This window comes from Salvelinus namaycush, chromosome 27 (assembly GCF_016432855.1).
Source record: "Salvelinus namaycush isolate Seneca chromosome 27, SaNama_1.0, whole genome shotgun sequence".
In the NCBI taxonomy this organism is placed as follows: Eukaryota; Metazoa; Chordata; class Actinopteri; order Salmoniformes; family Salmonidae; genus Salvelinus; species Salvelinus namaycush.
The window spans coordinates 25,957,591-26,101,769 of NC_052333.1; the positions used below are offsets into that span (position 1 = coordinate 25,957,591).

Consider the following 144,179-nt stretch of genomic DNA (forward strand, 5'->3'; position numbering starts at 1 on the left):
GGATGGCAACAACAACTGCCCAAGTTACCCCAGGAACGCACAATCCCTCCATTGGTGCTCAGACTCTCAGCCTATTGCGGACAGAGGCTGGACTGAGGGCTTGCAGGCCTGTTGTAAAGGCAGGTCCGACATCACCGGCAACAACGTCACCTATGGTCACAAACCCACCGTCGCTGGACCAGACAGGACTGGCAAAAAGTGCTCTTCATTGACAAGTTGCGGTTTTGTCTCACCATGGTCGGATTCAACTTTATTTGGAATGGCAATGAGATTTATCACTTAGCTAAATAGTTGAGAAGAGATGTTTAACTCAAAACCTCATGCAACCGCAAAATGTCAGATAAAACATATACTGTACAGGATTTCTTGATAGAAATACTGTTTCAAAATGAAGAGGCGAGTGGAAAAATGTTTTCAAATACTTGTTTTTCCCAAGGGCTATTAGCAGGACAACAGACACGATGTGGTCCCAAAAACACCTCTCTGACATAAGGTCCAGCATATCTTTTAATGATGTAACTGAATGTCTCTGTTTAAGTTGTATTTTAGTGTTTTGAAACTTTGTGCAAGGCAATTGATCAGCATTAATATCTTTGTGGATGGGGCCTCAAAAGTGGCGCAGACACTGCATCACAGTGCAAACTGCGTTGCTACAGATGCTGGTTCGATACCTGTGTCGGCCGCAACCGGGAGACCCATGAGGTGACGCACAATTGGCCCAACGTCATCCGGGTTAGGGGAGGCGGGGTTGTCCTTGTCACAAAAGAATAGTAATTCTTATATAATAATAATATAAGAATAATATTCCTAACCCTAAGAATAGGCACGGTGGGCTTTTGGTTTCCCTCTATGTCTTTTTTTCACAAATTAGTAAAAATGTCTCACCCCATGTTCAATGGCCTTTTTCCCTTTATTCAGATTTCAAATAACCGAAAGTGAGCTATTTGTAAACAAAATCTCCCAAAAAAATTTTTTTTTTAAACAAGCCATAAAGTTTAATCCACCAGAAAAGACACAAAATATTGTGGTTAAACTCAAATCTACAAATTGATTAAAAAAACTTTAACAAATGGAAGGGGGAAAACGTATTATTACTATTATTATTAACCCTGCATTGTAATTATATAAAAGCCCCTTAGATATTCTGTGTTTTTGACTTGCGGCCTCATCCAGTGAGGGTTTTGTTTTCTTAGCAAGGGAGGAGAATTCTCCACCTGGGCGGACTGTGAGAGGATCACGCACAAACGCAATGATATCCTTGGGCATATCCTTGGGTCTTCAAAACCTGGTGGATAAAGTTGTCCCTCAGCTGATTTGGGACAAGGTGATGAAATCTTCCATCACCTCTGGGACAATGCTGCGGCCTGTCGTTTCTTCAGTGTGCTGAAGTGCAGTAGCCTTCCAGATGACAAGTCCAAATCGAACAACTCAATCTTCCTAGTAAAGGCCTCAAATTTCGCTACCAAGTCTACAACTCTTCCTTGTAACTGCAGATATAACCTGTTTAAGCTACAAAATGTCCCTTTATTTAACTAGGGAAGTCAGTTAAGAACAAATTCTTATTTACTATGACAGCCTACCAGGGAACAGTGGGTTAACTTCCTTGTTCAGGGGCAGAATGACAGATTTTTACCTTGTCAGCTCGGGGATTCGATCCAGCAACCTTTCGGTTACTGGCCCAACGCTCAAACCACTACCTGCCGCCCCAGCTTGCAGTTAACGATTCAATGTTTCTGCGTCGGGCCTCTATATGGGGCAGGAAGGCCACTGAAAGTTCTATGCTTAGATTCATAATTACGTCTGAGATTGCAAATAATTCAAACAGCGATATCTTCATTGCAAATAAAACACACTGGTTTGGCATTGGGAAAAGATGGAGAGATGAACGCATATCTCTGTACATTATTCTCTCAAACTTTGATTTTCATTATCCACATTTCTTCTTGATACTTTTTGCAAGCAACATTTCATCTAGCTATCAAGCAAATTGTTCTGAACAATTGTTGACGTTAAAAAAAGTAGTGTAGCCTACAGTAGGCTACATATACCTGTTTTCCCCACCAATCAATGCAGAAATAGACAATAATAATTGAATAGAGACAAAGATATTATAAGCGTAATCAGATCAAATTGTCACTGAATTTATTATGTACTAATCATGTGTTAAACATGTAAAATTTGTAGTGTAGGCCAATTAATTGTGCTAATATTAGATACTTTCTATGTTCTGGCCCGCCGACTATTGTCTCAGAAATTTTTTGGGGAGCCCGAGGCCAAACCTACAGTTGAAGTCGGAAGTTTACATAAACTTAGGTTGGAGTCATTAAAACTTGTTTTTCAACCACTCCACACATTTCTTGTTAACAAACTATAGTTTTGGCAAGTCGGTTAGGACATCTACTTTGTGCATGACAAGTAATTTTTCCAACAATTGTTTACAGACCGATTATTTCACTGTATCACAATTCCAGTGGGTCAGAAGTTTACATACACCAAGTTGACTGTGCCTTTAAACAGCTTGGAAATGCCAGAAAATGATGTCATGGCTTTAGAAGTTTCTCATAGGCTAATTGACATCATTTGAGTCAATTGGAGGTGTACCTGTGGATCTATTTCAAGGCCTAGCTTCAAACTCAGTGCCTCTTTGCTTGACATCATGGGAAAATCTAAAGAAAAGACATTGTAGACCTCCACAAGTCTGGTTTATCATTGGGAGCAATTTCCAAACGCCTGAAGGTAGCACGTTCATCTGTACAAACAATAGTACGCAAGTATAAACACCATGGGACCATGCAGCCGTCATATCACTCAGGAAGGAGACGCGTTCTGTCTCCTAGAGATGAACGTACTGTGGTGAGAAAAGTGCAAATCAATCCCAGAACAACAGCAAAGGACATTGTGAAGATGCTGGAGGAAACAGGTACAAAAGTATCTATAACCACAGTAAAACAAGTCCTATATCGACATAACCTGAATGGCAGCTCAGCAAGGAAGAAGCCACTGCTCAAAAACCGCCATAAAAAAGCAGACTACATGACAAAGATCGTACTTTTTGGAGAAATGTCCTCTGGTCTGATGAAACAAAAATAGAACTGTTTGGCCACAATTACCAGTGTTATGTTTGGAGGGAAAAAAGGGAGATGCTTACAAGCCGAAGAACACCATCCCAACCGTGAAGCACGGGGTGGCAGCATCATGTTGTGGGGGTGCTTTGCTGCAGGAGGGACTGGTGCACTTCACAAAATAGATGGCATCATGAAGAAGAAAAATTATGTGGCTATATTGAAGCAACATCAAGACATCAGTCAGGAACTTAAAGCTTGGTCGCAAATGGGTCTTCCAAATGAACAATGACCCCAAGCACACTTCCAAAGTTGTGGCAAAATGGCTTAATTAAGGACAACAAAGTCAAGGTATTGGAGTGGCCATCACAAAGCCCTGACCTCAATCCGATAGAAAATTTGTGGGCAGAACTGAAAAAGCGTGTGCGAGCAAGGAGGCCTACAAACCTGACTTAGCTACACCAGCTCTGTCAGGAGGAATGGGCAAAATTCCCCCAACTTATTGTGGGAAGCTTGTGGAAGGCTACCCAAAATGTTTGACCCAAGTCAAACAATTTAAAAGGCAATGCTACCAAATACTAATTGAGTGTATGTAAACTTCTGACCCACTGGGAATGTGATGAAAGAAAGAAATCACTCTACTATTATTCTGACGTTTCACATTCTTAAAATAAAGTGGTGATCTGACCTTAGACAGGAAATTTTTACTAGGATTAAATGGAATTGTGAAAAACTGTATTTGGCTAAGGTGTATGTAAACTTCTGACTAGTTGACGAACCCTAATATAGCTTACAGAGCCTTTTCATAAGTCCACTCAAGTTTCTTCAACTGTCTTCTGACTGTGCTTAGAGCGATGTTGTGCTGTGATGCCAGCAGATTCCAGACTGCATTTGTCAATCGCTCATCATCTTCAACCATCAGTGGCTTGATGGCTTGAATAGTCTCGCTGGAAATGGAATACAATGTGCAGCATACATTAAAGACCAGCAGTCAATTTATTTAAGCATTATTTTTTAGCATTATTAGGCCTACTTTACAGTATTGTAGCCTACTGTACCTGTTCATTTTCATTTTTGGAGTAACACAGGCGAATAGCACTGTCCGTGACCATAATCCCCAATTCAGTATTTTACCAACATGTTTAATTATTCAAGGCTCCTTTCTCTTCTGTGCTGGAGTTCTTTTAAGAATACTTACTGGAACACCCAAAGTCATCCAATTGTTATAATAGGATTTGAAGCAATAGCCTACCCATGTGTGGTCAACTACTTCAGCACCGTTTCACGCTGCTCTGAGACAAGCATGGGGACTGGTCTGATAAATTAATGAGATTTTTTATTTTTCACTGAATCTCCGTTTGGGTATTGGTTAGTCTACAATTAGGGTGTGAAAATGGTCACGTTGTACAGCGCCATATTTTCCTAATGGAAACCCTGAGGGTTTAGTTTTTCGTGGAATAGAAGCACTATAATATTAATTACATTAATTAAGCTACATTTCTTAAAATCAATCCCATATACTATGTTCTTACAAAAACGTTTTAAAATTCTCTAGTACAGCCAATATTACAAAAAGTTAAATGCTTCTCAAAGATGCCCTCTGGTGGTCAAACTAGCACTAACTAGCATTAATGGCAACAATGGCTGAAAGAACCACTGTATATGTACATGTCTACTTCAATTACCTCATATCCCTACACAATCAACTCGTTACTGGTAGCCCGTGTATACAGCAAAGTTATTGTTTCTCATTGTGTATTTATTCCTTGTTTTTTTATTTCTCTCTGCATTGTTGGGAAGGGCCCGTAAGTAATCATTTCAATGTTAGTCTACACCTGTTGTTTTACGAAGCATGTGACAAATAAAATGTTATTTGATTAGATTTGTATAACATCCCATGCTGTCAGTATTAATCATTGACCTCCCATGATATCTGCTGAATACTTTGTTTCCCCCCCCCATCATAAAATGGATGGATATAGATGATTGACTTACAAACTTGTCCTACATGGAATTTGTATGTTGATGTATGCCTCATCGTTTGTCCTTCCAACCACTGTCCGTCTCCCCGATGAATTGGAGGTAAATACTACTTAAAAAGATCCAATGAAGGTCAAAACGGATTCAATACAATGAATCCATTATTATCTACTTAATACAATTATACATCAAGTACAGCAATAGATAATCAAGAAAAAAAAATAATAATATTGAAGTACATCTAAAGTTTGGCTACCTTGTTATCAATGTTCTAAAACAGTGGGTAAAGTGCAATAAATGAAAATGAGTCAACACACACAAATACACTCACATACAGATGCACAGACTTCACCTGACGTAAAGAATCTACAACTACAGTTGGAGGCTTTAAAAGGTTCCTTATTGATCATTTGCTTTAGCAACCACACATCATTAAAATGTGACAGAACTCTAACAGGGTGATGCCAAGCGCCAAGTTCATTAGTAATTATCTAACAATAACTTCTGTAGTGAAATATGCCCAAGACAGTGCAGTTACATCCACATTTAGCAAATATTTTTTTCTTTACTGCAATACAGGTTAAGAATGCCTCCAATTGTATAACCACAACTATGTTTACTCATGTTTTTGGGAGTGAGTTTGTGTACTACACAGTGTACTTATATTGGTGTTTATGAGTTGAGCCGGTGTGTATACCGTTACGCCCTGATCTGTTTTACCTGTCCTTGTGCTTGTCTCCACCCCCCTCCAGGTGTCGCGCATCTTCCCCACTATCCCTGTGTTTTCTGTCTGTCTGTGCCAGTTCGTTTTATTCGTTCAAACCTACCAGCGTTTTCCCTTGCTCCTGTATTTGCTATTTTCCATGTTTTCTAGTATGCCGTTTTTTGACCTTTACTGCCTGCCCGCCATCCTGTACCTTTGCCTCTACTCTGGATCACCGATCTCTGCCTGACCTGACCCTGAGCCTGCCTGCTATTCCAGTGCCTTACACCCTCTCTGGATTATTGACCCGCCTGCCTTGACCTGTCGTTTGCCTGCCCGTTTAAAGAATACACTTTTGTTTCTTCAACACTGCCTGCACCTGTGTCATACCTTAAATCGTGATATATACATCCTTTATAAGGTGGTGTGTGTGTGTGTGACGACACCTTTCCATGCTATATCAGCAGAACCTCGACATAAGCACAGGGTTATACCATGCAATCACACAGTGGGCAAACACTTCTGAGATAAGGTAGATTAGTTTTGGATGGCACCACACCCAATAGCACAAGGAACAACACTTTCACAAACTTCTAACACTCACATTTGTACAACCCTTTCATGGCTATGAAAACAAACATAACTTCCCTTAGCCTTTGTGCTCTAAAAAGAATGATCTCAAGGTTTACTTAAAAACATAGTATTCAACATCAAAAAGTTATGATAACACCAACAAAATCAATAGCAAAATCAATAGCAAATTAAGTAGATTCCACAACCTTAACAACACTACCAGAACATTAATACAATGACACTAACTAAAAACACACACGCGTCACAACATTATCCATTATACTGCCATAACATAACCCCCTCACAGTCCTTGAATAACATTTGTAATCCCATTACAACACGAGCACCATTCACGTCAATCACGCCACTCTTTTCAACACTTTCACAACCAATACAAAACTCAATATCAACATTTGATTTACCGGTATAGTTGTCATCAAAACGTAGGCTATACTTCATCACTTTCTTTTTCGCAACCTCACTCCCACAGCTGTTTTTCTTCCCTCTCCCACCTCATTCCTTTCTCCTTATTCCTCCCTCTATTCTTCGATTTCAAGCCGTAATGGATATCAAGTTAGTAATGCTGTGTTTTTGCCATTTTATTTTTTTAACCAAATACACAGACAATACTTCAAATGAGTCACGAGTATAAACCTGTATAATAACAGTAAGTTTGCAGGATATCTTCTTTCACTAAAAGGTATTAACTGATTGCATTGTAGGTGAAGGGCAGGAGACCGGTTAACAAAGGATTTTTAAGCCTTGAGACAATTGAGACATGGATTGTCCCAATCAGGGGGTGAATGGGCAAGTCAAAAGATTTAAGTGCCTTTGAACGGGGTATGGTAGGTGCCAAACGCACTGGGTTGAGTGTGTCAAAAACTGCAACACTGCTGGGTTATTCAAGCTCAACAGTTTCCCGTGTGTATCAAGAATGGTCCACCACCCAAAGGACATCCAGCCAACTTGACAACTGTGGGAAGCATTGGAGTCAACATTGGCCAGCATCCCTGTGGAACGCTTTCAACATCTTGTACGCCTCAACAAATTGAGGCTGTTCTGATGGCAAAAGGGGGTGCAACTCAACATTTGGAAGGTGTTCCTAATGTTTTGTACACTCAGTGTATATCTCCCAGTCTTCCTCCAACAATACTCTCCATCATATCCAATTGTCATATTCCTGCTCTCTCCCGCCTTATCCTTGTTCAGGCCCATAGAGCAAACATGGAAAACAATGGGGAGTTTGATGGGTCAGCGACTACGTCAGCGTTAAACTCTGAGTCAATGAACGTGTGTGTATGTGACAGAGTGAAAAGTCTGCAAGTATACCGGACATGTCTAGGAGTACGTCAATATTTATCTGAAAGTGTATTAACACATGGGGCAACAGCCCACAATAGAAAGAAAGATGGTGTGTACAGTAATATGTCCATTAAGAATGCAGGTGCATGACACAGTGACAGGACACAAAGCTCCGAACAGTGTTCAGCAAACAAGTTTGAATAGTTTCTTTGGGCAACCAAAGCGTCAAAACACAAGTAAATATAGTTGGCCACTCAAGTTTGAAAGACATGTTCTTAAGTCCCTCTATTCAATAAAATGATGTCTATTCAATACATTGAGTACATGTTCTATTTTCCTTATTCCTCATTAGTCTACTATTTACCTGGTAGTCTCTTCAAAATTACATGGTAAAATGATAATTACATAATATTTCTGTATTAACAAATCAGCTTTTGGTTTCTTGAGGATTCATTAAAACAAGCACCGTGCTCCATTTTAATACCAGGTTAAATTCTGATACAAGTACCAAAAAAAAAAGTACCCACTGTTACCACATTATTTATTGGTTTGAGTACTTTTTAAACTCAAAATTACTTTATCCTACTTTTATGCACTAGCCACCTACTACTACTAGCCTTGGTGCAGACCCTAACACTGCAGCTCTATGAAATAAAGGCACAATCTCACTGACATGGTTGTATCTGACTTCTTTAATTGACATAGCTGCCAACTACACTTGTCATCACATGCTGCAGTTTTGGCCCCTATAGACTTAGACCCAAATTGAAAGACGAAAAGGGGTAGAATTAACAGTGGCCAATAAGACAGACAACTGCACCTCTTACTTTCTCTCAGTCTGTCCTGCCAGTCTTTTTACTCTCTCTGTCCCTCAGTCTTCCTACATCATCTTTCCATCCCCCCATCTCACTCACTCATCCCCACACCATAAACACCCGCTTCCCTCCCTCCCCCGCTCTCCAGTTTTTTGTCCCCTACTCTTTCTGCCTATTAATGGGGGTGAAGCGAATGAAGACACCAGGAGCTTCTTTAGAGAGTATCCCTTGAGGGCATTTGGTACAGAGGTAACTTAATGTAGCCTGGTCCCAGATCTGTTTATGCTGTATACCATGACACTGACCATAGGAGATGGCAAGACAGCACAAACAGATATGCAATTAGCCAGGCTACAGTTTATGTTTTAATGCAAAGGTCGATTGTGGGAAATGTCAAACCAGGGGCTGAATTACAAATCGACTCGAGAGAGCTAACGGTTGACTGATATTCTTTACGCCTATGGGGGTGCTAACGTTAATACACTGCTCAAAAAAATAAAGGGAACACTTAAACAACACAATGTAACTCCAAGTCAATCACACTTCTGTGAAATCAAACTGTCCACTTAGGAAGCAACACTGATTGACAATAAATTTCACATGCTGTTGTGCAAATGGAATAGACAAAAGGTGGAAATTATAGGCAATTAGCAAGACACCCCCAATAAAGGAGTGGTTCTGCAGGTGGTGACCACAGACCACTTCTCAGTTCCTATGCTTCCTGGCTGATGTTTTGGTCACTTTTGAATGCTGGCGGTGCTTTCACTCTAGTGGTAGCATGAGACGGAGTCTACAACCCACACAAGTGGCTCAGGTAGTGCAGCTCATCCAAGATGGCACATCAATGCGAGCTGTGGCAAGAAGGTTTGCTGTGTCTGTCAGCGTAGTGTCCAGAGCATGGAGGCGCTACCAGGAGACAGGCCAGTACATCAGGAGACGTGGAGGAGGCCGTAGGAGGGCAACAACCCAGCAGCAGGACCGCTACCTCCGCCTTTGTGCAAGGAGGAGCACTGCCAGAGCCCTGCAAAATGACCTCCAGCAGGCCACAAATGTGCATGTGTCAGCATATGGTCTCACAAGGGGTCTGAGGATCTCATCTCGGTACCTAATGGCAGTCAGGCTACCCTTGCCCTTGCCTTGATGACAGCTCTGCACATGATTGGCATTCTCTCAACCAGCTTCATGAGGTAGTCACCTGGAATGCATTTCAATTAACAGGTGTGCCTTGTTTAAAAGGCAATTTGTGGAATTTCTTTCCTTCTTAATGCGTTTGAGCCAATCAGTTGTGTTGTGACAAGGTAGGGGTGGTATACAGAAGATAGCCCTATTTGGTAAAAGACCAAGTCCATATTATGGCAAGAATAGCTCAAATAAGCAAATAGAAACGACAGTCCATCATTACTTTGAGACATGAAGGTCAGAACTTTGAATGTTTCTTCAAGTGCAGTCGCAAAAACCATCAAGCGCTATGATGAAACTGGCTGTCATGAGGTTACCAGCCTCAGAAATTGCATCCCAAATAAATGCGTCACAGAGTTCAAGTAACAGACACATCTCAACATCAACTGTTCAGAGGAGACTGCGTGAATCAGGCCTTCATGGTCAAATTGCTGTAAAGAAACTACTACTAAAAAGGACACCAATAAGAAGAAGAGATTTGCTTGGGCCAAGAAACACAAGCAATGGACATTAGACAGGTGGAAATCTGTCCTTTTGGTCTGATGAGTCCAAATTTTTGATAGTTGAACAGATGATCCCCGCATGCGTGGTTCACACAGTGAAGCATGGAGGAGGTGGCGTGATGGTGTGAGGGTGCTTTGCCGGTGACACTGTCGTTGATTTATTTAGAATTTAAGGAACACCTGAATTTCATGGCTACCACAGCATTCTGCCACAATACACCATCCCATCTGGTTTGTGCTTAGTGGGACTATCATTTGTTTTTCAACAGGACACTGACCCAACACACCTCCAGGCTGTGTTAGGGCTATTTGACCACGGAGAGTGATGGAGTGCTGCATCAGATGACCTGGCCTCCACAATCACCCGGCCTCAACACACTTGAGATGGTTTGGGATGAGTTGGACCGCAGAGTGAAGGAAAAGCTGCCAACAAGTGCTCAGCATATGTGGGAACTCCTTCAAGACTGTTGGAAAAGCATTCCTCATGAAGCTGGTTGAGAGAATGCCAAGAGCGTTTAAAGCTGTCATCAAGGCATAGGGTGGCTACTTTGAAGAATATAAAAGATATTTTGATTTGTTTAAAACTTTTTTGGTTACTACATGATTCCTTGTGTTATTTCATAGTTTTGATGTCTTCACTATTATTCTACAATGTGGAAAAGAGTAAAAAAAGAAAAGAAAAATCCTTCAATGAGTAGGTGTGTCCAAACTTTTGACTGGTACTGTACATTCTTAACTGAACATTGAGTGTGACCATCTACTGACTGTCCTCTATTGGGACCCCTGGGGGAAAGATGGCTAAAGGGTCTTGAATTCTCTTTACCTCCCTATGACTTCAATCATTCATTGGCTAATCTCCTTAGGATGAAAATAAGGACAGTCAGACACAAGGGCTGCTACTACAGTTGCTGCCTATACACTACTAGGTCAAAGTCTGAGTCATGCACATTTTTTAAACCCCTTATTTTTGCTCCCACAATTCTGAATCTGCAAAAGGTACTGTGTGAATGGGGTATGAGTCTAAGAGCAGAGTCGAGTTATTGCTGTAAAACTAGCAGTCTACCCTCATGTATTCCTAATGATGAAATACCTACTTAAGTTCATCTTTGTAGTGCTATGTTTTACTGGTGTTGAGCAAGGTGTTCTGAACAGGTGGACAGCCTCATAACTTCCTGTACTTTGTCTCCAGCACCTATGGTTTATTGTCCGACATGATGAAATCGGGTCAAGGACTGTGGATCTGTCTCCATCCGTCCGTTATGCCCAGTTTACATCGTGATGTATTTAATTACACCGTGCATCTTCTTCAAGGAGTCTTGCCCCGCTACTGAACAGACAAGTGTAGTGTTTGTAACGCAAGAGGAAAGCCTAACTCTCAGAGATCAGATTTATTTTGTGAGAATGCAAAATATGGCCTTTTCATTCAAGACAGGATAAATATATTGTTTCAGGTGATAATAGAACATGCTTTGTTCAGTTACTTTTCCCCTCAACTGGTTTTTCAAACTTTATAGCAAGTCAATCTAGCTTGCACTGCAGAGTAGCTAGCTAGCTTAAAGCTAGGCTGAAGATACCATAGAATTGGCTTAGCAGCCAATGTGTATTATTTAACATTACTCACTTATAGGAATGGGTAATCTTTTTAGAAGCTGCTAGCTATCCCATAAAGCCAATACCACATATTTTCATCTTCTGCGTTCTTCAGCGGCTCTGGCTGGACTGAAGACGACGCAAAGTTTGGAAAATGTAAAAGTATGTAGCATCCGTCTCGCAACAGAGTGTTGCGTTTCCACTCCATTGTGGACCTCCCCATTGAAATGCATGACATCCAGTGGAACGTAACGGAGTGCTTATGGGTAATGTGCATTCAAATTGCCATCGATAAAATACAATTGTGTTCGTTGTCCGCAGCTTATGCCTGCCCATACCATAACCCCACCATGGGACACTGTTCACAACTTTGACATTTAGCAAACCGCTCGCCCACACGACGCCATACACGTGGTCTGCGGTTGTGACGCAGGTTGGACGTACTGACAAATTCTCTAAAAGACGATGTTGGAGGCAGCTGATGGTAGAGAACATTTAAATCTCTGGCAACAGCTCTGGTAGACATTCCTGCAGTCAGCACGCCAATTGCACACTCCCTCTGAACTTGAGACATCTGTGGCATTGTGTTGTGTGACCAAACTGCATATTTTAGAATGGCCTTTTATTGTCACCAGCACAAGTTGCACCTGTGTAATGATCATGCTGTTTAATCAGCTTCTTGATATGTTACACCTGTCAGGTGGTGGATTATCTTAGCAAAGGAGAAATTCTCACTAACAGGGGTGTAAACAAATGTGGGAGAAATACATGTGATTTGAACATTTCTGGGATCTTTTATTTCAGCTCATAAAACCAACACTTTACATGTTGCGTTTATATTTTTGTTCGGTATAACACGGAACCCAAACCGGCTGCGCTCGTGCGCCATCGTGCATAGACTTATTTTGTCCCCCCACACCAAACACGATCACGACACGCAGGTTAAAATATCAAAACAAACTCTGAACCAATTACATTAATTTGGGGACAGGTTGAAAAGCATTAAACCTTTATGGCAATTTAACTCGCTTGCACTTGCTAGCTAATTTGTCCTATTTAGCTAGCTTGCTGTTGCTAGCTAATTTATCCTGGGATATAAACATTGAGTCGTTATTTTACCTGAAATGCACAAGGTCCTCTACTCCGACAATTAATCCATACATAAAACGGTCAACCGAATCGTTTCTAGTCATCTCTCCTCCTAGGCTTTTTCTTCTCCTGACTTTATATTATCATAAATTAGGTGCATTACCGCCACCGACCTAGTTCGTCTTTCAGTCACCCACATGGGTATAACCAATGAGGAGATGGCACGTGGGTACCTGCTTCTATGAACCAATGAGGAGATGGGAGAGGCAGGAATTGCAGCGTGTTCTGCATCAGAAATAGATCTGACTTCTATTTTAGCCCTTGGCAATGCAGACGCTCGTTGACGCAATAATTGAATAATATAGATTTCTACATTTATTTTGCGACGCGAGCAGTGTAGTCAGCCTGTACCTTTGGAGATATTTCACTTAGTGTAAACCACCTGCACGGTTTGCTCTGAATGGTTAAAACATTGCCATTTTATAGACCTCTAAACTGAGAGGAAAGCAAGTAGTAGTATATTGTATACAATGTAATAATTAGGCTACAGTATAATTGTATGTAAAATAATAACCCCACAATGTGGTCATGAAAACGTTGGTTATACCAACGCAAATGTGAATAAAATGAGACCATCGTTTTTGATGGAAGATGCTCGCATCTGACTCCACGAAACATTCGTTCACTGAAATACAACTGGACTACTACTTTAGTTGATAAAATAATTTGGGGGCTTATAAACTTTTTTCGTAGTGATATTTTGAATAAGAAGTTCTGTCTGCGGTTTTTACCTTTCTTCTTGGGTTTGAACCAATCCGCTTCTGCGCGAGGAACCAATAAATAGTTCCAGAGAAAAGAAACCTATTCCAAGCGGTCCAAAAGGAAACGAGCTCCAAAACACCAACTCGACTGCTTCTTGAATACTGCCAAACGTTTTGCAGGTCGAATGCTTACACGAAGTCTACTGTCATTTGCTTGTTGTTCCGTCTCAGGAGTGTTGCCAAAGACTCTTGTTGTGTTTCCCCTTGGTTTTCAAACGAGAACCGTAACTCCCTCCTCTCGACTCAAACAGCACTAACGCACCTTTTATTCGACGAGTTTTACACATCATTGGGTAATTAAAAAAGAGAACGCTTTTGGAATTTTGCTAAATCAATAAATGCAACTTTATTTGTATTTCAATTTACTGCTTGATTACCGATTGATATGATTTATAGACATTAACGTTACTTAAGTGAAAATCACATGTTGTGCACCTTGAAATATTGTTTTATTGTTCATGTTTTGTTTTTGTGTCGACTCTTTAATAGTAGCCTATGTAAAACATATTATATATTCAAATGTTATTCCAAAATGCTTTATCGCTCACAGAAGTGTTTTCCTATCGGCCTAGACTACTTTAGTAATAGCCTAGACATTTCATGAGACTATTTATTATATCAACTAATTTCAAGTTGATAATGGACCACATTAGGCTATCAATTAACTAGTTTTTTTCTGTATTGTTAATCTCACGTCAAATCATTAATGGCCCAATCCATGTATTCGTTTCTGTGCTTTATGGTTTGCTCCTGCAGAGGGCGACAAGACTGTAGGGAACCGGTTGGAAGCCAAATCTGTGCTCATCAGAAAGGTCGTTTTTTAATAAACAAATTACTCTATTTTAATGGAAAAATCCTCAAAATAGTGTACAGCTTCAATAATGGGTTATTACACAATGGTCACGCTCCTATTTACCAAAACACTTTTTTGAGGGATGGATGCTACTCAATAACAGCAGTCAGAACACCAATGACCAAGTGCAGAGGTGCAAAGCTCTGGTCCAAGTTAGAACATTAAGAGCTGATTAAAAAGAATGACCTGCACTATTTTTCTATTCCCTATGATTTGAAAAGTTTGCAAGGGGGATGATTCCAAAATGTAGTCACAAAACCTGTTGACAACAATGTTATTTTATTTAAAAGAACCACACTTAACACGGACAGTCATTAGGTATTATGATAAAGGTTATGATAAAATAAAACAAAAACATGTAAATTCTTAAACTTCTTTGAGAAACAGAAAAAGTTCTCACAAAAATACAATTCAACGACCAACATGATGTCACATTATTTGTCATGCATTACTGTATGATCGTGTCAGTAATGCTACTGGTTCAGTAGAGCATGGAGTGTTCAGAGTATTCACTGTATGCAGGAAGTCAGTATTGGATTAGTAGAAACACAGAACTGGAATTCCTTCTTCATCCTATTTCTATGAGTAGAACCTTTAAAAGTTGATTTGCTGTGCTATTTATACTGGTTAGTTATCTTAAAACATTTGTCCATCATGCATGTACAATACGAGAACACTTGGTAATCATGTTACGGACACAACGATATAGATATTGTATAGCATTATATTGTATAATTGTATTATACTGTATATAACATAATATATTCATATTTGGTAATGTAATGGAAGCTTAATAAAATTGTCAAAAACACATTTGGAAGACTAAAACCTACTAAATTCTGAGGTTTACGTTCAATTTCCATCCACCCTTTTAAGGGAAAAATACTAGATGTACAGATATGCCTCAGGTTTAAACACCCTACATGGTGCAATCCAGTACTGTACATCCCCAAATCAGTAACTTCACCATAAGAACAATATTGTCACCGCCTGCTATCAGTTGACCTTTACAACTGCAAAAGCACCATAAAAACATGCAATAAACCACAGTAATACTGAGCAAAGCTCGAAAAACAAGTCATGCTTGGTTTTCTTGTGTTTTACCCCATCGAGAGCCTTATATGACTTCTCACTCACGGAAGCCATCACACACTTGTATTTGTGCTCTTAGTAGAACTACCTCCACCACTTTCAATCCACCTGAAGTGCATTGAGCCTAAAACTAAGCCTTGACAGGCCTTTCGGGAAATAGTTTGATAGGCAAGAATTGTTCTGTAGATTCCATTCCACTTCATCAGGGAAAAGTCTCATGTAGGGACATAGAGCCTGAAAATTCCTTCTTGTGTGCCCAGCGTTTGTGTCAGCCTGTGTCTTGGTCTTACCCTCCCTCGAGGTCTGGTAAAGGGGGAGGGCAAATACTGTAGGCTTGGTTGGGTCACTGTTACGGGAAGTGTGCACTGCAGCTTGATGCATTGTCTCCCCCCTGGTGGACCCGTCTATGAACTGCTGCTGAGTCGCCGACGAATCAGAGATGATGGCTTGGTCTCCGTGTCCTCCTGGTCACTCTCACACTGTCTCTGATGACGAGGAGAGATATAGCAGGTTAGTTCTCTGTTACCTTACTCACACTATAGGGCAGACACAAATCATAGTGTGCTGGCTCGGTTATTTTCTTTCACATTGTTCTTTCCAGAATGGTTCCAGCAACTATGGTGCATGTACAACATTGCTTGTATTTGAATACAGTCAAGTTCTTTGCAATGTTTTCTACTTCCCCCTCCCTTTTTATTTATTTATGTGATTTTCCTCACTCATTCTACTCAAATATTTGGCCTGCATTTCAACTTCTGATGATATCACCCAACACATTAAAAGAGATTAGCAAACCTTGGATGATAAGCCATGAGTTAATGATACAGTAGGCTATATTACCTGTGTTTTCAAAGCCTGGAAATATTTTATGTATAGAATAGAATTTTTGCAATTAATAACATTTTTAGCAATAGAGGTTGAAATAGGGGGCACTCTTTATTCAAATAATGTAATAGGTTTCGTTCAAGTGTAACTCTTAGTTAAACTGTCATGACAGCCTTACTCACCAGTTCCTCATCCGCCAGTGCACTAGTCTTACATATCATCTTCAGTCGATGCAGCCGGTTACACACCCATACCATGTTATATGACATCTAGCGAGAGAAAGAAAAAAAGAAAGAAAGAAAGAGGAAAGGAGATATGAAAAGAGAAAGAAAGGAGGAGGATGTCGTGGGGACATAAGAGTCAGATGTTATAGACAGAAAAAGACAGTGTTATTTGACACTACGATGTATACACCCTGCTTCTCAATGTACACTGAAGAAAAATAAATGCAACATGCAACCATTTCAAAGATTTTACCGAGTTACAGTTCATATAATGAAATTAGTCAATTGGGGAAAGGGGGATACCTAGTCAGCATTGAAGGTCCCCAAGAACAGTGGCCTCCCTGATTCTTAAATAGAAGAAGTTTGGAACCACCAAGACTCTGCCTAGAGCTGGCCGCCTTGCATAACTGAGCAATCGAGGGAGAAGGGCCTTGGTCAGGGAGGTGACCAAGAACACGATGGGGACTCTGACAAAGCTCTGTAGAGATGGGAGAACCTTCCAGAAGGACAACCATCTTTGCCGCACTCCACCAATCAGGCCTTTATGGTAGAGTGGCCAGACAGAAGCCACTCCTCAGTAAAAAGCACATGACAGCCCGCTTGGAGTTTGCCAAAAGGCACCTAAAGGACTCTCAGACCATGAGAAGCAATATTCTCTGGTCTGATGAAACCAAGATTGAACTCTTTGGCCTGAATGCCAAGCGTCCCATCTGGAGGAAACCTGGCACCATCCCTACGATGAAGCATGGTGGTGGCAGCATCATGCTGTGGGGATGTTTTTCAGCAGCAGGGACTGGGAGACTAGTCAGGATCAAGGGAAAGATAAATGGAGCAAAGTACAGAGAGATCCTTGATGAAAACCTGCTCCAGAGCGCTCAGGACCTCAGAGTGGGGTGAAGGTTCACTTTCCAACAGTACAAGAACCCTAAGCACACAGCCAAGACAACACAGGAGTGGTTTCGGGACAAGTCTCTGGATGTCCTTGAGTGGCCCAGTCAGAGCCCAGACTTGAACCCGATCTAACATCTCTGGAGAGACCTGAAAATAGCTGTGCAGCGACGCTTCCCATCAAACCTGACAGCGATTGAGAGGATCTGCAGAGAAGAATGGGAAAAACTCCCCAAATACAGGTGCCAAATTTGTTGCGTCATACTCAAGGTTGTAATCGCTGCCAAAGGTGCTTCAACAAAGTACTGAGTAAAGGGTCTGAATACTTACTTAAGTATCACATTTACATGTTTAATTTGTAATACATTTGCTAAAATTTCAAAACCTGTTTTTGCTTTGTCATTATGGGGTATTGTGTGTAGACTGATGAGGGGGGAAAAAACACTTTAATCCATTTTAGAATAAGGCTGTAATGTAACAACATTTTGAAAAATTCAAGGGGTCTGAATACTTTCCGAATGCACTGTACATACAGTCACCAAGAAGTCTGCCAAATGTCTACCAAGCCTTCAAAATACGTCATAGAAGGTTTCAAACTAAGATCTTATCAACATATTTCAAAGGCCTGCCAGAGTTTCAAAGACACCTGCTGAGATTTCAAATTCTGCCATGGAGTGTGCTAGTCCTTGTATCACCAAAGAAGAAGAGGAAATAGGACAAGAAAATGTCCCTCCATTAAAACCCCAGAAGACGAGAAAGAAGCCATAACCCTTCTCATGTTATTAGGGATTCAGTTTGTCTGGTTCTTCTCACTTCAACTGAATTTTCCCCAAGTTTGAGTTATTCTTTTGTAAAACAGATTTTTTAATTAATAAATGCTTTAACCATTTTAGGCAATCAAAGTTCTTTCAACGTTACAATGTACATTACACCATATCTGGGCGATATACAGGACTTGGATCCCTAATGACATAGGTAATAGTCTTCTTCTGGGGGTTTTAATTTAGTTATTAAAAAAAATCCTATTTCTGCCTTTTCTTTGGTGATATACATATTACTTCACCCCCCCACACACACAATATTATTAGCACTCAGTAACGACAGCAAAATACCTAGCGCTGCTAATGACGTAGCTAAACCATATAGTGCTGCTATGGTCATAACTAGCGACGCTAATGACGTAGCTAACTAGCGTTGTTAGCTAGGTTTGCTAACGATTTAGCTAACTAGCTAGCGCTGCTAACGTCGTAGCTAACTTGTTACCGCTGCTAACTACGTAGCTAAATAGATGGCGCCGCTAACGTCTTAAAACTAAGTTGTTAGCGCTTCTAACTACGTAGCTAACTAGCTAGTGCTGTTCATCTGAACAAACATCACAGGCAAAAATATTTCTAGACTCCTTAACAAATTTACGGCCTGAAATATTTTGATGGTCTTTGAAATATTTAGCCGCTTTTCACAAAACTTAACAGCATGAAATATTTCACTGGCAGAAATATTGAGTAGACCGAAATATTTAGCAGGCCTTTGAAATATTTTGCAGCTTTCGACCAAACTTCAGGCCGAAATATTTTGCAGCCTATCAAACTATTTTGACGCCTTTGAACAAAATTCGCAGCCTATTATTTTGAAAGCTGGTTAGCCCATTAGGGAGTAGACTTGAAAAGGGCCATTCGAACAAAACGTTGCCGCCTCACATTCATGTCCTATTTGTTAATTTAGCTCCAGAAGACAAGCAATGACCTCAGTTTGATTTCATTATGTTTAATAAAACACATGCACATTTTCAAGATTTGAGCTTCATTCAGTGTCATAATAATATGTGATATGGCATAAAATGATATGATATAAATAGGCCATATATCCTACTCACCTTCCATTTCCTCTTGGCATTGAACCTCTTAAAGTTCTTCATGTTGATGGAGGAGCGATTCCTGTTGGCCACCTGTTTCCGTGTCAGAGGCTAAAAGAGAGGGATAGATAATAAGTGAAGGAGATACAATTAATCAATGTAGAGATTAAAAACAGATACACATATTAAACGTGCATTATACCACAGCCTTTCTGAATACTCATTTCTGATTGATTAGAACGGCATTCTAGAATGGACATTAAAACCAGATAACGGGACAGTTGGAAAATATATCGGGACACCTTGCATTCGTGAAGCAATAAGCGCCTACACATGCAAACTTTACTTGCTACAAAGTTACAGAAACCTAATCCAACAACCACACAAACGCAGGTCCAGCGAGGGAAAAAAAATAGCTACCATTGATTTATTTTTGCAGAGATATATTTTTTTAGCATCTGATGTAACGTGGTGAGTGATACGTGTATTTCTCTGTTCCTACTGTTGCAGTCATGACGAAAGTGGCGCTATGCTGTCAAATACTCCCACGTTTATAGTTTGACCAGCTGTTTTCATCAACTGATATATTTTAATTTGCTTGTCATATTGGCAGGCTTGCTAGCAACAAACTATTTAACCTAGCTTCTAGCCTAGTGTTTGATATGCAACGCTATCTCCTCGTAATTAACAGTGTTGAGTGTTCTGACGAGAGGGCCAACTTTTCTAGCTATGCCAGGCAAAATCGGGCATTATCAGCTCATTGTTATGGATGCATCCAAATGAATGTCAATAGAAAACAGCTACTGCAGAGGTCGTGACTGTGTTAGCCGTTGGATAAGAACGTTGCCATGGAACATAAAGAACGAACGACTGGGTCGTCCATAAATATCAAAACTATACGAATGAAAGACTGGGTCGCGTGTCTTTCTACCGGTACATGTGTGCTTATAGTATTGTTTTCTTTGGCAACTGTGGTATAAACGCCAACGTTCTGTACTTTACCTCTGCTTCGCCTCGTCCATTATTTCCAAGGTAATGTACAGAATGTCAGCGTTTATCCTTTCCACATTAAACAGTTTGTAAGGAGCAAAGCCTTGTGCTGCTGACTCTTACCTTGATCCAGGGGTGCTGTAGACACTCCTCAGCTGTAATTCTCTCACTACACATAGACAGACCGACAGAGAGACAATAAGATCAGTGCACACAGACACCACAGGCGGTCAGACAAAAGGCAATCTATTAATTTGATACGCGAGTTCATATTCTATCAATAGCGTCTGAAATAGAAAGCTGTCATTCTCAGCTGTCGTTCTCTCACTACACAGAGACAGACAGACAAGTAACACAGAAAGTTAGACAAAGGGTGATCTATTCATACAATACACAGTTCCTATTCATTCTATCAATAGAGGCTCAAAAGAAAGTATAGTGGCTGAAAAAAAACTAGTATCCGTCCATTTACAATAGGTGCAAAGTCACAAAATAAGTGATGCTTTCACTATTCCAGTCACGTTCCATATTTGTCTTGACATCATAATAGGCCAAATTACCCATGACCAATGCATTATTTACTTCTGATCTTTCACTAAGAGCTTCTGGATGAAGTCTTTGGCCATGGCGCTGGTCATGCTGAAGTGGTGGTCATCAAACTTATAGTTCAGGGCTATGATGTTCCTCAGCGTCTCCTCGTCTGTGTCCCCTTGGAACGGGGACATACCACTCAGTCTGGAAAAAGGGGAGTCAGAGGAAAGAAGGTTGCTGTTACTATTGCCCAATTCCAAGTCAACAGAGAGGAAGATGGCGCTATTGCCACATTGTTAATACCGATCTGATTAACTCTGCAAATAGCAGTGCTGGGTGATTTGAAAAGTCATAGTCAATCGATCAATAATATAATAATACTTATAGCAAAAATGTTTGTAAATTAAAGATAATCTGTTGAAACAATGAGAATAGAAAGGTTCAGACCTTTTGTGAAACATCACAGCACATTTGAAACATATATGGCAAAGATAAATCAAAACTGGATGGTGTTCAGAGATGGATGGGAGGGGTTGAGGGTAGCTGAAGGATGGGACTAAAGATAGCTATTGTAAAATACACTGTGTCCATAAAATGTATATAGTATGTATAAACTAGAAGTAGAAGCCTAAGTGTTGTTGTCCATTAGTTTAATCCAATTAGGGGAGGGGTGGTAGAGTTAGGAGAAAATAATAAAGGCAAAATGATATAAACTCAGCAAAAAAAGAAATGTCCTCTCACTGTCAACTGTGTTTATTTTCAGCAAACTTAACATGTGTAAATAATTGTATGAACATAACAAGATTCAACAACTGAGACATGAACTGAACAAGTTCCACAGACATGTGACTAACAAATGGAATAATGTGTACCTGAAGAAAGGGGGGTCAAAATCAAAAGTAACAGTCAATATCTCATGTGGCCACCAGCTGCATTAAGTACTGCAGTGCATGCTGTGACACACCGCCCCAGACCCTCCACCTCCAAATCGATCCCGCTCCAGAGTACAGGCCTCGGTGTAACGCTCATTCCTTCGACGATAAACGCGAATCCGACCATCACCACTGGTGAGACAAAACCGCAACTCGTCAGTGAAGAGAACTTTTTGCCAGTCCTGTCTGGTCCAGCGACGGTGGGTTTGTGCCCATAGGCAACGTTGTTGCTGGTGATGTCTGGTTAGGACCTGCTTTACAACAGGCCTACAAGCTCTCAGTCCAGCCTCTCTCAGCCTATTGCGGACAGTCTGAGCACTGATGGAGGGATTGTGCGTTCCTGGTGTAACTCGGGCAGTTGTTGTTGCCATCCTGTACCTGTCCCGCAGGTGTGATGTTCGGATGTATCGATCCTGTGCAGGTGTTACACGTGGTCTGCCACTGTGAGGACGGTCAGCTGTCCGTCATGTCTCCCTGTAGCGCTGTCTTAGGCGTCTCACATTATGGAAATTGCAATTTATTGCCCTGGCCACATCTGCAGTCCTCATGCCTCCTTGCAGCATGCCTAAGGCACGTTCACACAGATGAGCAGGGACCCTGGGCATCTTTCTTTTGGTGTTTTTCAGAGTCAGTAGAAAGGCCCCTTTAGTGTCCTAAGTTTTCATAACTGTGACCTTCATTGCCTACCGTCTGTAAGCTGTTAGTGTCTTAACGACCGTTCCACAGGTATGTTCATTAACTGTTTATGGTTCATTGAACAAGCATGGGAAACAGTGTTTAAACCCTTTACAATGAAGATCTGTGAAGTTAGGGATTTTTACAAATTATCTTTGAAAGACAGGGTCCTGAAAATGGGCCGTTTCTTTTTTTTGCAGAGTTTACATATACACACAATATATGGGGGATTGGAAATGATGCAGACAATTACATTAATGGAAGCCACAATCTATCTACCCCACCACAAAAAAAATATTTTAAAAATCATTAAAAATGAAGGGTTATGGTAGGCCAAGGGTTGATTTGGAATTGGGCATATGTGTGAATCCAAACGTACAGTAGCACCCCCCTTTTCTCCCCCAACTTACAGTATGTAGGTGATCACTCCGATGCTCCTATAGGGGGAGGCAAACACAAACAAAGAAAAAACGTTGTTGTTATTTTGCTCACGGAGGCCTAGAGAGACTCAGTTATTATCTCATTATCTTAACTTTATTCCAATGGATGTAGACATTAGAGCTGTTGTGGTGAGTAGTTTTTTAATGCTTGCTTTTGTATTTCTAAAAGTACTATAATCAGCTGTCTCTGGCAATTTCCTGTTTAAGGTTCTGGTGGAGAGGCATGACACATCGAAAACATAAGCTTGTCTGTTTTTCCCTAAAATAAACCTCAAAGATAAACACAGCCATCTGAATGCTCCTTTACTTTTCGGGGATAGTCACAATGTGAAATGTCCTGGGGTAAGAATTGTTCTTTTTTTAAGTCCCTCAGTTTTGAGCACCATTTATTAACATTGTGCTGGAGCGCATCTAGGTACACTCATATTCTACTGTACTACAACCAAATCCAACCATTTAGACTCCGACCAGTTCATTTCTGTGTATAAAAACACCGTATTTGATTTGATTTAGTCGAAACCCACTAGAGAATCAGATTGTTATACAGTGTCTGAACACATAGGGTGTACCTAATGCATTCAACCAGAAACAGTCACACTGTTTAGGGAAAGCGTGCCTACACATGTCCAAACGCATCCCAGGGGCTTATTCATCAAGATGGAAGGGGGTCATTTTAGGTGTCTGTATATGTTGGAAGAGGGGGCAGTACACACACTCACCACATGTCGACAGCTGTGCTCAGAGGTTCGTAGTTGATCACTTCAGGGGCTGAGAGAGAGAGAGAGGAAGGCAGTTAACCCCCAACAACAACAACTGCTCCCTGGGTGCTGATGACGTCGATTAAGGCAGCCCCCTGCACCTCTCTGATTCAGAGGGGTTGGGTTAAATGAGGTGGAATTCATTCAGTTGTGCAACTGACTAGGTATCCTCTTTCCCTTGTATTTACTGAAATGCTATACTGGTTTGGCAATATCTACAAATTGTATTTCATGCCAATAAAGCAATCGGAGAAACATGTCTATGCATGTAGCTGCATTTATGACAAGCCCAGAAGGCCTGTCAGACTTCACACTGCCTGAAGGAACAATTTCAAATTTTTAAGAATTCAAAATGAACACTGCATTCATCAGAAAAACATGAATAGATTGTTCCTACAAGTCAAATAACTCCAGTGGCTTTGAGATAACTTCCTCCACCAGTCGCATTGTATTACTTAAACCTACCGTACAGTAGCTGCTACTGGTGGGAAAACACATTTGAATTCCAAACAGGAAGAGCTTTGTAACCATGCCAACCTTATCATGCTGGCCAAATCTGTGTTGAAGCAGCTAGTGTTTGACAACAGCTCTTTGTCTTGGGGCAGCTGTTAGGATTTTAAAGATATTTTTGCTTTGTTATGCATTTTTGCTTTATGATATACTGTTTTACTAAATTTGTAGATTTTAAATATATGTAGAATATAATTATTATATTGATAAGAGGTTTCTTACATTTTCTGGGTTGGGGGTGTATTTTACTTATGACTGAAATAGCGACTATCCTATATCCTCCAAATCACTTCCTGTTTCAACTGGATTTGCAACCCCCCTAGTTTATCATAACACCATCAACCCAGATCATGACACTGCACTTCTTTCACTGTCTCCATGGAAAACGCTGGACCTGGAAATACACGCTAACTTCCACAGAACACAGTAAGGACTGCATTACAAAGGGCCTGTTCCAATTCTTTAATAATGCATCTGTTGTGAAGGGTCATGCCACTCCTACAGTCTTCTAATTGTCTCCAATTACCCTAGACCGTGCCCCTTTCCATCACTTCTGTTTCCACGCCTAAATCACGCCACTTTTGTCTTTTCCCACCCCTTTCAGGTTCTATTTAAGTGGCATGCTCCTTCCTACACACTAGAATAGTTTGCTTGGTGATGCCACGAGGTGGCTCCATCCTGCCATTGTGCTTGATATGATTAAGTAAGTGCCTTATATTGTAGGAGAAATGTTAACCATGTATATTATGCTGCCTGAACTTGTTATGTTGTATCCTTTATATCCCTGCTATGCTAATAGGCCTTTTGTGTTTAGCCCTGGCAGCCTTCTTAGTTTGTAGTTATATGTTAAGCTCATTCCCTATAAGTCACCTGGCACTACTTTGTCACGTCAGCAGCTTTATGTTGTGTTCCTAATGTTTCCCTTTTGAATCTCCCTTCCTGACCACTACATCCAATCCTATCTCCAAGGCCTTAAGAGCCACATCCTAAAGCACAAGCCCTACCTCTGTTCCAAAACACTCCCCCATGTGCCTCTGTTCGTTCCTGTGTTTGAACTTTGTTTAATAAATACCCCTAAACCTGGATTCTTGTTCCATCTCCTGATTCTCATTCTGACTGATGCACCATGGTGGCAGAAACCGTCCTGAACCTAGCTTACAGTCTGTCCTAGTCTTTTTCTAAAGTATCCTTCCTCCCTCCCTCAATCAGTGGTGGGACAATTGGATATAACGAAAGCAATGTGTTTCAAGAATCCAGTACTCAAGAATCCAGTCATGTCAGTGCTTCACAGCAAAGCATGAGGAAGGATGCATTTACATGGTATTTAAACTGGGCCTAACTCATATGAAATGACTGTACTACTCACGAATATACTGGGGGGTGCCACTCATGCACTTGTACTCCTCCCCTGGCTGGAAGCGGTGGGCCAGCCCAAAGTCGATGATCTTAATGTCAGTGTTTGGCGCCATCTTGGCTGACAGCATGATGTTTTCCGGCTGATTGGGGAAGGGGAGTAAACATGTTACATGCAAAAGGTCAATCTGACCATAATGGTCAATTGCATGCTGACCGCACTCTGACCGACCGGCACGCAAACAGCATGTTCATCAACACTAGTGAACAGGCACACTCCGTTTAGTGGCACCTGTGGATACAAACATGACCATGTGCGGTAAGCGTGCGGCATGGACATTTCTGCTAATAAGTAGCAGTATCAGCATGTTTGTCTTATGTGGTTTTGGGATGGATGAATACAGATATGCTCTTCTCTTTTCACAAGTACTTATGCCTAAAAGCCTAGGATTTTGGATTCAATAAATGGACAGGCTTTGATGTGTTACTATTTTCATGCATACTACTACATTAGCAGTGTTATTGGGGAGGTAAGAGGTTAGATGTAAATCACTACCACAGACTATTGCAGCACAGGATTTCTAAATGTCATATGGAGTGAGTAACAAACTAAAGATATGTAAAATCAATACACTAGCATAATTTACCTTTAGGTCAAAATGGCCTATTTGTTTGCTGTGCATAAAGCCCACACCCAGTAGTATCTGCTTCATGAACTCGATCGCTTCGCTCTCTGTCAGGTTCTCCTTCTCAGCAATGAAGTCAAACAGCTCTCCTCCACTAATACTGAAAGAGGAAGGAGGAAAATAAATGGAGAGAAGTGTTAGAACTTAACTATACTACATAATTCAGCTACTTCATGGAATCAATGACTTGCCCTGCATGTATGACCTGGGTTCAAATAGTATTGTTTTCTCCTTCCTCCCCTCCCTCCACTCACAGCTCCAGCACCAGCACCACCTCGGCCCGGCTCTCGAACACATCCTTAAGGGCCATGATGTTGGGATGCTGCAGGGCCTGCAGGACCTCCACCTCCCGCTCCACGCTCTTCCTCTCCATGCCCAGCCGGCTGCTGGCGCACTTCCTAATCTTCAGGAACTTCCCAGCCCAGTGAGCCCCCGTGGCCCGCTCGCGCACCTCCCGCACCTGCCCAAAGTGGCCACTGGGGCGGCGACAGAGTGCAACAATTTATTTACTTGTTTGGAAACATCTTGAAATGGGTAGGTACTACCTGAGTTTGTCCAATAAAAATATGTTCCTCCTGAACACAACACAGATGTATTTATGTAGCTGTTCTGCTATGTCATTTGTGATGTTGAAAAGCAACAAGACTCAGACATGAGTAGTTTCTTTCTATTCACAATTCGGTCCGTTTCTTTATTATTTCAATTGCATACGTTGAATTTTAGTTAACATTGACCTATGCAACAAGACAGCATATGCAAAATTGACCTTGAAAAGCAACTGAATTAAGAGTTATAATCGCTTCCTCACTTAAACAGCCTCATACAAGAATACCTTTTATAATGACCATCCTTACCTCCCAAGTACTTCTCCAATCTCATAGAGGTCTTCCACATTATCAAGCTTATTAAAGACTGCCATACTGATCTTCTTCTCTTCAGTTTCACCTCACTGTATGTTACTGTTGGTTCACATCCATGTGCTGCATGGTGCTTTCAACTATGTCTTCACAAGGTCGGGACCTGAACAAAGAGAGAAAGAAAACAATTAATATCACAGTTCTAAGGCAAATGTGATAGCATGCAGGGGTATTCAACTCTTACCCTGTTAGGTCCGGAGCCTGTTGGTTTTCTGTTCTACCTGACAAGTAATTGTGCACACCTGGTGTCCCAGGTCTAAATCAGTCCCTGATTAGAGGGGAACAATTAAAAAATGCAGTGGAACTGGCTTCGAGGTCCAGAGTTGAGTTTGAGGTGCATAGGGGATGAATTGAATCCTGACTTTTTTAAATTATTATTATTATGGACCCCATTAGCTAATCTTTCTGGGGTCCAAACACAAGGCACATCACACAAAAAACACCACTACATATTTACAACACAAAACCAATATTGAGACGTGCACCCGCAACTCAAATGTTCAGACATATCTTCAGTTGAGGCCAATGGATGATTTTAGCTCGAGTCCAATCTGAAATATCTGAAATTAGGATTCCGCTCATAATAAGAAGAAGGCTCTATAGAGCTCGCCAGCTTGTAGTTCTAAAACACGGAAATGAGCTACCTCTGGTTCGTTCAGGCATCCCTATGGGAAAAATTAATGGCGAAAGAATAGGGTTCTGGAATAAACGCAGAAAATAAGGTCTGAGGTTAACACAGGCTTAGGAGATCTTATATGTTTTGTTATATGAGATAATAGCTGTCAGTTAACATGACCGTTATTAATTATGAAGCCTTTGTGTTTTTTTAAATTACATAAATTCACAAGAAGTTAGCTAGCTGATGATCTCATAGAACAAAACGTACAAGATCTCCTAAGCCTGTGTTCACAGCATTTATACAAAACTTCTACAAAAATGCCATTCATTTTCTCCATAGGCTTTGTCCAACGAACCATGGCTGATTTAGTGCTTACAAAAAGACCCCATTACTGTTTCTATCTATTGCAGCACAAATAACTTAAAACCACAAATAGTGATAGAACAATGACTCAACAGTAGTGGCATGAGGGTCATTCCATTTGATGTCAATCACTTTTTTAACAAAACTTTCTATATGCATTTGCCCATGGTAGAAGTGGTCAGAAAATAACTTTTTGAACATGAATGCCAAAACATTTAGGAGATAGAGGTGCTCAAAGTTGACCCATTTTGCATACCCACCCTACCCAGTGGTGGAAAAAGTATCCAATGGTCATACTTGAGTAAAAGTAAAGATACCTTAATAGAAAATTGCTCAAGTAAAAGTAAAAGTCTAAAAGTATTTGGTTTTAAATATACTTAGGTATCAAAAGTAAATGTAACTGCTAAAATATACTTAAGTATTGAAAGTAAAAGTATAAATAATTTTAAATTCCTTATATTAAGCAAACCAGACGGCATTATTTTCTTGTTTTTAAATTTACGGATAGCCAGATAAGTGCATGAATTTGACCATTTTCCTGTCCTGCTAAGCATTCAAAATATAACGAGTACTTTTGGGTTTCAGAGAAAATGTATGTAGAAAAAAGTACATAATTGTCTTTAGGAATGTAGTGAAGTAAAAGTAAAAGTTGTCAAAAATATGAATAGTAAAGTACAGATACCCCAAAAAACTACTTAAGTAATACTTTCAAGTATTTTTACTTAAGTACTTTACACCACTGACCCTACCATGAGACATCCATATCTTCATCACTGGAAAAGATACACGGCTGAGTTTGATCATTTAAAAGCTTTCAAAAGGGTTGTCAAACTATTTGATAATTTCGTATATAAAAAATGTTTAGTAAAATTTTTTCCTTTTTTAACATTTAACGTTAATTATCTTTTTTCTTTTTCACATATGTTGTAGCTTAGACCATATTTTACATCATCTGAGGTGTTTGTGTTGTGCCCGCCTTCGGTTGAGACAGGGTGGGTGTCATGTTTTGGCTGATATATGTACTAAAATGGGGATACAATAGACATTTTAACTTTCAAATTGGAGCACAAAGATGGTGGAAGATCAACAGATCAGAAAATGTGACTTGAATGGGAATCAGTGGTTGGAACCGGTTCAGGGAACCGAACCGAAAACCAAAAAAGCACGAAAGTGATCGCTAGTGTTTCGGAACAGAACGGTTATTTTCAAATCTTGAGAACCGTTTAATAATGTTATTTTTAGTTCCAAAAATATTCCTAATTTCTAGAGTATAATTCTGTAATTCAGTGACGTTATAATGCTAGTAATAGCATAAACACATTCCAATTCACGTCATGATGTTCAGTGCTTCAAGTCAAGCACACTCCATGTCCACCACTCTCTCTCGCTCTCTTTTTGGGCTTGCCTGTTTTGCATGTTATTTTGGCATTAATACGTGTCACATATCAGTTTGCAAACAATGTAAAACATATATATCATTGAGTTAATAAAGCGGCATACAAACATGGTCTCTTTTTTGTTTTCTTGAGTAAGAGAACTCCAAAATGCAGGTGTTTCAGCCTAGCTCAGTGCATTCTGTGGTGGTGGGGCAAGCCAGCAGAAAATATGGAGCGTTACACTGTGATTGGCTCAGTGTTCTGTCACTCATGGAGACACTACGTCACCTCCAGGTCTAAGGGTAGACTTCGAAAATGTTAGCCCATTGGGTGCTGCCATAGAGTTACATTAGAAGTGCCCATCCAAGAAGGCTCAAGGTCATCGGCCACAGATAAAATGACATCAATCACATTATATCTACAGTAACTTTGATTGGACTGATCATGTCAACATCATACTTTCAAAATCTTAGCTAGCAGTCATCATCATGAATCAAGTCGACAATCTACTGGCAAATCCTTTTTAATCTTTGTCATATGAAGAGAAATAATGAAGAGATATTATAGATTAAACGTATCGGTGCTCATTGGTCATTGGACATAAACATTACACAACAAGTTGGAAATCGCAAGTTCAACAATGAGTGGTTTGGAAGGAATCAGTAGCTAACTGTAAGTTCAAGACAACTGGAAACTTGGGAAAAACGAGCTACGACTGGGACAATACATTTTAACTTTCATCCAACTCGGAATTGTAAATCAGGAACTCTGGCCTCTTTCTAGAGCTATGACTGAAGATCACTGACGTCATCATGATTCAACCTCTTTTTTTACAGTTCCAAGTTGTCTTGAAAGCACCATAAATCCAAAGAAGGCCTTTGATGATAACATTTGCCCACGAAGGACCACCGTGCTACCTTCCTGTTCCAAGTGAGCACAGCACAACAAGGTGAGTCCAGAAATGTCTTGTATGCTGCTGCATAAATTATGTAATATGCCAGGGAGACATGTATATACTGTAGCTAAGAAAGTAATACTAAGTGTATGTTGTGTAGTAAGCTGTTGTGCCTCACCCTAATAATTTGGTCTATTTTAATTTCTTAATTTTCACCTACTGTTCTGACTTAGTGGTGCACATGTAGCCTATAACCTGTTTTTGAGAAATGTAATAATCTAATATTGTAAGAGCTTTCATTGTCTGCTTAAATGCCCCCTTTATTTATCCTACGGTTCTGACTTGGTGTACAGGGAGAACACTGTAAGAATGGCCCATGTTCTGAATTCTGTCGCTGTACATTTCAAGAGTGCTGAACAAATAGTTATATTGACGACATCCGTCCTAGCTCGCTCATTAATGTCTTAATCGAAATTACGGATTGCCTCTTATCCGCTTGTCATCCCCTTATGCCATAGTTTGTACATCTCAATTGTCAGTAGAAACCACATTTGTTCAAGCAAGTCAGCCATATCAGCTTGGTTTTTTAAAAGGCAGTAAATGAGAATGAATAAACTGTTACGCTGCCAGACAAGGCTCCGCTGATAGCCAGGTGTAGCAGTGGTAAGGTGTTGGTACTGCTGTTGGGACAGTTTTATGTACGCCCTAACAGTTTTAGGGCAAAGTTTGTCACCGTTATAGTGCAATTCATGTATTGTTTAGTGTTGTGTTGTGGCTTTGCTGGCATGCATCCCACATTTTTCACTTTTTTTGTCCCACCAAGATTTACATGCTAAAATCGCCACTGATCTAGACATTCTCACATTTCTTTTAGACTAACATTTAGTTTTCAACAGTGGTGATTTGTATAAACCTAGCTGTCTGTCTCTCCGACATTTGCAACATTGTTTCAATATTCAAATTCAATCTCGAACTATCCCATAGTAATGAACGTGTAGGGGTCGGGATGAGGAATAGAGGCAGGCAGCGTTTCTCAGCCAGTCGAAATCATGAATCAGCTGGCATAATTTTTATGGATATATACAAAGAAATGTCAATTGAAAAAAGGTCAAATAAAACAAAGAACAGCTAGTTTGCAGTCTTTTCAGCTTCAGTTTGAAGTTATTGTGTTAGTTGTGTTGTTGGCTTGCTCCTTTGAACAATAGTGTCCTAACGAGAGAGAACATTTTCTATGCCAGGTGAAATCGTGCCTCATTAGCTCATTGTTATGGATGTATCCAAATAAATGTCACAACAAAACAGCTTAAACAAATGCAGCTACTGTTGTTATTCTGTCTGCACTGTTTGATGTCACTATAAGTTAGCCGTAGTTGGCTAGCTAGCAAGCGAGGGATAAGAACGTTGCCAGCCAGTATGGCAATGGAACATTTAGAACAAACAGATACAGAACAAAAAGACTGAACGACTGGGTCATGTTTCTGGCAACTGAACCAACAGAACGAACGACCAGCCGGCTTGGGTAGCAACCCTAGATTTGTTTAGGGACTATATCTTGTGGAAGGATGAAATAGCATGAATAAATTCATCAAAATAATGTTTTTAATTAATATATGTCAATCATTATTTGAATATGTTGGTAACCCGTTGTATAAATGTGATAATGCCCTCGAAGCCGGTGTTTGGACTTAATCTCGGGCCTAACAACACCCATGCCAATATATCCTCCAAACACCAGCTTCTCGGGCATTATCACTTAATTAAATGGTATCAAACTACACAATTTATCTTTACCAGTGATAAAGACATGGATGTCTTGTGGTATGGTGGAGTTTGCAAAATGGGTAAACTTTTAGCACCTCTATCTCGTAAATGTTTTGTCAGTTCTGACCACTTCTACTATCGGCAAATATGTATGGGAAGTTAAGTTCAAATCAAAAGGGGTGCGGTCAAAAAGTTATTGAAATCAAATGGAATGACCCATAAGCCTTTATTAGCAGTGAACGCAGAGGGACTGAAGAGTGAGACAGTGTTTTGAAGTGAAAGTTCACAGAGTATTACTCTGCCTCTACCCACAGTATGAAAACAAACGTGATTAAAATAACAGGCTAAAACCCTCAGAAAGCCTCAAGTGTCAAAGTGCATCAGCCCATGCATCAGTGAGTGTTTTTTCCCCCTTGGTTATGTAATGTGGCCCTTTTGAATATTCTCAATGGAGATTGGTGATCAGTTTTGAAAGGATTACTGATGTTAATTGCAGGGAAGAATTATCCTTGTCGGCGTCCAGTCGTGCCTAATATAATGAACCAAATACAGGGAGGGTGAAAGAGAGAGAAAGAGAGAAATGCTGACAACGAGAGAAAAGCATGTTGTCTCCAAAAACCAGCGACAGACAGACAGACAGACAGACAGACAGACAGACAGACAGACAGACAGACAGACAGACAGAGCAAAATATGGTGTGAGGGAGGGAGGCAGAACAAGACAGAAAAAGAAAGAGATAAAAGAGAGCGAGAGAAAGGGAGTGAGGACAAGAGGGGTCAACTTCAACGGTCTGCAGTCATATAGAGGTAATGTACATGCGCCGAATACAACTGGTGTAAACTTAAATGTGTCTATTTGTGACAGCATGTGAGTGTTTGTGAGTCTTCCTGTATATATACTAACTACAGAACACAATAATATCTTTCACTCTCAGACTCTGTCTGACAGTTTTTATGTGCATGTCCCCTCCCCTGCTAAAAATCATTCACAAGAAGACATTCCCGAGACTCCCCTCATGATCCACCCCCAGCTTCCCACCCCAATACCAGGAAGTCAACAACATGACAATATCCTGAGAACAACAGCGTTGATTCAAGAACCAGCTCCCCCGCAACTCCAAAACCACCCCTTCCCCAAATTACACTACAGTGGAACAATGGCGCTTGTCTATGAACGGTGCACTATGTCATCATGTCAAGAGGTCTGATAAGCGGCTAAAAGTGAGGCCTCGCTCCTAAATGTGGGCCAAAATAGACAGACAGACCGTGGCTTTACTGTCTTATCTAGGGCACTCTATTCTGAAGAGTAAGTGTGAAGAAGCGGTTGTTTATGGGTGCCACCAGCAAACTGGTGTCTGTGTGTCTGTGTGTGTGTGTGTGTGTGTGTGTGTGTGTGTGTGTGTGTGTGTGTGTGTGTGTGTGTGTGTGTGTGTGTGTGTGTGTGTGGGTGTGTGTGTGTGTGTGCGTGCGCTGGCTGACTAGGAGCCCCATGAAACAAAAAATGCCTTGTTATCATTCATCTATCCTCACAAGAGATGAGTCAGAGATAGACAGTACAGTTCAGTTCTGGTGAAAATATGCCATCATCATGGAGTGTAGAGAGACTGATCTGTTCTGAGATAACTACTGCTCAACCCACTTGATGTCAGTGTGGGCACAAGCCATGGACCAGTACCATGTAAACAGAGTGTATTCTATTCTGCCAGGAGCAGAGCTCAAATTTGCAACCTTCTGTACAACAACACACGCCACTCAAAACCCACTGTATTAGCCAATTGAGAAAGAGACTAGTCTGGCCCTCCATGAGCGACAATTGACGTTCAGATTTCAGTCATGTCCCCAATGTACTCCAGCCAACATGCTATGGGGCAGGAGTGTTTCACATCCAATTCACGTTTAGATGGAGCATTTGGCTGTTTCGGCTGCCGGAGCCAATTCACCTCTAAACAGAACATGTAAGGTCCTTGGACTATAATGAGTAACATTAGGCTAATTTAATCCATTATTGGGCTACTGCAGATCCTGACGACACTGGTGTGTCTAAGGGAATGTGATCTGTTCATTTTTCAACATTATGTTGAGTTTGGCCTCCCCTGTGTGTGTTTGTGTGTAAATATAAAGTCGTTGACCAGCTAGTCATAGGATAGCACTTGTAGAAAATACTAAATTGATCACCACATAGAGCAAAACATTTAGGGAAGATTATGATAATGTGGACACCGCAAAAATAATATATGAAAGCTGAATCGGTTGGAATTGGGGAACTATGAAAGTCAATGGAGAGAAAGAGAAGTGAGGGTGCCTAAACGTTATGCAAATAAATATCATCAGAAACTCAGATGAACCAGTTATGAAAAACAATCCCATAATTTACTCCAAAATAAATGGTGTGTAACGTGCCCAACTTTCTCATTTTAAAAATGCCAAACTTCAGATTCTGACAATCTATTACTACCATCAGAATATAGCAGAACACAACCCAAAAATAAATGTTCTATTTCAAAAGGTATTGCAGTTTTTCATCAAACTCAACTAATCGGGAACGATCGAGAGATTGCAGCAGTGATGCGCAATGGTCTTTGAGAGAAAAGTGGGTGATGAGAGCGGCACATCGTTTATTATCATGAGGTTCTAATTTATTGGGTAGCCTGGGTGGTTTACATTCTCACATTCTCACACACACACACACACACGTATATATATATATAGAAGCATAAATCAGAGAAAAACCAAATGCGTCGAGAAGATCGTCAGGAGAAACACTCACCCAACTGAATGCCAGACCAGGCTCTTTTGCAAACTGAAACAAATAAGTGTTTGTTCTTCTAATGCGTTGCAATTACTTTTTCTCGGTGACAAGTAGTAGGACAACTAATCAACGACGTAGCAAACTTCCCTGTGCATGTGTAAATAGGCCTACAGTCAGAGTTCTTTACAGTTAACCGTGGAATGCGGAAAAGTTCACCCCTCCTTCGGTTTATGCGTAACTTTGTTGGGAGTGCTTGCTTGCCTAGATGCAAACCCGCTATGACTAGGTTGTCTCTAGTTACCAAAGTCACAAAGTCAACATTGGCTATCGTAACAATTAATGATTTTTTTTTTTGTTGCTTTTTGGTATTAATTTAATGTTAGGTTTTGGTATAATGTTAGCAGTGCGGGTAGGTTAAAAATCATTTTTTTAAGAAGAGACATTTTAGAAATAGGCGTGGTTTGGCCATAATTATGACTTTGTAGCTGTGGTCTCCAATGATAACGCCACTACGGAGTTCCTCATTGTAGTCGTGAATTGCTCAAGGAAACAACGCAGGCGCGCGCACACACACAGATATTATATACAAAATATATGGATTTGAAACTCTCACAATGAATATGTTATGATGACTACTGGAATGTGGTACTTGTACAATACAGACAACGCATTCCTATTCTATTAACACACTAATCTGAGTCTAAAGTTTAGTTGTAAATTGTAACAGTGGGAGATATCACGAACAATGTCCCTAAGGAACATCAGAAGAACATCAGCTAGACAAAAATGAACAACGTTCAACCCTATGCAGCAGTGTTGTAGTACTCGAGACCGGTCTCGGTCTTTTATAGGCAGTGGCAAACCTATCTGACATAGGTTTTCAGTGTGTGACAGGTTCGTGATTCTGAAAGGACAGCAACGGTAATACCAGCGCACTCGTTTAGGAGAGTGCACTTTTTTGTAAACCACAACGGGCCAATGGTGTAGTGGAAGCTATGCAGGTATATACCGTATACCCACTTTTTTTCTACAGTGGGTATTGCGTATACTCACTTCTTAATCCCCACGGATGCTTATTAAAGTAGTGTAGTGGAGGTATACGACTTATCAATTATGTAGTACAATAGTGAAATCATACACAAAGTAGCCTACACAATCGCAAATCACGTGAAATGTGTTCACATGCGCGCTGCACACAGCCTAGTTTCAGCAGAATATAATATGTAGGCAGCAAGCGCGCGCAACTCTCAACTGGTTTTGGCATGGAGCAGTTTACAGAAGAATGACATCCGTAGCCAGTAGGTAGGAAATATCAATTTATGATATCTACCAGTAAATGCTAACTAAGGCAACAATGATTATGTAAACCAGGTACTGAAAAAGTTTGGTCCGCAGTCTTGGTTAGTTGGCTATTTGTGATGTGCAATTCAGTCATCATGAGCTGTTTGCATCAGGGGCATACTGTAGGCATGAGTCGGCCTTCGTGGACACCCACTGGGGAGCCAGGCCCACCCAATCAGATTGAGGGAAAAACAAAAAAAGTATACATTATTATTACAAAAAACACAGTTCCACTCACCAGCTGATGATAATTTGAAACAACCCTTTCCTTCAGCCAATGACCAAAAGCACACTCTTTGGCCTCTTTGGCCTCATGGGTGGAATGTTATTACTATTTTTTATCATAAATAATAAAGATTAAAAAAATTCAGACAAAAATCTGGTGTTTCTATGTCAAACAGTTTTGTTATATCTCAGTCTTCTGTGATGTATATAAATATTAATATTGGGATGCAAACAAAAAAAACTATCTGACATGGTACAGGTGTCTTTTTTAAGCCCTTAACCATGTGTGAGGTGTATACTTTTGTTTCAAAGTAGATTTGTTAAAGACTACCTATAATCCCTCTGTGTGACCCTGATCTAGCCCACTGCAGTAAAAGGTTAACTTCTTGTTGAAAGCTATTCTTGAAAAGGGAGAAGCTAACAAATTAGTAACAACATCCTCTTCGATAACACCTGCTGCAAACTAGTTTACAACAAAAGATAGCTAGCTAGACTGTGGGAAAACTACGGCTTGCTATTGCGAAATTACCTGTTTTGAAAAGAGAAAGATTTTTGTAAAAATGGTCCCACCCATTACAAGTCAAAATGTGATTGGTTGATTCCACTGTCAGTCCAAAATGTTGCCCTAATACAGTGGAATGGCAGATTCCTTCTAACTAGGTTCTGATAGCCTAGCCAATGGCTGATTTAGCCTGATTGGATATGTTTGTCTATTCAGTGTTAACCCTTTCCTTTCCAACAAAAACTGAAGAGATTAAATCAGAACATCATTGAAAATAACAATATAATTATAATTATTATTGTTATTATTATTATTTTATAAATCCTTAGCCCTTCTCTGAAGGCGTAGAAGGCCCTCATTGTTCTCCACTGTGTTTGGGTTAGTAATAATTTGTAGAGTGGCTCTATTTGTCCTCAAATGCATTTTTTTCACCATTCTGAATGTCAGAAAAATCCATATGTTTACCTGAAATATGAAATATGAACACAGAAATACTGGACATTTTGAACTTTTGTTATGGTGGCAATTTAACAAAATCACAATTATGTTTTTCCTGGTCTCAGTCTTGACTCGGTCTCAGACCCCTTGTTCCCCGCCCGGTCTCGGTCTTGCCCCCCCTCCAGTCTTGGTCTTGACTCGGACTCGATTGCTCCGGTCTTGGTCTTGAATTGGTCTCGCTGTAGGTGGTTTCGAACACAACACTGCAATGTAGGCAAGTCTATCCTAGCTGCAAAACAGTGGTTTCCCTCATTAAAGCGGCTGAATCACTTTGGTTCTTTTCATGGTTATAAATAGATTTCACTCAAAAAGTACTCTGGCTTACCATATGAGATAAGTCACAACAAACTTGTCAAAACACTGTTATGTTAGTTGTCTGTTCACTTTCATGTCAGCTGACATCATGGTATTTCATATATAATGCCAATTATAGCAGGTCCCACAAAGTGACACAGGAGGTATATCATTTTGGAAATGTCAGATGTGTTTGCACATGATGTTAACTTTAGATGCACTCACACCAGCAAAGTACACAGATCATTACATAATCAACATTTGTGAGCCTTAAGTCAAAACTATTCACAAATCATTGTCATGTTCAGCATTGTGCTTGTCTGACAAGGCTAGAATGGAGTACCCATACTGCCATACACAAAGTCAGACCTGGTTTCAAGTAGAATTTAATATCTTTCAAATGTTTGAGCCTTCTTGGAGTGCCAGAATGGCGGGGTTTGCATTGTTGTGGCTATTCCATTGGTCCCAATGTGCCAAGCAAGCTCAACAATTTCTCCTTGGGTTGCAGAGCATTTCCAGACCACTAAGGATTACATAGTACACTGATTACAGGAACTACTGAGACAATGATATACATGGTGAGACATTATCCTTGGCCATGTCATAAACTTTACAATCATCTTATAGAGTAAAGACATCTTTCCGTAACGTTTGTGGTTAGAGTTTAGGCCTATGATCAGTTTTTTCTTTTGCATTGGTGAAAATATGGATAGCTAATTTAACAATATCAACATCTACAATCATTATCTATGAACATCACAGGCCAGGGGACTATTTGGTGTTGTTCACTAAGATGACCTAGCAGACAGTTTAACACCACAGTAGTATCTAATTGGGTTGGCAAGTATAGTATCAGTCAAAAGTTTGGAGACAGCTACTCATTGTTGGGTTTTTCTTTATTTGTACTATTTTCTACATTGTAGAATAATAGTGAAGAATCACACCTCCTCTTCCATGCTTCATGGTGGGAACCACACATGCGGAGGTCATCCGTTCACCTACTCTGGATCTCACAAAGACATGGCAGTTGGAACCAAAAATCTCAAATTTGGACTCATCAGACCAAAGGACAGATTTCCACCGGTCTAATGTCCATTGCTTGTGCTTCTTGGCCCAAGCAAGTCTCTTCTTCTTATTGATGTTTTAGTGGTTTCTTTGTAGCAATTCGACCATGAAGGCCTGATTCACTCAGTCTCCTTTGAACAGTTGATGTTGAGATGTGTTGTTACTTGAACTCTGTGAAGCATTTATTTGGGCTGCAATCTGAGGTGCAGTTAACTCTAATGAATTTATCCTCTGCAGCAGAGGTAACTCTGAGTCTTCCTTTCCTGTGGCGGTCCTCATGAGAGCCAGTTTCATCATAGCGCTTGATGTTTTTTCAACTGCACTTGAAGAAATGTTCAAAGTTCTTGAAATTTTCTGAATTGGCTGACCTTCATGTCTTAAAGTAATGATGGACTATTGTTTTGTGTGGTGGCAGGTAGCTTAGTGGTTAGAACATTGGGCCAGTAACCGAAAGGTTGCTAGATCAAATCCCTGAGCTGACAAGGTAAACATCTCTCGTTCTGCCCTTGAACAAGGCAGCTAACCCACTGTTACTAGGCCATCATTGTAAATAAGAATCTGTTCTTAAATTACTTGCCCGGTTAAATACAATTGTTTTAATCTTTGCTTACTGTTCTGTTCTTGCCATAATATGGACTTGGTCTTTTACCAAAAAGGGTTATCTTCTGTATACCACCCCTACCTTGTCACAACACAACTGATTGGCTCAAACGCATTAAGAAGGAAAGAAATTCCACAAATTAACAAGGCACACCTGTTCATTTAAATGCATTCCAGGTGACTACCTCATGAAGCTGGTTGAGAGAATGCCAAGAGTGTGCAAAGCTGTCATCAAGGCAAAGGTTTGCTACTTTGAAAAATCTCAAATATAAAATATATTTTGATTTGTTTAACACTTTTTTGGTTAATACATGATTCCATATGTGTTATTATATAGTTTGATGTCTTCACTATTACCACAATGCAGAAAATAGTAAAAAAATAAAGAAAAACCCTTGAATGAGTAGGTGTTTCCAAACTTTTTACGTACTGTATGAGGTGATGACTAATTGAACCCAGCTGTCAGCTATGCCTCAACCTCACTACATTGGTGTCAGAAGTGGGATCTGTTATGATATGAGACATTAGATATGCCAATAAAAAAGTATCTCCCGTTACTTTCAAACCTTACATTTTTGATAATCAAACATAATTGAATCTGTGAAGATCAAAGAAGTAATCTGTAAGTAATCAACCCGCCACTGTTTATTAAACAGTTAATTAAGGGTTGGGGTTGGAGAAATGTTACCACTCTCAAATTCATAGACAGAGCTATGAATATAAGGTCTGACCATCTATGACATCAATATTGAATTTCTGGTTCTCATGAGGCATTTATAAGTTATATTCTTCAATAATCAATGGGTATAGGCCTATATAAATCATTTAAAAGTAAAACAAAAAATGGATGTATCAATCGCAGATTGCCCCTTTAATTTAGCCATACCCCAGTAGCCTACAGTACTGTATATCCATATTTCAATGTAGATAAATGTTACAACTGAGCCATAGTCAGAGTCACTACACAGTGCATTGGTCAGTGTGATGTCATGTGAGTCAAGCCCCTGGGAGCAGTGCAGAGAACTGTATGTTCAAATCAACAGCCTGGTCTAATAGACTAGACGTAACATAGTAAATGTAAATCCGGGACACTCAAATTAGTATGATTTGTAATGTTTGGTATGGTTACATAAGGCAAAAGGTTACTTAAGGCAAAAACAAAAGGTATAACACGAACATCTAGCAACCCAAAGTTGCGTGTTCGAATCTCATCACGGACATGTTTAGCTAATTAGCAACTTTTCAACTACTTACTACTTTTTTGCTACTTTGCAACTACTTAGTATGTTAGCTAACCCTAACCCTTTAGCTAACCATTCCCATAACCCTAACCTTAACCCTTTAACCTAACTCCTAACCTTAACCCTAACACCTAAACCTTAGCCTAGCTAACGTTAGCATTAGCCACCTAGCTAACATTAGCCAAAACAAATAATATTTGTTACATATCATACGTTTTGCGAATTCGTAACGTATTGTATGTTTTGCCAATTCATATCATAAGAATTATAATTTGTAACATATATAAAATTCGTAACATATCATACGAAATGGATGATGGACATCCACAAATTAATACATACCATACGAAACATAATACACCACACTAAATGGAGTATCTCGGATTAACCTGTCTCGCCCCCCCGTTCCGCTAGCGGAACTCCTCCCACATTCCACTGAAAAGGCAGAGCGCGAAATTCAAAAAATATTTTTTTAGAAATATTTAACTTTCACACATTAACAAGTCCAATACAGCTAATGAAAGATACACATCTTGTGAATCCAGCCAACATGTCCGATTTTTTAAATGTTTTACAGGGAAAACACAATATATATTTATGTTAGCTCACCAACAAATAGAAAAAAGCACAGACATTTTTCACAGCACAGGTAGCAAAATCAAAATCAACCAAACTAACCTAGAACAAACCAAAGAAACCAAGAAACAACTTAATCAGATGACAGTCTTATAACATGTTATACAATAAATCTATGTTTTGTTCGAAAAATGTGCATATTTCAGGTATAAATCATAGTTTACATTGCGGCTACAATCAGAAATTGCACCGAAAGCAGCCAGAATAATTACAGACACCAACGTGACATACCGAAATACTCATCATAAAACATTTCTGAAAAATACATGGTGTATAGCAAATTAAAGACAAAGATCTTGTGAATACAGCCAATATTTCAGATTTTCTAAGTGTTTTACAGCGAAAACACAATATAGCATTATATTAGCTTACTACAATAGCCTACCACACAACCGCATTCATTCATCAAGGCACGTTAGCGATAGCAAGAGGCACGTTAGCGTTAGCGAATAAACCAGCAAAAGATATTAAATTTCACTAACCTTCATAAACCTTCCTCAGATGACAGTCCTGTAACATCAGGTTATACATACACTTATGTTTTGTTCGAAAATGTGCATATTTAGAGCTGAAATCCGTGGTTATACAACGTAGCATAACGTAGCATAACGTGCTAACGTAGCATATTTTTCCCAGAATGTGCAGATATTTCTATTAGACTCTCACCTATTCTGACCAAATAGCTAATCATAAACATTACAAAAAAATACATGTTGTATAGGAAACGATAGATCCATTAGTTCTTAATGCAATCGCAGTGTTAGAATTCTAAAAATATCTTCATTACGACATAAGACTTAGTTATGGTAAGGGAATAACCAAAACCTGAGCGCAAAGCTACTATTACACAGTTCGACAGATATATGAAATAGCATCACAAAATGGTTCCTACTTTTGCTGATCTTCTATCAGAATGTTGTACAATGGGTCCTTTGTCCAGAACCGTCTTTGTTTGGATTCAGAACGTTCTTTTCCCCTCTTGAATTAGCAAGCACACTGGCCATGCGGCGCTAAGCTCTCCAACGTCAACAAAGTCAAACAACGCAACACGCCTAACGTCCCGAATAAATTTCTATAATCTAATGAAACTATATTGAAAAAACATACTTTAGGATGATATTGTAACATGTATCAAATAAATTCAAAGCCGGAGCTCATATTCGCCCATAACGACAGGTTTCCAGTAGGCAATAGCAGGTCCCCCCACGCGCCTTGCAGACAACAGAAAATGGGGGACACGTTGTTCCAAGAGGGCTCATTCAACGTCAGACAGAGATAATCAACTCCTTTTTCCTCTCACTTCCTCTTGACATCCAGGGGAAGGTGTATGACGTGCACGTATAGTCATACGTATCATGCCCATTTATAGGCAGCGACTTGAACACAGCATCGATTTCAGACTTTCCACTTCCTGGTCACAAAGTGTGCTGCCAAATGAGTTGTGTTTGACCCACAGACAAAATTCAAACGGTTTTAGAAACTAGAGAGTGTTTCTATCCAATAGTAATAATAATATGCATATTGTACGAGCAAGAATTGAGTACGAGGCCGTTTAAATTTTGAACGATTTTCCCCAAAAGTGAAAACAGCACCCCCTATCCTCAACAGGTTTTAATATACAGAATAACACGAAATGTTCTGAGACCAGGTTGCAATCAGAGCTCACGATGCTCTTTGCTCCAGTGCACAGGCACCCAATTCCCATTACTTCGAAGTAGTACCACTACACACAACACAACCAGATTTACATTAGGGTATCACATAAAAATATCTAGGATAGAGCATTTTATTATACAGTAGCCTATACATTATGAATATAAAAGCCCTCCCGCTCTCTCTGTCACTCACACACGTTACAGAGAATAGCATGTCATACAAAACACGACCACCGGTATTTACAACTGTGTGAATTTAATTCTACAAAAGACCCACCTGAATAAAAATGAATACCTGCAAAATATTGGAATCCTTTTCTCGGAATGTAGCCTATTATAAGCGTTCAGGCAACGTGGTTTCGTTTGATAGCATTCAGGCAACGTTGTTTCGTTTGAGTTGCGACATACCACAGCAATGCAACATTGTCTGATACCCCCGCTATCGTTCTGCTTTTCTGTATGAGTAAATAACGATACCGACGTTTTACGCACCAAAGGCGGCTATGAAAAGAGCTCACCTGTTTTCGAAACTGTTTGCGTGGCTGCGCACGAAGACGTCACGAATCGTGCCAGTCCAACAGAGGTCCGAAATAGAGGCACGAAACGGCTGTCTCAAACAAGAAAATCGTTGAACAAGTGTGCGGTTTGTATAGACTATATTGAGTTGTACAGGCATGCTATGCAATTCGAAAAAAAACTAACCTGACAACCACTCTTCCTAGATATGAAGCAACTTGTCAAGTCGCCATATGGGCCATCATGTTTCACTGATCCTACGCTGTAACACACAACGATGGTGAGATATTGTCAGCCTGTGTGTGTGTGGTAGCTCCCTATTGTATGGCTATACACACTAATTCATAAAAATTAGATCAACGACATTCATGGATTGATGATGATGATAATTAATGATGACCATGATGATATGCAATTGGCCTATGATCGTTTGCTTCAAGATGTCATGTTTCTATTATGGCACGTGTGCTGTATCATCCCCAAAACATTATCTTGGGATGTGTTTGGTTCTTGCGCCGCTCTGTGGAATTAAAATTGAACTGTTATTTATAAGTAGCCTAATCCTACTGTAGTTCTGCCCTAATCCTTTCTCTTTACCTTTAACATTGGAATAACCACAAATCTATGGCCTAATTCTCCGATAAATACATTTTTTTAAATGCATGGAATACACCTGATTTAATAAATGTAGCAAATTGTTATTATGATTATTGTTTTTATACAGTAATACACAGTAAGTATACCTACACGGATGGAACAGAACAGTTGTGGACATAATATGAGCTCTTAGAAAAAATAACTGCTCTAAATGTTTCATAATTAGTAAGTGCCATATAGACTATATTGAGTTGTACAGGCATGCTATGCAATTCGAAAAAAACTAACCTGACAACCACACTTCCTAGATATGAAGCAACTTGTCAAGTCGCCATATGGGCCATCATGTTTCAATGATCCTACGCTGTAACACACAACGATGGTGAGATATTGTCAGCCTGTGCCTGCAGGTTTGTTCATGCGAAATAAATATTTGTGTATTTCAAGAGAGATGGAGAGATTTTTGAGGCATGGGGAGACAGCGAGAACAGGGGAGATGTGAAGATAAAAATATTAAGAAAATGAACGTGACAACAACAATGCAGCTGTGAGAAAGATAACAGGAAATGTTCATTAATTCCTGCTAATTTTTCATTATTCAGTATTGAGAGTGTATTTCAGTGTTAATTGACCTTATGGTGAACCAATGAGAGCTACTTTGGTCATAGTTAAACGTAGGCCCAATTTCAGTCTATCACAGATACAGGAAATCACACTGCGGGTTCACTCAGGGGCGAATCCTCAATCCTAACTTCCACTTAAGTAAAATGTTTCCTATGTACACTGCTCAAAAAAATAAAGGGAACACTAAAATAACACATCCTAGATCTGAATGAATGAAATATTCTTATTAAATACTTTTTTCTTTACATAGTTGAATGTGCTGACAACAAAATCACACAAAAATTATCAATGGAAATCAAATTTATCAACCCATGGAGGTCTGGATTTGGAGTCACACTCAAAATTAAAGTGGAAAACCACACTACAGGCTGATCCAACTTTGATGTAATGTCCTTAAAACAAGTCAAAATGAGGCTCAGTAGTGTGTGTGGCCTCCACGTGCCTGTATGACCTCCCTACAATGCCTGGGCATGCTCCTGATGAGGTGGCGGATGGTCTCCTGAGGGATCTCCTCCCAGACCTGGACTAAAGCATCCGCCAACTCCTGGACAGTCTGTGGTGCAACGTGGCGTTGGTGGATGGAGCGAGACATGATGTCCCAGATGTGCTCAATTGGATTCAGGTCTGGGGAACGGGCGGGCCAGTCCATAGCATCAATGCCTTCCTCTTGCAGGAACTGCTGACACACTCCAGCCACATGAGGTCTAGCATTGTCTTGCATTAGGAGGAACCCAGGGCCAACCGCACCAGCATATGGTCTCACAAGGGGTCTGAGGATCTCATCTTGGTACCTAATGGCAGTCAGGCTACCTCTGGCGAGCACATGGAGGGCTGTGCGGCCCCCCAAAGAAATGCCACCCCACACCATGACTGACCCACCGCCAAACCGGTCATGCTGGAGGATGTTGCAGGCAGCAGAACGTTCTCCACGGCGTCTCCAGACTCTGTCACGTCTGTCACGTGCTCAGTGTGAACCTGCTTTCATCTGTGAAGAGCACAGGGCGCCAGTGGCGAATTTGCCAATCTTGGTGTTCTCTGGCAAATGCCAAACGTCCTGCACGGTGTTGGGCTGTAAGCACAACCCCCACCTGTGGATGTCGGGTCCTCATACCACCCTCATGGAGTCTGTTTCTGACCGTTTGAGCAGACACATGCACATTTGTGGCCTGCTGGAGGTCATTTTGCAGGGCTCTGGCAGTGCTCCTCCTGCTCCTCCTTGCACAAAGGCGGAGGTAGCGGTCCTGCTGCTGGGTTGTTGCCCTCCTACGGCCTCCTCCACGTCTCCTGATGTACTGGCCTGTCTCCTGGTAGCACCTCCATGCTCTGGACACTACGCTGACAGACACAGCAAACCTTCTTGCCACAGCTCGCATTGATGTCCCATCCTGGATGAGCTGCACTACCTGAGCCACTTGTGTCGTCTCATGCTACCACTAGAGTGAAGCACCGCCAGCATTCAAAAGTGACCAAAACATCAGCCAGGAAGCATAGGAACTGAGAAGTGGTATGTGGTCACCACCTGCAGAACCACTCCTTTATTGGGGGTGTCTTGCTAATTGCCTATAATTTCCACCTGTTGTCTATTCCATTTGCACAACAGCATGTGAAATTTATTGTCAATCAGTGTTGCTTCCTAAGTGGACAGTTTGACTTCACAGAAATGTGATTGACTTGGAGTTACATTGTGTTGTTTAAGTGTTCCCTTTATTTTTTTGAGCAGTGTATTTTAAATTAAAGACAGATGTGGTTTCACATAACCAATGACAAAGTCTGCGAGAGGAACAACTTGTGGGGAGGGACAGTTTTAACGTGGTTCACAGAGCTATACATTCTGAGTCATCTCGTTTCCACAGTGCTATTTTCCATCATCTGCAATTGAATGAATTGAGTCCTGAGTCTGTCTGACTAAGTTCAGCTCACGCTTTCATTTTCTCCAGTCCTCCTATCTCTGTTGCCATTTGTTAAGTTGCGGTTCCTCACTCTTCCTGTGTGTGTGTGTGTGTGTGTGTGTGTGTGTGTGCGTGTGTGTGTGTGTGTGTGTGTGTGTGTGTGTGTGTGTGTGTGTGTGTGTGTGTGCGCATGGGTGGGGGCATGTGACTGCCACTTTGTTCTTTGTGCCACATGTCTCTCAGTTCTCTAACTTGACAAATGCAAAATGTGCACCAAAAAGAGAGCGCTGGGTAACTTGTAGGCAACAGGGTAAAGATTCAGCTCAGCTCATGCAAGTTATTGTTTCTTTTGTGATGGACATGAGCAGTTGTTCTTTGTAAAAAGAAAATATTTAAAAAATAAGAATAATACATGATAATTGTAGATACATGCACATACTGTATCACATATGGTATATGTATGCACAACTTAGGACATAATTATGTAATTAAGAAATTGGTAAAGATTAAATTACCCCTCCCCCACCCACAACAACTTTTATAGTTAATCTCTCTCTCTCTCTCTCTCTCTCTCTCTCTCTCTCTCTCTCTCTCTCTCTCTCTCTCTCTCTCTCTCTCTCTCTCTCTCTCTCTCTCTCTCTCTCTCTCTCTCTCTCTCTCTCTCTCTCTCTCTCTCTCTCTCTCTCTCTCTCTCTCTCGCTCTCTCTCTCTCTCTCTCTCTCTCTCTCTCTCTCTCTCTCTCTCTCTCTCTCTCTCTCTCTCTCTCTCTCTCTCTCTCTCTCTCAGCAGTTGATGTAGAGGAGGAAAGAGATGTTCAGACATCCGTTGATACAGCTGTCTTGTGACAACCTATTTTAAATGTCATCATGGACTTTGACTACCAGCACTTAAAAGGTCAGGCTTATACTTTTAACCATTTTATATTAAGTCAGAACTATGTAGGAACAATGTTTTCATTACTAACTCGTTTAATATCATTGCTAATGTTTACCATTGCTTACATTTTTATTGCCGTTTGAGTCTTTATTAACAAACAATGTATAGTTTAGAAATATGTTTAAAAAGATCATGTCGATCTCACGGACTGTGAATCCTGGCCATAGCTGAGAGTGGTTACATTTCCCCATCCCAATCACTCAGCATTATACCAAGCCAAGTGACGGGTCTGCTGTTGGGCTGAAAGAGTTAGAGAGACAGGTTTGTCTGCGCACCTAAATATTGTGTTAGCCCACTAAGCTAAAACCTACATGCATTAGCTGTGGGAGCTAAGGCAGGTCTCAGAAAAAGGTTACTCATCACACAAGAGTAGTTACCTGATCACCTTTTATGTTGTCTTGTGTCTCATGTGTTTTACTACAGTGCCTTGACTTACTACAGTTTCCACATTTTGTTGTGTTACAGTCTGAATTCAAAATTGATTAAATATTTTTTTGTTTCACACTACCCCATCATGACAAAGTGAAAACATCAAAATCCCCATTAAAATCTGTCAATTTAGGCATTTTTTGCAAGGGCTCAATCCACCGCATCCACTTATGTCGGGCTTCAGCATCTGTTGTGAAAGGTAACCGAGTTACTGCGGTGTTTGTCAGACCATGAGACAAATCGGTCTTCTCACGAAAACTCACGAAATGTGTTCTTAACTGACTTGCCTAGTTAAATAAATAAATACAATATTGTACTGTTATTAAGCCCATAATATTTTGTTAGTTCATAATATTGTGTTTGTTAAATGTAAAAAATATGGTTTCTGTGGCCGTCACTTTTGTGATGGTTAAGGTTAGCTTTATATATTATTTTGTGTTGGTTTGCAGATGTTGAAATCCTCAGGCGAGAAGAGCGAATCAGCTGCCTGCCAATCCAACCCCAAAAGCCTGTACCACACCAGCATTCTGCTCAAGACCCGCCCACCCGCCAGACTCCTCCAATCAAACCCAGGCGGAGCTTAAAGGTCCCCAAAACTCTTCGTGAGGAGGTGGTGTTACCAGCCAAACAAACCAATGGCCAGGAGAATGAGGTTACAGAATACAAATGTTACATTAGATTTACCAGATCAGTGGAAACTCTACTATTGGGTCAAAATCCTGCAATTTGCATGCTTTTCAATAGTGTTTACTATGCATGGTAGACACGACACAGACAAACATTTGTACAATTTCTACTGAATGTGAATGCTTGTTTTCTAAAATGCATATGTCTGTGTATTTGTAGAGGACTTCCCGTACGCCTCCAGTCAGATTGTCATGTGTGAAACCAGCAGCCACGCTTTACACCCTAAACCACATAGTGCAGTTAGAGACAGACAACTTCCTGTGGCTCGAACAATAAAAACGTCCATTTCATGGTGGGATAGAAACGTTAAAATAAAGACAACTGAAAGTTACCTCTCTACGTTCAGCGTGGCATGGGTCAGCCCAGTTCAGATTCTGTCTCTAGAGCCTTCGACAAGATCCTACCGGTTTGATGTGCATAAATGGGAAAGGATAGGTGAAATACTATGATGTGTTTATTTGAAGGTTTAAACCATACATACACATTATAAGCCTTGTTGTCTACTGGCCTCACAGTAATGTTGTAGCAGATGCCGGGGACTGTGGTGCCTTGCAGGTTTGTAACAGAGAGCACCTACTGGACGTGCTGCGGGTAGGGCCCAATGTCCAGGATGGCATGTTGGCCACTTTCATGTAGTTGACTGCACGCTGGAACGAAAAAGGCATGGATGAGCATATCAAGTGTTTAAAATGTAACTGTCTTCTCTTGCTAAGGTAACTTCTGTGGGAACGTATCCAAGCTTACCTGTGTGAACAACAGCTGTGTTCTCCCTCTCCCACCCCCTCTCTCCCATCTCTTTCCTTCCCTCTTTCAGACAAGGTGGAGCTATACATATTGATTATAGTTGGTAGGTGCTATTTCTGGACCGGGCCTTGTTCTCTCATGCTCTCTCCTTTTCCCCCTTTTTGTTTTCTTTTCAGGATAGCCTTAAAGTCTCCACAATAATCGAAAGATACCCGACAGCACAACAGAGAAACTATTGAATGTGCCTATAAATCTCACAATCCTCCCTGTCTATCTCCCTCTATCAGACAGTAGTGAAGAGGGTGTCTCCTGCTCTGACTCTGGGTGGCCCCGGGCCCCTGGAGCCCTTGTCCCCGTCCCTTCGGGCCCACACCCTGCTGTGGTTTGAGAGGACACAGCTCCCCCGCCTGTGTCGGCCTGGTCGCCCAATGCCCCGCTGGCTACACGGCTTCGCCACGCGCAGGTCAGACTGCTAGCACACAGAAACATATACTTGTATACATATTATCTGCAATAGAAAAAAGAAACATGGCGCATCCAGGGAAACAAGTGCATATGCAAAAAGACCGCAGACACACATGCACACACATACAATCAAACACACATAAAACACACACATGCACACATACACACGACCACAGATGACACGACAAATACAAAGGGACAAACATACTCATCTTGAACATTCACACTTTGAAAGCCTCAGATGGCTCAAAGTGGAGGAGAGATTCTCTCAGATTTAAATTGTGTCTTGTATATGAGATTGTCCACAGTATGGTCCTCAAGTAACTATGTAATTATACTGAACAAATATATAAACAATTTCAAAGATTTTGCAGAGTTACAGTTCATAAATGAAATAAGTCAATTGAAATTGTTAGGTTCTAAATTAACCTATTAAAACTCACGGACGATTAGTAAAGCTTAAACCAAGTTTATTCACCCATTGAGTCATTACATCTGCATAAGACAAAAAAACATATTTACACAAGCACTGATATTTAACCCTTTCTCATAGGTTGAGTCTCCTCCTACACATCTGAACAGCCAATGCATCTCTGTTGCTAGACAGAACCTTAGTTATATCTGTTCTTCCTCACTTCCTCTGACCTGACCTCTGCCCCAAAGTGCTCACTCCTCCCAAACTCACGGCTGTCATGTTGACTCGTACCAGACTGTCTTTTTCCCTCCCATAGGATCCCTGATGGCTAACAATAACATATCCGGACAGAACGTGAACATTATACATTCCTCTCTCTCCCTCAGTGACATGAATACGTATATTTCATATTCTCAGAACCCAACAAAATACATTGATTAGGCCCTAATCTATAGATTTTGCATGACTGGGCAGGGGCACATCCAATCCAATCAGAATTAGTTTTTCCCACAAAAAGGGGACAGAAATACTCCTCAGTTTCATCAGCTGTCCGGGTGGCAGGTCTCAGATGACCCCACAGATGAAGAAGCTGGATGTGTAGGTCCTTGGCTGGCGTGGTTACACGTGGTCTGCGGTTGTGAGGCCAGTTGGACGTACTTCCAAATTCTTTAAAACAATGTTAAATTCTCTGGCAACAGCTCTGGTGGACATTCCTGCAGTCATCACAACATCACAAGCATTGTGTTGTGTGACAAAACTGCACATTTTAGATTGGCCTTTTATTGATCCCAGCACAAGGTGCACCTGTGTAATGAGCATACTGTTTAATCAGCTTCTTGATATGCCACACCTGTCAGTTGCATGGATTATCTTGACAAAGAATAGAATGCTCCCTACCTGGGATGTAAACAAATTTCTGCACAGAATTTGAGGGAATTAAGCTTTTTGTGCATATAGAACTTTTCTGGGATCTTTTAACACTTTACATGTTGCGTTTATATTTTTGTTCAGTGTACTTTTACTTGGTCAGGGATAACCATAACTATTCCACTAGAAGAAGTGAAACTGACTTTGCTCCTTTCACATTTAAGAGTGGTATGGGGGAGGGAAACCTGTATGTACTCAGCTGCCATTCAAAGACCTTGAAATGCATAACCTCCATGGTCAGTAACGCAGAGCGTTGAGATTGCCTGCAATGACAACAATCTCAGTCCGATGATGCTGTGACACACCGCCCCAGACTATGACAGACCCTTCACTTCCAAATCGATCCCACTCCAGAGTACAGGCCTCGGTGTAACGCTCATTCCTTCGACGATAAACGCAAATCCGACTATCACCCCTGGTGAGACAAAACTGCGACTCGTCAGTGAAGAGAACTTTTTGCCAGTCCTGTCTAGTCCAGCGACAGTGGGTTTGTGCCAATAGGCAACGTTGTTGCCGGTGATGTCTGGTGAGGACCTGCCTTACAACAGGCCTACAAGCCCACAGTCCAGCCTCTCTCAGCCTATTGCAGACTGTCTGAGCACTGATGGAGGGATTGTGCGTTCCTGGTGTAACTCGGGCAGTTGTTGTTGCCATCCTGTACCTGACCCGCAGGTATGATGTTCGGATGTACCGATCCTGTGCAGGTGTTGTTACACGTGGTCTGCCACTGCGAGGACGATCAGCTGTCTGTCCTGTCTCCCTGTAGCGCTGTCTCACAGTACAGACATTGCAATTTATTGCGCTGGCCACATCTGTAGTCCTAATGCCTCCTTGCAGCATGCCTAAGGCACGTTCACACAGATGAGCAGGGACCCTGGGCATCTTTCTTTTGGTGTTTTTCAGAGTCAGTAAAAAGGCTTCTTTAGTGTCCTAAGTTTTCATAACTGTGACTTTAATTGCCTACTGTCTGTAAACTGTTAGTGTCTTAACGACCGTTCCACAGGTGCATGTTCATTAATTGTTTATGGTTCATTGAACAAGCATGGGAAACAGTGTTTAAACCCTTTACAATGAAGATCTGTAAAGTTATTTGGATTTTTACAAATTATCTTTGAAAGACAGGGTCCTGAAAAAGGCACGTTTATTTTTTTGCTGAGTTTAGTAGCCCGTCTCAAAAGTGAGCAGTAGACCAACAGTACGTGGGTGAGAATTTTTGTTGTTTTTAAAATTGTCTAATAAATTCAATCAAATATACAGGTCATATTCATATTCACACACACACACACAAATATTTCTCACTTAGAGAAACAGGTACACATACAATTGAATCCAAATCTGGGACTGCAGAATTCTCAAAAACAAGCATTTTGTACCTCCTTGTTTCGGCCCATTTGCTACCGTTTTGAATCTAGTGAATACGGCGCAGAATTGAAGAACACTGTTCAAAAGCTAGATATGTAAACAAAATAGAAAATAGTTCAGAAAGACTAATCCTCAATGGAACCACTTTAGTGTTAAAGGCGCTGCATAGTCAATCCGGCATCTGCATTGGCCGTGCAGCATTACGGTGATACGACCTCTGCAGAAGTCAGGGCATTCATACTTCTAGCACTTCATGGAGCAGCGCAGAGCTGCTGTGAAGGAAGTTGTCAACAAAGTGAAGTTGTGTTTATACAGGACCTCCCGCCCCCACCTACTGTCAACCAATCAAATCTCATTGTCACAAAATTTGGGAGGCGGACGGCAGTGTGGTACAGAGCTAAATTAGGCCTCTGCATGCCTCTGGTGCGTCACACCCTCCATACGGAGCCTCCGACCACATTTTTGGATCAAGTATAACTTGGCTTTTACTCAGCACTAGAGGGGAACGGATAAGGCGTGACACACACATCATGAGTCAAAGCAAAGACATAATTATACACACATACATACATACATACGTGCTGTTTGTACAGCTTATGCAGTTTGTTAAAGATGAATTGTTCTCACTTTTCTCTGTGTGTGTGTGTGTGTCTCTCTCTTGACTGTTTGGATAGGGAGGCAGAGGAGCTTCTAAAGGACAAGCAGCAGGGCTGTTTTCTGCTCAGGCTCAGCGAGTCAAAGATTGGTTTTGTACTCTCGTACAGGTAAAGTCACAACAGACCACACACACAAACACTTAAAGACATTTTTATACAGACACACACTTTTCCCCCCAGAGGAAAGGATAGGTGCCGCCATTTCATCATAGAGGAAGAAGAGGGTGGCAGAGGGGCGTGTTACCTCATCGCTGGGGAGGAGAGTCGCCATAGCAGCCTGCAGGAGCTGGTCAGCTATTACACCCAGTATCCCGTGGGGCCCTTCAACGAGATTCTCACCACGCCCTGTGACGAGGTGCCGAGTACATATTCCACACCATGCCTTCTTCATAAGCGAAAGGGAAATAGTCATTGGCACCACCTAAACACCTAACAAACTTACATTTTGTGGCAAACTATCCTTTTAGGTAAACTCAACTGCAACAGTTTTTTTCTCAATCTTTCTTCTTTTACTCTCTCACGCTCAGTCCAGTGAAGCTTGTGAGGGTACAGTTAAACTGGGGTTGCAGGATGAAGGTGGAGAGACAACGAAAGTGACCGAAAAGGAAGTGGCTCCTGCCACTGTCCATGTCCAAGAGATATTGGCCAGCTCAGTCCCTACGGACGACGGGACGCCAGAGTATGCTGTGGTGAAGAAGGTGCTAAAAAAGTCCCTTTCTCAACCAGAAAACCAGTTTGGCGAACTGTTGGTGAGGAACTATTCTCACTTTAACATTTGTAAGTTAAACAAACCCACAAAAAAAGTCAATGCTATTAATGGATTTACAGACTACATGACAAAATTTTTTCCAGGTGACAAATCTGATCCTCCTCGAAGATGTGACAGAACCTGACGTTAGCTGTGCAGGAGCATTTGGGGAGGGCGCCTTCGACGCACTGTACGCCCGGGTCAACAAGCCACCAAGCATGCTTTCCCAGACAGATACATCTCCCTACGTCAATGTGGGCAATCCTCCAGGCCAGGAGGAGACAGCGTCCTCCGTCCCTCTCATGCACCGTGGGTCCACGGGGGACCCAAACTACTGGAAGTTGGAGCCCCTGCACACCTACGAGGAAACCCCTCATCTGGTTCAACGTGAAGAAGAGACAAAGGAACACATCGACTTCTACGCCATGGGGCGCTGGCGGGATGCCGAGAGGAGTGCAGGTGGGCGAGGTGAAAGACAAGACTAGCTACTTGTCTTTCAGGGGTTGTATTGTTATTGGCCTGAGCAAGGCACGGCATGCCTGATTTGACCTGAAATTACACAATACACATTTTTGCATGTCTAGAATGAACAATGAACATATGAATGTATTACAATATATCTGCTCTCTTTTGTAGACCCCCAGCATCACCTCTACTCAGAGGTGAACCTAAGAACAAGAGAGGCCCCCAGTCACATCCCCCTTCCAGCCAGGACAGCCCCCAACCGGCCTTTACGACTGCCTCCCAGGCCCGTTAACTGCCCCCCTCAACAGGACGGAAGTGTGCAGGTATTGGAACACCAAACATACATTGTTGTGCATATATTATCTACTCCAGGGGTGTCAAACTCTCCATGGGGGGCCTAGTGTCTGCAAGTATTTGGTTTTTCCTTTCAATTAAGACCTAGACAACCAGGTAAAGGGAGTTCTTTACTAATTAGTGATCTTAATTCATCACTCAAGTACACGGGAGTGAAACCCCGCCCTCCGTTTGACACACAATCTACACCACTTTGGTAAGAGGTTGGCAATAAAGAAAATAATAGGCTAATGTAATTCTAAATAACTGATGTTAATCAGGCATTTTCAGTAATTGAGTAAAAATTACACATTGCTAGATAAGGTAGTTTGAAAATGTTAGATAAAAAAAATACAGATTTTATATAAAAGTATTTTGATAAGGTGTTTCATTTCTTTTTCCCATGCATTTTTCTAGCAATGTGGAGATCCCATCTTGTCCTCTTCCCCATCCCGACCTGGAGTCTTTCTGACACCTTGTTCAGAAGGACCTTTGACCCAAGACCCGAGCACCAGCATCTATGAACAGCTCCCAGAGAGGCCAACCAGCTCAAGGCCTCCGCTGCCTCCGCTGCCTCCACCCAACCCAACCACTCCTTACTAAAGACCCTATCATACAACACCCCTTGTAAACAAAATACTGACCACCCTATCTACAATATATCAAACTATAAATCCTAAACACTCTTCACCAAAGACCCTCTTTGCAAATATCCAGAATTAAGCCTTACTTACTGTACACTTATATCAACTGATCAAGTTATCTTTTCTATTTAACACAAGAGGCGAGACACAGTCCTGAATGTCAATCTGTGTGCCAAAAATGCATCTACAGAAGTTGTGCTCCATTTTGTGTCCCGATCTACCCTCGAAGTGTACACTTGCACACTACCCCACAAAGATAAAGAAATGTGTAAAAATACAAGAATCACACTTTATAAAACTCAGCTTGTTTATTTCCCAAACAAGACAAAGTCCCACCCAGAACCACCTGGGAAACTATTCACTTTTAGGGTTTCAAAACAAATTAATTACAAAATAAAACAAAAGGCAAAAAGTTAATGTCATTCTTGCATTGCAGCTGTAGTCTGACTTGGACACCCCTCTGTATATGTACTGTATGTAATGCATGTGTATGGAATAGAATAACCAGCAATGAAACCACTAGCCCATTCTCGCCATCATCGAACGCTATAGTCCACAAAGCTCATAATCCCACAATCAATCACAAGGAAGCACATCTTCCCAGATCACTCATATTACATGTTTTGTTTTACCCCAATATGGGTAAGTATGTTATTACGGCCACTCCTCCCATCCTGAGTTACTAATACCCTTTTCACACTACTGAGCAGAGATGTACTGCACTAGTCTGGATGCACATCCAGCATGGTTGCTGGAACTATGCTGGAAAGAACAAAGTGACAAGAAAATATCTGAGCCAGCACAGTTTATGTAAGCACAATAGTGTGAAAAGGTGCAAGTTCTTGAACCCCCAGCCATAGCTAGTTCCACAGTGGAGAGTAGTATTCAGTTCTTCTTGGCCTTGGGCGAGTCGTACTTCCTCTTGCTAGAGAACCACAGGAGCAGAGGGATGCCGATGGAGGGGAGTGTCATTACGCCGAAGGCGGCCCAGTCCAGCTGGAGGGAGAAAGAGGGGGGTGAGGGAAAAGGTCACAGCCAATTAAAAGGCCTAGGTCAAATTTAGCAAGAAAACATTTGGAAAACAGGGAGATACTTCTAGAACTCGTCCATCAAAAGGGTTTTGTTACAAAACCCTACTGAAGTGGGGTTCTATTTAAATTGTATACAACATGGACAGAGTGGAGAATTTTAAAAAATTAACCATGGTTGTTTGCAGTCTAGTTTGTTTTGGGGTGACTATTAACTCGTTAGTAAACAGAGGCCCTGACAGTTATTTTCGTGTGTCCCATCAATTGAGGATAGGACCGGCTTGGGCAGTATCCTGATTGTCATACTGGGATATTCAGCAATACTGGCATTGAACACAAGGCTTGAGCTGTTTTCAAACACTACTGATAGCATTGTTAACCTTCGGATTACAGAGTAACAAGTGCATGTAAAATCCCAAAGAATGCTAACGTAACTCAAGTAACTCAAAAATGCTACTCAGTTTCCTGCACGAACAAAACAAATATTAGCCAGCAAGGCTCTTGATCCAGGACGGGATTCTCTGCTGTTAGCTTTTTCAAAAATCAAGCATTCGCTTGCTAACAATTTAGCCAACTAGCTACTAAATTAGCAAACCATACGCACAACTGCAGACCATTTAGCACATTTTAGATTTTAGTTATAAGATATCTAGACAGGAAACATTTAGTTGTGAATTCGATAATGTAAGTATATCACCTTGCTACATAACAGTGAGTGACTCACAAGGCTCCGGTCTCTCGTCGCTGTGTGCTCGTAAACAAACACCACGTGACCTCTGACTGGGGACTACCGTAAGCTTCATAATGTGACAGGCGAAATAAAGGCAACATTCTTTATCTCCTAACGTATTGCACAAGTTGACTGCAGGTATTTACTTAAAAAGTAATACTCAAAGAAATGGAAATCTAAGAACGACAAAGGGCTGGTTTCCTGGACTCAGACTGAGCCCATTTCTACACTAAAAATAACTTTAAATAAAAGGTTATCCATTGAGCATGCTATTAAGACTATTAGCCATGTTCCCTCTAAGCTCCCAGGAACTGCTGCGTAGAAGAAATAACCTGCACAGAGAAGCATGAGATTAGAAAGTTCAGTGTTTTCCCCCTTAGTTCACAATATCAACATTTCCCTTTACTGTGGGAATTGTGATCGAATCACTGCAATGTTAGCCACTTTCAATGCAACATACCGAAACAAACTATGCAAGACTTAGTATGCAAAATGAACTATGCAAGAGATTTTGTTGTAGGCAGAACGCATCGGAATAGGATTCTATTACACTGACACATAAGACTCAGCCAGGTCGGTGTTGTACTCCACACAGACCGGTGTGGCATAGCCAATCAGAGCGGCAGTAGGTCTATATGCAAATAGACCATTGCCATATGGATCTGTACCATTCACTTTGAACTGGACTGCCTTTACAGCATGAGTGATCGTGAGTAATGCGCTTGTTTCGCAATCAAAGAGAGCGTTGCATGTAGCCATGTGTGCACATTTGTTCATATTCCTTTGCTAGTTAGTAAGTTATTAGCCCAGTTATAGATAATTTGTAGTCAGCAATAATGGGAGTGATTGCTTCCTACAAGAGGACGAAACATGTACATTTCTAGACATCTTTGAAAAGAGAGTTAGGAAAAATAGCTTCTTTTTTTTTTTTTACTTAAAGGGTCAGTGTTGTATTTTGAGACAGACTTGAATAACCTAAGTAACCAATAGGCAGAGGGTATCACAATTGGTCTGATTCTCTGTCATAGTAGTATGGGAATAACAATGCATTTATTTTGTAAAGTGTTTTTTTGCATCAAACACCACAACATTTTCAGTCACCTTGTCTGAAGGACAAGTGGATCAAGTGGTTAAAATTAAGTTTTCGGATCCCTAGACTTTTCCCACATTGTTACATTAGACTTATTCTAAACTGGATTAAATAGTTTCCCCTCATCAATCTACACACAATACCCCATAATGACAAAGCAAAAACAGGTTTAGACATTTTTGCTAATTTATTATAAATAAAAAACTGAAATATCACATTTACTTAAGTATTCAGACCCTTTACACAGTACTTTGTTGAAGCACCTTTGGAAGTCTCAAGGCTTCTTGTATGACGCAACAAGCTTGGCACACCTGTATTTGGTGAGTTTCTCCCATTCTTCTCTGCAGATCCTCTCAAGCTCTGTCAGGTTGGATGGGGAGTGTCGCTGCACAGCTATTTTCAGGTCTCTCCAGAGATGTTCGATCGGGTTCAAGTCCGGGCTCTGGCTGGGCCACTCAAGGACATTGAGACTTGTCCTGAAGCCACTCCTGCATTGTGTTGGCTGTGTGCTTAGGGCCATTGTCCTTTTGGAAGTTGAAACTTTGCCCCAGTCAGATCCTGAGCGCTCTGGAGCAGGTTTTCATCAAGGATCTCTTTGTACTTCGCTCTGTTCATCTTTCCCTCAACCCTGCCTAGGGCTTGAGATGGTGGTCCTTCTGGAAGGTTCTCCCATCGCCACAGAGAAACTCTGGAGCTCTGTCAGAGGGACCATAGGGTTCTTGGTCAGCTCCCTGTCCAAGGCCCTTCTTCCACAATTGCTCAGTTTTGCCACCTCAAGGTAGAGTCTTGGTAGTTCCAAACTACTTCCATTTAAAAAAGATGGAGGCTACGGTGTTCTTAGGGACCTTCAATGCTGCAGAAATGTTTTGGTACCCTGTGCCTAGACACAATCCTGTCTCGGAGCTCTACGGACAATACCTTTGACCTCATGGCTTGGTTTTTGCTCTGACATGCACTGTCAATTGTGGGACCTTATATAGACAGGTGTGAACCTTTCCAACTCATGTCCAATCAACAAAATGTACCACAGGTGAACTCCAATCAAGTTGTAGAAAAATCTCAAGGATGATCAATGGAAACAGGATGCACCGGAGCTCAATTTCTAGTCTTTTAGCAAAAGCGCTGAATACTTCTAAATAAAAGGTTTATTTTTAATACATTTGCAAAAATCTGAAAACCTGTTTTCGCTTTGTCATTATGGGGTATTGTGCGTAGATTGATGAAGAAAAAATATAATTGAATGAATTTCAGAACAAGGCTGTAACGTAACAATGTGGAAAAGGCCAAGGGGTCCGAATACTTTCCGAATGCACTGTTTATGCGCATGTATATGTACAGTACCAGTCAAAAGTTTGGACACCTACTCATTCAAGGGTTTCTTTATTTTTACTATTTTCTACATTGTAGAATAGTGAAGACATCAAAACTATGAAATAATACACATGAAATCATGTAGTATCCACAAAAAAAAGTGTTTAACAAATCAAAATATATTTTAAATTTGAGATTTTTCAAAGTAGCCACCCTTTGCCTTGATGACAGCTTTGCACACAATTGGCATTCTCTTAACCAGCTTCGTGATAGTCACCTGGAATGCATTTCAATTAGTGCCTTGTTAAAAAAGTTAATTTGTGGAATTTCTTTCCTTCTTAATGCGTTTGAGCCTATTTTTATTTTACTAGGCAAATCAGTTAACAACAAATTCTTATTTACAATGACGGCCTACCCCGGCCAAACTAACCCGGGCGACACTGGGCCAATTGCGCACCACCATATGGGACTCCCAATCACAGCCGGTTGTGATACAGTCAGGAATTGAACCAGGGTCTGTAGTGACATCTCCAGCACTGAGATGCAGTGCCTTAGACCGCTGCGCCACTCGGGAGCCCAAAAGTTGTGTTGTGACAAGGTAGGGGTAGTATACAGAAGATAGCTCTATTTGGTAAAAGACCAAGTCCATATTATGGCAAGAACAGCTCAAATAAGCAAAGAGAAATGACTGTCCATCATTACTTTATGATGAAACTGGCTCTCATGAGGACCACCACAGGAATGTGAGACCCAGAGTTACCTCTGCTGCAAAGGATACGTTCATTAGAGTTAACTGCACTTCAGATTGCAGCCCAAATGCTTCAGAGTTCAAGTAACAGACATCTCAACATCAACTGTTCAGAGGAGAATGCGTGAATCAGGCCTTCATGGTCAAATTTCTGCAAAGAAACCACTACTAAAGGACACCAATAAGAAGAAGACTTGCTTAGGCCAAGAAACAATGGACATTAGACAAGTGGAAATCTGTTCTTTGGTCTGATGAGTCCAAATTTGTGAGAAGCATAGTAGGTGAACGGATTATCGCCGCATGTGAGGTTCCCACCGTGAAACATGGAAGAGGTGTGATGGTGCTTTGCTGGGGACACTGTTGGTGATTTATTTAGAAGTCAAGGCACACTTAACCAGCATGGCTACCACGGCATTCTGCAGCGATACGCCATCCCATCTGCTTTGTGCTTAGTGGGACTATCATTTGTTTTTCAACAGAACAATGACCCAACACACCTCCAGGCTGTGTAAGGGCTATTTGACCAAAGAGAGTGATGAGTGCTGCATCAGATTACCCGGCCTCCACAATCACCCGACCTTAACCCAATTGAGATGGTTTGGGATGAGTTGGACCGCAGAATGAAGCTGGTTAAGAGAATGCCAAGTGTGCAAAGCTGTCATCAAGGCAAAAGGTGGCTACTTTTAAGAATCTCAAATATAAAATCTATTTTGATTTGTTTAACTCTTTTTGTGTTACTACAAGATACCATGTGTGTTATTTCATAGTTGAAGTCTTTACTATTATTCTACAATGCAGAAAATAGTAAACAATAAAGAAAAACCCTTGAATGAGTAGGTGTGTCCAAACTTTTGACTGCTACTTTTGTAAGAGGTCTTTGAGAGAAGTCTACTATAACCATGCCAATGGTTTGAAAGGACGAATGATTTACATAGTGGGGGGAGAAACGCCTGTCAAACTCCCTCTGAGCCAAGATCCCACCCTGTCCGGGGGCGCTGGTGTAGCCAACCTGCAGGAAGAAGACATAAGGTTTAATTTCCACAAAAGGTCATGAACATCACTACTCTGCATCAGTCTCTAGTTCAATTGATTAGAGGGAGTTTCCAATGACTTGAAATCAATAACAGGAAGTGTACAATTGCATAAAAACTATTTTGCCAGTAAATCAACACCAGCCTAATAGTAGGCCAGTGTGTTAGGCTACATTATGCACGTTAATGTAGCAGAGGAAAAGTTCCATGCTGGAGAGAGCAGCAGAGAAAAGAGTGAGTCTGCATCAGACCTGAGTTCAAATACTTCAGCTCTGCTTGATTGAGCACGCCTGTTGCAATGGAACCAATACAAAAGCACAAAAAGTTCAAACCCTGACCACATGCCACTGCTTAAGCAAACAATCAAAGTATTTGAAAGTTTTCAAAATAGTATTTGAACCCAGGTCTGGGCCCATATTTATAAACCATCTCAGAATAGGAGTGCTGATCTAGGATAAAGTCCACGGTGTCCATGCAATCTTATTCACTAAGACGTAAATGGGGAAAAACAAATCCTAGATCAGTATTCCTACTACGCTTTATGAATACAGGCCCTGATCTCCATAGAAGATTTTACTCTCCCTTACCACGACATGTCCTCCCTCCTGAGCCAGGTAGCTGACGGAAGCTGAGGTGAAGTTGAAGTATCCGGCCTTCAGGGGGCGCAGTACCACAGTATGAGAGACATTGCTGGCACTGGGTAGGGCTAAGGTACAAACAACAACTAGAGAAACTGATAAGACTTCAGGGTACAATGCGGGCTTCATTGAAAAAGATTGGTGCTTTGGAGCCATGAGGCCGTTGGGCTGAAACACATTTTAGGATTGTGTCTTTAAAGGATACGGGGCGATCCGGTCCCATTTCACGTTCAGCATCCCGGAGACGATGCCAAAATCCTCAGGTGGGAAGGAGTCATCAGACAGCTCGACCTCTAGGGCAGCGCTGTGGGGCGGAGATTGAGTTAAGGCGGATTTTGAAACCGCACACGTCGGGATAAGGGTACAGAATTGGGACTAAACCAATACATTTCTTTTCAGCACACAGACTGACATTCAATGCCTTGTATTGGCACAGGTTAACACACAATGTAGTGTTTCCATAATGTGGGGCTTCCATCAATGCCCCTGAGGCTGGGTTTCAATTAACATTTTCAGTTTTCTTTTCTTCACAATCAATGACTGGAACTAGAATGGATGCGTTTCCACCATAATCCATGCAGTGTTGTAACAATCATTTCAGATCATTGCTTTTGAAGGATATGAAGCCATTCAAGACTAGTGTAATCTCAGGTATTATTTGACATAAACTAGGGAGAGATGGATGATGTTGTACAATACCTGGTTCCAACGTTGTAGATGTTGTACTGCAGTGTGAGGTCACGGCCTTCAACAGCGTAACGGTTCAACAGGGACTTGGAAGCCAACAGACGAGCCCCCTCCTCTCCTGTCCCCTGACCCAGTAGAGCCAGTAGAGCAAAAACGTACAGGGTCCTCATCTGCAACAGATTAGAAAAGTTGCGTGTGTATTTCAGTTTATTAAATGCATCTTCGATCCAAGACAAAATTATAAATATTAAGAAAAATATGTACTGTATATTCCTTACGTTATATTTCTAAATATTGCCGAACTCATTCACTTTGTATCAAGCAAAAACGAAGTGCCAACTAGCTATCTAAGTGAAGATAACGTTACCGATGCCATTCTTGGCCAAAGCGACAGACAATATTTTATTCTCTCGTGTCAAACCTATACCGTTCTCAACATGGTACTATAGTAATGGATAATTCAATACATCTACTTAACGTTAGCTCGTGACGTTAATAAAGATTATTTGCCAATCTACCACAATCTTGATTAAAAAAATAGAACAAACTCACTCAAAGAAAGCATACGTGTACATGTTGCCAACTTTGAGCTAGGCGCGTTAGCTGACTAGTTACATTAAGACCAGATGTTAAAATGAAAGATTGTTATCTAGCTTGAATTGACTATAAAAATACATGGTCAACCATTCTGCCAAAAAATGTTAACCAGTCTGAAAAAAAGTTACATTACGAGAAGATGCCAGTTAACGTTAGCAGCTAGATACAGTAGCTAACTAACATTAGCTAGCAAGCAATTAGCCCCCCAAGCTTATGCTTACGTGTACTTGGCTAAAAACTAGGAAGACGACTGACAGTCAAGATTGTAGCCAACTTGCAAATTGTAGATTTAAAAATAATACGCGAATCGTTGGCAAGGTATTAAAACGCGTGATTTCCTCAGTCTGTTCGATACTAACAGAAGATAAAACGCTACAAACCACAATATATAAAGCAGAGTCTTACCTTCTTTCGTGTCACAAATCAGCAAGGAAAGAACGTTTCTTCTTCTGTGGATTTTTACTTAGCGGTTGGCAACCAACTTTAAGGCGCATTATTACCGCCACCAACTGGACTGGAGTATCGTCACAGTGAAGGTCTAAATCCTTCCCAATAATCAACAAAATATAAATGCAACATGCAACAATTTCAACTTTTTTACTGAGTTACAATTCATCAGTCAATTTAAATAAATTCATTAGGCCCTAATCTATGGATTTCACATGACTGGACAGGGGCGCAGCCATGGATGGGTTTGGGAGGGCATAGGCCCACCCACTGGGGATTCAGGTCCAACCAGTCAGAATGAGTTTTCCCCCACAAAATGGTTTTATTACAGACCGAAATACTCCTCAGTTTTATAAACTGTCCGGGTGGCTGGTGTCAGACGATCCCGGAGTTGAAGAAGCCGGATGTGGAGGTCCTGGGCTGGTGTGGTTACACATGAGCTACGGTTGTGAGGCTGGTTGGGCGTACAGCGAAATTCTCTAAAACTATGTTGGAGGCGGCTTATGGTAGAGAAATTAGCATTAAATTCTGTCAACAGCTCTGGTGGACATTCCTCTAGTCAGCATGCCAATTGCACGCTCCCCCAAAACTTGAGACATCTGTGGCATCGTGTTGGGTTACAATATTGCAAATTTTATAGTGGCCTTTTATTGTCCTCAGCACAAGGTGCACCTGTGTAATGATCATGTTGTTTAATCAGCTTCTTGATATGCCACACCTGTCAGGTGGAGGGATTATCTTGGCAAAGGAGATATTTTCAGTAACAGGGATGTAAAGAAATGTCTGCCAAAAATGTAGAGAAATACGCTTTCTGTACATATTGAACATTTCTGGGATCTTTTATTTCAGCTCATGAAACATGGGACCAACACTTTACATGTTGCGTTTATATTTTTGTTCAGTATACATAAAAGAAACGCTCAGAAATGTCAGTTTTTCTTTTAGTTCTATTAAACAAAAGGATTGCAGTTCTGTTTTCACTGGAATGACCGTGATTGTCATGCCCTGACCTTAGAGATCTTTTTAATTCTCTATTTGGTTCGGTCAGGGTGTGACTAGGGTGGGCAATCTATGTTTTCTATTTCTTTGTTGGCCTGGTATGGTTCCCAATCAGAGGCAGCTGTCTATTGTTGTCTCTGATTGGGGATCATATTTAGGCAGCCTTTTCCCACCTGTTTATGGGATCTTGGTTTTGTGTAGTGCCTGTGAGCACTGCATTTGTGTCACGTATCGTTTATCCTGTTTTATATATATATATATATATATGTGTGAGTTTCATTATTAAAGATATGGAACTCTACGCACGCCGCGCCTTGGTCCATTTATTCAACAAAACGGTCGTGACAGTGGTTTTTAAATTGATTCTCAACAATCTAAAGAACAGTGTGGAAGTAGTGTGTGGATGTCTGAGCTTTGAGGACCAATTACTGGTTGTAATAATGAAACTCATATTAGGTAGCAGCAACAAGGACATCACCTTCAGGGTTATTGTAACAGAATGCAAATAGCTATTTTGACAAACTGGTTTGCTCCCTGTAACGTCAAAGGCATTAAAACCTCTTATCAAGTGGACAAGTAAGAATGTATCCAAAATGTGCCAAAATATTTTAAAAAGAGATTCAAAAGATGTAGGTGCATCATTAATTGTACTGAGATTTTCATTGACAGACCTACAAATCTGAACTCAGAGCTCAGCGAAATGCTAAGAGCTGAAGCTCTCAGAAAATGATTGTGCCTTCCTTGTGGAACTGGAAAATAGATCGACTACTGTTGCATTGTTACTTTGTATACTATTCTCTTGCTCCTGGTTTGAATGAACTTGTGTTTTTAATAATTAGCTATGAGAACCTCCCCTCATTATACAACAAGGTGGTGTAGTATGGCTGCTTTAGTTATCATTATTTATCAAGTAATCTCTCACTTAATATTTCTACTTTGTAGCGTTCCCTGATATGAGTGACAATTTGGTTTGTTGGTAACATACGAGGCTGAGGGCCAATTACTGCTGCTTGGAGTTTTGCTTACCCAGTAGAGGGAGTGCTCCCTCTTCTAATTCTTCATGAATTAATTAACTGTATCACCCTTGACATATATGCTTACTGGAGGACAGTTAGGTATGAGAGGTAAGAGGTTACTGGGTTTATTAGTGATGAGAGTTATCTTGGTCTGATCATGTTGGATGAAATTGCTTAATCATTGTTTGCAAAAGATTTTGTGCAAATGTTTCCACAATCAGAAGGTAAACATTTTAAGGTAGAATGTGGACAGAAATAAATGATAAAACATTAAATTAAATTTGAAATAATCACTGTTTCATGTTTTAACATGTTTAATCCCTTGCTGTTAAAACAGACCTCTGCACTTGTTGCAAATGCTTAGTAAATCAGGGTCAATGTGCTTTGATCCGACACCTTGGTAGTGTAACATATCCTAAACTATTTGTTTGATGGAAAGTTACATTGTGCTACCAAGAGTTGCTGAATACATTTTTATCTTCAGCTTGCTCCATGGTTTATGCAACTTGGTTTAAAAGTGAGGTAGGCCTAGTAGTGACAGCAATTTATTTTCTTGAATAATCTTAATGACCAGGAATCTAACCAATAATACAGGTAAATCTCTAAACCTGGTATGTGATCCTACCCTCTATCTTGCTTACTAATTAATTTAACTTAAATTTACCCATTCTATGCAACTTAGATCTTTTAACTAATTCCTGTATTGACCCCAAACTTTACCGTACCATCTTTACTCACAGGGACATCAGGTTGCATACTGACTGTAAAAAACACATCTAACTGGTTTTAATCTCACCATTTGACCATATCAAGGCTGGCCCTAAACTTTTGGGGGCCCTAAGCGAGATTTGATTGAGGGGCACCCCCACCACGCAGGGAAAACTTTTGAGTGGCCCCCCTCTTGGTGGCGGAGAGAAGAAAATGCAATTATAAAGTACATTTCCTGCACTTCTACACATTTTGCCATGAGTAGAAAATCGTACAGTTTTAAAGAAAGTTTTCTGAAATTCTACACATTTTGCCATGGGGTGGAGAGAGAATTTAACAATTTAAAAACTAATTTCATGCAATTCTGCTAATTTTCCCATGGGGCGTAGAGAAACTTATTCAGTTTTCTGCTAATTTCCTGCAATTATACACATTTTGCCATAGGGTGGAGAGAAAATGTTGCTGTTTTAAAGCTAATTGACTAAAAAAATCAATGAGGACTGGGCATGTGCCCTGTGTGCCTTGTTGTTAATTCGGCCATGATTATGACAAGGTTTAGATAGCTGGCTAGATAGCTTACCTAGAACAAAAAGAATAGCTGACATGGTATTTGGTAGTTAGTTGAGACCTTGACTGAGTTTATTAATTTATTCTTTGGGTGGGGGGCTTTGTTATTCTGAAGTATTGTCTGTAGATTGATGAGGAAAAACATGTATTTTATCAATTTTAGAATAAGGCTGTAGCGTAACAAAATGTGGAAAAAGGGAAGGGGGTCTGTATACTTTCTGAATGCACTGTACACATAAAAATAAATAATATTGTTGCCTGTTTTCCATGTTATTTTGGCATTAATACATGTCACATATCAGTTTGCAAACAATGTAAAAAATGATTATTGAGTTAATAAAGCTGCATACAAACATGGTCTCTTTTTTTCTTTCTTGAGTAAGGCAGCTCCAAAATGCAGGTTTTTAAGCCTAGCTCAGTGCTTTCTGTGGTGGAGGGGCAGCCAGCGAAAAATACAGAGTGTAGGGGTTGGTAATCTTCTCTAGGTGCACCGTAATTGGCTCAGTGTTCTGACACTCATGGGGACACCATGTCACTGCAAAATCTACAGGGAGAGCCAGAAAGTTCAAGCCCCCTTGGGTGTTGCCATATATTTACATTAGAAGTGCCCATCCAAGAAGGCTCAAGGTCATTGGCCACATATAAAATGATGTCAAATCACGTCATTAATCTACTGACAAATCCTTTTCAATCCTTGTCATATGAAGATAAACTATAGATTAAACATGCTCATCAGCCATTGGCCGTAAACATTACACAACAAGTTGGAAATTGCAAATTCAACAAAGAGTAGTTTGGAAGGAATTAATGGCTAACTTCAAGTGCTGCAAAGCAATCACTATTTTGCTTCCCCTTCCCCAGTCTAGTTTTAAGGATCTCTTTTCCAAGCTTAAAAGGATAAACATTCGCACGCAACACCATGGGCCAGAAAAGGTTGAATACATTGGCCATGCTGTCAATTCAGCATGACTTCTGCCATGCTCAAATAACTGGAAAATTGGAAATGGGAAATCTCAGACTTCAGTCAGTTCAAGACAACTGTAAACTCGAGAAAAAAAAAAAAAAACGAGCTCCATCTGGGAAAATACATTTTTAACAGTCATCCAACTCGGAATTCCAAGTCGCGAACTCAGGCCTCTTTCTAGAGCTCCAACCTGAAGATCACTGACGTCATGATTCGACCTTGTTTTTGTCTTGAAAGTAACATAAATCCAGAGAATGCCAGACTTTGATGACAAAGTTTAATGACAAAATTTGCCCACAAGAAGGACCAGCGCGCCACCTTCCTGAGATTAAGAATGTCGCCGAAGAACATCGCTCACGTTTTACATTCGCCCAACCAATTGTGCAATTTTGTAAATTATTTCTTGCGTTTTGTGTAACTTATTTTTTTACTTATTGTGTACATAATGTTGCTGCTACCATCTCTTATGACTGAAAATAACTTCTGGACATCAGAAAAGTGATTACTCACTGCGGACTAGAAGAAACTTTTTCCTTTAACGAGTCCAACGAGAAGGATATCCTGCTTTCACTTGAACAGGCCAAGATCCACGCCTTTAATGCCGGAAAGGGGGACCCAGATCGGGGATCCTTCTAAGATGCCGGAGGCGAGCGAGTAAACTCCCAATGCCTTCCATTCTCCTTGCTAATGTGCAATCGTTAGAAAATAATTTTGATGACCTACTATTAATATTATCCTACCAACAGGACATAAAAAACTGTACCATCTTATGTTTCACCGAGACGTGGCTGAACGAAGAAATGGACAATATAGAGCTGGCTGGATTTTCCATGCACCGGCAGAACAGAGACGCTACCTCTGGTAAGACAATGGGTGGGGGTGTGTGTCTTATTGTCAATAACAGCTGGTGCGCAATGTCTAATAATAAAGAAGTCTCGAGGTATTGCTCACCTGAGGTAGAGTACCTTATGATAAGTTGTCGACCACACTATCTACCAAGAGAGTTCTCATCTGTATTATTCGTAGCCGTACAGTGGGGCAAAAAAGTATTTAGTCAGCCACCAATTGTGCAAGTTCTCCCACTTAAAAAGATGAGAGAGGCCTGTAATTTTCATCATAGGTAACACTTCAACTATGACAGACAAAATGAGAAAAGAAAATCCAGAAAATCACATTGTAGGATTTTTAATGAATTTATTTGCAAATTATGGTGTTAAATAAGTATTTGGTCACCTACAAACAAGCAAGATTTCTGGCTTTCACAGACCTGTAACTTCTTATTTAAGAGGCTCCTCTGTCCTCCACTCGTTACCTGTATTAATGGCACCTGTTTGAACTTGTTATCAGTATAAAAGACACCTGTCCACAACCTCAAACAGTCACACTCCAAACTCCACTATGGCCAAGACCAAAGAGCTGTCAAAGGACACCAGAAACAAAATTGTAGACCTGCACCAGGCTGGGAAGACTGAATCTGCAATAGGTAAGCAGCTTGGTTTGAAGAAATCAACTGTGGGAGCAATTATTAGGAAATGGAAGACATACAAGACCACTGATAATCTCCCTCGATCTGGGGCTCCACGCAAGATCTCACGCCGTGGGGTCAAAATGATCACAAGAACGGCGAGCAAAAATCCCAGAACCACACGGGGGGACCTAGTGAATGACCTGCAGAGAGCTGGGACCAAAGTAACAAAGCCTACCATCAGTAACACACTACGCCGCCAGGGACTCAAATCCTGCAGTGCCAGACGTGTCCCCCTGCTTAAGCCAGTGCATGTCCAGGCCCGTCTGAAGTTTGCTAGAGAGCATTTGGATGATCCAGAAGAAGATTGGGAGAATGTCATATGGTCAGATGAAACCAAAATATAACTTTTTGGTAAAAACTCAACTCGTCGTGTTTTGAGGACAAAGAATGCTGAGTTGAATCCAAAGAACACCATACCTACTGTGAAGCATGGGGGTGGAAACATCATGCTTTGGGGCTGTTTTTCTGCAAAGGGACCAGGGCGACTGATCCGTGTAAAGGAAAGAATGAATGGGGCCATGTATCGTGAGATTTTGAGTGAAAACCTCCTTCCATCAGCAAGGGCATTGAAGATGAAACGTGGCTGGGTCTTTCAGCATGACAATGATCCCAAACACACCGCCCGGGCAACGAAGGAGTGGCTTCGTAAGAAGCATTTCAAGGTCCTGGAGTGGCCTAGCCAGTCTCCAGATCTCAACCCCATAGAAAATCTTTGGAGGGAGTTGAAAGTCCGTGTTGCCCAGCAACAGCCCCAAAACATCACTGCTCTAGAGGAGATCTGCATGGAGGAATGGGCCAAAATACCAGCAACAGTGTGTGAAAACCTTGTGAAGACTTACAGAAAACGTTTGACCTCTGTCATTGCCAACAAAGGGTATATAACAAAGTGTTGAGATAAACTTTTGTTATTGACCAAATACTTATTTTCCACCATAATTTGCAAATAAATTCATTAAAAATCCTACAATGTGATTTTCTGGATTTTTCTTTCTCATTTTGTCTGTCATAGTTGAAGTGTACCTATGATGAAAATTACAGGCCTCTCTCATCTTTTTAAGTGGGAGAACTTGCACAATTGGTGGCTGACTAAATACTTTTTTGCCCCACTGTATTTCCACTTTGCACATTCTTCCACTGCAAATCTACCATTCCAGTGTTTTCCTTGCTATATTGTATTTACCTCGCCACCATGGCCATTTTTTTGCCTTTACCTCCCTTATCTCACCTCATTTGCTCACATTGTATATAGACTTATTTTTCTACTGTATTATTGACTGTATGTTTTGTTTATTCCATGTGTAACTCTGTGTTTTTGTGTTTCGAATTGCTATGCTTTATCTTGGCCAGGTCGCAGTTGCAAATGAGAACTTGTTCTCAACTAGCCTACCTGGTTAAATAAAGGTGAAATAAAAATAAATAATATGGTAAAATCCGGGAACTATCATTTCGAAAACAAAACGTTCATTCTTTCAGTGAAATACGGAACCATTCCATATTTTATTGAACGGGTGGCAACCCTAAGTCTAAATATTGCTGTTACATTGCACAACCTTCAATGTTATGTCTTAACATTGTCATAATTATGTAAAGTTCTGGCAAACTAGTTCGCAACGAGCCAGGCGGCCCAAACTGTTGCATATACCCTGATTCTGCATGCAATGAATGCAAGAGAAGTGACACAATTTCCCTAGTTAATATTTCCTGCTAACATTCATTTATTTTAACTAAATATGCAGGTTTAAAAATATATACTTCTGTGTATTGATTTTAAGAAAGGCATTGATGTTTATGGTTAGGTACATTCGTGCAACGATTGTGCTTTTGTTAAATCATCACCCGTTTGACGAAGTAGGCTGTGATTCGATGAAAAATTAACAGGCACTGCATTGATTATATGCAACGCAGGACAAGCTAGTTAACCTAGTAATAGCATCAACCATGAGTAGTTAACTAGTGATTATGTGAAGATTGATTGTTTTTTATAAGATAAGTTTAATGCTAGCTAGCAACTTACTTTAGCTCCTTGCTGCACTCTCGTAACAGGTGGTCAGCCTGCCACGCAGTTTCCTCATGGAATGCAATGTAATCGGCCATAATCGGCATCTGTCACGATCGACCATGGGAGAGAGAGAGGACCAAGGCGCAGCGTGTAAAGAATACATCTTCTCTTTATTAAGGAGATGAACGAACGAAGCAAAACAAAATAGACGACCGTGAAGCTATAACCGAACAAAATGCAAACATGCAACCTAGACACAGACACAGACCTAGACAATGACCCCACAAAAACATGATGCCTATGGCTGCCTAAAATATGGCTCCCAATCAGAGACAAATGAAAGACATCTGTCTCTAATTGAGAACCACTCAGGCAACCATAGACATACCTAGAAACATTCACTCAACCATAGACATACCTAGAAACATTCACTCAACACAAACCCATACACTAAACCCAACACCCCCTTTTCCTTATAACCACCCAAAACGAGACAAAACACAACATTCCCCATGTCACACCCTGACCTAACTAAAATAATAAAGAAAACAAAGAATACTAAGGCCAGGGCGTGACATAACCCCCCCCCTTAAGGTGCGAACTCCAGGCGCACCAGCACAAAGTCTAGGGGAGGGTCTGGGTGGGCGTCCGTCCACGGCGGCGGCTCCGGCACTGGTCGTGGTCCCCACCCCACCATAGTCACTACCCGCTTTCGTAGCCTCCTCCAAATGGCCACCCTCCAACTTAACCCCACTGGATTAAGGGGCAGTACCTGACTAAGTGGCAGCACCGGACTAAGTGGCAGCACCGGACTAAGGGGCAGCACCGGACTAAGGGGCAGCACCGGACTAAGGGGCAGCACCGGACTAAGGGGCAGCACCGGGATAAGGGGCAGCACTGGGATAAGGGGCAGCACCAGGATAAGGGGCAGCACCAGGATAAGGGGCAGCTCCGGACAGAGGGACGGCAGCTCCGGACTGAGGGACGGATCCTGGCTGGATGACTCATGGTTGGCTGACGGATCTGGCTGCTCATGGCTGGCTGACGGATCTGGCTGCTCATGGCTGGCTGACGGATCTGGCTGGTCATGGCTGACGGACGGCTCGGGCTGGTCATGGCTGACGGACGGCTCGGGCTGGTCATGGCTGACGGACGGCTCGGGCTGGTCATGGCTGACGGACGGCTCGGGCTGGTCATGGCTGACGGACGGCTCGGGCTGGTCATGGCTGGCTGACGGCTCAGACGGCACTGGGTAGACGGATGGCTCAGACGGCACTGGGTAGACGGATGGCTCAGACGGCACTGGGCAGACGGATGCCTCAGACGGCACTGGGCAGACGGATGCCTCAGACGGCACTGGGCAGACGGATGCCTCAGACGGCACTGGGCAGACGGATGCCTCAGACGGCACTGGGCAGACGGATGCCTCAGACGGCACTGGGCAGACGGATGCCTCAGACGGCACTGGGCAGACGGATGCCTCAGACGGCACTGGGCAGACGGATGCCTCAGACGGCACTGGGCAGACGGATGCCTCAGACGGCACTGGGCAGACGGATGACTCAGACGGCACTGGGCAGACGGATGACTCAGACGGCACTGGGCAGACGGATGACTCAGATGGCACTGGGTAGACGGACAGCTCTGGCCGTCTGAGGCGCACTATAGGCCTGGTGCCTGGTGCCGGAACTGGTGGTACCGGGCTGGGGACACGCACCTGAAGGCTAGTGCGGGGAGCAGCAACAGGACACACTGGGCTCTCAAAGCGCACTATAGGCCTAGTGCGTGGTACCGGCACAGGTGGTACCGGGCTGAGGGCACGCACCTCCGGGCGAGTGCGGGGAGAAGCAACAGTGCGTACAGGGCTCTGGAGACGCACATTAGGCCTAGTGCGTGGCGCCGGCACTGGTGGCACCGGGCTGGAGACACGCACCATAGGGCGAGTGCGTGGAGGAAGAACAGGGCTCTGGAGACACACCGGAATCCTGGGGCGTGGTGCCGGAACTGGTGGTACCGGGCTGGGCCGGGGAGGTGTTACAGGAGGTGCAGGACTAGGAAGGCACACCGGAGGCCTGGTTCGTGGGACTGTCATTCCCAGACGGTTAGCACGCAACTCAGGACGAGCATGAAGAGCTGACTCAGGTAACATCACATCCCGCACACGCTCTGTCGGGTGGATGTTGTGCCTCACGCACCAACACAGCAGCTCCCTCTTTTCACTCTCCTCCAAACTCCTCAATAAATCCTTAACAGTCTCTGTATCATTCCCATTGCTCACCTCCAGTATCAGCACAACTGGCTCTGGCTCCCTCCTTTCACGCTGCTTGGTCCTGAGTGGTTGGGTCATTCTGTCACGATCGACCATGGGAGAGAGAGAGGACCAAGGCGCAGCGTGTAAAGAATACATCTTCTCTTTATTAAGGAGATGAACGAACGAAGCAAAACAACAAAATAGACGACCGTGAAGCTATAACCGAACAAAATGCAAACATGCAACCTAGACACAGACACAGACCTAGACAATGACCCCACAAAAACATGATGCCTATGGCTGCCTAAAATATGGCTCCCAATCAGAGACAAATGAAAGACATCTGTCTCTAATTGAGAACCACTCAGGCAACCATAGACATACCTAGAAACATTCACTCAACCATAGACATACCTAGAAACATTCACTCAACACAAACCCATACACTAAACCCAACACCCCCTTTTCCATATAACCACCCAAAACGAGACAAAACACAACATTCCCCATGTCACACCCTGACCTAACTAAAATAATAAAGAAAACAAAGAATACTAAGGCCAGGGCGTGACAGGCATCCGAAAATGCAGATGACCGATTGTTATGGAAACTTGAAATCGACCCTAATTAATCGGCCATGCCGATTAATCGGTCGACCTCTAAAACATACCAAGACAGTCGTGAATAGGGCACGACAAAACATTTTCCCCCTCAGGAGACTGAAAAGATTTGGCATGGGCCCCCAGATCCTCAAAAGGTTCTACAGCTGCACCATCGATAGCATCCTGACCGGTTGCATCACCCCCTGGTATGGCAACTGCTCGGCATCTGACCGTAAGATACTACAGAGGGTAGTGCGAACGGCCCAGTACATCACTGGGGCCAAGCTTCCTGCCATCCAGGACCTATATAATAGGTGGTGTCAGAGGAAAGCCCATAAAATTGTCAGAGACTCCAGTTATAGACTGTTTTCTCTGCTACCGCACGGCAAGCGGTACCGGAGCGCCAAGTCTAGGACCAAAAGACTCCTCGACAGCTTCTACCCCAAGCCATTAGAGTCATTAGACTGCTGAACAATTCATAAAAATCGCCACCGGACAATTTACATTGACCCCCCCCGTACACTGCTGCTACTCGCTGTTTGTTTGTTACCTATGCATAGTCACTTTGCACCCACTTTGCCCCTACTGTACCACTGCACACTGACTCGGTACCGGTGCCCCCTGTATATAGCCTCGTTATTGTTATTCTTATTGTGTTACTTTATATTATTACTTTTTATTTTAGCCTACTTGATAAATATTTTCTTCTTCTTGAACTGCACTGTTGGTTAAGGGCTTGTAAGTAAGCATTTCACGGTAAGGTCTACACTTGTTGTATTTGGCGCATGTGGCAAATAAAGTTTGATTTGATTCGATTTTTTTATTTTATTTGTTCAAATGAGCACAGCACAGCAACGGTGAGTCCAAAAATGTCTTGTATACTGCTGCATAAATGATGTAATATGCCAGGGAGATATGTACACTATACTGTAGCTACGAAAATAATACTAAGTGTATGTTGTGTAGTAAGCTGTTAGTAGCCCATGTGCCTCACCCTAATAATTTTGTCCAGTTTCCCCTCCTAATTTCGCCTACTGTTCTGACTTGGTGGTGCACATGTAGCCTATAGCCTGTTTTAGAGAAAGGTAATCATCAAATATTGTAAGAGCTTTCATTATCTGCTTATATGCCCCCGCTATTTATCCTACGGTTCTGACTTGGTGTACAGGGAGAATACTGTAAGAACGGTCCATGTTCTGAATTCTGTTGCTGTACAAATTGTTATATTGACTATGTCCATCCTAGCGTTCTCATGAATGTCTTAATCGAAATTATGGATTGCCTCTCATCCGCAAGTCAGCCATATCAGCTATGTTTTTTTTAAATGGCAGTAAATAAGACTGAATGATTTTTTTCGCTGCCAGACAAGGCTCCACTGATAGCCAGGTGTAGCAGTAGTAAGGATTCACTCCATGGTGCTGAAAAGAAAGCTCTGCCGTTGGGACAGCTTTATGTAGGCCCTAACAGTTTGTGAGCACTCTTTGTCACCATTATAGTGCAATTGATCTATTGTTTAGTGTTGTGTAATGGCTATGTTGAGTTTGCCCCACCAAGATTTACATGCTAAAATCGCCACTGATTACAGTATATTCAATGGGCTATTACAATGGAATGAAATTGTACTGTTTAATATTTGTGTGCCACATAGTGGACTTGAACTTGACTCCATGTGTGTGGCCTGGCCTGTTTTTCAACTTGAACCTGTCTTCCCCTAAAATGATCTCAGTACTGTTCTGTGCTTAAAGTCACTGTGAATGAAAGATGCCATGCCCATTGTCCTGTCCCCACTTGTACAAGATATAGGCTAGTTACTTTAAGGCATTGAATTTGAATGTATTGTTGCAAATTTCGCCCTATAGCTCTGTGACAATTCACCCGATGTGTTAACTTGTATTTCTATTAGAAACTTTGCATATTACAGTGATAGTACATCATTGATTGAATTATACTGTATTAAGTGTGTTTTATGAATAAACAAATGCAGTCACATTTTTCAACCTCTTTAAAACTTTGTCGAACATCGACTCTGCTTCGTTCCTCTCATCCCCTCATATCTCCCACCCTTCTCTCTTCCCTCCACCAAGGCTCCTTCTCTCTTCTCTCCTAAACTCCCTCTGTCACTCACTGCTTTCTCTTTCCCTTCTTTTTCAATCCCTTGCCTCTCACCCCTCCTCTCTCACTCATCTCTCTTCTCTTATTCAAGCTCCTTTACGCTGTCATCGTTCTCTCCTGCACTCCCCCATCTCTCTCTGCATCCCCTTTTACAGTCGTGCCCTCTCTCCCCTCCTCTATTACTTCTTCTCTCTTCCTTCCCTCAAGGCTCTCCTATACCCCCATTTTCCTTCTCTGCTTTCTCTTTGCCTCTCTCTCTTTCTTTTTGTCTGTTTATAATGGAGTCAAGAGCTTATGAAAGTGACCAGGGCCAGGGCCGTTGCCAGGGATTTTGGGCCCCATGAAAAGATATCACATTGGGCCCCACCACCACAGGCCACACCAACTCTGCGCAATTGCTGTACCCACACACCTCCAGAACCCAATTGACCTATTCAAAGCTTTAAATAACTCTACCTTTGCAGGCTTGCAACTCACTTGTAGTCCAATATTTACTGTATGATATTTCCTGACAGTGAGCTGTGAAAATATAACACTGTGCAGACATGGATGCAACATTCTACATACAGTGGAATTCACTATTTGATGCAAGACTGATACCCTCTATAAGAAATGTGCTAAAGGCCATCTTTTACAGTCTAAATGTAATTTTAATGGGAAAATTCTTGAATGGAAAATTCTCTTAACATTAATGAATAACTTTATATATAAAGTATATATAGATATACCTTAAATATACATTAACCTCTTCAATGAAAATACATTTACATTATTATATATAGACTGATATAGCAAACAAAATAATAAAATCAGCAGCAGATGTTTGAACTAAGCATATATACCAACTAGAAAATAAGCAGCTGTAAAAGTGGAACTGGAAAATGGAAAACAAAATGGAAATGGACATGAAAAGGCCTGATGGTGGCGCTAGAGGAAAGGTCAAGAGGTCACCAAATCAATAGGTTTCTTCCACTTGGGGTCTTGATTGTGCACAACAAATTTTATGGCAATCCAGCCCTTACTTTGAGATATATCTTGTTCTCAGTCTGTTCTCAGTTTTGTTCTCAGCCTGTGGGCATCATGTGTGTTGTGATCCAATATCCATAGCCATGCCATTTAACAGTTATCACCGGCCCTTGCTCCTTACTCACCAAGAGCCCAGCGCCGAGCCTTCTTGCTAGCAAAGTCACTGATCAAGTCTTTGAAGTCCAGCTTTCTAGTTAACTGACTTTCAATGGACAGCATTGCAATACTGCAAAGTCTGTCCTAGGACATAGCGGACCTCAAATAGTTTAAAAAAATCAGTTTTAGCTTACTGAAAGCTCTCTCGCCACCAGCAACAGTCACTGTCACAGTGTGCAAAATATACGTAAAGCAATTGTCACGTTGGTATAAATGATTCGGGAGACAGACGCAGGAATGCATAAAATGGGGTTTTACCCAAATTACGCTGTGCCGTGTAAAGGCACGGGGACGAAGACCAAACAAACACGTAACAAAACACAGGGTAGAAACTTTTCCAAAAATGCTTTGCAACTGCATCTTACAAATTCCATTCAGGAGACCAAGAGGGGACAAGTTAGGGGGGAAAGTGGCAGCATATACAGTGTTCCGGTGTCTTACTTATCTCTGGAATACTTCATGATCAGTGGTTAGCACACAGAAGGGACTTTATCCTCACTAATCAGCCCAACTTTCAGAACAGCAGAAAATGATTCTACAATTTTTGCGGTGGTGTGGAACCTCGTGTCCAAGTCACTTATGATGTTGTCCACAGCAGTAAAAAACACTGTGTTCCGAAACACTGTTGCTGCACTGTCCTGAGCTGTCTCCTCTTGAGAGGTCTCATCATGGAATCTCTTCCTTTTCCTCTGGCGGCTGTGTTCCTTGCTAAATTGAGGTGCAACATCTCTAAGAGCCTGCATCTCTTCCTTTAAGGCTCTGATATTGGCTGCCTCTGTGCCAAGTGAGATTTTTCCTGACTGGAGAATCACATTCCTGTCCTCAATGCATTGCAGTACCTGCAATTATGCCAACTGACATTTCATTCAACACAATGCTGCTCACCTCCTTCCTTCGGGAGTAGAGCTGGTTCAGGGGTATGGGGATGGGGCGACAGGGCTGCTGAGCCTGAAGCTGCATCTGTTGGACCTGGCAACAGGCAGGGACAACTGATTTAGTATGAATAGCTTGCTAAAAGTTAGCCTGCATTGATTAAATATTGGCTAAAATAGGAGCGAAATGTAAACACTCTGAATTTTCTGTGAAGTTAATGTTAGGGGAGCAAAAGTAGCCTATTTCCCTATGGACTAATCTAACAGGTTAATTTCCACCACTCTCGGACTACACCCACCTTCCTTTATGAAAAATTGGGTGACATATTGTCGCCCTTTCTTTGATCTCTCCTGTCTTTCTTTTCTTTCCTTTCGTTGTTGGAAGCCAGATTTTTCTTTTGGAAGCTGAGACACCGGCACTCCTCACTGGCAATTCACTGCTAGCAAGTACCGTTCATGTAAATAGAGTAGGGCAATACAGAGGCTCTCTGGACGTTTATTTTTTGCCAAAAACAAGAAAAGAAAAATAAACCGTTAGTTTTATTAGTACATTGTAAATAACATATTAATGACGATAGGTTAATCATTTAACCTATACGGCGCCCCTGGCCATGGCCAATGGTGTTTAATGCAACCTCCTCTCATGGCAAAGGACCCTATAAACAGCTCCATTACCAATGGCTCGCAGCCAACTCAAACCCTATTGCAAGGTCCTCTCTACTGTCCTTGGTGCCTCTATAGCGGAGGTAATTTGGAATCATGGTCTCGTGATGAGGTAGCCTTGTTTACGAGGTTGCCTTGTTTAAGACCAAATGTTGCCCTCAGACATTGAGTATTTACTCGGCCTAATGGTTGGTTTGGTGACCGGGACACCTGGTTAAATTCCCACCGACCCCCAAACACAGCCCTCACACATTGTATAGCTCTTTTCCCAAAATATTTTTCTGAGTAAGTGCCACAGCTTCTTCCTTATTACTGTAACAGACTGATGTGGAGAGAGAGTGAGCTGTAACGTGGGATCCATCCATGGATCCTGCGGTGCAGAGGCAGGTCACATATACCATGCTACAGTATTCCCCCTCTTTCTCAAAGCATCCTCGCATTCGCTCCAAGCCCAAAATGCTTAAGGCCATCCCACCGCTGTCAATAATGTAGCAGGCCGATGTGGATAGACAGTGAGCTGTAATGGGGAAATGACGCCGACAGAAATGAGTCTGACACCCTAAATACATATGTTGCACAATTAAATATTCATTCCATTATGCACAATTGATCAAACTTTCAGAATAGGAACCAAATGAACCATACAACCGACTTGGCTAATTCTAGGCATAAGACACCACAAAATACTCAATATATCACAAAATATACAAAATATCAGCATAATATAGACGTATTTTAAGTTAGCCTACAGCACTGGAAATTCCCCTTACTGACCTCAGGACCTAGTCATTAAAATCACAGAAACCCTTTATGACGTCACCTCAATGAAAGTTAACCAAATCAATAATGTGCTAGTTAGGTTGTAATCGTTTTGCTGCAGGCTACAAACATTATCATGATAAAACTGTGTGAAATTATATCCAATGTTAAGTAAGCTATTTGAACAGAAAACGTAATATTGTCGCCCTATGTGTAATAGCATAGCAAGCAACATAGGCTAACAAACATAAGTGTTATACTAGCCTTTTCCATTACATGCATAATATTATACTCATAAAGAGATGACATAGCTGCATACCTTTTTCTGTTGCGCGTTTCTCCTCTTTCCTTTTTCCTAAACTGGGCACCTGATGGCTTAGACCTTTTCTTATCCATTTGTGTTGATTTGGCACTCGAGCATCAATACATTACCCATCCCCCAACACTGTCAACCAAGAGTCAAGACTAAACCAATTCTCCTTGGTGGTGTGCAGACTGGTTTAATATTATTCTTAACGATTTCACACAAACCAGAAAAAAATGCAACAATATGTCTGTGAAAATATATATTCACAGTATTATGAATGAAGGTTGCGGCGCTCCTAGTGGCCGGAGACTTTAATGCAGGGAAACTTAAATCAGTTCTACCAAATCTCTATCAACATGTTAAATGTGTAACCAGAGGGAAAGAAATTCTAGATCACCTGTACTCCACACACACAAAGCTCTCCCTCGCCCTCCATTTGGTAAATCCGACCACAACTCTATCCTCCTGATTCCTGCTTACAAGCAAAAATTAAAGCAGGAAGCACCAGTGACTCAGTCTATAAAAAAATGGTCAGATGAAGCAGATGCTAAACTACAGGACTGTTTTGCTATCACAGACTGGAACATGTTACGGAATTCTTCCGATGACATTGAGAAATACACCACATCAGTCACTGGCTTTATCAATAAGTGCATTGAGGACGTCGTCCCCACAGTGACTGTACGTACATACCCCAACCAGAAGCCATGGATTACAGGCAACATTCGCACTGAGCTAAAGGGTAGAGCTGCCGCTTTCAAGGTGCGGGATTCTAAACCGGAAGCTTACAAGAAATCCCGCTATTCCCTGCGACGAACCATCAAACAGGCAAAGCGTCAATACAGGGCTAAGATTGAATCATACTGCACCGGCTCCGACGCTCGTCGGATGTGGCAGGGCTTGCAAACTATTACAGACTACAAAGGGAAGCACAGCCGCGAGCTGCCCAGTGACACGAGCCTACCAGACGAGCTAAATCCCTTCTAAGCTCGCTTCGAGGCAAGCAACACTGAGGCATGCATGAGAGCATCAGCTGTTCCAGACGACTGTGTGATCACGCTCTCCGTAGCCGACGTGAGTAAGACGTTTAAACAGGTCAACATACACAAGGCTGCGGGGCCAGACGGATTACCAGGACGTGTGCTCCGGGCATGTGCTGACCAACTGGCAGGTGTCTTCACTGACATTTTCAACATGTCCCTGATTGAGTCTGTAATACCAACATGCTTCAAGCAGACCACCATAGTCCAAGAACACAAAGGCAACCTGCCTAAATGACTACAGACCAGTAGCACTCACGTCTGTAGCCATGAAGTGCCTTGAAAGGCTGGTAATGGCTCACATCAACACCATTATCCCAGAAACCCTAGACCCACCCCAATTTGCATACCGCCCAAACAGATCCACAGATGATGCAATCTCTATTGCACTCCACACTGCCCTTTCCCACCTGGACAAAAGGAACACCTATGTGAGAATGCTATTCATTGACTACAGCTCAGCGTTCAACACCATAGTACCCTCAAAGCTCATCACTAAGCTAAGGAACCTGGGACTAAACACCTCCCTCTGCAACTGGATCCTGGACTTCCTGACGGGTCACCCCCAGGTGGTGAGGGTAGGTAGCAACACATCTGCCACACTGATCCTCAACACTGGAACTCCCCAGGGGTGCGTGCTCAGTCCCCTCCTGTACTCCCTGTTCACCCACGACTGCATGGCCAGGCACGACTCCAACACCATCATTAAGTTTGCAGACGACACAACAGTGGTAGGCCTGATCACCGACAACGACGAGACAGCCTATAGGGAGGAGGTCAGAGACCTGGCCGGGTGGTGCCAGAATAACAACCTATCCCTCAACATAACCAAGATTAAGGAGATGATTGTGGACTACAGGAAAAGGAGGACCGAGCACGTCCCCATTCTCATCGACGGGGCTGTAGTGGAGCAGGTTGAGAGCTTCAAATACCTTGGTGTCCACATCAACAACAAACTAGAATGGTCCAAACACACCAAGACAGTTGTGAAGAGGGCATGACAAAGCCTGTTACCCCTCAGGAATCTAAAAAGATTTGGCATGGGTCCTGAGATCCTCAAAAGGTTCTGCAGCTGCAACATCGAGAGCATCCTGACCAGTTGCATCACTGCCTGGCACGGCAATTGCTCAGCCTCTGACCGCAAGGCACTTCAGAGGGTAGTGCGTACGGCCCAATACATCACTGGGGCTCAGCTGCCTACCATCCAGGACCTCTACACTAGGCGGTGTCAGAGGAAGGCCCAAAAAATTGTCAAAGACCCCAGCCACCCCAGTCATAGATTGTTCTCTCTACTACCGCATGGCAAGCGGTACCAGAGTGCCAAGTCTAGGACAAAAAGGCTTCTCAACAGTTTTTACCCCCAAGCCATAAGACTTCTGAACAGGTAACCAATGGTTACCCGGACTATTTGCATTGTGTGCCCCCCCCCCCCCCCCCCCCCCCAACCCCTCCTTTTACGCTACTGCTACTCTCTGTTCATCATATATGCATAGTCACTTTAACCATACCTACATGTACATACTACCTCAATAAGCCTGACTAACCGGTGTCTGTATATAGCCTTGCTACTCTTATTTTCAAATGTATTTTTACTGTTGTTCTATTTCTTTACTTAACTACACACACACACACACACACACACACACACACACACACACACACACACACACACACACACACACACACACACACACACACACACACACACACACACACACACACACACACACACACACACATACCTTTTTTTTCGCACTATTGGTTAGAGCCTGTAAGTAAGCATTTCACAGTAAGGTCTACACCTGTTGTATCCGGCGCACGTGACAAATAAACTTTGATTTGATTTGATTTGAATTGTGGTTTATTTGGTAACATTTCATAGTGTGACTGATTTTACTAATTGCATTGGTACTGTACAAAGTTAGGGGTGCGCTATTTGATAGATTCCCCCTCTCCCCCTACCTCGGGCTTCCAGTGGGGAGACCTGAGGTCAACCTACCCCCGCCCCCCTCCCCATCTCGTACTTCTGAGTGGGAGACCTTCCCAGGCAGTAGCCTGCCTAGCTCACAAACTAGAATCAGGGTGCCCACTCCAACAAGGTTAATTGACCCAGAGTCCCACACGGTGACATAATATCATTGACGTGACGTGCAAATGAGCGATAGAATACCGATCGTGCAAATGTCACCTTTCTGAATTTTTTTGTGCGGTCGCCCCGTGCCAACCCCGGCAAAACGCCACCCTGGGCGGCTGCCCATGTCGTCTATACCTAAATCCACCACTGCTCCAAACTTCACTTAGTTGAATCGATCAGCATGAAGAACCATAACTGAAAGGTCAAGGAAACCAGTGACTTGAATCTTTGACATTTTCACCAACAGTCTATGGCATTTTCATGAGGTGATCCCTCTCTGCTGAGGACTATGGCTTAAGTTAATTCAATCAAATATATCATTATGTTCTGTATACTGATTCTTGATCATCGTTAGTTCTCTGACAAAGTACCATTCAGACTGACAGACAGTTGTCACTGTTGTGCCTTGTCACTTTGGAACAGAAACGCTTTGAACAATCGTAACCTTTGTCGCTTTGCACCTCCCATTTAGGCTTAAATGTGTAACATATTTACCCTCAAGTTTAACATAGAGTGCCATAGCTGGTGGTAACACCGCCAACTCCAGAAAACACATATTTGTAAGACCTTGGTTATATTGGCATTTCTGTTCCCTAACTTCTAAATAAATGTCCAAAAATTGCTAAAGGACAAGGGGATTCCATTCTCCTTTATAATCAGTGCAACATAGTAAGCCATCCCTTTTCAACATTACAGGTAACATTACGATATTAGTTAGAGTTGTCAAGAGTTTTCGGTATGATTCACAACTATAACCCTTTCTAATTGGCGAGAATCCCTGGCATGTTCAGCCCGTTATGCACAACATACAGCTTACGTATAGTGTAGCCCTCCCAATGTCCATTTAACATGGCTATTGAGAGGAAACCGTGCTAGGCTCCTCAATGAATGACTCCTGACTCCCAGTCTGTTGCTTGTCAGTTTCCTGAGGGTTCCCAATTGCATAATTCTTAGGAAAACGAAGGCTAATTGTGTGTTTTTGGGGGAGGGGGGGGGGGGGGGGTCAGGAGTGGCATCGGAGCAACTTTCCAAATGTCATGGCCAAATCAACTGAAATCAACTCAGTTATTTGGTTTGACATGACATAAAGTTGATTTAAAGTTGACCTCCGGCAGGTCCAGGTTTCCGCACTATAGAGCAGGGTAGGAATGACCACTCTCTTAGACGTCAACTTTGGTCTTGGTGGTGATGTCATGGTGCTGCACACTCAATTTGACCAGATGCTTTGGAAATCGTCATATTGGATCAGTGACTTATCAGATATGGGAAACTGAGGGGGTGTTTCATAGAAGAACACTGTTGGCTGTGATTGTAGGGTCAGGTGTGTACACCCGGTACTGGCTGATGTTGGACCTTTTGACTCTCTTTCTGCTATCCCGCTGTTAAGGTATGTAACCTGCAGAGGAGTTAAGAGATATGGAGACACAGTTGGGTTTGATCATTGGTTTGAACATTGACTGGCGATAGGGAGGAGTGGTTCCCCTCACTGCCCTGTAGGCAAGTACCAGAGTCTTGAACGTGATGTAATCTGCTTTTGGCAGCCAATGGAGGATGTGGAGGAGTGGGCGAGTGATGGCAGCGTTCATCATGCTTAATGGCTTGAAGAAGAAGTAGTGGAGTGGTGATGGGGCAGAATGAGAATGAGCCAGTTGGGATGACTAGGTGGCAATGGAGAAAAAAAAACTCTGGTACTTGTGAGTAAAGTCCATAGTAAAAATGATGGGCAGCAAACCCAAAGTAATCTTCAATCATTAATTTATTTCCCTGCTTTATTGTGTTTATACAAATATAGACACATTTTCAGAGGGAAACAGTTGAAGGAGGGATGAAAGGTAGAGGTGGAATGGGGGATTGAACCTTGTCTCCAGGGTAGGCTATATATGGTTCTGAGGTGGCAGCAGCGCTGGATCAACCAACAGCACCCCTGACCATTTTATTAGACTTCACTGTGCGCATCTCACCTTTCATTACATAACACACAGTCATGGGATTTCTTGCCATAGGACATCTATCTTGATATGAATCTGTATGACCATTATGTAACATGAACTGCTCTGAAAAGGACTTGGTTAAGGTCATATGGCTTGTGATGACAATGGACAAAATAAAAAGGATTATGTGAAAGGGGTCAATAAATATGGATAACCTATTTTTGCATAAAAATGCATCTTTCTGATACTGTTTTTCACATATTAAAATAAACTAATGAGCTTTATCTTATTACATATTGCAATATAGTCATATATTGTATAAGTCTTACAATGCATTATAACCACATCATAAATGCATATCTGCAGGCTTAAAATAGTGTTACCAACTGCATGTCTCTCTCCACTTCTCTCAAAATATTGTCAACAAACCAAGACCTGCCTTGCCTTCATAGTGCCACAACTATATCCTGAAGAAAACAGAGCGCATGCGACGTCACTGCTCTCCGGGGTGACCACAGCTGTCCGTAGTGATTATGGTATGTGTATGTGACATCAAGCCAGAGCAGCGGAGCGGAGAAGTGGCCGGGGCTCCATTCAAATGAAAATCAATCATGCCTCTGAGGCACAACGCACCTCCGCCTCCGAAGCCCCGCGTTATGTGATTGGTTCATTGGGCGGGACCAACCTGCCAGCGCCGGTGAAAGCTGTTGTGTCAATGTCCATTCACTGACCGCGGGTGTCAGCAGGGACAACAATGACGCTGCATACCTAATGTCTGCTGTCCCTTCCGTTGGTCCTGAATAGGCAAAACAGTATTCTGAAAGTAGCTTTGGACGTGACCAGTTGCCAGCTCCGGCCAATACGCTGGACAAGGGATTCTAAAGAAGAGTAGAAATGTTTTAATAAAAGTGAATCACGTTTATTGTAAGCTCTCCAAAGAAGACATCTCAGCAAAAGCTTTCCAAAGACTCGTCTCAGCAATTGGAATATATATTTGTAAAAAAAATAATTGGGGGGGGCAGAAGACATTTCAGCAAAGCCAAAATACAATTTTCTTTATTAGTAAAAAATTAACCGGCCAAGTATGCTGCTCGCCTGTTTGGCGGCGTTCATCTGTTTGAGTAAGTATGCCTTTTATTATATTATTTATGTGGTTATATGGGTTTGTTGTTTTTGCACTACAACTTTGTAGTGGGGGACTGGGGACCTATTGACAGGCAACAATGGTTCAGCGGTTCATTCTTCTGTCTGTGTGTTTACGAAGTTAGTGTGTAACAGTTGGCCTATAATTCATAGAAACTGCATGGTTTCTAATCGAACGTTTTGTTCATTGTTTAGTTTGTATAATTGAACAAAATCTGGTTATTCTGTTTCAATAGCCGTGTGTAAGCCTATATGCATTTTCTTTATATCGGCTCTACGTTTTGTTACACAGTATTTTCTCTCTTGATTTGAATTGATAGTGGTAGGCCTAGTTAAAGATGGATTTGGTCAGCTGCAATTAAAGTTTTATATGACGAGTCAAAGTTTATGGGATGTGTACCACCAGCTTTTACGATATCTACAGATATTGATGGTTGTGTATTAGGAAGAAGACATACCAACTTGTTTTCATCTGATGCACAGCAAACTAATATTTAGCACCTGCTAAATATATTTAGCATGAACGAATGGTCCATTCCATTCGATTCGGGTTTAATCAAGATAATTGGACATATGTGATCGATTTTAACTGCTATGATGTTGTAGATTTTATGGCTTTGAATTATATCAACAATATCCATCATATAGGTGCAATACGTTTTTGGAACTTGAAATAAAGTGTTGACCGAAGACGTCAAGTTCAAGTGGAACTTTGGATGTTGCGTTTTTCATTGAGTAGAACGCTTATTGACACTGATAGTAAAACCCAAATCAAACATATCTGATCAGGAAAGTGATAAATAATAAAATGTACATCGAAATAATTTATAGCTATGTATATCAGTGAATCCACAATGACAATGGATGGCTGAGAATGACCTGAAATAGGACTCAGATATTCATCAGCACACCTATTAGGCCTAATCAGTACCAGTGTTAAGCAGTGTGCATTCCCCCCCTTTAATAAAAACAATGCGAACAGTATTGATTTGAGGATATTGAATCGAGGGGGGGCCTTATTTCGTATTACTCGGTTAATTACAATTGAAAACAGTAGGCCTACATTTGTTTCCCGAAGGCCACCCCCTGGGAAACGACGTGGTTGATTAGGCTTAATTAATGAGGCTGTTAGCGCGCGTGCATAAACATGAGTGGAGCGTTGTGTGAGCCCAGTTTACACAGCTGTTCTGGTCGGGACCCTTGTCAGTTTGTTAATTGGATGATGAGTAGGCCTATCAATGATATAAGATTGTTGAGAAATACACGTCAGAAGAGTTTTACTTAACTTTCTCATAAACTGGTTCTATTACACGTATGTATTGTCTATTATCTATTAATGTATTGTTAATAATAATTTTACAACAATTTTGCTCTTTTCAGGATAACATTCAATTTGTTCCTTTTCAGAGAACATTGAACACACACGTGTGTGTGCCTTATATTGGAGTTAGGGTATGCCTATGTGATTATATGGGAATCTGTTTGGATACAACCTTTATAAGGTGGGGAAATGTGCCAACTAATGCACTTGTTTGAAATGAGGATCTCCTTCACTTGCGCATCGTCATGCAAATTGTTATTTATTTATTTATTTTGACCCCTTCCCCTTCCATCCATTGCTGATGTAGAGTTCATCTTCCAACTCAAACTTAAAAAGAAGTGGCTATTTTGTTTTACCTTTTTTTCAAGTCAATGATAAATATCAAGACCAAATCTGGCGATATCAAATGAGTTGAAGAGGCCAGGGGTAGTTTGATTAGGCCTATACATCATTTGCCTAACACATACACCACATTGGATTTACAGATAGGAACAACTCTCTTCAACCCTAGAATGTGATGATCACCTCTCCAAATCAAAGTCAAGTTAATTTCAGCTCCTTTCAGAACAGTACCAAAAAAATCACCCCCTCTTGTAACAAACTAAGAAATGAATAAGCCTAACAACTAATATAAAAAGTTAATATCAAGAAACTAAGATGTAACATTTCATATGCTTTAGAAAGTTAAGGCCTAACTTAAAATAGGCTCTAGGCCCAATTTTCAGGGTCCAGTGTGTTGCGGTCCTTTGTATTGTAATCAAATCAGGCCTCATATAGTATCCCATCCAAACAACAACTCATTGAAGGAGCAGAACTGGTGTTCTGGGATAGTTGGACTGGAGAAAGGGGTCGAGGGAGGGACCTATGACCTTTCTGGGAGAAAGAGGGGGCTGTTGTGACCTAGGGGGGTGGGTTAGGGTGGGGGACTTAACCCTTGGGGTCCCCCTCCTGGTCAATGGAGTGATTGGTGATGGGGGGACAAGAAAAGCCCAGGAGACAATGGCTAGGCGCCTCACCCCGCCCCAGTTGTGATCTGACCTTCACACACCCTCATCTCCATAACACTGGCCCCAGCTCCCTCTCTGTGAATCTGGCGCAGATTGAGACCTTATTAAAAAGGCTGTGTGTGTGTCCGTCAAGGGTAATCCTCCCACAGTTGCCCATGACCATGTCCACATCACATCACACACACACACACACACACACACACACACACACACACACACACACACACACACACACACACACACACACACACACACACACACACACACACACACACACACACACACACACACACACACACACACACACTGTCCAGAGGTAGCTAGATATAGGGATAACACCATAGGACCCCTCCAAGTCCAACAAGACACCCCATTGGTTTAATCCACACATGGACAATAGCCCTGTGCTGGGCCACTGCTCCATCCCTCCATACAGCATTAAAGGAGGGCAACATCTCTATCCTCCTAGGGCTTATAGTAATACATAGTAATACAGCAGATTTTCTCTGCTGAAGGTACAATTATGGGGGCCAAAGTGACAGGCATATCGCAGCATGAGTCTGAGGGAGCTAATCCAACCCCAGAACCCTCAAAACATAAACTAGTGTGATTTTTCAGATACATTCGGAATGGTATTGGATGATATTAGCATATCACAATCCCTACAGATGTAGAATCTTAATTTGAGCCAATTTGCTACAGCAGGAAAATAATCCTGGAGCAACAGGAAATGTTAATTATTATGTGGATTATGATCAAGGCACATTGTTATAGGTGTTGATACATTAGGGAAAATTGAGTCTGACATTTCAAAGGGAAAATTATAAACATCAGAAGCCTTTTTAAACCTCAAATACACTACAAGGGTCAAATTAAGATCCTACATCTGTAGGTGCTTAAATAGTGTAAGTGTTTAATAGTGTGAGTTCACCTAGGCTACTAAAGAGTTACCTGGCCTTAACAGAGGTTCAATCTACTCTTCCTGTGTGGCAGAGCAGCTCCCATTTGATTGGCTGCTGCATGAGCGGTGGCAGGCCTAGTGGTTAGAGAGTTGGGCCAGTAACCAGAAGGTTGCTGGATTGAATCCCCGAGCTGACAAGGTAAATATCTGTCATTCTGCCCCTGAGCAAGGCAATTAACCCACTGTTCCCTGGGCGCCGAAGACTTGGATGTCGATTAAGGCAGCCCCCCACACCTCTCTGATTCAGACACATTTCAGTTGAAGGCATTCAGTTGTACAACTGACTAGGTATCCCCTTTTCCTTCTATAGTCTTCCCAATCACTGACACTCACTAATGGGATGATGGGGACAGAGGAGTCCCTGTCATGATCTGCTAATTGATGCTACTGACATTTCTAATTACACAAGCAGTAAGCACAAGCAGTAAGCACCATTGGGACATGTTATTGTATTCTTACAGCTTTGTCATCCAAACCGTTATCTGCAGATAGTTATATACTAATACCATTTGCTATTTGTGGGCTATTAGTGAGACAAAAACAGGCTTGCTATACAGAACTGCAGCGGATATGAGATGCAGACAGTCATTTGAAGTTGGTGACAAACATAGAACACTGTCTGACACACTCCAATGGTTTCAGTAAGGCTTACGTGTGTTTATCATCAAGGGCACCTGGGACATTGGATATCGCTCTTGGCATGGGTGTTTATCAATAGACCGCCAGACAAATAGTGGCCTGATCGAACACCTGGTTAGTTAATCCTCTCTCTTATTAACGCTCGTTGTTTAACCCGAGCGCCAGTGTATACTACACACATTTGTTATTTTAATTAAAACACCCTCTGGTGATTACCGAGTGTGAGGTAACCTTTACAGAGGAGCTGGTGTTTTTAATTAAAAGGCTGCATCATTGTAGATTTTCATTAAGTCCCAACCCATCGTGTCGGTAAATAAAGTACAGACTTGTCAATGACAATTGTAGTGGTACCAACAGTGTACCTTGCTTGGTGCAATTTTCTGAAACCATATCCAGTGGTCGTGACTGTGGTATCAAACCCAAAAACGAGGACATTATACTCAAAATTACCATAGAGGCTCTAAATACTTTAGCCAGTGTCCAATTCAAACAGACATTCAGACATGGAGAAGGCGAATAGAAGTATTAGTGACCCTATCAATGATCAGACAATAGTTTTCAAACTCTGGGCCGAACTTTCAGGAACTATCTGAACTCATCCAATAAGAAAAGCTTGTTTTTGTTTTCCGTTGCAAAGCGTTTTTCTACAGTGTGCCCTGCTGATCACCACCCAGATACTGCAGGTATACCAGTAGATTGATTTGTCGAAAGCCTTTAGGCCCAGTGTGGTAGGACCTTACAAGATAGGGCCCTTTTTGTAGATTATTGTGTTATGTCCTAGGAGGACCCACCATGGCCCACAATGCCTTTCTTTGTTTAATGAGATTTCCTTGTTGGCTGTGTCCCCTTCTGCTTGCCCACATCCCAGTGATTAAAAACAAGAGGGCATGCAGTAAGGTCTCCTCCCCATTGCATTGGAGATGATTTCTTATTGATCCTAAGAGGGGTCTAGAGTTGGCAGAAATTTGTTCAGGTCCTTTTAAGACCTGTGTATTTGTCCATCCCCATCAGAAACAATCCAATCTACAAATGCAGATGGTCAATTCTGCTTTTTGACCTCTGGTGACCTTCTCCGGTGATATCAATCAGAACTGAGAGGATCAATAATAAAAAATAAAAAAAAATCATGGCTCTTTGTGTTGAGGTGGAGTGGAGGTGTTTTAAATTGAGCCTGAATTTTGTAGTTGATCCAAACACACAAATAGCATCAAATGTAAGGCTGCCAGTTAAATGTGTTAAGGTCTCCAGGTATGAAAACAATCCCACAACTAAGAAAGCCAAGCTCAAAAATAGCTGATTCATTGTTTTTTCTCCCAATGAACTGGATGAATGGATAATATGGTGTGTCCATTACAATCAAAAGCAGTGCAGCAATTTGCATGCAGTGTTAGTTAATTGCCCCCTATTGCCATTTATAAGGGAGGAGTTCAAACATGGGTGGCACATGCTTAGCTTCCTCCTCAACATCGGAAACAGTGATGTCGTGTTTACTCCACTTTGAACTTGGCATATGCCAGCTAATGACGATCAATCCTTAAACAAAAGACTTGGGCGACTTGGGTGTGTCCCCCCCCCCCCTCGCAAGCTCGTAGCCCGCTACAATAGCATGTTTGCATAACCACTAAAAGGAGGCGGCGGACTCGGAGCGAGGGAGAGAGTTTAACTCCCATTAGCGAGACAAAGGGGCGAGCTGCAGGGCACTGAGTCTCACGCCTCCCAGCGATTCCCATTTTCCAGACCCTGTTCCTTCAGGATTCCTCCCACAAGCTCCATAGCTCCCTAGCTCCGCATTCAGCCATTGTTTACTCCGGATCCCTCACTGCTTTAATGGATCTAATGGGGGAGAAGAGGGGAGAGGAGCAATTTTTGGAGGTGCATAGCATACATTTGTAATCTCACACAAAAAGCCGTGGTTTACTTTTTAGATAGGAAGGATGGAGTTTCAATAGCTTTTCTTACGTTTTTTAATCATTTTTTGGCCACAGAAATTGAAATTATAATCAGTTGTGAACCAAGTAGCCAAAGAAAGTCACAATGCACTTTTCTTAAATTTGCATTTTTTTACCATAAGATATTGCAAGACTTATTATCAGACATTATAAAAGCTCATAATAAGTTATATCAAGTTATAAAGCATTATGCCTGCAGGCTTTAAGTCAAGCACTACCAAACTTTTTATTTATTTTATTTTTAGACATTTTCAGCACAAGTGCAGCCTACATGTTGATGCGCTATTGATTATAAAACATAGGCCAATAGTGTCAGTAGATGCCTCGAATATGCCACCTGATTACTAATATGAGACCAAATCTTCTCTCCTTGCCCCAACACTTCATTGCTCTTTAACAGCCCTGTAAAGTATGAGTTTCTCAGGCAACCCCTCCATCCAAGTCCATTCAATAGATTGTTTATTGCCTTATTAAAGCCTATAGCACTTTGTATGTAAGTTTGGTCCAAGGCTCAGTTTTAATATACTGGTTCTTCAGTCACAGTGCAGCTGTAGCTGGCTGCCACTCAAACATAGATAAAGAGAGAGCGGGGTAAGGCTATGTGAGAGGAAGGCGTAACGCAATCAATGAGGGGATTTGCGTAGGTTTTGCCTTGTCCCGGGCACTCAGGCGCTCAGGACCCCCTTTCACTCACTCTCCCTCTCTTTTTGAGGGGTGGGTGGCTGGCTAAGATGATCCCTGGCCTCCATTACAATAGCCTGTAAAGTTCAGGGCCAATGGCCTAGGAGACAATGGTTTCCCAAGTGAGTGGGGGTTCGGGGCAGACCTGGTGGCCGGAAGCAAGCTGTCCCCTCCATCCCCCACTCCCCCCTTCCATCAACTCTCCTCCAACTCTCTCATGGCCCCTGAAGGGTTAGGGTCGCATCCTCCAGGATGGGGACTGGGTGGGGGATCCCCTGCTGCTCAGAAGAAGAAAAAACTAATTTCGGACCCTCCACCTCTGAAATTGGATTAATCCTCTAATTTGAGCACTCCATCCCACATCAATATAAGAACATATCACATAGGTTATAGTGGATGATTAGCATAGTTGGATCAACATTTGGTAATCTTACAGAGAGAGAGCACGTGTGGGCAAACTTCAAAGGCCTTAATCTAGCACCCTATTGCCTTGTCACTAGCTAGCAATATGTAGCAGCCAAGGCCATAGTGATTACATTGCTGCCTTGAAGGCATCATATCACCCAGATTAGGGCCATGTGAATGCGTTTATTGGCATACAAAAGAAGGGGACCCCTGATCGATCTCTTTGTTGATGCGTCAAGAAGCAATGTCTAATGCAGAAAGGCTATAGAGATGCATATTATTATCGTGGCTATTCAGTGCAAAGTTGGGTTGAGGCCTAGCCATTTGAACACATCTTAGAGAGCCATATATCTCAAATATTTTGCTCTATTATACTGATACAGTGCCTTCTGAAAGTATTCATACCTCTTGACTTATTCCACATTTTGTTGTGTTTGCTTAAATTGAATGTCACGTTCCTGACCTGTTTTCTGTTAGTTTTTGTATGTGTTAGTTGGTCAGGACGTGAGTTTGGGTGGGCAGTCTATGTTTTCTGTTTCTATGTTGGTTTTGGGTACCTGATATGGTTCTCAATTAGAGGCAGGTGGTTTTCATTTCCTCTGATTGAGAGCCATATTAAGGTAGGTGTTTTCACATTGATTGTTGTGGGTGGTTGTCTCCTGTGTCTGTGTACGTTGCGCCACACGGGACTGTTTTCGGTTTGTTTGTTCGTTTGTTCGGTTTATGTAGTCTGTTCCTGTTTCATGCGTTCTTCGTTATATGTAAGTTCTTATGTTCAGGTGCGTCTACGTCGTTTGTTGTTTTGTAGTTTGTTAAAGTGTTTTCGTGTTTTTTCGTCTTGTTCAATAAATCAGTATGTCATATTCCAACGCTGCATTTTGGTTCAATCCCTGCTCCTCCTCTTCGGATGAAGAGGAGGAGGAAAGCCGTTACAGAACCACCCACCAAATTACCAGAACCAAGCAGTGTGACTACGAGCAGCGACCAAATAATCAGGACTCGTGGACTTGGGAAGAAGTCTTGGAGGGAAAAGGACACTGGGCACATATTGGGGAATATCGCCGCGCTCGTGAGGAGATGGAGGCAGCGAGAGCCCAAGAGCGGTGGTATGAGGAGGCAGCAAGGAGACGTGGCTGGAAGCCGGAGAATCAAGCTCAAGACCGGAGATATGAAGGTACGCGGCTAGCAAGGAAGCCCGAGAAGAAACCCCAAAAATTTCTTGGGGGGGGGCTAAGAGGTAGTGGGCCAAGGGCAGGTAGGAGACCTGCGCCCACTTCCCAGGCTTACCGTGGAGAGCGAGAGTACGGGCAGACACCGTGTTACGCAGTAGAGCGCACGGTGTCTCCTGTACGTGTGCATAGCCCGGTGCGGGTTATTCCACCTCCCGCACTGGTAGGGCTAGATTGAGCGTTGAGCCGGATGTCATGAAGCCGGCCCTACATATCTGGCCACCAGTACGCCTCCTCGGGCCGGCTTACATGGCACCAGCCTTGCGCATGGTGTCCCCGGTTCGCCTACATAGCCCGGTGCGGGTTATTCCACCTCCCTGCACCAGGCCTATAGTGCGCTTCGAGAGGTCAGTGTGCCCTGTCCCTGCTCCCCGCACTAGCCTTGAAGTGCGTGTCTCCAGTCCGGTGCCTCCAGTTCCGGCACCACGCACCAGGCCTACAGTGCGCCTCAGTCGGCTAGAGTCTGTAGTCTGCCCAACGCCGTCTGAGCCATCCGTCTCCTCAGCGCCATCTGAGCCATCCGTCTCCCCAGCGCCATCTGAGCCATCCGTCTCCCCAGCGCCATCTGAGCCATCCGTCTCCCCAGCGCCATCTGAGCCATCCGTCTCCCCAGCGCCATCTGAGCCATCCGTCTCCCCAGCGCCGTCTGAGCCATCCGTCTGCCCCGAGCCATTAGAGCCGCCCGTCTGTCCCGAGCCGTCAGAGCCGTTCGTCAGTCAGGAGCCGCTAGAGCCATTCGTCAGACAGGATCTGCCAGAGCCGCCAACCAGACAGGATCTGCCAGAGCCGCCAACCAGACAGGATCTGCCAGAGCCGCCAGTGAGCCATGAGTGTCCAGAGCCGTCAGCAAGCCATGAGCGTCCAGAGCCGTCAGCCAGCCATGAGCGTCCAGAGCCGTCAGCCAGCCATGAGCGTCCAGAGCCGTCAGCCAGCCATGAGCGTCTAGAGCCGTCAGCCAGCCATGAGCGTCCAGAGCCGTCAGCCAGCCATGAGCGTCCAGAGCCGTCAGCCAGCCATGAGCGTCCAGAGCCGTCAGCCAGCCACGAGCGTCCAGAGCCGTCAGCCAGCCACGAGCGTCCAGAGCCGTCAGCCAGCCACGAGCGTCCAGAGCTGTCAGCCAGCCCAGAGCTGCCAGTAATCCAGAACTGCCCCTCAGTCCAGAGCTGTCTCTCTGTCCGGAGCTGCCCTTCAGTCCGGAGTTGCCCCTCTATCCTGAGCTACCTCTCTATCCTGACCTACCTCTTTGTTTTGAGCTATCTCTCTATCCCGGTGCTGTCCCTTGTCCCGGTGCTGCCCCTTGTCTCGATGTTACCCAAAAAATTAAGTGGGTGGAATAGGAGGGTGGTCAGTCGTAGGGGGAAACGTAAGCTGGGATTGACTATGGTGGGGTGGGGACCTCGCCCAGAGCCTGAGCCACCACCGTGGTCAGATGCCCACCCAGACCCTCCCCTAAACTTTGTGCTGGTGCGCCCGGAGTTCGCACCTTAAGGGGGGGGTTATGTCACGTTCCTGACCTGTTTTCTGTTAGTTTTTGTATGTGTTAGTTGGTCAGGACGTGAGTTTGGGTGGGCAGTCTATGTTTTCTGTTTCTATGTTGGTTTTGGGTACCTGATATGGTTCTCAATTAGAGGCAGGTGGTTTTCATTTCCTCTGATTGAGAGCCATATTAAGGTAGGTGTTTTCACATTGATTGTTGTGGGTGGTTGTCTCCTGTGTCTGTGTACGTTGCGCCACACGGGACTGTTTTCGGTTTGTTTGTTCGTTTGTTCGGTTTATGTAGTCTGTTCCTGTTTCATGCGTTCTTCGTTATATGTAAGTTCTTATGTTCAGGTGCGTCTACGTCGTTTGTTGTTTTGTAGTTTGTTAAAGTGTTTTCGTGTTTTTTCGTCTTGTTCAATAAATCAGTATGTCATATTCCAACGCTGCATTTTGGTTCAATCCCTGCTCCTCCTCTTCGGATGAAGAGGAGGAGGAAAGCCGTTACAGAACCACCCACCAAATTACCAGAACCAAGCAGTGTGACTACGAGCAGCGACCAAATAATCAGGACTCGTGGACTTGGGAAGAAGTCTTGGAGGGAAAAGGACACTGGGCACATATTGGGGAATATCGCCGCGCTCGTGAGGAGATGGAGGCAGCGAGAGCCCAAGAGCGGTGGTATGAGGAGGCAGCAAGGAGACGTGGCTGGAAGCCGGAGAATCAAGCTCAAGACCGGAGATATGAAGGTACGCGGCTAGCAAGGAAGCCCGAGAAGAAACCCCAAAAATTTCTTGGGGGGGGGCTAAGAGGTAGTGGGCCAAGGGCAGGTAGGAGACCTGCGCCCACTTCCCAGGCTTACCGTGGAGAGCGAGAGTACGGGCAGACACCGTGTTACGCAGTAGAGCGCACGGTGTCTCCTGTACGTGTGCATAGCCCGGTGCGGGTTATTCCACCTCCCCGCACTGGTAGGGCTAGATTGAGCGTTGAGCCGGATGTCATGAAGCCGGCCCTACATATCTGGCCACCAGTACGTCTCCTCGGGCCGGCTTACATGGCACCAGCCTTGCGCATGGTGTCCCCGGTTCGCCTACATAGCCCGGTGCGGGTTATTCCACCTCCCCGCACTGGTCGGGCGACGGGGAGCATTCAGCCAGGTAAGGTTGGGCAGGCTCAATGCTCAAGGGAGCCAGTACGCCTGCACGGTCCGGTATTTCCGGCGCCACCTTCCCGCCCCAGCCTAGTACCACCAGTGCCTACACCACGCACCAGGCTTCCAGTGCGTTTTCAGAGCCCTGTTTCTCCTCCACGCACTCTCCCTATGGTGCGTGTCTCCAGCCCAGTGCCTCCAGTTCCGGCACCACGCACTAAGCCACCTGTGCGTCTCCAGAGCCCTGTACACACTGTTCCTTCTCCCCGTACTCGTCCTGATGTGCGTGCCCTCAGCCCGGTACCACCAGTTCCGGTACCACGCACCAGGCCTATAGTGCGCTTCGAGAGGTCAGTGTGCCCTGTCCCTGCTCCCCGCACTAGCCTTGAAGTGCGTGTCTCCAGTCCGGTGCCTCCAGTTCCGGCACCACGCACCAGGCCTACAGTGCGCCTCAGTCGGCTAGAGTCTGTAGTCTGCCCAACGCCGTCTGAGCCATCCGTCTCCTCAGCGCCATCTGAGCCATCCGTCTCCCCAGCGCCATCTGAGCCATCCGTCTCCCCAGCGCCATCTGAGCCATCCGTCTCCCCAGCGCCATCTGAGCCATCCGTCTCCCCAGCGCCATCTGAGCCATCCGTCTCCCCAGCGCCGTCTGAGCCATCCGTCTGCCCCGAGCCATTAGAGCCGCCCGTCTGTCCCGAGCCGTCAGAGCCGTTCGTCAGTCAGGAGCCGCTAGAGCCATTCGTCAGACAGGATCTGCCAGAGCCGCCAACCAGACAGGATCTGCCAGAGCCGCCAACCAGACAGGATCTGCCAGAGCCGCCAGTGAGCCATGAGCGTCCAGAGCCGTCAGCAAGCCATGAGCGTCCAGAGCCGTCAGCCAGCCATGAGCGTCCAGAGCCGTCAGCCAGCCATGAGCGTCCAGAGCCGTCAGCCAGCCATGAGCGTCTAGAGCCGTCAGCCAGCCATGAGCGTCCAGAGCCGTCAGCCAGCCATGAGCGTCCAGAGCCGTCAGCCAGCCATGAGCGTCCAGAGCCGTCAGCCAGCCACGAGCGTCCAGAGCCGTCAGCCAGCCACGAGCGTCCAGAGCCGTCAGCCAGCCACGAGCGTCCAGAGCCGTCAGCCAGCCCAGAGCTGCCAGTAATCCAGAACTGCCCCTCAGTCCAGAGCTGTCTCTCTGTCCGGAGCTGCCCTTCAGTCCGGAGTTGCCCCTCTATCCTGAGCTACCTCTCTATCCTGACCTACCTCTTTGTTTTGAGCTATCTCTCTATCCCGGTGCTGTCCCTTGTCCCGGTGCTGCCCCTTGTCTCGATGTTACCCAAAAAATTAAGTGGGTGGAATAGGAGGGTGGTCAGTCGTAGGGGGAAACGTAAGCTGGGATTGACTATGGTGGGGTGGGGACCTCGCCCAGAGCCTGAGCCACCACCGTGGTCAGATGCCCACCCAGACCCTCCCCTAAACTTTGTGCTGGTGCGCCCGGAGTTCGCACCTTAAGGGGGGGGTTATGTCACGTTCCTGACCTGTTTTCTGTTAGTTTTTGTATGTGTTAGTTGGTCAGGACGTGAGTTTGGGTGGGCAGTCTATGTTTTCTGTTTCTATGTTGGTTTTGGGTACCTGATATGGTTCTCAATTAGAGGCAGGTGGTTTTCATTTCCTCTGATTGAGAGCCATATTAAGGTAGGTGTTTTCACATTGATTGTTGTGGGTGGTTGTCTCCTGTGTCTGTGTACGTTGCGCCACACGGGACTGTTTTCGGTTTGTTTGTTCGTTTGTTCGGTTTATGTAGTCTGTTCCTGTTTCATGCGTTCTTCGTTATATGTAAGTTCTTATGTTCAGGTGCGTCTACGTCGTTTGTTGTTTTGTAGTTTGTTAAAGTGTTTTCGTGTTTTTTCGTCTTGTTCAATAAATCAGTATGTCATATTCCAACGCTGCATTTTGGTTCAATCCCTGCTCCTCCTCTTCGGATGAAGAGGAGGAGGAAAGCCGTTACAGAACCACCCACCAAATTACCAGAACCAAGCAGTGTGACTACGAGCAGCGACCAAATAATCAGGACTCGTGGACTTGGGAAGAAGTCTTGGAGGGAAAAGGACACTGGGCACATATTGGGGAATATCGCCGCGCTCGTGAGGAGATGGAGGCAGCGAGAGCCCAAGAGCGGTGGTATGAGGAGGCAGCAAGGAGACGTGGCTGGAAGCCGGAGAATCAAGCTCAAGACCGGAGATATGAAGGTACGCGGCTAGCAAGGAAGCCCATCTACACACAATACCGCATAATGACAAAATGAAAACATGTCTTTAGACATTTTAGCAAATGTATTGAGAAATAAATACAGAAACATCGCATTTACATAAGTATTCACACCCCTGAGTCAATACACATTACTCTTAAAAGATTTTCAAGCCGATTTAAGTCAAAACTGTAACTAGGCCACTCAGGAACATTCAATGTTGCCTTGGTAAGCAACTTCAGTGTATATTTGGCCTTAGGGTTTAGGTTATTGTCCTGCTGAAAGGTGTCTGTTGGAAAGCAGACAACCAGTTTTCCTCTAGGATATGCCTGTGCCTACCTCTATTCCGTTTCTTTTTATTAAAAAAAAACTCCTTTAACATTGTAACGGCTTTCTTCCTGGGATGAAGGAGAGGACCAAAATGCAGCGCAGTTAGTGTTCAACATGTTTAATTTAACGAACTGTGAACACTTACAACAATACAAAACAACAAACGTGAAAACCGAGACAGTCCTATCTGGTGCAGAACACAAACACAGAGACAGGAAACAACCACCCACAATCCCCAACACAAAACAAGCCACCTATATATGATTCTCAATCAGGGACAACGATTGACAGCTGCCTCTGATTGAGAACCATATTAGGCTGAACACAGAAACAGACAAACTAGACACACAACATAGAATGCCCACCCCAACTCACGCCCTGACCATACTAAACAAATACAAAACAAGGGAAAACAGGTCAGGAACGTGACAAACATGATGCAGCCACCACCATGGTTGAAAATATGATGAGTGGTACACAGTGATGTGCTGTGTTAGATTTTCCCCAAACATAACGCTTTGTATTCAGGACATAAAGTAAAGTGCCTTATTGGGAAAGGGGATACATAGTCAGTTGCACAACTGAATGTATTTTCTGCATTAACCCAACCCCTTTGAATCAGAGAGGTACAGGGGGATGCTTTATTTGACTTCATCAGTGCCCAGGTTGCAGTTTTTGGAGGTTAACTGCCTTGCTCCAGGGCAGAACAACAGATTTTTACCTTGTCGACTCGGGATTTCAATCCAGCAACCTTCCGGCAACCTTTTGTAATATTTTTATTCTGTACAGCCTTCCTTCTTTTCCCTCTGTCATTTAGGTTAGTATTGTTGAGTAACTACAATGTTGTTGATCCATCCTCAGTTCTCTCTTATCACAGCCATTAAACTCTGTAACTGTTTTAAAGTCACCAGTGTGAAATCCCTGAGCGGTTTCCTTCCTCTCCGGCAACTGAGTTAGGAATGATGCCTGTATCTTTTTAGTGACTGGGTGTATAGATACACCATTCAAAGTGTAATTAAAAACATCACCATGCTCAAAGGGATATTCAATGTGTGGTTTAAAAAATATATTTACCCATCAACCAATAGGTGCCCTTCTTTGCGAGGCATTGAAAAACCACCCTGGTCTTTGTAGTTGAACCTGTGTTTGAAATTCACTGCTCTACTGAGGGATCTTACAGATAATTGTATGTGTGGGGTATAAAGATAAGGTACACTGTTATTCTACATAGAGTGAGTCTGTGCAACTTTATGTATCTTCTACGCATATCTGTACTCCTGAACTTATTTAGTCCATAACAAAGGGGTTCAATACTTTTAGCTTTTCATTTTTTATTAATTTGTAAAAATAAACATTTCACTTTGATATTAAGGGGTATTGTGTTTAGGCCAGTGACACCAAATTCAGGCCGTAACACAACAAAATGTGGAAAAAGTCAAGGGGTGTGAATACTTTCTGAAGGCACTGTATACACTATATATACAAAAGTATGTGGACACCGCTTAAAATTAGGGGATTCGCTTTTTTAGCCACACACGTTGCTGACAGGTGTATAAAATCGAGCACACAGCCATGCAATCTCCACAAACAAATATTGGCAATAGAATGGCCTTACTGAAGAGATCAGTGACTTTCAATGTGGCACCGTCATAGGATGCCACCTTTCCAACAAGTCAGTTCGTCAAGTGTGGTTATTGTGAAGTGAAAACGTTTAGGAGCAACAACGGCTCAGCCATGAAGTGGTAGGCCACACAAGCTCACAAAACTGAACCGCTGAGTGCTGAAGCGCATAGCATGTAACAATCGTCTGTCCTCGGTTGCAATTACCGAGTTCCAATCTGCCTCTGTCAGCACAAGAACTGTTCGTCGGGAGCTTCATGAAATGGGTTTCCATGGCCGAGCAACCACACAGAAGCCTAAGATCACCATGTGAAATGCCAAGCGTTGGCTGGATTGGTGTAAAGCTCGCCGCCATTGGACTCAGTGGAAGCAGTGGAAATGTGTTTTCTGAAATGATTAATCAAGCTTCACCATCTGGCAGTTTGACGGAGGAATTGGGGTTTGACGGATGCCAGGAGAACGCTACGATGCCCGAATGCATAGTGCCAACAGTAAAGTTTGGTGGAGGAGCAATAATGGTCTGGGGCTGTTTTTCATGGTTCTGGCTAGGCCCCTTAGTTCCATTGAAGGGAAATCTTAACGCTACAGCATACAATGACATTCTAGACGATTCTAATGTGCTTCCAACTATGTGGCAACAGTTTGGGGAAGGCCCTTTCCTGTTTCAGCATGACAGTGCCCCCGTGCACAAAGCGAGGTCCATACAGGAAAGGTTTGTCGAGGTCGGTGTGGAAGAACCTGACTGGCCTGCACAGAGCCCTGACCTCAACCCCATCGAACACATTTGGGATAACTGCGAGCCAGGCCTAATCGCCAAATATCAGTGCCCGACCTCACTAATACTCTTGTGGCTGAATGGAAGCAAGTTCCCGCAGTAATGTTCCGACATCTAGTGGAAAGCCTTCCCAGAAGAGTGGAGGCTGTTATAGCAGCAAAGGGAGGACCAACTCCATATTAATGCCCATGATTTTGGAATGAGATGTTCGACGAGCAGGTGTCCACATAATTTTGGTAATGTAAGGTACTGTCTGTTGTATGTGATATATTGGTCTGAGCTAAACTTGGAACCTGACTTTGCCATTTTGGACCTATAGAAGCTTATAGGGAAAATCCACTCAAAATCTATCTTTTGGTATTTTTTCTCATTAGTCCACTGTTGAAACATTCTCAAAATGTTTTGCATGTCAGCAGTCAAGTTTTCAAGATATTGGACTTTCAAGAAGCAAAGTGTCACCGGCCACATCATCATGAGGATGCAAGATGAAAGACTTGACAGCTGACAAATATTTTGTGACTCTATCAACAGTGCACTAACGGAAAAAAAAATATATATATCGTTTTGGAGTGAAGTTTTCCTTTAAGGCTTGGCAAGTCACATTTAGAATAGAGGTGTCCTTCTGTCCAAAGTAAAAGTAATGTCTTCATTCTCCAGTTTGTGGGATTTGTTCCTCTTTATATATTCTTTGGCCAGGGCCGTCTCCTAACAGTACATCAGTTCATTTTTTTGCAATGGAAGACATCATTACTGATATTGACCTTGTGGTTCAGAAATAGAAGAAGAACCCACACTTGATCGATACAAATGTTTATCAATATCACAGACACCAATAACATAAAATAGCCACCTGTATCTTATACATCACTTACCCTGTCGTTCACAACCCCATATCATATCACCCCTTCCCCCACACCCCTATATTGTCAAGATAGACATTGGCCTCTAATGTCTTGCAACACCATGTGTTCGATAACTTTGGCCACAGAATGTGACGCAAGTCCCCCATTTTTTAAACGTTTTATTTAACCTTTATTTAACTAGCCAAGTCAGTTAAGAACAAATTCTTATTTATTCCCCCTGAATTTCATTAAAACCCCTATAAGGGAGGGGGAGCTGGTAGTAGAGGTGGGTGCGGGGCTGTAGCCAGCTGAGCTAGAGAACACCCACACCCCACCCTACCCCTTGCTACATCTGCTGGGTGTGACTTAACTCATTATAATGGGTGCAGATGCAGGGACTCTCTGATCAAATCAAATCAAATTGTATTGGTCACATACACATGGTTAGCAGATGTTATTGCGAGTGCAGCGAAATGCTTGTGCTTCTAGTTCCGACAGTGCAGCAATATCTAACAAGTAATCTAACAATTCCACAACAACTACCCAATACACACAAATCTAAGTAAAGGGATGGAATAAGAATATGTACATATAAATATATGGATGAGCAATGACCGACCGGCATAGGCAAGATGCAATAGATGGTATAAAATACAGTATATACATATGGGATGAGTAATGCAAGATATGTAAACATCATTATTAAAGTGGCATTAATAAAGTCACTAGTGATCCATTTGTTAGAGTAGCCAATGATTTCAAGTCTGTATGTAGTCAGCAGCCACTCTATGTAGTGATGGCTGTTTAACAGTCTGATTACCTTGAGATAGAAGCTATTTTTCAGTCTCTCAGTCCCAGCTTTGATGCACCTGTACTGACCACGCCTTCTGGATGGTAGTGGGGTGAACAGGCAGTGGCTTGGGTGGGTGTTGTCCTTCAAGATCTTTTTGGCCTTCCTGTGACATCGGGTGCTGTAGGTGTCCTGGAGGGCAGGTAGTTTGCCCCCGGTGATGCATTGTGCAGACCGCACCACCCTCTGGAGAGCCCTGTGGTTGTGGGCGGTGCAGTTGCCGTACCTGGCAGTGATACAGCCCGACAGGATGCTCTCAAATGTGCATCTGTAAAAGTTTGTGAGGGTTTTAGGTGACAAGCCAAATTTCTTCAGCCTCCTGTTGCACCTTCTTCACTACAATGTCTGTGTGGGTGGACCATTTCAGTTTGTCTGTGATGTGGACGATGAGGAACTTAAAACTATCCACCTTCTCCACTGCTGTCCCATCGATGTGGATGGCCTTGAGACACCAGGTGGGTGCAATTAATTACCAGGTGGATGTCACAATGTCACAGGGACAAGCTGAAACCTTTATCAGGGTGTTGGAGAAAAGGACTGCTGTCATCTCAGGCTGTGGGAATGGCTTATGGCTCTGCGATGCATTTATGGATGAAGTTTGGTCATGGTTGTCAGTTGGTTGACTGGGCTATGTTGGAGAGGATTTAATTTGAATATGCTCTGATTTGATTGGTTGTTTCACAACCTTGTTCAACCAGCAGATCACTTGTGATCAACCCTGCACAATAACAATTTTCTATACTTGCAAACATGATCACAAGGAACAGATTGTAATTTTACTGTAGGATCAGAATCAGTAGATCTATCTGTATATGTTATGAATAAAGTCACAATCAGTCCTGAAGGTTATGAGATATCTTGTAGTATTTGTCCTGCTGCAATCAATGCGTCAACAGACTCCGTAACATATTCTCTGCTCAATAGTGTGGTATACGATGTATATATGTTAACAGAACTAGACAATCATTTGTGCCAGGTGTGATATCCCTCTTAAATAGCTCGGGCTAATGTTCCTATCGACTCAGTAAGGCCAGCAGGCTAATCTTTAAAAAAAAAAATGTTTTATTGGTATGTAACTGTTATGAAAGTTGTATTGTCAATTTTGTTTTCTATTTAAACGCCACTTTAAACGTGTATATGACACTGCAACACAATTTACCCATGGGGACAATAAAGTAAGTAAGTAAGTATATCGTAAAAAACGATTGACTTGCACTATTTACGTATTTAGATGGGGCACACATGCCATTTGATAGAGTGCTCAAACTCAACATTGGACCTTGAATCCAGTTCCACTGTGTTTTTTCATTGTTCCCCTCTAATCAAAGATTGATTTTGACCTGAGACACCAGGTGGGCGCAATTAATTATCAGGTAGAACATAAAACCAGCAGGCTGCAGACCTTGTAGAGTAAGAGTTGAATACCCCTGGGATAGAACATTGATACAGGCACATTTAAGAGCCATAGCATAGCCTTCAATAGAGATGAACCAGTTTTGGTTGTTTTAGGGTTTGAAATGGTAGTTGAAGTTTCGGCTTAATGTGGATGTTAGGACGAGAGAATACCCCGTTGTTAAACTATAGAAGTCCATGGTTCTTAAGGAAAATTGGCTAAATAATACAATTTATATGAAATTGTAAAAGTAAGTTAGGATGCACAGAGGACACTAATCAAGTGGAGTGGTCACCGGAAAGAAGAGGATGAAGAGAGGATTTTTGAGAACATTGTTGTTACAATTAAAGTCAAGGGCAAAAGTCATGGATGTGAGACCACAGCTTTGCTAGGTGCTGGATGGAAGGGTGTGAAGGTGTGATGTGATTGTGGTGGCGGTCAGAGGGAGGAGGGGACGGCTCTGTAGATGAGAAGAAAGGGGGGGAGTTCGCTATAGTTTTGATAAATGGATGCAAAAGTTCTCCATTAACTTGATGGTGCATCTCATCATGCAAGTTCAAGAGCATGGGGCTTTGAGGGTGTGTCACTTTCTCACTCCCTTTTTCCTCCCCACCTCAACAGCTGGGAGAAAGGGAGCGGCCATCTCGAGGGGTCAAGGTGGGGCAGGGGTTTTTGAGTCTGTTTGCCCCCAAAAAGATGAAGAAAATGGGGAAGACTTGCTGTGTCGGCGGGGTCAACTTCGAGAGGGCAATGAGGTGATTCAGTGGCATGGGAAAGTCACCCCGGAGCCTTGGTGAAAGGGATGCAGGGATGCGGGGGGGAATTAGAGGGGCAGATGGCCCCCATAGAGGGGTGTGTTGGTTTATGGTGATGAGAATTTCTAGGAGTTGTTAGGAGGTGGGGTAAGAACAAGTATGAGTGTCGTCACTGCGCCATTGTCGCCGGTCTGCGCTTTGTTTAAAACCTCTTAGGGATCGGTCTGCGCTTGGTTTAATAGAAGTTCTCCTAACTTGACCCCACTAACCCTTGCTAGTCTTCTGCCTCCGTCTCGGCCATTGTTCCTACCCTCCTTGGCTCAATGACTCCACGGCATTTGGTACTATTATTGTGGCCGGTTTCGGTAAAAGTCTTGTGGATGCAGAACTAACACAGCCATCTATCAGTTGGCCGGTGTAGAGTGTCAAATGCAGTTTTTGGGATTGGAAGAGTTCGCCCCTGGGGCGAACGTGGCTGTCCGTCTCTATTCTGGTCCCCTTCTGTGTTGTTGTGTCTACGTCTTTGCTTAGTAACACAGATACAGAGGGCATAGGACGGGAAACTTGGTGTATGAATGGATTAGAGACAGGCAAGGCTCCAGCCATGACATGCTCAGTGCCCCAGTCAGTACAAAGTGCTGTGAGGTGTAGTTTACAAGTTCAGTTTGAATTTTTTCGTTTACTAGATTGTCCCATAAGGTCCGATTATCAAGCTCCCTTACTGGTCTGTCCCCCTTACCTCATCTTATAGTGATTGGGTTGAAAGGTACTTTATGGGTAAACTACATAGCCAACATTGAGTTCTTTTGGGAATTGACTTATAGTGGGTGATTAGATAAACACATGCAATTGCATCACCAGTGTTCACAATAATAAACACAGTATTATCCTCCTCATCCTGGACTACATGACATCATTTCTCCCTGCTGTACTGGTCTACAAAATGAACCAACACCGATGTTCTCAACCCTAATTGCCAATGATCTTCTTCCCCCCTTTTCTAGATGTATGTGGTGCCAAGGAGCTGGCATTCCTATTGGAGCCCAGTGACGTCATCGCTGTGCGGGATCGGCCGCTGATGCTGGACTGCCGGGTGGAGGGCGAGGGTACCATCTCGATCACGTGGCGCAGGAACGGGGTGCCCGTGGTTGTGGAGGAGCGGGTACAGGTGCTGCCCAATGGGACCCTCTTCATTCAGAGCTTCCAGAAACGACTAGAGAGAGGCGGAAGTGAGACGGACGTTGGAGAGTACGACTGTGCCGCCCAGAACCGCTTTGGCATGCTGGTCAGCCGCAAGGCCCGGGTTCAGCTTGCATGTGAGTTTCCCTCCCTTACATACTGTTTTACCTAGTGTAATTTATGTAATGGTGACCTACAGTATGTACCAGTCGCCTACATAACAGTCACTTATGTAGAGGGGATGTCCAACACTCAACGCACATACAATACACAGAAAACACTTCACCTATCTATCTATACACAACACAAGATAGCATAGTATTGAGTATAAAGGGAAATTGTTAATTTGCACTTGCTGAGATTGTTGTTCTCCACCTGCCAATCACTACTGGTGCTAATACAGTAGCTAAATAACTAATTTTAAAGACTATATCAATACAAAGATTACACATCTTGACTTATGGCCGAGGTGCCATTTTACAATTAACAAAACTACGCTTTCATTTTCAGTCAAGGGGAAAATATAAGAGTTACATAATACATCTACATTATAGTTTTAGAGTAGCCTTGAATAATCACATATGTTTGAGTGTGGTTTGCCAACACTCTTATGCCCTGTACACATTGTGTCGTATTTCATTACTCCATACTTCATCTTGACGGAGTCTTGCCCCGCTACTGAACGAACAAGTGTAGCGCAAGATGGTGGAGAGCCCTCTCGTTAGAGATTTATTTTGGGAGATTGCAAAATATGACCTTTTCATTCAAGGCAGGATAAATGTATAGTTTCAGGAAATAATACATGTTTTGTTTAGTTACTTTGCAATCCCACTCTGCATGACATCCGGCGCAACGTAACGGAGTGCTTATGGGTAATGTGAATGAGGCTTTACAATTAGTAATATGTTCAATGTGTAGCCTGGCTACACAAACACATGATTAGTCAATAATATTCCCTTCTGAATGTGATTTAGAGAGAACCAGCAGCGAATGTTCCAGGGTAAGTCTACAGAAGTCCTAAAAAGTGTGGAGAGGTCAAAGCATGGCTTTTGTCCTATCTATAGGAGATCACTAAATGTAGTCCCCTCTCTGTCAAAACAGGCAAGAGTCTGTTCTTAATGATGCTCCATACTGCAAACAACTTTGTCGCATACCTGGCAACCCAAGACCCCCTCGGACTCTATAGACTCTGTTATAAATGATGCTCCATGTTGAGAACACCTTAGTTGCATACCTGGCAACTTGAGACCACCTCAGACTCTTTCATCTCTTTTGTTTATTTGAGTCACTGTGGGTGATGAATGGTACACCCCACTAAGTGGACTGACACGTGGACATACACAAAACACACACACACACAAAACATATAGTGTTCAGACAAGATTTAAGATAAACACATTGCAACGCTGCTGGGTTTTTCACGCTTAACAGTTTCCCGTGTGTATCAAGAATGGTCCACCACCAAAAGGACATCAATCCAACTTGACACAACTGTGGGAAGCATTGGAGCCTGTGGAAATCTTTTGACACTTTGTAGTATCCATGCCCTGACAAATTGAGGCAGTTCTCAGAGCAAAAGTGGGGGGAAGGTGTTCTTAATGTTTATATTTTTGTATAATATTGTTGACTCTGCTGCATATCTTGGACCAGGTCTCCTCTTGCAAAATATAGCTTTTATCTCAATGAGACTAACCTGGGTCAATGAATGTTAAATGGGGATATATGTTTTGCTGTTCTTTCTTCCTTAGTTCTCCCTAAGTTCCATACCCACCCAGAGTCCATGTCAGTGGACGATGGCGGTGTGGCTCGCTTCAAGTGCCAGGTCAACAGTGTGCCTGAGGCCAACATCACCTGGGAGAGGGACAGAACCCCACTCAGTACCACCGACAACAGGTATCATCATACTAATATATAGGCCTATACACTCACTCACACACACCTAAAAAAATGGGTTATTGTTGGATGATTGCAAATTAACTTGGCACTTGCCGTCACCATGCAAGAGAGTTTGCCATATTAGCGATGTAACTACCTTGCTGCAGATAGGCATTTTGAAAAAGTAGCTAACTTTTAAATTCTCAGATTAACTATGTCACATCTACTGTATGTGGGCACTGACACCTCTTTCAACTCCTCCCCCTCGCTTGTCTAGGTACACTCTCCTGCCCATGGGTATCCTCCAGGTGACTGGTGTGAGGCGGCTCGATGCCGGGGGGTACCGTTGTGTGGCCTCCAACATCGCCAACACACGCTTCAGCCACGAGGCTGTGCTCAATGTGACCGGTGAGTGGGAATGATCCCACTGCTCAATGGCGACTCTCCATTGATAGCGCATCTTATTCCAGGACTAGGCTTAATCTGTGTCTGGGAAACCAGCCCTTACAATATAGATCATATAATTAGAGGGACCTGGCTATAGTGTTCCAATGGGATTGTTCATGTTGCTTTTTTATCTATAATTTTAGTTGTTTGGGACACTCTCTAAATAATACTAAACTGACCATGTCTATGCTAATCACACAAATCGTGTTAAAAGTCCTATAGGTTTAAGCCAAAGTATGAACATGGTCTTACTCAGCTGAATAAACGGTCTTACAGTAGTGTCTTATCTCTCTTTGTGTGTGTGTTTGTGTCCTTTTCCTTTCTCTATAGGTGGGGCTTCCAGGATCTACAAGGAGCCAGTTATCCTCTCTGGGCCCCAGAACCTGACCATCACTGTCCACCAGACAGCCATTTTGGAGTGCATCGCCACAGGGAATCCCCGGCCCATCGTCTCCTGGAGCAGGCTGGGTAACGACTGTTCTCATGCAATCAGAATGGCGTACAATGGCCTTAATTTCTACCATACTCAGATGAGTTAATGCTAGCAGCTAAACAATGATTTGATCTCTGTATCAGCTATTCTGCGTATTATGCACTATGTTGCTCTATAGACGGGTTAGCTGAGAACGTCATGAAAACGATGCACATGCTTCAATGGAGCAGAAGGCCATTGTTTTTGCGAATCTGTATGGCCAGATAGCTAACAACAATGACAAGCAGCTGTCATGTGTGGAATCGTAATGGCTTGTTTCAGTTAGTTTTTTCTTGTTCTTGATACCATGCCTTGTTTTGACTGATGTCACGCCTATGCTAACATGACAAAAAATGGCTAGCAAGCTAACCAACCACTGTAACAATGTATTTATGTTTTCAATAAACATTGGAGACGAAATATAGTATAGTTCTTGTCAACAATCTAAGCCAAACCCGTTTTGCCACATAGTTGTGCATGCGTCGATTTTGTTGCTAAACAAACTTGATTTTGATTGTATGAACCCTGTGTTTTTTGTATTATGTTGGTCTATGTCTTATTCCTTTGTGTGTGTGTGTGTGTGTGTACATTTGTGTGCTCTCTCCAGATGGGCGCTCCATCGGGGTGGAGGGCATCCAGGTGTTGGGCACTGGAAACCTGATGATCTCGGACGTGTCGCTGGAGCACTCGGGGGTGTACGTGTGCGCCGCCAACCGCCCCGGGACCAGGATGAGGCGTACTGCACTGGGAAGACTGGTGGTTCAAGGTGAGCTTCCTCCAAACACTTATACCCTTTTCCCACTACTGTGCAGAAGTAATGCGAGCCAAGCTGTACTGAGCTGGCCTGGTTTAGCATCCCCCAATGTTGATGGTACAGTGATGTGAAAATAAAATATCTGAGCCATCAGAGTACGGTTTAGGCCAACACAAGAGTCTAAAAATGGTAATACTGTACCTGCCTCACCTCACTAAAAGGCAGAGCCTGAAGGCTGAATCAAAGTAAAGTTTCAATAACTCATTAGGAATTTATTAATCAGTAAGTGATATCCTCCAAGAATGCCTTTCCATATCACAGTGAGCCTTTGCCAATGATCATGACAACTGACCATGACACTGACGGATACACAAGATCGCAGGATGGGGGAGGGGGGTTCATGTCCGGAAGGTGGGGTGGGGTGGGGGTGTGTGGGTGTAGGCTTTGGGCTTTTGGGACTGGCTGACCCCATCACATTAACCTGTTTTGAATTTGGCCATGACTTCTGCCAGGGAAGGGAAAGAAAAGGGGTGGGTTTCTGAGAGAGGAGTTGATACCCAAGCTCCACCCTCTCACCTCACCTTTGCCCCCCTTAGAGCTTTGAAGGGGGTGAGGTGGGAATGGGAGTTGGTTGTTTTTTTTGGTGACACTATTGGCGTGATAGAGACCCCGGGCTCCCACTTGTAATTAAGCATTGACGCTAGTCTCCAGCTGGACTTTGTGTGTGTGTCCACTGCTGCCACTACCTCAGTGACAAGGCCCATCCATCACCCAGCAACTGTCCATACGTTCACCCTCCTCATATTTCTAACTGTCATTACCCCCATTTTAATTGGCTATCCTAAGTGTTTCTCATTATACTAAGGACCACACAAGGGTCACAACACCTCTGGTTAATGTGAGAGACCAACAGCATAATAGGGAAAAAATTGCCCTACCGTAAACAACTATGGAAAGGAAAGGGAAAGGGGGATACCTCGTCAGTTGTACAACTGAATGCATTCAACTGAAATGTGTCTTCCGCATTTAACCCAACCCCTCTGATAAGTTTATATTAGAATGTAATCATGTGTTTCCTCTCCTGCCTCTCTGGAAGCGATAATCGGCACTGAATATGTAACTGATATGTGCAATATATTGATGTTGATGTAATTTATCTAACATTGCATTTGCACTTTCAAAGTCAATCAATATATTGAAATATCCTTAGCTTTTCCTTAATGAACTAGCCAAATATATCTATTTTTAAGTACTTATTACAATACCTAGTTACAATACCTGCGATAGATTAGCGTCCTGTCCAGTGGGTGTACTTGTACATAAAGCTGCCTCAAGCTCCTGCCCCTATGGGCGTTCTGGTTTGGACAAGTTTTGCTTACTTAGTTACAATAGCTAGCGGCTAGCAAACTGTTACAATACCTAGCTACCAACATGTTACCTAATACCAAAACAAAATGTAGCCTATAGCAACAAAATGTTACCTAATACCTAGCTAGAAAAATATGACCTATAAAGTAAACTAGATCTCCATATATCCCTTCACCCCTATAATCCATTTAAATTACTCTACTTTGCACCCAGCTGTTAAGGCTCTCCCCATCCATGTTGTGTCAGCCTCTTTGACCTGGTCAATCAATAGTTCTCCCTATCAGTCTTTCACAAGTGGATTGGCCATGGAGGATGTGGTCTTTAATGTATTCATACATTTATTGATTGATTTCACTCTATTTGTTAAAGAAAAAAGAACAAAGAGCTTTTTAGGATGGCGATCACATGAAATGGGTGAAATTATTGGTTGGTGGACATTGTCAATGTCAAATACAGGCTCAAAGTGACCTAAAATCCCCCAATTCCCTTTTAAAATGTGATACTGGAGGTATATTCAGCTAGAATGTCCGCTTAATATTTGCTGATACTTGATACTGTTCTCAAAAGGTGTTTATGATACTGTTCTCAAAAAGTGGCTACAATCCACCACCATAGTATGGACTTACATTTGCCATGTTGCATCCAATAGTAACAATACAAAGGTATTGGTTAGGCACAAATCATATAGAATAGCAATGGCCATGAGACTAATTACTTCACCTATTTTTAGCTCTCACATGTTCCCTATTCCTGCCAATAAGGCAAGTCTGATCATATAGAATAATATGAAATACTTTGAGATATGATGCTATTGTCACGTTCCTGACCTGTTTTCCTTTTTTCTTGTATTTATTTAGTTGGTCAGGGCGTGAGTTGGGTGGGTTGGTCTATGTGTGTTTTTCTATGTTGGGGTTTTTGTGTTCGGCCTGGTATGATTCTCAATCAGACGCAGCTGTAGATCGTTTGTTCCTGATTGAGAATCATACTAAGGCAGCCGGGGTTTCACGTGTGTGTTGTGGGTGGTTGTATCGCGTGTCTGCATTCGTGCCACACGGGACTGTTTGTCGATTGTTTTCATGGTGTTCTTTTGTTTCGTGTTCAGTTTCGATATAATAAATAATCATGGACACTAATCACTCCGCATATTGGTCTGATCCTTCTCGCCTCTCCTCCTCGTCCGAGGAGGAGGATTACGACGATCGTTACAGCTATTAATATGTGAGACACCACTCAAGTTCAAAGTCCTACTTTGCAGTTGGATACCCTTAGATATATGCACTGTGTAAAGGAGGTTATTGGAGGCCATAGAGGTCTGTTATTTCACACACTCTGTCCTCTTGACAGACAGTCCGTTTCCCTGTCCCTTCTGCTCTTAAACATTCCGGTCATGGTCATGATATGACGGGACAGCGGGACAGCCAGGATAGGACAGGACAGATGCAAGGCCAGAGATTTGGACAATGGGAGAGAGGTGAGAAAAAATAAGGGGCAGGATGTGCAGACGGTCATTGTGTGTGGCGAAGGGGGAGTGAGGGATCACCTCTCACCTTTAAACTGTGACCCCTTACCCCTGACCCCGTCCTAGGAAAATGGTCAAAGTCGGGGAATAGAGAGAGGGCGAAACACCGTACCGGGCAGAACAGATATGGAAGGAGAGAGAGAAGGGGGTGGGTTTTGGTGTGGAGGAGGGTAAGATTGATGTGTCCCCCAAAGAGAGAGGAGGGTGACCAGTCCCCATACCCTGTCATTCATTACTACGGTTTTTGGGTGAGTGGGGAGGGGGGACAGTTGTTCTCGTCACAGCTGGATGTCAGGCGGTGGGGGCAGAGTTCAGGGGACACCGAGAGAGGGGGGACACAAATGGTGCAGGGCATTGTGTGATGACTGCTTTCTCTGAATGGAGGGCCGGTTAAATCATTCCCCTCATCCACTGCCTTCTTTGGGGTAGAACATTTTAATTTAAAAAATGTGGAGAAGGTTGGAATCGTTGAAAGGCTTTAAAATGCAGATCCCACAGCTGCCGGCTTACTGAGAGGGTCTTTTTCACATTAGATATGAGTGTCAGAATCAAACAGCATATATGTCAGAAAGTAGAACATACACTATATATACACAAAAGTATGTGGACACCCCTTCAAATTAGCGGATTCGGCTATTTCAGCCACACCCGTTGCTGGCAGGTGTATAAAATTGAGCACACCGCCATGCAATCTCCATAGACAAACATTGACAGGAGAATGGCCTTACTGAAGAGCTCATTGACTTTCAATGTGGCACCGTCATAGGATGCCACCTTTCCAACAAGTCAGTTCATCAAATTTCTGCCCTGCTAGAGCTTCCCCGGTCAACTGTAAGTACTGTTATTGTGAAGTGGAAACGTCTAGGAGCCACAACGGCTCATCCGCAAAGTGGAAGGCCACACAAGCTCACAGAATGGGACTGCGGAGTGCTGAAGCGCGTAGCGTGTAAAAATCATCTGTCCTCGGTTGCAACACTCACTACTGAGTTCCAAACTATCTCTGGAAGCAACATCAGCACAATAACTGTTCATCTGGAGCTTCATGAAATAGGTTTCCATGGCCGAGCATCCGCACACAAGTCTAAGATCACCATGTGCAATGCAAAGCGTCGGCTGGAGTGGTGTAAAGCTCGCTGCCATTGGACTCTGGAGCAGTGGAAACGTGTTCTCTGGAGTGAGGAATCATGCTTCACCATCGGTCAGTCCGACGGATGTTCTGGATTTGGCGGATGCCAGGAGAATGGTACCTGCCACAATGCATAATGGCAACTGTAAAGTTTGGAGGAGGAGGAATAATGGTCTGGGGCTGTTTTTCATGGTTCGGGCTAGGCCCCTCAGTTCCAGTGAAGGGAAATCTTAACGCTAAAACATACATGACATTCTAGACTATTCTCTGCTTCCAACTTTGTGGCAACAGTTTGGGGAATATGTTTCAAAATGTAGTCCTACCACAAAAGACATAAAGCCCCACCCCCCCTCTTTGATTTGGTTATGTACCTGTGTTGCCTTAGCGACAGCCTGGAGCCCTGAAATTAGGTTAAAATAGACTCTGAAATAGACTGAACCAAACTGGAAGGATGTTTATTGTTTGTAGTGTATCCTCTAGCTGTGCGTAATTGCATAATGCAATATGTTGCTATAAATGTAATGTGGTTTGTCTCTTAACACTCAATCTCCTCATTCTTGCCCTTACAAGTGGGATATAACTACTGACCAAATGACAGTTATAACTACTGACCAAATGACAGAAATAACCACTGACCAAATTACAGTAATAACTACTGACCAAATTACAGTAATAACTACTGACCAAATTACAGTAATAACTACTGACCAAATTACAGTAATAACTACTGAACACAAACAACAGTCTGGGCGTAGGATATATAAGTAAATTAGGTAGATGTACTGTATGTATGCACTTAGTTCGATATGACTCAGTGTTTGAACTAGTCCTGACCACTGACCAGTATCCAAGGTTATGAGCTCTGTGTTCAGTGTAGACACATCACAGATAAATGTGATTGATTTCATGAACACTGTTTGATTCTGTGGCGACGGAGCAAAGTGAGCGCTCAGGAACCCTAGACCCAAAAGAGATATATCCTGAACATAGGATATCCACTCAACCTTGACCGGGGTCATTATAATTGGGCAGACTGATGCATTTTTGTTCGGCTCTGCTTGGCTCCACCTCCATGGTTGAAACGAGCATGTAATAAAACCCTACACACACACACACACACACACACACACACACACACACACACACACACACACACACACACACACACACGCGACAAACACACAAAACACCCCCCTTGTGCTTCAGACGTCCATTCCAGTCGCCCCTTCCATTCAGTCCAACAGTCGGCCCAATAGTTATCCCTCAACAGTCAAAGACCCCAGCCACCCCAGTCATAGACTGCTCTCTCTACTACCGCATGGCAAGTGGTACCGGAGTGCCAAGTCTAGGACAAAAAGGCTTCTCAACAGTTTTTACCCCCAAGCCATAAGACCCCTGAACAGGTAATCAAATGGCTACCCGGACTATTTGCATTGTGTGCCCCCCCCCAACCCCTCTTTTACGCTGCTGCTACTCTCTGTTTATCATATATGCATAGTAACTTTAACTATACATTCATGTAAATACTACCTCAATTGGCCCGACCAACCAGTGCTCCCGCACATTGGCTAACCGGGCTATCTGCATTGTGTCCCGCCACCTGCGACCCACCACCCACCAACCCCTCCTTTATGCTACTGCTACTCTCTGTTCATCATATAGGCATAGTCACTTTAACAATATCTACATGTACATACTACCTCAATCAGCTTGACTAACCGGTGTCTGTATGTTGTTTTTATTTCTTTACTTACTTATTGTTCATCTAATACATTTTTTGCACTATTGGTTAGAGCCTGTATGCAAGCATTTCACTGTAAGGTCTACACCTGTTGTATTCGGCGCACGTGACAAATAAACTTTGATTCGATTTTTCTTGCTATTCAATCTCTCTCAATGTCTCTATGTCCTCACATCTTCTTCAACATTCCTCTTACCGATTAAACAAACAAGCAAAAGACCAAAGACACTTTGACGGCCATTGCTTAACAACAACACCTTCAAGTCTTGTTTTGATCCTGGGGATCTGTATTGGTGTCTGTTTTAAGAAATTGGGGTCCAACGGAGAGAAAGCACCTTGGGGAATATAAAATCCATGCCTCCTCCACTGATTAATGGTCTCCAGTACTCACAACCCCATCTCTCCATCCCTCGATCTTTCTCCATCTCTATTTCTCTCTCTCTATCTCTCTCACGCTCTCTCTCGCACTCTCTCTTGCTCTCTCTCTCACTCTCTCTGCTCTCACACTACCTCTCCCTTAGACCCTGTTTATCTCTCTTCCCAGGCCCAGTCTCTCTGGGCCTCAGCCAGGGAGGGGAGAGGGCAGGGGCTCAGGGGGTGTCAGTGTCAATAAATCAATGAGATGCTTAGGGGGCAAGAGGGGCTGGGGCTGGGGCTGGGGCTGGGGGTCTCTACATATATGCATGTCCCATTGTGTGCTATTGAACTTGGTGTCAGGCGGGACAGTGAACCCCGCATCTGTCCTGGGGACACCGGAGAGCCAGGAAGGGTCAGAAGGGGATAGAGAAGTGGGGGTTAGGGTTATATTAGGCTGTCCTCTGGAAGTCTCTCCGTATGTTAAGTTCAAGCTCCAGGAAGAGGAGAGGAATGTTTGTATAGATCTGTTGGGGTAGATGTAGGGATGTTTGTATGTATTGATACACCTGCAATTGTTAAGATTGAGGTATATGTAATGTGGGTAGCATGCTATAGGCTACTATAACTAGAGACAACGTGTTTCCTGGTCAGGTCACATGGTCAGGACAAACTCAGGGTCCTACTGTGCATTTAGATTTGAGAGCTATGTTTCTATCAGATCAGAGGAAACTGTATAAAACTATATGGTCAAATCAAATTCACTTCTGAAGGTCCTTAATATTAGGACTGCAATGGTCCTAACCACCTTTATACGATAGCATAGCTAACCTCTATAGTTCATTATAAGAATGACAGCACGTAGAATTCAATGCTCTCCCCAAAAAGGCCTTGTCATTCTAATCATGCCTTTCTCCTCTCTCTCTGTTTACCCTCAACATCTTTTTTCTGTCATCCTCCTTTTCTATACAACTGTTATTCTGCCTTCTTTAAAAAATTTCTCTAAACAACCTTTTTATCCCTCCACTTATCACTAGCCTGCTTACTTTCCTCTCTTCTCCTCTCCTCTCATATTGTCCTCCTTCCATTCTCCTCATCTCCGCCACTTCCCTTCTTGACTTTTTGAAAGTGCTAGGCCTATATTTTACTTTCATGCAGTTATATAGTATCACAAGCGAATGCAATTGTAGATTGAATTTCCCCCACAGTGATACAAGGATTAATCACTTATATACACAATACACTTACAACAAGTTCATAATTCTCTCCCCACCAGCTCCCCCTGAGTTCATGCAGTGGCCGCAGTCTGTCTCGAAACCAGCGGGGGGCAGTGCTGTATTCACCTGTGTGGCCCAGGGGGTCCCCGAGCCTCACCTCATCTGGCTGAAGAATGGCAAGATCCTGATGCCCAGCGACAACGTCAAGCTCACCAACAACAACAGGTACTGTACACCAGGGGTGTATTCATTCCGCCGATTCGGTTGCAAAACATGTCTTAAACGGAATGAAACGGGGAGGGACCTACCAGAATTTGTCCAATAGAAACTCTTGTTTTGCTCTCTTTGCTTCCGTTTGGTTCTTAAACGGTAATGAATACACAGCTGGGTTTACATTTAAGCAGACACTAAGTCTTATCTATAGCGACTTAGGCCTATAGTCAGTGCATTCAACTTAAGTAGGTAAAACAAACATACCAAAATGCAGGTAAAATGTTCGTCGAAATATACGCTAAATCTGCTAAATCAGCACTTCCCTTAGATTATTTTCCAAGTGGACATACAGAAGAGCAGTTCATATATTTCACCACAAGGTGGCATTTTTGGATAGTGGCTGAAATCTCCCTCTGTTGAGTAGGCTGAAGCTCTGTATTTACACTGAACAAGAGAGGATGGGAATCAATGATTATGTTTTTAATCACAAAGAATTCCATTGTTTATCTGAATATTTGTTTGAATACATACAACCAACCCATTTTATGTTGTTTACCCAATATATCAATGTTTTAATCTGTCCTAACTCAAATAAACAATCAAACGGATCGAATCTTTTATCTCCATTATCCAGTACCCTGGCCATGACGCGCATCACCACGGAGGATGAGGCCATCTACCAGTGCATCGCTGAGAACATGGCAGGCACCAACCAGGCTAGCGCCCGTCTGGCTGTGTCCCTGGCCAAGGATCTGCCCGACTCCCCCCAGGGCCTCACGGCCACAGCCCTCTCCCCCAGCGCCCTGCAGCTCACCTGGATCCAATCGCCAGCCGAGATCACCAACGGCATCATCGGCTATGTGCTCCACAGCCGCAAGATCGGAGGTGAGTGAGAGTCTGTGTGATAACCTATCAGCGTTCAAAGCAGAGCTAGGAGAAAGCTCTTTCTTAATTGCCTCAAAAAAATCTGTCCTCTCCTAGCCTCCTGTCCTTCATTGTGCTGATCTAAAAGAACTGGCCAGGTGAAAGCCAGCCTAATGATGAGTTTACTAAGGACTGATTTTTAAGCAATTGAGATAGCATTTTGTTTTCTTTCAAATACTTTAGTTGCACTTGACTGAGTGTGCCTGCTGCAATGGAACTTAACCCTAATTTATATTTCTTCTGCCACCACAACTAATGATAATACTGCTTGTTGTTCCCCCCAGAGCCGGACAGCAGAGAGCTGCAGGAGGCAGTCAGTAAAACCACCTTCCAGCACAACTTTATCAACCTGGAGCCAGCCACCACCTACTCCATCTACCTCAAGGCCTACTCCCCACTGGGCGCCAGCCAGCAGTCCAGCACTGTGGTGGCCACAACACTAGGGGGCGGTATGTCACCAGGAACATGTTAATGCTATCAGCTTACATGCTGACCCCGCTGCTTGCGTTGCAAAATAAATGTACATGTTATCCAATCATTGCACCCACACTGCTCGCACGCGTCAACATGCGTTTGCGTAGCCAGGCGCTAAAATAGAACTTGGTTCTATTTATGAAGCTCGACGCGCTGCAAGTCCTGCCTTACCCATCTCCTCATTAGTTTTTAGGAGCATATACCCACGTGGGTGATTGAAAGATGAACTGAGGTCCACACTCCACTCCAGTTGGTAGTGGTAATGCACCTTAAAGTTGGTTGCCTTCCGCCATATAAATTCCAAAGAAGAAGAAGCCTGAAGGAGGAGAGATTACAAAAAACGAACTCGGTTTACCCTTTTATCTGTGGATTAATTGTCGGAGTAGAGGACCTTGTGCATTTCAGGTGTCACGCCCTGATCTGTTTCACCTGTCATTGTGCTTGTCTCCACACCTCTCCAGGTGTCGCCCATCTGCCCATCTCCAGGTTTCGCCCACCCGTCCGTTCCTTGCTCCTGTCTTTGCTATAGTCCCTGTTTTCTAGTTCCCAGTTTTGACCTTTCCTGCCTGCCCTGAGCCTGCCTGCCGTCCTGTACCTTTGCCTCTACTCTGGATTATCGACCTCTGCCTGACCTGACCCTGAGCCCGCCTGCTGTTCCGTTGCCTTACACCCTCTCTGGATCATTGACCCCTGCCTGCCTTGACCTGTCGTTTGCCTGCTCCTTTTTAAAGAATAAACTTTAGTTTCTTCAACACTGTCTGCACCTGGGTCATATTGCACCTGGGTGATATTCAGGTAAAATAACAATCCAATGTTTATATCCCCGGACAAATTAGCTAGCAACAGCAAGCTAGCTAGCTAAAATGCCATAGATGTTTAATGCTTTTCGACCTGTCCCCAAATTAATATAGTTGGTTCAGAGTTTGTTTTGATATTTCAACCTGCGTGTCCTGATCGCGTCTGGTGTGGGTGGACAAAATCAACATGCATGTGCGCGAGAGGTCTGGTCAGCATGTTACATTCCCCAAAGCCTAACCATAACTATTTCCCTGTGTGCAACACAAAGGGTTACACTTTATAATTACTTTCAACAAAAGCCATTTATAAACTGTATGAATAGTGTACTATTATACTTATAGTGTACATATGCTATTAATACATTTGTGTTTTTGAATCTAACATTTATAAACATTTACTCACATTTATAAGCATTCCTAAACATTTATAAGCATAAATAACGTCTTATTTATAAGAGTTATAATTAAATATAACCAAATAAAATGATTCTATTATATTATGGGGGAAAATGTAAAGCTGACCTAGGATCAGTGTCTAGTGGCTACTTCACTCTACCCCACATACAGTAGCTCCATGTACAGTATACTGCACAAAGAGGACAGCAGAGTGCTTTAGGATGATGTAGCTAGACTAGTGTAAGATTGATAGTGTAAGATTGGGAATATGTCCTGTGTAAGATGTAGCTTTTTTTATGATTCTACGGCCTGATAGCCTGCCTGGTTATTTACAACCTGTGATCGAATGAAGGTGTTTATCTCCTCTTCCCTCTTTTGATATAATTTCATCATTTTTACATCTCGCATCCCCCTTTTCTCATCTGTTCTCTCCATGTCTGGGCACTTATGTCAATCCTCATATACTATTTCACTCTTCTTCCGTCATTGATAAACACTCCCTTGTTTAATCCTCCCGGTTTTACTACCTCTTTGAGCTTTATCATAATTTCATCCTCACCCCTCTTTTACTCTCTCTCCAATTGTATTCAATTCATACACCCTCTCTTTCATACTGCCTCTCTAACCATCTCTACACTATTTCTATCTTTCTGCTGTCCTTCCCAATCATTGATTAGTTTATAGTTTTTTTTACATCCAATGTCCTAATTTCTATCTCTACTCCTGTAGTGCCCACTCCCCCTACCTTCTTCACCAAGGTGGTGAACTCCACTGCGGTCCAGGTGCTATGGGAGCTCCCCAGCAAGCCTGGCAAGGCAGAGGGCTTCAGGCTCACCTACCGCAGGGTCCCGCACACCGACTTCCAAGGGCCAGTTCAGTTCCCCTGCCACGTCAATGCCTACACCATCTCCCGTCTTGGTGAGTGAGTGAGAGAGAGAGAGAGAGAGAGAGAGAGAATGTGTATGCATGAATTATGCAAGAACAGAAACATATCACCTCCAGCAACAGAGACTATGAATTATTAGTTTGTTTTTATTTGTCTCTGAGACACGGGAAGGAATCAGTTAACATAGTCATGTAATTACCTTTATAATATTTTGTGGACTGTTCCTACCACATTAGTCAATGTAATAATAATGATGTAAGGCTGAAATAATAAGAGAGTGAGGAAAGAAATACAGGAAACCATTGACATTTGAGTCATTTAGCAGAATGTCTTATCCTGGAATGAAAAACAAATAAACACACCTGGGGTAAATATGTACTCTCTCCTATGCTATTAGAAAAAGCAACAACGTAGAAAAAAAACAGGCAAATAATTAGAGGGTTTGAAAGTCTTTATTACATGAGCATGACAAGGGCTTTAAAATCCACTTGATATTGGTGTTCCAATTTTTTGTTGTTGATATAAAGTTATTATAATATTATATTCATATTAAGATGACATTTGTTATATTTTATGTTATAAAATAATATAATACATGTTAAAAATATATATAATTTTAAATGATTTTTAAAGACTTTGCCAGTTATAATTCAAATAAGTTGTATTTACCCCTGGTGAAATGCAGATATTGTAATTGCTTCCCCCTGATAGCTGTCTTTTATCCACCCACTTGGGGTCCAAGCTTTCATGTGTGGACCATGAATCAGTCCTATACTCCTGCACTGCTACCACATGTGAATTGATTGCCCCCCATCTATCTTCAGAGTTCGTTCTGTTAGGTGACCTACACTGGGATTTGCTTAACACCCAGGCCGTCCTACAATCTAAGCTAGATGTCCTCAATCTCACACAAATTATCAAGGAACCTACCAGGTACAACCCTAAATCCGTAAACATGGGCACCCTCATAGATATCATCCTGACCAACCTGCCCTCTAAATACACCTTCGCTGTTTTCAACCAGGATCTCAGCGGTCACTGCCTCATTGCCTGCGTCCGTTATGGTCAAACGACCATCTCTCATCACTGTCAAACGCTCCTTAAAACACTTCTGCAAGCAGGTCTTTCTAATCAACCTGGCCCGTGTATCCTGGAAGGATATTGACCTCATTCCGTCAGTCGAGAATGCCTGGTTGTTCTTTAAAAGTGCTTTCCTCACCATCTTAAATAAGCATGACCCTTTCAAAAAAAAATGAACTAAGAACAAATATAGTCCTTAGTTCACTCCAGACCTGACTGCCCTTGACCAGCACAAAAACATCCTGTGGCGTATTGCACTAGCATTGAATAGTCCCCGCGATATGCAACTTTTCAGGGAAGTCAGGAACCAATATACACAGTCAGTTAGGAAAGCAAGGGCTAGCTTTTTCAAACAGAAATTCGCATCTTGCAACACTAATTCCAAAAAGTTTTGGGACACTGAAGTCCATGGAGAATAAGAGCACCTCCTCCCAGCTGCCCACTGCACTGAGGCTAGGAAACACTGTCACCACCGATAAATCTCAGATAAATCGAGAATTTCAATAAGCATTTCTCTACGGCTGGCAATGCTTTCCACCTGGCTACCCCAGCCTCGGCCAACAGCTCTGCACCCCCCACAGCAACTGGCCCAAGCCCCCCCCCCCCCCCCCCCCTCTTCTCCTTCACCCAAATCCAGACAGCTGATGTTCTGAAAGAGCTGCAAAATCTGTATCCCTACAAATCAGCAGGGCTAGACAATTTGGACCCTCTCTTCCTAAAATTATCCACTGCCATTATTGCAACCCCTATTACTAGTCTGTTCAACCTCTCTTCCGTATCGTCTGAGATTCCTAAAGATTGGAAAGCGGCCGTGGTCATCCGCCTCTTCAAAAGGGGAGACACTCTAGACCCAAACTGTTACAGATCTATATCCATCCTGCCTTGCCTTCGTAAAGTCTTCGAAAGCCAAGTTAACAAACAGATCATCGACCATTTCGAATCCCACCGTACCTTCTCCGCTATGCAATCCGGTTACCGAGCTGGTCACGGGTGCACCTCAGCCACGCTCAAGGTCCTAAACGATATCATAACCGCCATCGATAAGAGACAGTACTGTGCAGCCGTCTTCATCGACCTGGCCAAGGCTTTCGACTCTGTCAATCACTGCATTCTTATCGGCAGACTCAACAGCCTTGGTTTCTCTAATGACTGCCTCGTCTGGTTCACTAACTACCTTTCAGATAGAGTTCAGTGTGTCAAATCGGAGGGCCTGTTGTCCGGACCTCTGGCAGTCTCTACGGGGGTGCCACACGGTTCAATTCTCTGGCTGACTCTTTTCTCTGTAAATTTCAATGATGTCGCTCTTGCTGCAGGTGATTCTTTGATCCACCTCTACGCAGACGACACCATTCTGTATACATCTGGCCCTTCTTTGGACACTGTGTTAATAAACCTCCAAACAAGCTTCAATGCCACACAACTCTCTTTCCATGGCCTCCAACTGCTCTTAAATGCTAGTAAAACTAAATGCATGCTCTTCAACCGATCGCTGCACGCACCCGCCCAACATCACTACTCTGGACGGTTCAGACTTAGAATATGTGGACAACTATACATATCTAGGTGGTTAGACTGTAAACTCTCCTTCCAGACTCATATTAGCATCTCCAATCCAAAATTAAATCTAGAATCAGCTTCCTATTTCGCAGCAAAGTGTCGTGTCTTTGGCATCAATAAAGTGAAGACTTATTTTATCAAATCAATTCTCTGTAGTTATTATTAGGTGATTAAACTAATCATGTAAATGTAATTAACTAGGAAGTCTGGGCACCAAGGAAAATCTTCAGATTACAAAGTTATAATTTTCCTAATATAACTCTTCAGATATTTTAATATCTGATCAATTCTTATTAATTAATTATTCTTTACCTCACGTTAGTCTCATTCCAAATGTCATAAATTGCTGGTTATCTGCACGAACCCAGCCTTTACTATGAATCATCAATACACCAATTGTCTTAATCATTTATTTACTAACTAAATAATCACAGAAATGCATAAACAAATAGTTATGGTTACAAGGAAATGATAGGGGAGGTTCCCTAGTGGGCTAAGCCGATATGACGGCTTGGTGGACAAAGGGAAGTGGGTGTGGACTGAAAAGGGTGGGAAAGACAAAAGGAGTCCCTACACAGTTGATAATTCTATTAATTTAAATGCTAATCCTTTGCACTTGAACGCTCACTCATTCGGGGATAATTGCATTCAATATATATTTACGCCCAGTGTGTCATCGTGATCTCTGTTGGAATCGTCAGTCCTTCTGTTGGAGAGTTCATCCGAGTCTCTCTTTCTGCTTCCCTGAAGATCAAAGTATTTCGTGGTTAGAATGGATACTTCAGAGTACCATTCAGAAATGTTCTCATAGAATAGATGTTTCAGCGGTTGTCGGTCTTCGCATCCCAGGTTGACATAATTTCTAGCTGCAGACTAGTAATTATTATCTAAGATTTGCTCTTATTCTGTAGGGATCGATAGTCTCAGAGTTTAACCATTTCCAGTCATGTAGCCAATGCTCCACATGGTATGGTTAGGAATTCAATAACTATTGGCAATCACAGCTATCACTGTGGGTTTGCTTAGTCTCTACTCAAACCTTTGCCCCCTCAGCTGACCGAGGTATGCATGGTCTGAAGAGGATTTCCTCAGGAGGGGGTTTTATTCTTAACAATAGACGCCGGATAGAACGCAATTCTTAACAATAGACGCCGGATAGAACGCATAGACGCAAAATAGAACTTTTTGGTAAAAACTCAACTCATCGTGTTTGGAGGACAAAGAATGCTGAGTTGCATCCAAAGAACACCATACCTACCGTGAAGCATGGGGATGGAAACATCATGCTTTGGGGCTGTTTTTCTGCAAAGGGACCAGGACGACTGATCCGTGTAAAGGAAAGAATGAATGGGGCCATGTATCGTGAGATTTTGAGTGAAAACCTCCTTCCATCAGCAAGGGCATTGAAGATGAAACGTGGCTGGGTCTTTCAGCATGACAATGATCCCAAACACACCGCCCGGGCAACGAAGGAGTGGCTTCGTAAGAAGCATTTCAAGGTCCTGGATTGGCCTAGCCAGTCTCCAGATCTCAACCCCATAGAAAATCTTTGGAGGGAGTTGAAAGTCCGTGTTGCCCAGCAACAGCCCCAAAACATCACTGCTCTAGAGGAGATCTGCATGGAGGAATGGGCCAAAATACCAGCAACAGTGTGTGAAAACCTTGTGAAGACTTACAGAAAACGTTTGACCTCTGTCATTGCCAACAAAGGGTATATAACAAAGTGTTGAGATAAACTTTTGTTATTGACCAAATACTTATTTTCCACCATAATTTGCAAATAAATTCATAAAAAATCCTACAATGTGATTTTCTGGATTTTTTTTCCTAATTTTGTCTGTCATAGTTGAAGTGTACCTATGATGAAAATTACAGGCCTCTCTCATCTTTTTAAGTGGGAGAACTTGCACAATTGGTGGCTGACTAAATACTTTTTTGCCCCACTGTATGTGTGTTTCCTGTCCTCTCTGAGGTCACCAAATTAAACACACTTGTCATACCTGTCCCTTAAGTGTCCACGGACCATTTCCATCTTCTCACAAGTGGACATTTTGTATCAAATCCCCATTTTGGGGATTTAGGAGTTCACCATGTGAAATACTTTGTTCTCTCTATGTGTCTCTTTCTGCATGGCCAGGGGGAGAGAGTCTCCTCCAGGAATTTACGACCTGAGATAACAGAACCTGGGTGTAGGAGAGAGAGAGAGAGAGAGAGGGGATGCCACGATCTATACCTAGAAAGGGCCACTTCATGACAAAAGCCTCATTCACTCATGCTGCCAAACATACCCTCGTAAAACTGACTATCCTACCGATAATTGACTTCGGCGATGTCATTTACAAAACAGCCTCCAACACTCTACTCAGCAAATTGGATGCAGTCTATCACAGTGCCATTAGTTTTGTCACCAAAGCCCCATATACTACCCACCACTGCTCTTGTTGGCTGGTCCTTGCTACATATTCGTTGCCAAACCCACTGGCTCCAGGTCATCTATAAGTCTTTGCAAGGTAAAGCTCCGCCTTATCTCAGCTCACTGGTCACCATAGCAACACCCAACCGTAGCACGCGCTCCAGCAGGTATATCTCGCTGGTTATCCCCAAAGCCAACACACCCTTTGGCCGCCTTTCCTTCCAGTTCTCTGCTGCCAATGACTGGAACGAATTGCAAAAATCACTGAAGTTGGAGACTTATATCTCCCTCACTAACTTTAAGCGTCAGCTGTCAGAGCAGATTACCGATCGCTGCAGCTGTACACAGCCCATCTGTAAATAGCCCATCCAACTATATACCTCGTCCCCATATTTGTTTCTCTGCTCCTTTGCACACCAGTATTTCTACTTGCACATCATAATCTGCACATCTATCACTCCAATGTTAATGCTAAATTGTAATTATTTTGCCACTATGGCATATCTATTGCCTTACCTCCCTAATCTTACTACATTTGCACACACTGTATATACATTTTTCTATTGTTATTGACTGTTCGTTTGTTTGTCCCGTGTGTAACTCTGTGTTGTTGTTTTTGTCGCACTGCTTTGCTTTATCTTGGCCAGGTCACAGTTGTAAATGAGAACTTGTTCTCAACTGGCCTACCTGGTTAAATAAAGGTGAAAAAAATATATGTTGTTGTCTTATAACTGAATTGCAGAAAATTCTGAAAAAGATGTGATGTACGAAATGTGACATTGATTTTCCAATAAGGCTAGCTTTAGGCCAGCGCTGGCTTGAAAAGGTTGCAGTGGTGCAGAGAATAACAATTACCCCATATTTGAATGATTATGTGACATCAAGTTAATCACCATTAACATGGAAGAGAAACGTAATATCCCTCTGTAGCACAGACATGTGAAAGGGAGCTCTTTAAAAGTTTTTTTTCCTTACATGTTTTGCTGTATTTGTAAAAAATAAATAAAGTTAAATGTAAAGCCACCTAGTGGAAAATTACTGGATGGGTTGGTGTCATTGCTTTTAGAGCTTAAATTTTCTCATACTGTAGCAGTAACTAAATCTATATTGAGAGATTAAAAGAGGTAGACATGGGAGGATGTTGGAGGTATCGAGTTAGAGATGACAGAGTGAGAGAGTTGAGAGGAAAGACAGTTGTAAGTGGGTTAGGGAGGGAGTAGGGGAAAGGAACAGTCCAGGCAAGATAAGTGAAAAATGACATGCTCCCCAATTTCAATCTCTTTCAATCGCCCAATCAATAGCTTTGCTTTTACCGAGCAAAACTCGGTCAATATCTCTCCATCTAAATATGACCTTCAAAGTTGTCAAAGGGAATTTATAATGTAATACTGTCACCTTATGACTTGTTCTTGCAGAAACCGGCGCGGTGTATGAAGTCAATCTAGTGGCCTATAACGGGAACGGCGAGAGCGGTTGCTCCAAGAGGCTGGTGTCACTGACAGAAGAGGGCACCAGCGCCAAAACCAGTGGTGAGTGTCCAATAAATATTAGAGTCAAGTCAGTATTGAATAATAAACAATATTTTCTAGACAAGTATTAGTTATTTGGTGATCTTCTATCCTTTTTCCTTCAAGTGCATTTTTCAGTGAATCTATTAGTTTGCTTTTTTGGCATTGCCTTATGATCTAATATGTCTTTCTGTATGTTACTAACTGTGTATTTGTACTGGCTAATGAGTGTATGGATGTGCACATCATGTGTTTCTTGGTTGCAGGTGGGGAGAACCAGTGTAACTGTATACAGGATGGCGAGGGCTCGATGGGCGGTATCGTGGTTGGCATTCATATTAGCATGGCCTGCATCATCTTCTGTGTGCTCTTCCTCATGTTTGGATACCGTCGCAGGTAAGTAGGGACCCTACCTGATGGGACCCACTAGGTGTTGCTTTGCTTCTAGTACTGTACTTTCAGATTGGATTTTTAAGGTCAGGTAAACTTTAGATATATCCTGATCACCCAGGATTTATCTTGGCAGAGTGAGATTATGAATGTTAACTTTGGTATATTACATGTTAGTTGTATTCATAAAGTTGTGTGTTGTTTTTAGAGTGGACTTGTGTGCGTGTAATATTGAAACATGTATTAATGTCCCCAGTCTGTTCTGCAGTAAAGGTACTCAGGACAGCTGGTCTGTGCCAAGGGGGGAGGACCGGGGACACCTGGGACAAAATGGGATCCCCAAAGAGGGGGTCACTCGTCCGGCAGAAGTCGCCCTCAAGTTAGTGCCTCAGGTAGGAGGACCGGTGCAACCTGACTCATTCACTAAACTGAAAACACTAAGCTAACCTCTCACATAATGTGGCCATTAGTTTTGTTCATCCATGGCTCCATCGGCTATTTTCATCCCTGTAAGAGACAGGAGGTGACTGAATAGATGTCCCGGTCTTATAATTGAATCATAGATGACATTAGAGCTGCATGATATGGGTTGCCAGGACACACGCATTGACGTCACAGTAGTTTGCCCTCCAGGGATAACTTAGTTTCTAAAAACAAAGTTGACACCTTCAGGACATCTCGAGTCGCCAATATCTCAGGATGAAGTGATCTATCATGCTCACAATCCCGTCTCTCTGTTGTCACAAGCTCATCCAACTATTCGATCTGAGATCTATATCTCATCCGTCTGTGATTTCTGACCCCATGATACTGTAGGTTACAAGCCTCAGGACTCTAGTCAATCAAACCTGGATTTGTTACCACTGAACTAAACATTTTTACCACGTCAAGCAAAAAGGATTTTACTTCAAAAGGTTCTAGAGACTAGGGTGTGTTTTTCTAAAGGGCTAATGTGGCACTTTTTTAAATTTTTTTATTGAATTGGATTGTCAGAGCTGTGTTGGACAACATCGATGTTACTATGTCCAGGGGTAGAAATTATGAACAAGATGATTGGTCAACAACAACGCAGAAGTAATCATCAGTGGACAAAAGGAGAGATAAGATCGAAGTTGCTAAATTATAGACTCTGACACTCCGTCTTTTGTCTCTCTTTCTTTTCCAGAGTCGTGACTCCACAACTCAGGGAGGGGCTCTGGTGCGTCCAGCCCAATGCCAGGTCCTCATCGAGCAGCACTTGTCTGGTCTGCCTGGGACGGGCACTGGCTAACACTGGCCAATAACCCCCTAAACCCCTCTTTACCAACCCTTACCCACCCTCCACCCCAACGGTTTGCCTCTTGATGGTTCCTCCACCCCGCCTGCCCAACCAAAGCCCCCCCCCCCCCCCCCCGCCTGCCACCCTAGTGTCCTGCGATGCCAGGGGTCCGCCATTGTTCTATCAGTACCCGAAAACCTTTCTGCTGCTAACGAACAAAATCTCAAAGTAGCTGAGTGACATAATGCTCCATGTTTCCACTGAACTCTCGCCTTCCCTCCCTTCTCTTAAACCAAAGTCTAACACCTTTATGTTCGGTGTACATGTGAATGCAGAATGCTAGCCTTGAGAAATGCCTCCACCGACAGAGTCCATCCTATTATGTCGGGCTTTCTTACGTTACCGAGGGGAGCATCTATAACCAAAATGTTCTCTTTCAATGGCGTCCCCTTGGTAACAGTACATGCACTTGCACTGTGCTTATCTCTAGGATCTCTATATACGTTCCAGTCCAATTAGGAAATGTTTGAACTAAGTGTACTAAACCCCACTGAGAATTCCTGATAACTTCCTGTTAGAGGGAACAGTACATTTTTGTTTGCCTTTGATTAGCCTTAGCTCTGCAATACATAACAGACACAAATTACAAAGCGGCCTTGTTAATAGCCTTATGGAGGTATGAGTCTCATTGAGTTGATTGTCTTTATCACCGTACTAGCCTTGAGACAGGTTGAGGTCCAGAGGAACCATAAAAGGCAACCCCCCCTCTTTAACAAACCACTCAAACCAAATTCTGCCTCCAAAGATAGCTACCTCAGTCTGATGTGATTGTCCGAGTCATAGTTGAGGTTAACGTTAGCCTGCTGGATGCTGCTTGAGCAAGCCTACCTCAGAACCCAATAATAAATCCTGTACCCTTAATACCCCCTCACCCCCTCACTCTTTGTGCCAATGCCAGTGTCCCGTGCCAGCCACTGCCACTGCCCCACGTCAGGGTACCCACCTGGATGACTGCCATGGGAAGCCAAACCGTGGTAGTATCTGAGCGTCACCGTCCCCCATCTCCTGTCCACCCTGCACTTGCCTTAGCCAAATCTCCTTCGTTCTTTGTCACAAGCACAAGCCTTTGTCCTTACCAGGGACCTCCTGAGACAGAACTCTCTGGTTCGAAGCCTGAAGTGGTCCAGCAGGTTTGGTGATTTTCCTTCAAGATGCAGGGATGACTTTTTAAGTGTTTGGAGATCATACATGGCGACAACTCCTCCTATGTTGCACAAATGTTCATCTCCAATGATGTATTTGTGATTGGATGGTACCTTATGGAAAACATGGACCTGAAAGAATGTATCTATGATCCTTTGCCCCGTTTAGAAAGGAAATGAGATATGCTCAGGCCTTTTTCATAGAGTCCTCCAAAAAAAACAAGAACTGGTCATCCTTAGGAAAGATTAAAGTCACTTGCTTGTTTTGTCCACACAAACGAGATGGAATTCCCCAAAGCCAAACAGGTGATTGTTCTAGGGCATGCTGATTGGTTGGCTCTCCAGATGCCAAATCAGTTGCCATAGGAACTTGCGGGTGCTGTGAGTTGATGGCTGAAAATATTGTTTCCAGAGAGATTAATGGAGATACTGACCTGGAACGCACGGACACGGCACTAGTTTCCACTGTAAAACACCTTGTCAGCCTATCCCAAAAAGTTTTTATATGAAAACCAAGCTGAATGATATCCAAAGATGTACAATTTGTAATGGTTATCGTTTTTTCCTTCATAACCTTCTTTTAAGAGATAAACTACGCCATTGTTTTCAGATTTTCGTTGTTCCTGTTTTAAGGGGTAGCCAGTATGAAGAGCTTTAACTGAACCTAAGCCAAAAACATTATTTTTGATTTAATTGCCATTATATGATACCTGAATTAGCATTGTTTAAGTCCTTTTGTATGGCTTTCTTGGCTTGCCCCTTTTGACATGGAACTGTCACATTTTGTTGAATATAACTTTAAACTTTTAAAGAGTAACCAAATGAAAATGGGATATATTTTCGAGGAGATGTTCTATGTTGATGCAAAAATGAGTATTTGTTTTCTCTTTCTAATAGTAGCGTTGAAATTGCCAAATAATTAGCTGTCTTATGGAAAATACTATTGTGATCAAATACCTTTTACTTTTTATGACACTTACTCATGACCAAAGCACAGGATCATCCATGTATGTATATGTGTGTTCTCTGTGACAGTTTGTGAACCTTGAGGGCAAAAGATGCCAACACAAACCATCTAAAACAGCTTTAAATTGTTAACAGAAGATGGTCGGATTAACCAAAGAACATAACTATTTTAGGCCTCACACTTGGTTGTATTAAACATGTAACTGAAATGTTATTAAAGTCTATACCAGGGTATCTTTGTACAAAATAAAAACAGTTGAATAGGCCCACAGTGGCTCCCATATTCCAAGGAAAAAGGACCAAAATAGGTGGTTTCTTAAGCTCTACAGTCCTCAAGGTTCATGTCAAACCCCTAATGAGTGTTAAAGGTTTACGCAGAAACACTGCAGTAAAAAGTCTGACAAAGACTTTTACTCCCGTCCTCGTTTCTTATTTTATAAATGAAAGGGGTGAAACGAATGTGATACCAAAAGAAAAAAAGTGTTGTGATATGGGAGATTTTTTTGTGTGAAGTCGTGTAGTGTTAAAGCTAGATGTATCATTTTTTAAATACAAACTGCTGGTTCTTTTTTTAGAACTTAATTTCTACTCTTCCTTTTTTTGGTCTCAACATTTTATTCTTACAGCTGTGGACAGAAAAAGTTGCCAAAACTGAGACTTTATGTGAATTTTTTTAAATGTTATTGTTATTAATAATATTAATATTATTGCTGTTTTATTTTACCCTTACCCCTTATTTCCAAATGTGTTTGTTTGTAGAAATATAAGGATGTGCAAATGTTTGTTAGAAATTAGAGAAAAACATGGACACGTGTTGGGTCTTGGGCAAGAAGGTGGGATTTTGTTGAGAAGACACTTTAATGATAAATTGTACCCAAACAGAGCATTAAATAATATTCAAGCTTTTCCTGGCATCAAAGCCTTACAAAGTGATACCCATCTGCCCACAAGGCCCATCAGATAGTAAAATTTGAAAACAAATGTAGAGAACTAGAAACTGATTGCTAGAACCAATGAGAAAAAATGCTTTAATCTTTGTTTTTTTTGCTTTCTGAAACCCTGGTGAGTATATAATATGAAACTGAAAACCCTAAAGCTTTAAACTGTTTAGAGACGAGGATGTGTTCTTGTCTCAGGGCCATAAAAGAAAGAAATAAAGAAATGAAGTAAATGAGACTGACATAATGTGTTTGAAAGCTGTAGCTATAGACGGAGACCAAGCTGTCTGATTTTCTTTGTGTTTGTATTGATCATTTCACAGGCAGCGTGTTTCAAAAAATGTACTATATTACAGATGTATTTATTTAATTATTTCAAGACACAGAATTACATATATGAACTGAAGTATGCCGTGCTTCTGTCACCCTATTCACACAGAAGTTGAATTGCTGTCTGGCCCATTATCTTGTTACCTTGTAACATAGAACAAGTCGGACATCTTGGTGACACAATGTTTTCTTGAGACTATTTAACATATAACACTCTAGAGAAAACCCATACACAAGTTTCACAGACTACTCACTCAGAGAGAGATCTGACAGTGCCTGCTTTACCCTCATTGGCATTCTGGTCATCCATAGTGGATAAACAAAAGACAGTGTTCCAGGAGCTCCATTGCCACAGGCCTGATAAATTTTAAGAGACATAAGAGTCTGTCAACTCTTTTCAGTCTTCATTGTTCATTCATGCTAAGACTGCTGAACGCAGCTATTTTTCCTCTTCCCCCTGGTAGGTTACAACTGAACTGAAATCTTGCTACCCGTTGCTACTTATGAGATCCTCTTTTCTCAACATTAAACTCATACATTTATATACCAACCTTTAGAATTATCACAGGGGATAATACAGCTTGGTCTCTACATATGTTGATGTATTTGTTTAAAAAGGCTTTTAATATGTCTAACTTCACTTTCTGCTCTCTTCTTCCATGCTCAGATTCCAATGCGCCTAAACCAAAGTAAACAAAGACATTTAATTAGAGACTAACTTGTTCAGTCATTTTCTTTGTCTTTTTCGTGTGGCTGCAATTCTACACATTTTGCCATGGGCCGGAGAGAAGATTTTGCAATTTTACAACTCATTTCATGCAATGCTACTTATTTTGCAATGGGGCAGAGAGGAAAATGTGATATTTGTAAAGGTTTCCAGCAATTCTACACATTTTGCCGTAGGGTGGAGAGAAATGTTTGTTTTTAATATGATATCTGAGTGAGACTGACTTACAAAATCCATGTGGGGCCCCCCAGCTGGTAATTTGACCATGATAACAAGTTTAGATAGCTGGCTGCTAAACTAACTTAGCGATCTAAAAAATGTTAGCTAACATGGGCTAATTGACTGGCTATCAATGACTGACATAACAAGAGACAAACGGCTGATGCACAACCAAATTTAGAAATTGCACCTTGTGTATTCTACTATTCTAACTTGCAACAGTAAGTTGAGACCCCGACTGAGGGCCTTCAAAAGGGTGGCGCGGCGCATGGTCCACCAGTTACCCATCTCTGGTCTAATACAAGAAATGTACCATTTTAACCCCACCATATCAACACAATTATGTTCCAATTTTCAAGTTTCAAGCATTTGGTACAGACTTTCAGCCAAGCTTTTCCATATGATTGATTTGATTAGTAGCCTATCAAAATGGGAGAAACCACCCAGATGGCCTGCTGGTCATGGTGCATTTGATTGTTAATATTCATTAAATGTACTCAAAAAAACATAGTGCTCACCCCTTAGGAAAAACAACACCAAAGCTATTTTCATTTGTTTATAAGTTCATTGCCTTTTTTTCTCAAGAGTGACAGATGGAGAGCATGAATGTTGTGTCTCGTCAAACTATTAAAGCTTTGAAATTACTTTCAAGTTAGCCGAATCATACATTGCTACTAATTAAGCTACATAATAAGTAACAACAGTACTGCACAAACTTAGAACTTAATTTGCTCATCTATTTTTACTTAAAAATGACAAAGGCCAGTAGGCCAATAAGTAAACTGAATAAACGCAAGTGATACCTACTAAGAGCCGTGTTCTAGTTTTAATTTTGATATCCATTATTCCCACGCAGCACCTGAAACAGCCCGACTCAGATGTGCAAATGCTTTTCCAAATTTGAAACGTCTAACCTTTTTCAATCCCGAAGTAAAAGTGTTGCTGTTGATCTCTTTGATCAGCCAATCGGAAATAAAGTTTGCTTAATGCACCTGACACATTCATAGCACCCAAATCACTTGCATGAGCTAAGCCCTGGATGTGGATGACGTAGGCCTACTCATGGCTGGCAGAAGGTTGGACGTTGTTATTCTCGGTCGGAAACTGAGACCACGCAGGCCCACTGCCAAATCAAAAAGGATTAACATGAATGCAACATCAGCACACTGGAGAGCCGACGACAAAACCAACACAATCTCCTATGTATCCCGTAGGCCCATTGTATCAGCTTTTTAATTATTATATAATTTCAATTATGCCTATTTGCTGAGTGCTTTTAAATACAAATTTGTTGAAACATCAAGCCACACATTTTACAGTGGTATTTTATAAATAGCCTAAGTCATCTCAATAATAAAGTGTAAAATAAAGTGGTAGCCTATGATTCATGTGAAACATTTTACTGACACATTAGTAGCGTAGCTCCTAATTGCATGAGGAATTGTGTTATGTGCCCAAGAGAAACATTGCGGAGAACTCATTGCCTAGCACATTCCACTGCCTCTCATTTATTGGGAATGATAAAATATTTAATTTCCTTGGCTTACTTGATCATATTTGTCCTTATAGATCAGAATCCTGCCTTTGTGTTATAGCGTCTGACATGGTAATATAGTCATATAGTGCATATCACCAGACAAAGCTAGACAGGCGTAGATAGATAGTGAGTCACTATCAAGCTTATTTGAGTAGGGGCATGTTTGCAAGGAGGTTAAGATGTTATCAAATGATGATGCATTTAAAAAAAACTTCTTAGGGCTAGGCCCCTTTTTTCTTAATTTCCGCCTGAATGACGTGCCCAAAGTAAACTGCCTGTTGCTCAGGCACTGAAGCCAGGATATGCATATAATTGTAATTAAAACATTTTGAAGTTTGTAGAAATGTTAAAATAATGTAGGAGACTATAACACAATAAATATGGTCTGAGAAAATTCAAAGTAAAAACTATCAGAAATGTTTTATTTTTGAGAGCCCATCCTCTTAGAATGGCAACTATAAGGTAATACTGAAAATTAGCTCTCTGGATGCATATCCTATGGCTTACAAAGCGTGTCAGCAGTCTATGTTCAAGGTTTCAAGCTGGTAACTTCAAAAACGAATAAGAAATATCAGTTTTAGTACAGGGACACAGTCTTGGAAATTCGTGTTTGCGCGCACCATGAAGACAGGATGCACCTGCTTAAATTGGTTTCCTATTGAACATACTTCTTTCCGAAAGAAATATTATAGTTTGATTACATTTTAGGGTATCTGAGGAGTAAATAGAAATGTATTTTGACTTGTTGAAACAAAGTTTAGGGGTAGATTTTTGGATTCCTTTCTTTGCATGTTGAACGAGTGGATTACTCAAATCGATGGCGCCAACTAAACAGACTTTTTGGGATATAAAGAAGGATTTTATCTAACAAAACGACACTACATGTTATAGCTGGGACCCTTTGGATGACAAATCAGAGGAAGATTTTCAAAAAGTAAGTGAATGTTTAATCACTATTTGTGAATTTATGAAACCTGTGCCGGTGAAAAAATATTTTGATGTGGGGCGCCATCCTCAAACAATTGCATGGTATGTTTTCGCTGTAAAAGCTACTGTAAATCGGACAGTGCAGTTAGAGTAACAAGAATTTAAGCTTTCAACCGATATAAAAGACTTATATGTACCTAAATGTTTAATATCCATAATTTTTATGATTATTTATTTGAATTGCGCGCCCTACAGTTTCACCGGAAGTTGTCCGGCAAGCGGGACGCCTAGCCCTAAATGTTATTAAACATCATGTCAGTAAAAGGCTGCATTTGCTGTCAATGACTAATACCCAACACTTCTTATCTCTCAGTCATATTTAATCTTCTGGGGCTGTGTACATTTATGTGTTTAAAGTAATGACTAAAGAATTCCACCCTGAAACGTATTTAACGGTGTGAAATGTATTAGAATTATAAGATTATGTTAAATGTATTAGAATTATAAGACTATGTGAAATGTATTAGAATTATAAGACTATAATGCAATAATGTGTGTGTGGGACAAGTTAGAGGGAGATATGTATGGTTGAGAAAACAAAGGCTGGTAGACTACACATGACCTAGTTATGGCTCTGAAAACTGACAACAGGACAGAGGGCCCTTCCAAGACCTCTCTAATCTAGGGAGGAGAGGAACAGCGAGAAACTGCCAAGGCTGGTAGAAAAGTGATAAAAGTGTGTGTGTGTGTGTGTGTGTGTGTGTGTGTGTGTGTGTGTGTGTGTGTGTGTGTGTGTGTGTGTGTGTGTGTGTGTGTGTGTGTGTGTGTAAGTAGGTGGGGGTGGGAGTTATAAAATGACTGAGTTGGCATTTTTGACTTCAGAACATTCTCTGAATAAAGAACCAACCTTTTGCAGAAATCTGGGACTTTGCCAAATTCTTATCTTAGCTTTACAACCTAGGTGGAATTGGTCAAAGCTATAGTGATTGTTATCATCATTGGGATTGAAAATTCTCATGACAATTTATTTTCATTACACTTGAAAACATCTACCTTCTGTATTCTATGCATTCCTTTGAGATTATTAAAATGTAGACTGTATAAAGTGCAAATTAACATTATGAATGATCACAGACAGCGAGCAGTGCGAGAGCAGTACGTTTGATGGATTGGTGCTGCGGTGAGCTGAGGATGTAGTTTCATTGGGCCACCAGTCATGCTTGGTTTATTTCCATCCATTCCCTGCATCCCTCTAAGTGCATGGCCCATGGGCTGTGGCTCCAGGGACATCATTTCTAAACGTTTTTAGATTTGATCGTAAATTGTACATTTAGCATACGCCAACATCCACGCCAATATTGTGATTTGCAAACCATGAACTTGCCATGAAAGTTGGTCAATTATGTGTTAAATGCAAAGTGACACCTGTTTGATTTAGACATCTTTATTCATGTCTATAAGCAGTAGAAGTTTCATTTCCTGGTAAAAATCTGTGTGAGACAAGAAAGGTACGTTTACTTTCTGCCAGTGACACCTATACAGCCACTCTCCACCGGTTGGAATGGTTGGCCCCTGATTTACGTTCAGTTCACAGCTGATAGTTAAAATCATATCAAATCAAATTTTATTAGTCACATACAAGTGTTTAGCAGATGTTATTGCGGGTATAGCGAAATGCTTGTAAGGTGAAGTTCTTTGAGGGCCGTCGTGGTATCGGCTTGAGGGGGAATATACACAGCTGTGACTATAAGGTAATACGGTCTGCATTTGATTATGAGGTATTTTAGGTTGGGTGAACAAAAGGACTTGAGTTCCTGTATGTTACAACAATCACACCCGCTCTTCTTCTTTCCGGGAGAGATATCTATTCCTGTCTGCGGGATGAACTGAGAACCCAACTGGCTCAGACAGTATATACTGAGAGAGCCATGTTTCTGTGAAACAGAGTATGTTACAATCCCTGATGTCTCTCTGGAAGGAAATCTTCGACCTCAGCTCGTCAACTTTACTATCCAGAGACTGAACTTTAGCGAGTAATATACCGGGAAGCGATGGGTGGTTTGCGCGCCTCCTTACCGTTCGATATTAATACGGGCCACTTAATCGGCGCTGAGGGACTGCTCAGGACAAAGGGCTCATAGTGATTACTATAGGAAGCTCCGTGCCCCTCACCCTGGTTCCTCATTCACTGCAGATCAGTAGGCATAGCCACGGGAAGTAGGGGTGCTATTCTGCCGCACCGCCTGCAAAACAAATACGGTACCAGTCAAAAGTTTGGACACACCTACTCATTCCAGTTTTTTTATATATTTTTAAAACTATTTTCTACATTGTGGAATAATAGTGAAGACATTAAAACTATGAAATAACACATACGGAATCATGTAGTAACCAAAAAAGTGTTAAACAAATCTAAATATATTTTATATTTGAGATACTTTAAAGTAGCTACCATTTGCCTTGATGAGAGCTTTGCATACTCTTGGCATTCTCTCAACCAGCTTCATGACCTATCCGCCTGGAATGCATTAACAGGTGTGCCTTATTAAAAGTTAATTTGTAGAATATCTTTCCTTCTTAATGCATTTGAGTCAATCAGTTGTGTTGTGACAAGGTATACAGAAGATAGCCCTATTTGGTAAAATACTAAGTTCATATTATGGCAAGAACAGCTCAAAGAGAAACGACAGTCTATCATTACTTTAACTACTCTGGGATAGGTGGCAGTATTTTCACGTTCTGATGAAAAGCGTGTCCAAAGTAAACTGCCTGCTACAAAGGCCCAGAAGCATAGTATTAGTAGATTTGGATAGAAAACACTCTGACGTTTCTAAAACTGTTTGAATCATGTCTGTGAGTATAACAGAACTTATTTGGCAGGCGAAACCCCGAGGACAAACCATTCAGATAAAAAGAAATTGAGGTCACTCTCTTTTCAATGAATTTTCATTGGGAATCCAGATTTCTAAGGGACCTTCTTGCAGTTCCTATCGCTTCCACTGGATGTCAACAGTCTTTAGAAATTGGTTGAGGTTTTTCCTTTGAGAAATGAAGAGGTAACACTGTTCAGAATGAGGGTAGAGGGAAGTGTACTCTTTGTTAGAGGCGCGCGACCTGAAAGCTAGCTACACTTTGTTTTCCTCCGGTATTGAACACAGATCATCCCGTCTTCAATTTTATCGATTATTTACGTTCAAAAATACCTAAAGTTGTATTACAAAAGTAGTTTGAAATGTTTGGACAAAGCTTACAGGTAACTTTTGAGATATTTTGTAGTCACGTTGCGCGAGTTGGAACCAGTGTTTTTCTCGATCAAACGCGCCAAATAAATTGACATTTTGGATATATATCGAAGGAATTAATCGAACAAAAGGACCATTTGTGATGTTTATGGGACATATTGGAGTGCCAACAGAAGAAGCTCGTCAAAGGTAAGGCATGAATTATATCTTTATTTCTGCGTTTTGTGTCGCGCCTGGAGGGTTGAAATATGATGGTCTGTGTTTGTTTGCTTGGGTGCTATCCTCAGATAATAGCATCGTTTTTCTTTCGCCGTAAAGCATTTTTTAAATCTGACACGTTGGCTGGATTCACAACAAGTGTAGCTTTAATTTGGTATTTTGAATGTGTGATTTCATCAAAGTTGAATTTTTCTAGTAATTTATTTGAATTTGGCGCTCTGCATTTTCACTGGAAGTTGGCCAGTTGGGAAGCTAGCGTCCCACATATCCCAGAGAGGTTAAGACATGAAGGTTAGTCAATGCAAAACATTTCAAGAGCTTTGAAAGTTTCTTCAAGTGCAGTCGCAAAACTATCAAGAGCTATGATGAACCTGGCTCTCATGAGGACCACCACAGGAAAGGAAGACCCTGAGTTACCTCTGCTGCAGAGGATAAGTTCATGAGAGTTACCAGCATCAGAAATTGCAGCCCAAATAAATTCTTCACAGAGTTAAAGTAACAGACACATCTCAATATCAACTGTTCAGAGAAGACTGCGTGAATCAGGACTTAATGGTTCAATTGCTACAAAGAAACCACTACTAAAGGACACCAATAATAAGAAGAGACTTGCTTGGGCAAAGAAACACGAGCAATGGACATTAGACCGGTGGAAATCTGTCCTTTTTGGAACCAAAAATTTGAGATTTTTGGTTCCAACTGCTGTTTATTTGTGAGAAGCAGAGTAGGTGAATGGATGATCTCTGCATGTGTGGTTCCCACCGTGAAGCATGGATGAGGAGGTGTGATGGTGTGGGGGTGCTTTGCTGGTGACACTGTCAGTGATTTATTTGGAATTCAAGGCACACTTAACCAGCATGGCTATCACAGCATTATGCAGCGATATGCCATCCCATCTGGTTCGCGCTTAGTGTGACTATACATTTGTTTTTCTACAGGACAATGACTCAACACACCTCCAGGCTGTGTAAGGGCTATTTGACCAAGAAGGAGGGTGATGGAGTGCTGCATCAGATGACCTGGCCTCAACAATCACCCGACCTCAACCCAATTGAGATGGTTTGGGATGAGTTGGACCGTAGAGTGAAGGAAAAGCAGCCAACAAGTGCTCAGCATATGTGGGAACTCCTTCAAGACTGTTGGAAAAGTATTCCAAGTGAAGCTGGATGAGAGAATGTTTGAAGAATCTAAAATCTAAATTATATTTGGTTTTGTTTAACACTTTTTTGGTTACAACATGATTCCATATGTGTTATTTCATAGTTTTGATGTCTTTATTATTATTCTAAAATGTAGAAAAAAATAAAAAAAATAAAGAAAAACCCTTGAATGAGTGGGTGTGTCCAAACGATTGACTTGTATTGTATGTATGACAAAAGTAGTGCACTGGGCCTTTATTACTCCTGTATTAGCAGACTGATACAGCTGTCTGCAGCATGGAGAAATGTTTTTGAAAGAGTAGTTGTCTCCCACTGTGTCTCCCACTGTGACCGGAGGTGGAATCCACTGGACTATGTGGAAGAAGTCTCAAGCACAGAGGAGTGGGATAACATGAAGTCTCCAGCAAGGACAGGAGAAAACGGGCCATCTACAAACTACCAAGTCCAAGCTATTACTCTAGCTCTCTGCACTTTGCTTCATAGCGCTTTGAGTGCCTACAGTGTCATAAAACCAACAAAATGCTGACTACAATTTCAGCGAAACAATTTCTGAGAATCCCTGCAGATTTGTTAGTGTTGACAGTTCCCTCTTACAGCACTCAGGAGTTTGTCTGTCCAAGAGTTCAAGGGGAAACGGGTCATGAGTGACATCATTGTGTAACGGTGTTCCTCCTCCTCTTCATCCGAAGAGGAGGAGCATGGATTGAACCAAGGCGCAGCGTTGTGAAATGACATGATTTATTAAACAAGACGAAAAAACGAACTACACTTGAATAATAAACAAAACAAATAAACGATGTAGACAGACCTGGACGACGAACTTACATGAAACACGAAGAACGCAATAACAGGAAAACTGACTACACAAAACCCGAACGAACAAACATACCGAGAACAGTCCCGTGTGGCGTAACATACAGACACTGACACAGGAGACAACCACCCACAACAAACAGTGTGAAAACACCTACCTTAATATGACTCTCAATCAGAGGAAACGACACACACCTGCCTCTAATTGAGAGCCATATTAGGTACCCATTAACCAACATAGAAACAGAAAACATAGACTGCCCACCCAAACTCACGTCCTGACCAACTAACACATACAAAAACTAACAGAAAACAGGTCAGGAACGTGACACATTGTGAGTGAAAGTTCTTTATCTGTGCACTTTTATGTCCATTTCATGTCTCCTGTCCTTGAGGATAGCATCAATCTGATGCCAGTTCATTCATGGTACAGTGCCTTCAGAAAGTATTCACCCTCCTTGTCTTTTTCCACATTTTGTTGTGTTACGGTCTGAATTTAAAATTGATTAGATTTTTTGTCACTGGCCTACACACAATACCACATAATGTCAAAGTGGAATTATGTTTTTTTTTAAATATATTTCTCACAAATTAATAAAGAATGAAAAGCTAAAATGTCTTGAGTCAATACGTTTTCAACCTCTTTGTTATGGCAAGCCTAAATAAGTTCAGGAGTAAAAAATAGCTTAACAAGTCACATAATAAGTAATAAGACTCTTCTTAGAGTTTTTAACATGATTTTTGAATGACTACTTCATCTCTGTACCCCACACATACAATTATCTCTAAGGTCCCTCAGGCAGTGAATTTCAAACACAGATTCAACCACAAAGACTGGGGAAGTTTTCCAATGCCTCGCAAAGAAGGGCGCCTATTGGTAGATGGATAAAAATTAAAAAGCAGACATTGAATATCCCTTTGAGCATGGTGAACTTATTAATTACACTTTGGATGGTGTATCAATACACGCAGTCACTACAAAGATACATGCATACTTCCTAACTCAGTTGCCAGAGAGGAAGGAAACCGCTCCGGGACTTCACCATGAGGTCAATGGTGACTTTAAAGTGACTTTACAGTTACGGAGTTTAATGGCTGTGATAGGAGAACTGAAGATGGGTCAACAAGAATGTAGTTATTCAACAAATCTAACCTAATTGACAGAGTGATAAGAATGAAGCCTGTACAGAATGAAAGTATTCCAAAACATGCATCCTGTTTGCAACCAGGCATTAAAGTAATACTGAATGTTTTGGGAAAATCCAATACAACACATTACGAGCTAAATGCCTTTAATGCTCTCTTCGAGGCAAGCAACACTGAAGCATGCCTGAGAGCACCAGCTGTTCTGGATCACTGTGTGATCACGCTCTCCATAGCCGATGTGAGCAAGACCTTAAACAGGTCAACATTCACAAGGCCGCGGGGCCAGACGGATTACCAAGACGTGTACTCAGAGCATTCGCGGACCAACTGGCAAGTGTCTTCACTGACATTTTCAACCTCTCCCTGACCGAGTCTGTAATACCTACATGTTTCAAGCAGACCTCCATAGTCTCTGTAACCAAGAAAGTGAAGGTAACCTGCCTAAATGACCACCGCCCAATAGCACTCACATCAGTAGCCATGAAGTGCTTTGAAAGGCTGGTCATGACTCACATCAACACCATCATTCTGGAAAACCTAGACCCACTCCAATTCGCAAACCGCCCCAACAGATCCACAGATGACGCCATCTCAATCGCACTCCACACTGCCACGCTGATCCTCAACACTGGGGACACTCAGGGTTGCATGCTCAGTCAACTCCTGTACTCCCTGTTCATCCAAGACTGCGTGGCCAGGCATGACTCCAACA

General features: G+C 42.4%; 4 protein-coding genes across 6 annotated transcripts; 2 read left to right on the forward strand and 2 right to left on the reverse strand.

Moving 5' to 3' along the window:
- Positions 1–14,730: 14,730 nt before the first annotated feature.
- LOC120022671 (death-associated protein kinase 2-like) lies at positions 14,731–35,157 on the reverse strand. Of its 2 annotated transcripts, XM_038966655.1 has the most exons (12): positions 34,924–35,157; positions 27,081–27,246; positions 26,481–26,702; positions 26,188–26,326; positions 25,554–25,683; positions 23,639–23,687; positions 22,890–22,916; positions 20,924–21,076; positions 20,465–20,510; positions 19,373–19,462; positions 16,570–16,656; positions 14,731–16,047 (listed from the first exon to the last, which is right to left on the reverse strand). In XM_038966655.1, the coding sequence occupies exons 2-12, from the start codon at positions 27,143–27,145 to the stop codon at positions 15,967–15,969; spliced, it is 1,089 nt and encodes a 362-aa protein (XP_038822583.1). In that variant the 5' UTR covers positions 27,146–27,246; positions 34,924–35,157; the 3' UTR covers positions 14,731–15,966. The 2 variants fall into 2 exon arrangements, with proteins under 2 accessions (XP_038822583.1, XP_038822584.1); XM_038966656.1 differs by lacking the exons at positions 27,081–27,246; positions 34,924–35,157 and having other exon boundaries at positions 26,432–26,634.
- A 12,219-nt stretch (positions 35,158–47,376) lies between these two features.
- LOC120022078 (SH2 domain-containing protein 7-like) lies at positions 47,377–55,718 on the forward strand. 2 transcript variants are annotated; one of them, XM_038965889.1, is made up of 9 exons: positions 47,377–47,482; positions 48,403–48,605; positions 49,672–49,847; positions 53,228–53,317; positions 53,390–53,564; positions 53,737–53,958; positions 54,062–54,416; positions 54,594–54,745; positions 55,173–55,718. In XM_038965889.1, the coding sequence occupies exons 1-9, from the start codon at positions 47,455–47,457 to the stop codon at positions 55,356–55,358; spliced, it is 1,587 nt and encodes a 528-aa protein (XP_038821817.1). In that variant the 5' UTR covers positions 47,377–47,454; the 3' UTR covers positions 55,359–55,718. The 2 variants fall into 2 exon arrangements, with proteins under 2 accessions (XP_038821817.1, XP_038821818.1); XM_038965890.1 differs by having other exon boundaries at positions 48,403–48,563.
- LOC120022079 (translocon-associated protein subunit beta-like) lies at positions 55,683–63,760 on the reverse strand. The gene is made up of 6 exons (XM_038965891.1): positions 63,665–63,760; positions 62,675–62,832; positions 62,181–62,279; positions 61,925–62,033; positions 61,238–61,315; positions 55,683–56,395 (listed from the first exon to the last, which is right to left on the reverse strand). The coding sequence occupies exons 2-6, from the start codon at positions 62,830–62,832 to the stop codon at positions 56,285–56,287; spliced, it is 555 nt and encodes a 184-aa protein (XP_038821819.1). The 5' UTR covers positions 63,665–63,760; the 3' UTR covers positions 55,683–56,284.
- Positions 63,761–105,703: 41,943 nt separating this feature from the next.
- Positions 105,704–128,793, forward strand: LOC120022308 (immunoglobulin superfamily DCC subclass member 3-like). Its single transcript, XM_038966206.1, has 14 exons — positions 105,704–105,709; positions 105,960–106,093; positions 106,625–106,683; positions 107,098–107,409; positions 109,021–109,165; positions 109,425–109,555; positions 109,925–110,062; positions 110,674–110,832; positions 118,205–118,370; positions 118,993–119,243; positions 119,567–119,731; positions 121,679–121,867; positions 128,301–128,411; positions 128,660–128,793. Exons 1-14 carry the CDS (start codon positions 105,704–105,706, stop codon positions 128,791–128,793), a joined length of 2,100 nt encoding a protein of 699 aa, XP_038822134.1.
- Positions 128,794–144,179: the final 15,386 nt, after the last annotated feature.

Excerpts from the sequence above, each read along its gene's own strand:
- LOC120022671 (XM_038966655.1), bottom strand. The coding sequence starts at position 27,145 with ATGGCAGTCTTTAATAAGCTTGATAATGTGGAAGACCTCTATGAGATT. Across the intron at positions 20,511-20,923 it reads CTCTTAGTGAAAGATCAGAA|TGAGAGAATTACAGCTGAGG; the intron begins GTAAATAATGCA and ends GTCTATGTGTAG. Across the intron at positions 19,463-20,464 it reads TACAGCACCCCTGGATCAAG|CCTCTGACACGGAAACAGGT; the intron begins GTAAGAGTCAGC and ends CCTCTCTTTTAG.
- LOC120022078 (XM_038965889.1), top strand. The coding sequence starts at position 47,455 with ATGGACTTTGACTACCAGCACTTAAAAG. Across the intron at positions 47,483-48,402 it reads TGACTACCAGCACTTAAAAG|ATGTTGAAATCCTCAGGCGA; the intron begins GTCAGGCTTATA and ends GTTGGTTTGCAG. Across the intron at positions 54,417-54,593 it reads GGATGCCGAGAGGAGTGCAG|ACCCCCAGCATCACCTCTAC; the intron begins GTGGGCGAGGTG and ends TCTCTTTTGTAG.
- LOC120022079 (XM_038965891.1), bottom strand. The coding sequence starts at position 62,832 with ATGAGGACCCTGTACGTTTTTGCTCTACTGGCTCTACTGGGTCAGGGG. Across the intron at positions 62,280-62,674 it reads ATCTACAACGTTGGAACCAG|CGCTGCCCTAGAGGTCGAGC; the intron begins GTATTGTACAAC and ends TCCGCCCCACAG. Across the intron at positions 56,396-61,237 it reads GGCGTTTCTCCCCCCACTAT|CTGGACTGGGCCGCCTTCGG; the intron begins GTAAATCATTCG and ends TTCTCCCTCCAG.
- LOC120022308 (XM_038966206.1), top strand. Across the intron at positions 106,094-106,624 it reads AACTTCGAGAGGGCAATGAG|TAACACAGATACAGAGGGCA; the intron begins GTGATTCAGTGG and ends GTCTTTGCTTAG. Across the intron at positions 106,684-107,097 it reads TATGAATGGATTAGAGACAG|ATGTATGTGGTGCCAAGGAG; the intron begins GCAAGGCTCCAG and ends CCCCTTTTCTAG.